Genomic DNA, 144,179 nt, shown 5'->3' on the forward strand with positions numbered 1-144,179 from the left:
CTTCGTCTGAAACTCCAGAAGACTCAGGTGGAGGCCTCAACAATCACCTGGATTAATGACTACCTGACAAACAGACCACAGTTTGTCAGACTGAAGAATTGTGTGTCTAACCAGGTGATCAGCAGCACGGGAGCACCACAGGGGACTGTACTCTCACCATTCCTTTTCACTCTGTACACTTCAGACTTCCAGTACAAGTCAGACTCCTGTCATCTACAGAAATATTCAGATGACTCTGCAGTTGTCGGGTGTATCAGAGATGGACAAGAAGCTGAGTACAGAGAGCTGGTGGACCGCTTTGTGGCATGGTGTGGGAACAATCATCTCATCTTGAATGTTAACAAAACAAAGGAGATGATTGTAGATTTCAGGAGAAACAGGGTCAGATCAAACCCTGTTTCCATCATGGGAGAAGAAGTGGAGGTGGTTGAGGAATATAAATACCTTGGTGTTCATGTGGACAACAGACTGGACTGGAGACACAACAGTGAAGCAATCTACAAGAAAGGACAGAGCAGACTGTACTTCTTGAGGAAGCTAAGGTCCTTCAAGGTTTGCAACAAGATGTTGCAGATATTCTACAAGTCTGTTGTTGAGAGCGTCATTTCCTCTTGCGTCATCTGTTGGGGCAGCAGCATCAGAACCAGGGACCTAAAAAGACTCAACAACCTGATAAGGAAGGCTGGTTCTGTTCTGGGGACGACTGTGGAACCTCTGGAGACAATAATGCAAAGAAGGATTTTGCATAAAATCAAGAGAATTATGGACAACCCTGAACATCCTCTCCATGAGACTGTTATCAGAAAACAGAGTCTCTTCAGTCAAAGGCTTCTTCAGTTTGGATGCAAAACGGACCGCTACAGGAAATCTTTCCTGCCCAAAAAAAGAAAAAAAAAAAAAAAAAAAAAGGGTGAATAAAAAAAACATTGTTTTTTTACTGTTATATTACTGTGTTGTTGTTATCTTATTATTGACCATTATGCCTGGTGTTGCAAATAAGCAACATACCAAATTGACTCCAAATTGACCAGGATGCCTGTTCTCGCAAATTTGTAACATACCAAAATTTCTATTTATTTTTTGTGCAAATGTGAAATTAATAATCTCAGCATTATTTACCATCTACTTAAAGGCTAAAACACACACAAAACATTTTTTTATATGCAGTTGTATAAATTCAGGCGTTAAGGGGTTAAGATAAGAATTTGTTTTTAATGCTGTGAATGAAGGGGCTTTATGAATAAACACCTGCAAAATGTATGTGCAAATGTATATTGAGTGCAAGTTTTCACATGTTAGCTTTTCAAGTGTAAGAAGCTGCCCTCCCTCAGTTTAAGGACATTTGGTATACTTATAGCAGAGGGAGGAAACCACAGAACAGGGTCTCTGCAGCAAATTCAGCACCCTGCTGCTGAGACATGCATGCTTCTAACTTATATGCTCTGTAAAGGGGTTTTTCCTGGTCACCTCACTTCAAATACTTAAAGCTGAATTTCCTTTAACAAATATAACTGATTGTTATGGCTTTAATTTTAGGTTGTTATGGAAATTTGGTGGACTGATTTAACACTGAATTAATTTTGGCACTGTTAAGCTGTCAGAAGTGTCATTAAGTACTTTCACTTTTTTATTTTATGATCTTCATTTACCAGCCACCCTGAGAAGTTACCCACAGTGGCAAAAAGCTGCTTCCATGACTCTGCCTTCACAGGAACACGATCTACAAATGTAACACTGAAAGAAGTGATTTTGCATACATATACTTTTATTGTTGATGCTTGAAGTAAAATTTGTAGAACACTCATGCACTCTCCTTTGTACAAGACATGTACTCATAATGACGCATAATTTCACAGCTGAGTGCACAATCTAAGTATTTGCACTATTAAAAGCAGTGGAAAAATCATGTTAGCACAACAGTGAAATATAGAGTTGAAAAGTTTCTTTCTGGTTTTTTTAGACAAAACTTTTGCCAGGAACTTAAATCAGTTTTACAGTCCACATAAATTGTGATACTGAACCACACAATCACTACCCATTTCATGTTTGAGTTTTGTTGTGTGGGTGAGTTGTTGTAACAATGGTTAACTCTGAGTTGGACTGATACCTGTGCTGAGCAGCAGCAGCAGGCTGACTTTTAAAACCCTCATGCTTCTGTTCACTTCCTCTTCTTGTGTTGTGGTTGATGTGCAAACAGCTCCTGCAGTTGGTCATGCAGATAGGTTAAGGGTTTACAAAACTTATGAGGTTTTATAATATCTTATTTTGCACCTAACAGAACAAACAGTCAAGCGTGACCTGGGCTTCTGATAAATATGCTGGTTTGGTAAGAATGGATTTGATCATCAGAAAACACAGGTAAGGCTGTTTTATCCCCAATATGCAGACGACATGAGGTGTGGTAATTCATCCAGGGAAAATCCTTTTCTAGGTGAGCTGTCAGAATTCAGAGATTCAGATTTATACAGAATTCTGTAGTTCACTGGCATGTTGTGAGAGCATGTTCATATTTTTCTTTTTGTAACATTTCAGATCAGAACGCAGGCATCCTCATCGGTGTTCTCTCATTCACCCTCTTGTTTTTCGCAGTGCTGGGGGTTGTGTTTCTGAAAAAGTAAGAGAGGCTGAGATTATTTCACACTGAATATTCTGTACAATCTGACCTTGTCACTAGATCTGTCTGAGTTAGAGTTACAATGAGCCAGTGCAACTGCCTTTGAGTTAATACTTCTGAATACCTGGTTCACTCATAAGTGCATTCAACATAGATCTTCTGCTACTCATAAAAAAAAAAAACAGGGTTTTATTTTAACAACACATGATAAGTAATAGTAAAATACTCTTCTCTGCTGATTATCCTTGTCAAGGCAGGTAAAGTAGGCCACTTATCACCATCTAAATGCCCCTATCTATTAAATTGTGCACAGTATAATTTGAGGCAAATATCTGTTAATGGAAAACAGACCCTTTCATGTTGTTGAATGTCAAAATTTAGGCAAGGCAAGTTTATTTGTAGAGCACAGTTCATACACAAGGCAATTCAAAGTGCTTTACAGCTACATAAAATCACAAGAAGGCAAATAAAATCATTAAAACATAAAAATAATTATTAATTAATTAAATTAAAAGGGAAGCATGCAGATCAAACACTTTCAGGTGTCATATGCACAGCTAAACAGAGCTGTTTTCAGCCTGGATTTAAACATGTTAGGAGCATCAAAGTGAAACGCAGCCTCACCGTGTTTAGTCCTGACTCTGGGCCCCAGCAGGAGACCCCTCCCTGAGGTTCTCAGAGCCCCAATTGGTTCATATGGCTTTAACATGTCAGAGATGTACTTTGGTGCTTGACCATGAAGAGACTTGTACACAAGCAGAGCTGTTTTAAAGTCTATTCTCTGAGCGACAGGAAGCCAGTGCAGAGACCTGAGCACTGGACTAATATGGTGGTATTTCCTGGTTCTAGTCAGGACTCGAGCAGCAGCGTTCTGGATGTACTGCAGCTGTCTTACAGCCCGTTTAGAGCCCAGTGAGCAGGCGTTATAGCAGTCTAACCTGCTGGAGACAAACGCATGGATCAGTCTCTCTAAGTCTGGTTTAGACACTATTCCTTTGATTCTGCCAATGTGTTTTAGATGGTAAAAAGCTGCTGATGTTACTGATTTATTGTGGCTGTTAAAGTTCAGGTCTGAGTCCAATATTACCCCGAGATTTCTAACTTGATTATTGAACAAATTGTTAAATGTCTCACCTCAAACATTTGATATGTACTCTATGTTTTATTGAAAATAAGATACTGATTTATTAGCTTTGCAAATAAACAAATTCTTTAATATATTAAAGATACCATTACTCATTAAGTTGTACATGAAAGCTGTTTACTGATGATTAAAAATCCTTATTAGGATAGAATTAATACACAGGATGTGTGAGCACTTACTGGCTACTCTCTAACTTAATGAGGCCATTATTGTATCGGAATCTATTGGACTGGTATCATTTACGTCTAAACCTTTTACAGGGTTATTTTCCATGAACAATACTTTATTTTGCAGATATCATTCCTTGGTCCAGACTGTTCGGGAGCTCCAGAGGACTAAGTTGTTTTCGCCTCGGTTAGAAGCCCCCATCATGACGAGGCCGGCCCCAGTGGTGGAAGCAGAAGAAGAAGTGGTGGAGCTTGTTCCTCCGACTCCTCTGCAGCACGGCACCACAATCAGGTCTGCCTCCAGGAGGCTGTGGAAAGGTCTGCAGCAGGTACCGCTCACACACTGACATCCTCAGGTTGACACATGATTCAAACATTTGACCCAGTTTTTTCTGTCAGCAGCTTGCTGAATACACACCAGAGGAAATCTCAAAGGCAAAATTGGAGTGGCTAAATATTCATGTGACACTTGTTCTGTTTGCATATTCTCAACTCCATAATACTAAAGCTGCTAGTTTTTGAGCTGAAGCTATCGTTACTTCACCTCTAAACCGAGCCTAAAACTGAACAACTTTGGTGTTTCCACAGTAATCATGAATACTTTGACAATACACATTCTCATCTTGACTATTTCAGTCTGAGGATCCTTCTGTCAACAAGTCAGACCTGAATCTGCTTCAGCTGATCAAAGCAGGGAAGGAGGGAGTCTTCTATCAGGCCAGGATGAACAGAGGCACGTGTAAAGGTCACAGCATGTTCACCTGCAAAATCAGCAAGGAAGGTACAGCGCATTCCTGTGGAGAGCTTTACAACTACAGACATTCATATTGAAGCAAAGCTGCCCTGGCTTTGGGAGTTTTAAAGAGGAGATATACAGCAAAATTGTCCTTGTCTCCCACAAAATTATAGAAAAAAAACATTCTCCTTTATTGTAAGGCAATTTGGCAAGATATCCACAAACATATATTAAAGAAAACAGCTTTAACCATTTATGTCTCAATTCCTAAGAAAGGGATTACCCAGAGAGAAAATGTTGCATTCTGTAGAGTGTCTCATTCATGTCTGTGGTGGCTGCAGTCAGCTGTTCCTCCCTGTCACTTATCAAAGCTGCAGATACTGAAACAGCCTACACCAGGGCTTTCATAGGTAGAACATGATCAGCTCCTTGTGTCATATTTAGAGCTGAGCCTGAAATACAAATTCTGGGGATATTAAACAAATTTTGATATTTAAAATAAAGGTTTGAGAATGTATTTTCAGAATCACAAAAACAATCCCTTCCAACTTTTGCAAAAAAAAAAACGTTTTAGATGGGGAGCTAGAATATTAATAGAATTTCACAAAAATGTCTAATGCAATAAAATAATTTGAAAAGGCTTTTGTTCAGTTGCAATGTTTTTTCCACAAGGAGTGCGTCTCAAGCATGTGGAAATGGAGGTTTCCATAATGAAGAAACTGTCGCACCACAAGAACATCCTTCAGTTACTGGACTGGAACACCACTGCAGGTGAAAGAAATATATCTGCAGACCACTACTTCTCTTCAAGGAAAAAATATGTTCTCATTATGCATTAGGAAAGAGGGAAACTAGCATATTTCCTCCAGCATTCTCCAGTTATTCTCGTTCAAGGGTAATAGCTTGTTTGGTCTTTAAAATATGTTGTACTTCTACATAAATATGGACTGAGGCATCATCAGATATTCACAAAAGTCCTTAAAAAAAGAGAGAACCTAATTAAACAAATAAGACAAAAGTATACGCTGTCAGGTGTGAGACCATGAATTCTCAGAGTTTTTATCCCAGTTAGTGCTGAGTACAGATAAAGTCATTGTAGTGGGTGACTTTAATATTCATGTAGATGTTGAAAATGACAGCCTGAATATGAACTTTAATTCTATATTGGACTCTATTGGATTTTCTCAGAGTGTTCACAATACCGAGCTCTGCTGAGCCAGGTATTCCTTTAACTCTCAGCAGTGATGGCCACCCTTCCTGAGTCTGGTTCTGCCAGAGGTTTCTTCCTGTTCAAAGGGAGTCGTTTCTCTCCACAGTCGCCTCAGGCACGCTCAGGACGGGAGATTGGACTGAAGACAAGTTTCAGTGCAATCTGTTGGTTTTCTTAGCTAGGAAATAGTTTTTGAAGGACCTAAAGTAAGCAGTCCATGTGAGAAAACCTACCAACATCCAAGAGCTGAAGTAAATAATGTGAAAAAGAAAATATACTGAAATTAGTGTTGGATCGTTTTCCTCAATAAATAAATGACTAAGTGTAATATTTTCATTGCTTATCGCCATTATCTTTTTTATCTAAAAAAAAAACCTGTAATGTTTTAAGTCATTTTATAAGACAGGATAGAGAATTCTTAAGGGTTCACAAACTTACACTGTATGTGCCACAGCCCTGTAGAGCCTCAGACCTTTTTTTCTGACTGAGACTAACTCTGTGCAGAGCCTTACATTCTGATCATGGAATATGTGAGCTATGGCACCCTAAGGACCTTCCTCCAGACCAATAGAGTTCACCTGAGTGGAGACCCGGAGTTGCAGAGTCTTCTTACCATTGCCTCCTTCCACATCGCTCTGGCCATGCAGCACCTGCGCTCCAAAATGGTAAACACATCTCAGGTTGTTGTGACTGAATAACATTGTTAATATGTTTTTAGATGAATGACATTGTTCATATGAGTATCGTTTTTACATTTGTGGAATTTATGCCAAAAATGACTCATTTGGTCACATTTTAAAGAAATGTGTTGTTGCACTGAAACACATTGATCCCATGCTTGGAAACATGTATATCATAAATGATCATTTATTGGTTCACATTTGATTCCATTGTTAATACAGTGTCTTCCATTCTAAACACAAGTATGACCGTTTTTTAATCCAACTGGTATGGAAACAAAAGTCTCTTACTCTTTTGGTCACATCCTGCACCATTCGGTGTTTGTTTTATGCCACTTTTCCTTTTGTTTTGGACCAACTTTGTATCACTTTTGAAATACTAAGAGCACATCTTTTGGTAACACCTTGCTTCAATTTGAACATCTCTTTGCCATTTTGTACACTCTGCATAATTTTGTACATATCAGATAATATTTTCTATTATTTTTGGATACATTTTGCACAATTTTGGACAAATTAGACAACTGCCATCAGCCCGTCTCTCAGGCAATACAGCATCTTCTGTGTCTTTGTACACACATTCTGTGATATTAGTATACCCAGATAGCAAACGGTGTCCGGACCGGATCCGTTCCGGATTTAGGGTAGGCTCAGGAACTGATCCGCAAAACGGACCCGGATCGGAGTCCACTTGCACACTGGAACAGATCCGGGTCGGATCCGCCCCGGACCCTATCCGGATCCACTCATTAAGTGCCACATACGGCCCGGATCCATTTTGGATCCGTTCATAGAACACATCATCCGGCCCGGAGCCGTTTTGGATCCGTGTATTATACTTATAATGGAGGTGGACTCATTTGGTCCAGAACCTTTATTTATTATGAATTCATTAACAAAAGTAGATACAGATAAAAACTTGCTTACCAACTAGAAAAGACTCCATAAAAACCCCACCAGTTTAGCCTTATACACCTGAAAATGATTTATTGTGAAGCTGCTAAAGACCTAAAATTGGGTTATTATTACGAGTAAATGTACAGTTTTGAGGCTGCACAGGGGTGCAGTTGGCACTGTTGCAGGTGTTAGAATCCAGCCAGAGGTCTTTCTGTATGTGCTTTGCATGTTCTCCCTGTACATGCATGGGTTCTCTCTGGGTACTTCATCTCATCTGCTTTCCATTGTGCTGTACTGCTCTCCCTGCCTCCCTCATCCTCCATACCAGGACAGTAACCTCCACCAACTTCCCTGGAGATATATGGGACATTAGAGTATGATCCTTGTGATCATATGATTGGTTGGATACAACCAATTAAGTGGAATTGAGTTCACTTAAAAGAGCTGGCACAAACACCAGATTGACCAACACATCACTACAAGTGGCTAATAAGATAATGGACACAAAAAACATGAAAAAATATTATGGAAATTCTTAAATGTATTTATTAATACTCACACACTCATTTAAATGAACAATAAAAAAAAAACAAGAACTGGCATAACATGTGCTGTGCTGTGCTTAGACATGGTCAGCAGGGTGAACCTCGTGTGTTCTGCGTCTCCTTGAGGTTCCCCTATCTGCTGCCAGGTTGAACCACCGGATGGCATGCTTGCAGACATCATGTTCAGTGGAAGCACAGCCATTATAACGAACAGCCTTGCCACTCTGTATTAAGCCCCATTGTACCGGCTTTTTGGCTACAGTTCCACCAGAATTCCACTGGGGGCGTCGGTGGAGACCAGAATGAATGGGGCCCAATGGAGCTAGATGCTACAAATGGTCAGTTTCACCTAAGTCTCCTCAAGAGCGCTCAGATTTGAATGTAGTTTCTGAGAGCTCAACATGGGTTTCAAGTCAAAAATCTACTGAACGAGTACATATATCCCTTTGATTTCTTACAGGTTGGCTTCTTGTTGTCCACCACGCGCTAGCATTGTGCTAATGACAGCTGGTCGACCAGCTATGTATGACATCATATACACTTCAAATCCTTTTTTTAAGCAAATGAGTGGCTCTAAAAATCTAAAACTCAGCCATGGGTATTTTCTAAACACCCTCTTTCGAAAACAACATTCGAATTACTAGAGAAAAAATTATATCTTGAGATAAGGGCACGAACGGGCGTATAGCTCCATAGGACTCCATTCATTCTGGTCTCCAAAATTGGGCGCCCCACGTGGAAAGAGGGTGGAACTGCAACCAAAATCGCCTCGTTGGAAACCGGAAATGCACCGTGAGTGGCGTATCTGTCCTATTATAGAATCTGTGGTGGAAGCACGAGCGACAGGATTTTTTCTGACAGAATCTGTAATCTCAAAAGGAGATTTTCAATTAAAGGTGATAGAGAAAGGTTGAATGGGGCATTAATCCTTGTTCTGTGATGTGATATGTAGCCCAAAATAAATTGGTTGGGTCTGTAATGGCTCAGAACCTCCCTAAAAGGCTCTCTGAAACAGCTGTTACTATGCTGGGTTTAGAATGCGTCTTTTTCCGTCGTTTCAGAGCTTATCTGGCAACCTCATTATGAAATGCAGGTTGCCGTTGCTTGATTGGCTGCCCTTGCTCTCACTGAAAACAGAGCTATAGAGTAATACACCGACTGAAAAGAAAGCTCATCAGAATCAGAATACGTTTTATTGCCAGTGTTCACTAACTAGGAATTTGCTGCGGCGTAATGTTCAAACATGTAACATAGGATAAAAAATAAAGAATAAAAATATATGAATACAAAATGTACAAGGTGTGTACAACAATACACAGTATCCAATATACAGAGCAACAACAGTGCAGCTTCATTAGTGCAATTTTAATGATGGTAAAGTGACTGGGGCAGGTTATGAGGTGATTATGAAGTGTTCATAAGTCCAACTGCAAGGGGGGAAAAACTGTTTTTGTGACGGGAGGTTCTGGTCCAAATGGACCGAAGCCTCCTGCCCGAGGGGAGCGGTGCAAATAGAGAAGGGTCAGCTGTGATCCGACCTGCTCGCCCCATAGTCCTGGAGACGTGCAGCTGATCACCGGAGCGAGACACAGCTCGCTGCAGTCTGTGTCTGTCCCTGTCGGAACTGACCATGAGCTGCTCGGAACGGAGCTTTGTGAAACTGTACTCCGTGAAATGCGCAGCGCAAAGGAAAAGTCGGCGGTTGGGGATACTGTTAAAAATAAATAAAAGTCATTGATCGCGAACATTGCTTTCCGGGGGAAGAATATGTAACGATCGTAGTCCGCTTTCACAGCCTTGGAAGGCACACCTGTTCCTGTTTCTCGCCGAAGGGGCGTGTCTGAAACGGGGTGGCTGTGGATTTGGGTGCGGGGGGGCGATTGCTGAAAAAGTGACGTCACTTTTTCACAAAAATGGGCTTGTAACTCTTATGGGGGATACTCAAAAAAGGGGAGAACTTGAAACAGAGGTTCTGACACTTGCTGGCACTTAGTGTGTTCTCTCCACAGCGGGGAGACTCAGGACTAACACCAAAAACGGGAAAAAGACGATTTTGATTCTCTATCCCCTTTAAGTTATCATCCTCCGCCATCATAATCACAATTTGTAATGTGACAGGATACACATAGTGATGCACTCCAAAACAGACAATCTGTCACATACTTCAGACATAGCATTTCTAAACATAGGAATGCAGTTTAAGAGTAAAAAAAATAACCTGTGTATAGTCAACTTATATGAATGAGTGATGATATAGTGACCAAAATACCAGGGTGGAGGCGGGGTGAGCGGTTGATCAGGATGGCGGACCTGCCCAGCTTGAGGGCGGATCCGCCCCGGAGTCCACTGCTATCTGGATATTCTCTGTACCATTTGGACATATCTAGCCATATTCAACTAAATCATATTGTAATATAAGACAAATTTAAGCATTAATAATTCCAAAGGTAAAATTCCCAAATGGAGCCATGCTGAGCGGTGTTGTTGTGCTCTTCTGTGCAGATCATGCACTGTGACTTGGCTCTGAGGAATGTCATGGTCAGCAAGTTTCCGTGGGAGGTGAAAGTAGCAGAGTTTGGCCTGGCCCGAGACCTGACCCGCATGGCAAGCCGCCGCAGCAGTCGTTGGAACAATCCACAGGTAAGATTATGTTACACTGGTGTTGTTGCTGTCATTTTCTACACCCCGGATAACTAAAGCTGTCAGAACATGCTACTTCAATAAGCAGCGACTTCGGTTATGGTATATTATCACTTAATATTTATTTTCATAGTCATTTTTTACTAGTCCTTAAAGGGACACTATGTAATTTCTTCCCCATCTAGTGGTGCAATTTTATTTGAAAAGTCGAATGAATTTGCTCTCTAGCGCCTCGCGTTTTCAAATGTGCGTTGCAACTTCTTGAACTACGGCAGGCGGTATGTGTCAAGATTCAAGAAGCTACAAACAAAAAGACATCAAGACATACAGTACAAAGGATTACATAACACACATACAATAACACTATAAATACAGATGGCAGATAACATGTCAGATAACATAAGTTGACATAGCCTTTGGTGTGCAAACAATGCAATTAGTCATATTCCGGGAGTTACCGGAAGTGACGTCGACGCAGCGTTAGCGTTAGCAGCAGTGTGTAGTTGCTATCTGGAAAGTGTTCTTTTAAATAAACTCCCGGTAAACTTACAAACTTTCTAATGCCTTGTTTTGTGAGTTAAGAGCCTATGTGTACTACGGCAGAAGTTTGGTAACAATCAATGCATTATTAGTGGGATAATTTACCAGATAAAATCTTTTTACCATTAGCGGCTGTAATAAGCCATTCGGCGGACGTGACGTCAAAATGACGTCATTTCCGCTTGCAGGCCTGGCGTTGGGGAAAACGCGATTCGAAGTGCTTTATGTCCCTCTCGGCACTTCGTCGTTTTTCATAGACCGGAAGGACATGGCAGCCTCCATAGAGCTTGCCCGCTCTATGTAGATACAGACAAGTTATTCTTCACTCAGGAGGATAAGTGAGATTTTTGACAGAGATCATTTTACACCAATGAGGACTAATTTATGAATGAATATGTTGATTTGAGCTAATAAATGACTTAATATATTACATAGTGTCCCTTTAAGCTAGATCTTACTCAATGCTGGACTCAATTTGTACCATTTTGATTACAGACTGGCGACATTTAAAGACATGGTTGGTAATCCTGTTCAGAAACACATTTTGTAATACTGGGTGAAATGGTCCGTGTATCCTGAGAGAAATCTATACAAGATGTGAAAAGAAATAAGTCCCAGGCACTCAAAAGTAGAAAAGGAAGAAGGTATAAATAAAAAGCCTTTAATGACTTTGGCTAATCATAATAAAATACCAACATGTTTCAACCACCACCGTGGTCTTCATCAGGGCAAAGCAGAAGTCACAGACTGAACAACGGTAAAGACAATTAAACCCCACACCTGGATCAGGTGTATAATTAGTGTGCCACCAATAACAATTGGAAGAGTAAGGCGCACCTGTCATAGAGGAGGGAGGGAGGGGGAGGGGGAGGGGGAGGGGGGGGGGGGGGCATAGATCACAATACAATAATTGTTGTATAAGTACCAGCATGACAAAAACAATAAACTCTTTAGATATACAAAATAGCAAATGGGCAGATAATAACATCAGAAAAACCTACAGACAAAATATCATAAAAAACATTTGAACTCGATATCTTCATTAAGGCCTGGATACCTAGCGCATCTAACTGGTGGATCCAAAACGTCTCACGTTGGTTGAGCCTGCGGATCCGGTCGCCGCCTCTATCTAAGGGCCTGATGTGCTCCAAAGCCTCAATTTTTAGCAAGGAGTCGTTCTTATTGTGCGCTTGTAGGAAATGTTGGGCCATCTGGTAGTCAGCATTAACAGTGCGTATCGCATATTTATGCTCAGCAAGTCGATCACGTAGGCGTCTTTTGGTGCGTCCTACATAGAACACACCTGGGCACGGACAGGACAGACGATAAATAACAAACGTGGTGTTACAATTTATAAAATCTTTTATTCTATATTCCTTATTGGTTTTAAAATCAGTAAATGCTTTTGAAGGAATAAGATGAGCACAATGAGGGCAATTATAACAACGGTAGACTCCCAACGGTCTCTTGAGCCAACTCTCCTTTTTAACAGGAGGAAGATGGGTGTGTACGAGTCTGTCGCGCAGTGTCGGAGCTCTTTTGTAAGAGACTAACGGGGGTTCAGGAAAGATCTGTTGCAGATCAGGGTCCGAGTTAATAATGGCCCAATTATTCCTGATGATCCGTGTAACCTGTTTGGCCTCTGAGCTGTATTGTGTAACAAAAAAGGGTCGAGATAGTTTATTTCTATTAAGGCTCTTTTTAATCAGAGTGTCTGAGCGCTTCAGAGCCTGCGCTCTTAACCGGGCTTGCGCCACCGTATCAGGCTTGTAGGCTCTCTTCCTAAAGCGGTCAGTCATGTCATTGGCCTGTCTTTCAAACTCCGCCTCATCATTGCAGATGCGGCGTAAACGCTGGAACTGACCGAAAGGGATGTTATCAATAAGGTGCTGTGGGTGAAAGGAATCGGCTCTAAGAATGGTGTTGCGAGATGTCTTTTTCCTAAAGATGGTGGTGTGCAGATTACCTTCTTGGTCAATAGAAATAGTGAGGTCTAAAAAATCAATTTTGTTTTGCGAGTACTCAAGGGACAGTTTAATATTAGGATTAATAGAATTAAGATATTGGTGAAATCCCTTAACTTGAGTCTCGGTGCCATTAAACACAAATAAAAGGTCATCAATAAAGCGACCATACCATGTTAAGCAATGATAGAAAGGATTGGTAGAGTTAAAGACATGAAGTTTTTCCCACAGCCCCAAATATAAACACGCGTAGTTGGGTGAAAAGCAACAACCCATGGGAACACCTATTTTTTGTTTGTATAGCTCATCAGTAAACACAAAAACATTATTGTAAATAATAAACTCAGTAAGGTCCACAATAAAGTCTGAAGGTGGTCTAATGTCCTTTCTTTCAGACAAAAAATGTTTTAATGCATGTAAACCCTCTTCATGGTCGATATTAGTATAAAGGGACTCAACATCCATAGTGATGAGATATTGAGACCTCACATTCCCAAGCCTAGATAGGATGTTCAACACATCCACAGTGTCCTCAATAAATGACGGTAAAGTCCTAACAAAAGGTTTAATCATAAAGTCAACAAACTTAGATGCCAGTTCAGTAAGGGTACCATTGCCGAAATAATAGGTCGCCCCGGAGGGTTGTCAAAAGGAGGCTTATGCACCTTGGGAAGTAAATAAAATGTAGCTAAAGAAGGGAATTCAATAGTCATATATTTACGTTCGTTTTGAGTTATCCATCCTTCTTTCTCAGCATGGGACAACATATTATGAAAGGTCACAGTCAATGTAGGCAAGGGATTAGTATGTAGTCTTTCATAATGTCTTGTTTGCAATTGGCGTGTTGCCTCAACAATATACATCTCTTTAGATAAAACCACCACCGCCCCACCCTTGTCAGCAGGGCGTATGATGATATCGTCCATGTTAGAGAGCTCTGTGAGAGTGTTGCGTTCATTCGAAGTCAAATTAAGTTTTTGGGTAGGTCTTGACTGTGTACCAAATACATGTTGTATCTCATAATCCACTTTTCTACAAAATGCAACGAGAGAGGGATTCGACACCACTGGAGTAAAGTAGGATTTGGGTTTGAACAAAGTGTCAGTCCTAGGAATGTTAGAAGGAGTAGAATAATCAGGTGTGCTGCTAATGTCACCATTTATAGTAGCAGGGAGACATGTATGTCCAGATTTGTGATAGAATACTTTAAGGTGTAAATTACGATAAAAGCGGAATAAATCCACTTTCGTGTTGAACAAGTTGGAGTTATAGGTGGGTGCAAACGACAAACCTTTGGACAATACAGTCAGTTGGTCATTGGAAAGGGGTACACCTGAGAGGTTGATCACAGAGGAAATCTCTTCCTCGGCTGCTGTCTCAGTGTTGGTGGCCGAGTGCGCTCCTCTCCCCCTACGGCCCCGGCGCGTTTTCTTTGATCCTTCCGATTGGTCTGAAGTCGCGGCCACTCCTCCTCCAAAAAATGGTCGGATTCAGAGCCACAGGAGCGGCCCTCATCGTCACTAGAAGTTAAGTTGAAGGATACCTTAGGTTGGCGGGGGCGTGGTTGACGCTCCGAATAATGATGCGTCTGTCGGTGGAATCTGGATGTACGCTGTTGGTTCCAACGATACACCTGACCCCTGTCGTAGTCCTCTCTGTCGCGCTTAAACTTCCGCATTTTTAGGTGCAAGGTGCATAAGCCTCCTTTTGACAACCCTCCGGGGCGACCTATTATTTCGGCAATGGTACCCTTACTGAACTGGCATCTAAGTTTGTTGACTTTATGATTAAACCTTTTGTTAGGACTTTACCGTCATTTATTGAGGACACTGTGGATGTGTTGAACATCCTATCTAGGCTTGGGAATGTGAGGTCTCAATATCTCATCACTATGGATGTTGAGTCCCTTTATACTAATATCGACCATGAAGAGGGTTTACATGCATTAAAACATTTTTTGTCTGAAAGAAAGGACATTAGACCACCTTCAGACTTTATTGTGGACCTTACTGAGTTTATTATTTACAATAATGTTTTTGTGTTTACTGATGAGCTATACAAACAAAAAATAGGTGTTCCCATGGGTTGTTGCTTTTCACCCAACTACGCGTGTTTATATTTGGGACTGTGGGAAAAACTTCATGTCTTTAACTCTACCAATCCTTTCTATCATTGCTTAACATGGTATGGTCGCTTTATTGATGACCTTTTATTTGTGTTTAATGGCACCGAGACTCAAGTTAAGGGATTTCACCAATATCTTAATTCTATTAATCCTAATATTAAACTGTCCCTTGAGTACTCGCAAAACAAAATTGATTTTTTAGACCTCACTATTTCTATTGACCAAGAAGGTAATCTGCACACCACCATCTTTAGGAAAAAGACATCTCGCAACACCATTCTTAGAGCCGATTCCTTTCACCCACAGCACCTTATTGATAACATCCCTTTCGGTCAGTTCCAGCGTTTACGCCGCATCTGCAATGATGAGGCGGAGTTTGAAAGACAGGCCAATGACATGACTGACCGCTTTAGGAAGAGAGCCTACAAGCCTGATACAGTGGCGCAAGCCCGGTTAAGAGCGCAGGCTCTGAAGCGCTCAGACACTCTGATTAAAAAGAGCCTTAATAGAAATAAACTATCTCGACCCTTTTTTGTTACACAATACAGCTCAGAGGCCAAACAGGTTACACGGATCATCAGGAATAATTGGGCCATTATTAACTCGGACCCTGATCTGCAACAGATCTTTCCTGAACCCCCGTTATGGCTCTAGCATAGTTGCTGCGTCTGCTCGCGCGAGCGGTGTTGATGACGTCACGAGTTCGTGCCCGCCATAGGACCCTATATAGTGGCGCAAGTCGTTGCGCGCCAGTAGTTGCAATTTTCTCCGTCACAGAGGTGGCGCTGCTACATGAAGGTTACCTCTACTCTACAACCAGGAAAGTGGAGAAGAAAACAATGCCGCTGTCAAGAGCAAGAATACTGTAATTAATGATACTGCTGCAGTTTTCAGATCATTTTAATTTTTTAATTCAGTTAAAAGAGGTGAAGGTTTGAAGCCCCCGGCATCAACAGAGTCTCTACCCTCTTCTTTGCCTTCACGTATCTGTCCCGTAGCTTCTTCCACACATTCTTACAGAACTCTCCCTCTTTCCCCAAAGTTCTGCCAATCTCTGTGCACCAGTTTGGGGAGTTTACGTGGTCCCTGTGCTGTTTCACTGCAGTTTCGTACAGCTGCCTGTACAAACGCACCTCCTCACTGAGCCTGGTCTCACATCGGTCCATCCGGTTCGTTGTGCTCGGCGCCGCCAAGTTACAAAAATCGACTGGTGCACGACAACGCGCTGCGCCGTCTTTTCAAGGGAAGCGCCAGGCCTGAAACGTCATTTTGACGTCACGGTGCGACACCGCCGTGACAGACGCGGCAACCATGCTACCGCCTTTAGTCTCCTACAAAAGAGCTCCGACACTGCGCGACAGACTCGTACACACCCATCTTCCTCCTGTTAAAAAGGAGAGTTGGCTCAAGAGACCGTTGGGAGTCTACCGTTGTTATAATTGCCCTCATTGTGCTCATCTTATTCCTTCAAAAGCATTTACTGATTTTAAAACCAATAAGGAATATAGAATAAAAGATTTTATAAATTGTAACACCACGTTTGTTATTTATCGTCTGTCCTGTCCGTGCCCAGGTGTGTTCTATGTAGGACGCACCAAAAGACGCCTACGTGATCGACTTGCTGAGCATAAATATGCGATACGCACTGTTAATGCTGACTACCAGATGGCCCAACATTTCCTACAAGCGCACAATAAGAACGACTCCTTGCTAAAAATTGAGGCTTTGGAGCACATCAGGCCCTTAGATAGAGGCGGCGACCGGATCCGCAGGCTCAACCAACGTGAGACGTTTTGGATCCACCAGTTAGATGCGCTAGGTATCCAGGCCTTAATGAAGATATCGAGTTCAAATGTTTTTTATGATATTTTGTCTGTAGGTTTTTCTGATGTTATTATCTGCCCATTTGCTATTTTGTATATCAAAAGAGTTTATTGTTTTTGTCATGCTGGTACTTATACAACAATTATTGTATTGTGATCTATGCCCCCCCCCCTCCCCCTCCCCCTCCCTCCCTCCTCTATGACAGGTGCGCCTTACTCTTCCAATTGTTATTGGTGGCACACTAATTATACACCTGATCCAGGTGTGGGGTTTAATTGTCTTTACCGTTGTTCAGTCTGTGACTTCTGCTTTGCCCTGATGAAGACCACGGTGGTGGTTGAAACATGTTGGTATTTTATTATGATTAGCCAAAGTCATTAAAGGCTTTTTATTTATACCTTCTTCCTTTTCTACTTTTGAGTGCCTGGGACTTATTTCTTTTCATATCGTGGATTTCCCTACCCCAAGAGCACCACTTTGGACTGTTCGTGATACACCTGAGCGCCGGGTTGATTTCTCTCTTTTCTATACAAGATGTATTTAGAAAAAGGGACGAAAATAATCAGACCTCTGTGGCAGCTGCAGGACTGAGAAAAAGCTGACCAATCCGAGATCAGGGACGCTGATCTCGGATTGGAGCGCCTACAAAAAAACAATCAGATGCCTCTGCTTTCTGCCTACGCCCCCCTCTGTCGGCTCCCTGCTCCGTGTGCGCACGCGGTTCTACCGACTTTGGATGAAGCACTGACGGAATGGGGAGGGGGGGGTGGAGCTTAGAGGAGGGGACACTTTCGAATCTTGCTAGCTCTCTTGCTAGCTCTCTAGGATTACCTACCATAGCTTTAATGTGATTTCGGCACACGTGTCACTGCTTGTCATGATCCATACTTAATCAAATAAATCCAAATATGACTCGAGCTTTTCCAGTTTTGTTAGTTTAACCTTCACTGTTAGATCAAAATTCTCTTATTTCTTTATTTGAACAGTATTTCTAAATTCTCTGCAATGACCTTGGATCAAAACCAATAACAAGGACCACACTTTGTCTGACTTTTGGTCTCACTTTTGGTGTCATTGTGTGCTGGTTTCGGTCTGGTTTTGTGTGCATTATTGTGTCAAGTGATACCATTAATTCTCTGTCAAATCATTTCTGCACATTATGAACTAGTGACACATGTTCAACAGTTGGTAAAAATGTGATTTCTAAACTTGTGTGATAAATGTTTTCCAGCTACTACAAATGTCATAACCTTCTCATTTAGCAGACTGTATGTTGTTGCCTGATGTTTGAAATGGAAAAATGAATCTTTTGTGCGTCTGTGTTTGTGTGTGTGTGCGCATACATATGTGTTTGAGGGGGTGGAGGGTTAGCAACATCCTTTTTAACAGGAAACAGCTTTCATAGAACCTTCATGTTTCTCAATCTAGAGAAAGACCAGCAGTAAGAGTTGTAACAGTGTCAGTAATGTCAACCATGAAATTCACCAAAATGCTACCAATGTATTACATTCACGTTACATTGAATATGGATGTATCAAATTATTTTGAAATTTTACTTTTGTTTCTATTAGTTCACTGTTTGTGTTTTGGTTTTAAATTGCAGTGGGTTTTTCATATTCTGGGTGTAAAATCACATTCTCCCTCCTGTGTGTGCCTACAGCAGCGTGTACCGCTGCGCTGGTACCCCCCCGAGTACTTCAAGAACAAATATTACAGCTTTAAGGGAGATGTGTGGGCCTTTGGCATTGTGCTGTGGGAGATGCAGATGTTTGGTAAGTCACTGGATCAGGAAGAACCCTGTAATTCAATCACAGTATCAGCTGTTATTATGGCTTTTGCTGAATATTTATGGTGATGGGCTACTGATATCGGGGCTGCACGGTGGTGTGGTGGTTAGCATCGTCACCTCACAGCAAGAAGGTTCCAGGTTCAACACCCAGTTGGGGCCTTTCTGTGTGGAGTTTGCATGTTCTCCCCGTGTATGCGTGGGTTCTCTCCGGGTACTCCGGCTTCCTCCCACTGTCCAAAAAATCATGCATGTTAGGTTGATTGGCATCTCTAAATTGTCCTTAGGAGTGAGTGTGAGCGTGCATGGTTGTTTGTCTCGTATGTCTCTATGTGGCCCTGCGATGGACTGGCGGCCTGTCCAGGGTGTACCCCGCCTCTCGCCCATTGACTGCTGGGATAGGCTCCAGCCCACCCGCGACCCGATCGACGGATTCAGCGGTATAGATAATGGATGGATGGATGGGCTACTGATACAATCTGACTAAATATATCGAGGTGGAAACAGGCCAGCAATCTAATTTAAAAGCTGTTTCCCTAAACCTGAACTGATTTCTGAAGTAATAAAAAATGATCTACATCTACATGATGACAAGTAGGACATATGCTAATTGTTTCCTATCCGAAGTAAAGCACATTAAAATGTGACTTAAGTGACTACACACACAATAAAGGGAATTTGTTCATTAAAATGTATTTTCAAAAGCAATTATAGTAACATGAAAATATCAAATTCACAGGCACCTTACCATATCCAAACCTAGAGACATCAGAGGAAGTGGTGTACCACATCTGCATGGGCCATAAGAACACAAACCCTGAAGGCTGCCGACCAGAGATGTAAGGGAAACCTCATTGAATAATTAAAGCTGCAGTCGGCAGGTTTTCAAAATTCCGAGTATAAAGTCGGAAAATTCGAACTGATACAACTTTCAGGTCCCTCCCCCAACCTCTAACAAGCTCCGAATCGCCCCCCAAACCCCTCCCCCTCTGTGGACGAGGTTGTGCACGTGAGTTCACACCAGTGTGAGCGCACACAAGCTGGGGCAGACTCACGCTCAGCAGCGTGTGCACAAGCTGTGATTGACAGGTAGGATTCCTCCACCCTAACTTGATTGGTTAAAAACAGCCGGGAGCGCTCGGTTTTTGCAAGCATGATTACAGGCTTCAGAGGGAGCTACAGGTTTCGTTATTTTTCCTAAACAGCCTATTTAATATTCTACTTCCAGAATCCCATGACAGTTCAAGCTAATATGACTAAAAAAAAGTTGCCGACCGCAGCTTTAAAAAAAACTGAATTTATGTAATTATGTGTTGCTATGTCTAACTTTAAAAAGCTTTCTGAGGCCCCAGTAAAGCAAACTAACAAATATAAAATGTATCATTTAGATCTGCATGTAAAGCAAGACATATTTAAGATTCTACACTTACTTTTGATCAGCAGTCAAACTGATGACAAACAGTGGCAGTGACCATGTCATCTCCTTTGTACAAAATCACTTCCACAGAAGCAGCCACATGTGGGTGGATATGATCAGAGGCTGTTCAAGTAAATTAACCTGCGGCCATTATTCACCTGAAAAATGTTTGTGTGCTCAATTTTTCAGCAGAACATTGGGCCTCATGCAACAACCGTTCGTACGCACAGATTTGTTCTTAAATCGTGCGTACGAGTGATTTAAGAGAATTTGCGCATTCACCAATCTTTTTGTATTTTACGTTTTCTTTCAGGTACGAACAGAATTTACGAGTGATCCAGACCTGTCGTAGGAGTTTCCTAAAACAGTCCGCTGTTATTCCAATCAAGTTTGCTTGACTAATGGATTGTATATTTAATTACTTTGAAGCAAACATAAACAAATATATACATTATACCCCAAAATGATGCTGACATTATTCTGTTTGACTTGAATTAGGCACTAATTGAAGGTTAATTTGACTCTGTATATAACAAGGTCAATGGGAAGCGTAACCAGCGGCTGACTTGCTACTTTTGGATGCCTTAGTGTATGGAGCTAAATCGGTCTCAATATTCACAAACGTGCAGGACAAGATTCACAAATGTATTTCTGATGCACACACAAATATAACTTGATTTACAAACTGCTTCTGGTCTGTGGACTTCGCTGCATTTGTGTGTGGATTTTGAGAGTCCCCTGACTTTCATCAACCCACAAATGTCTTTTTTTTTTTAACACGGAATGAGCCCATAAAGCCCGTAAAGTTGCTCTTTTTGCTCCTTGATGCTATTCTCATGACTCAACACTCAACACTTCCTGGCACAGGAGAGAGGAAGCATGGTATCATTTTGGGCGTGGAGTATGCAAATCTACTATCCTTGTGCACGTGCCCTTAAATACGCACCGGTGGCATTCATCATTTACGCAGGTCGTTTACACTCTTTTTCCCAAGTTAGGAGCGTTTGTTGAATCTGACGTGGCGTGTTCGTACGAGACCGTACGAAAAAAGTGAGAGAAATTTAGAATAAAAATACGAAAATGTTCTTGCATGAGGCCCATTGTGTACTAATTAGCAATGTGATAATGGGAAACATGAATACAGAGCCAAATGAAAGTAACAAGGGACATTCTAATTATAAGTAAGAGAATCTTCTTAAGACACTTCTTACACAGCTGTATCCAAAGCAGGATTAGGCAGATCAAAGTAACATAATCAGATAGTGATGGTCAGAATGGACTAGCAAATTCCAGCATTCTCCATGGGATGATTGAAATAAGTCCTGTTAACTGGTGAATCCAAGTTGGATCAAATATAATCGAAACGTATACATAAGGACATAATCGTGGAAAGAATGAAACCCACAGTGAAGATTGGATGGAGGTGGGAACATACAAGTCTGGGGTGGTATAAGGCTGGACACCTGCACCAAATCATCTCTATCCTATTGATTCAGTTGGTCCACTGCTCCACTGCTCAGAAATTTGATGCACCCTCTGGTTTGCATCTCTGTGGAGGAGGATTCATGCTGAAGGAGAATAATGAGCCCAAACACACCTCCAAAGTTTAAAAGAGTCATTTGAAGACCAAAGAAGTTTAATGTGTGCTGATTGTTAAGGATTTTATCTGCCAGACCTCAAGCCCACTCAACATTTATAGGGACATTTCTGTCATCACATGAAGTTCTCCGTAGTCTCAGAAAGATTTGAAGCACCTGCTAACAGTATTTCTTTTTTATTTTCATTCTTTTTTCTTTTATTATTAGCATTATTCATAATTACAAAACTGGCCTAATCTAAAGAGGTTGCCTTACCTATTTGAATCTCAGATGGGCCTTTCTATGTGGAGCTCTACTCAAGCCTGCAAGGGTTTTTTCTCTGGTTCTCGGGCTTCCTAACACAATGCAAAAACCTGCATTTTACATTAATCTATTATTTTTAATTGGGCACAGAAATTAGTGTGAGTATGTGTGGTTGTTTGTCTCTTTGTTGACCCTGTGACCTGTCGCCTGATTAGTAACCTGTCCAGGGTATACCTCGTCTCTCGCCCAGAAACAGAAGGAATAAGCTCCCAACTGAATGGACTTGATTTGAATTTTGGCTTAGAAATGAGTCTGATGTATGAAGTGAGAGTTATAGATGAGAAATGTATGCAACGAGGATGTAAATATGTTTACACCCACATCAGTTTTGCACTGATATTAGGAACAAAACAAGGCTCTAATTGGAAGTGTTTCACCCTGTGCTGCAGTTTGAAAATAAACATTGATGAATGATGAAGCCCCCCCCCCCTGAACGCTGACTCATTCTTTTCTGGCCTCAGCTGTATAGAGTCAGCTATGAAGAGTTTTTAGTACGAAGTGAATTATGATTTATGAATCACTATCATTTCTTAACCCACAGGCTTCACATCATGAGGGATTGCTGGCAGGAGCCTCACACTCTGAGGCCCTCATTCACAGACATCGTCTGCATGCTGGAGAACATCATTGAAAATGATGCAGTAAGCAACAGCATCTTTAAAACTATTTACATTTGGAATGAAAGTTTGTCTGAAAGTTTTCTCAATTCTTTAAGTGCAATTTTACCTTTATATTGCCTTAATCGAACACATAAAGCCAGAAGTTTCTGTATGCTTGTTTTCAAACAGAATAGTTTGACATCCTATTTTCAGAGAGACTACAGCTATTCTAAAGTTCTGCTTAGTCTCCTAAACAGTAAAGCATGTGTACATTGTTTTTAAGTTGAACGTGTTCATCTTAAATGCATTGTGAATTAAGGTATCATTTCTCTTGGCAGAACACTTCCATCATAAGTTGGCTTTTATAATAAACTTCTAAGCAACTTGTAAACCAGTTCTTTTTCTTATAAAATCTTACTAGATATTTTGGAACAAAAAAATAGAAATAAAGGATTTCATGAAGTGCTAATCTGTCACACCCTAGCTGCATTGCTACAGATGGACATTCAAAAGATGGTACATAATACATTGCCTTATTAACTCTTTTTTTTTTTTTTTTTTTTGAAGGATTATGTGGATGTGGACAGCCCACCGGCTTTGGTATCATGATGCTAAGAGTCTACGAGCAGCCAGTGTCACCTTAAAAGAGGAAAATCTCATCTGAATTATGTATTTTAAAGCTGTATTCTGAACTGTTTGACTCATCACACACTGGCCTGATATTTTTCCTGCAACATTTATCTGCTTGGGGTCTTCCAAATGACGCACCTCTAAGTGGAAGAATTGATGTATTTGCTTTCTATTGTCTACATTTTTTTAATCCATTCTTTTTTGTTCATTCAAATAAAACGTCTGTTTTACATGTGATGCAAGTATCTGCTTTTTTTTACTTAACCTAGCAGCACAAAAGCTCTAAACATGTTTCTTAACTGGAATTTCACGCATTATTGAGCAAATATTACCAACAGAATGGAGGGGGGAAAAGGAACGTTTTATGAATCAGTATTATACCGGCAAAATGGCTTCACATTACACAGTCACACTGAAGATAATTAAAAAGAGAAAATGAAATACAGTTTCTGTATTTCAGATTTATGAGGAACACCTGAAGCGGTTACTATGGAAGTTTTTCTGTGCCATCAGAGTTTGAATAAGAATTTCTAATATCGAATTTTTACAGCATCAAAATCAGACTTTGAATTTGAGAAACCAACGGTGGGAAAAAAAAATTCAGTGGAAAAAAAATCAACTTAAAAAAATTCGTATTCAAACTCTGATGGCACAGAAAAACTTCCATAGATTACGGCTACATTCTCCACTGGGAGTGAAGGGAACGCCCTCTGCCTGTGCAAACCAATGGGATTGAGTGTGGGAAACAGGCGTTTTTACGACATACCGCCGCTACGAACTTAGACCCTGCTTCTCTTGCTGTTTCTCGCCTGTTTCTCGCCTGTCACTTGAGCTGAACGAGATCCAGATAATGGCTATCCGTGTTTTAGAACTCATCTTTTTCTTTTACTTTGCCTCACACATTCCTATCACACTCTTTATTGACCTCCAGGCCCTGCTACCTGCACATGTGTATCCCCAGCCGGTAAGCCTTCTGATTACACATTCTACGTTCTGAGCGTTTGTTTTCCTCATAGAAGAAAGTTAACTGCAGCATTAGCGTTATTATAAGACCACTCACACGAGTTTCCCCACCAGCTGAAAGATCTTCTGAGGTGGTATGGAGAGGAGTTCAGAGACCCGATGATGCTGGACCCCCCAGAGTGGTTCAAGTCCTTCATTCTCTGCGAGGCTTTGCTGCAAACTCCTTTTTTCCCCGTTGCTGCATATGCTTTTCTGAAAGGTCAGTAACTCAGAACGTAAATGTGGTTTGGTCAGTAGCTGTAAAGGAACTGCTTGTGCCTCTCTTTGCATATCAGTCTGTAAGCCGTCTTACACAGTAATACACAGTAATACACAGTAATACACAGTAATACACAGTAATAGGCCTACACAGTAATACACAAACACCCACATGAAATACTGGCATTTTAAAATGATGTGGCCATAATCAAGATACAAATCTTTACTCTGGCTTCCAGTCAGTCGCAGAATAGATTTTAAAAGCCTGCTGATGGTTTACAAATCCCAGAACGGTTTAGGCCCAAAATACATCTGTGATCTGTTCAGAGAATATAAACCCAGCAGAGCTCTGAGATCCAAGGACTCAGGTCAGCTGGTCCAGTCCAGAGTCCAGACTAAACATGGAGAAGCAGCATTTAGCTGTTATGCTGCAAACAAGTGGAACAAACTGCCAGTGGAGATTAAACTTTCACCAAATGGAGACATTTTTAAATCCAGGTTAAAGACATTTCTTTTCTCATGTGTCTATGCATGAAATCTGCACGCTATCTTTGAACTGATCTAGACTGTTGCTTGTTTTTAAATTCATTTAAATTATTTGATTTGTTTCTCTTTATATTATTTTATGTATTTTAATGCTTCTTACACTCCCTGCTGCAATGCTTTTATTTTATGTGAAGCACTTTGAATTGTTTGTACATGAAATGTGCTATATAAATAAATTTGATTTGATTTGATTTGATTTGAATTGTACAATTGAAACATACACAGAATTAAAAGGAGCTCAGTTTCTTTAATGATGTTACCTTCTGCTGCAGTTATGTCATTATATTTTCTGCCACGCTTCCAGCCATGTAGATATTTAGATATGAACTTGGCCTTGCTTTTAATAGTCAGTATGAACCATTCCTGAAGGTGTATGGGAATTTGTATTTGATGCTAACAGCACTTTACATGAAATAATAATGAAAGAAGACTGTGTCATTTCCTGTGTATAATATTGCTTGTGTCCTACATCCTGGAACATCTTCTCCTGACTCCTCTCATCTTCCAGGTGGCTGTACGTGGATTCGGACTCCTGCCATTGTGTATTCCACACATGTTGCCACCACACTGGTCCCAATCCTGTTCCACATCCTTTTCCATGAGTTCCCAGAGAAACCCCACGGTGGTCCCCAAAGCCCACAGGAGCGCTGGCTGCTGGTCTCCATATACGCCCCGTACCTGCTGGTGCCTGTGCTGCTGCTCCTCACCATGTTGCTGTCCCCCACATACAACTCCATCTCCACATCTGGAAGCACACCAGCCAGAGCCAAGAAGAAGAAGAACTGAAACGTTGACATAAAGGGCTATTATCCAACATGTTTGAATGCAGAATTTGCATATAATTTACCATTCCTTTAAGTGAGAGCCTGCGTGAGGAAGGCCTCAGAACACTCGAGAAGAAGCTGCTACTGTTAAATGAACCAGAATGAGTGCTTTTATTATTGTTCTTTTAAATGAAATCTCTGTTTGTTGGATGTGCTTTGTGTTTTATGATTAATATATTGACATAAATATCTATATAACATAGAATATCTATATATTTCCTAAAATGAAAAAAAGACTTGAAAGAGGAAGGGAGGGTGCGGTTCCTTAGACTCAAAAAGACGTTACAATTCCAGTACATACTCAGTGTCCTCCAGCTGATAGTAAGGGAGAAAGAAAAGGAGCAACACAACTTTTCACAGCCTATAGTAGAGGGAAAAGAAAGGCGAGGAGATAAATTAGATTGTTCTGTGAGTTGTGGGAAGAAGTATTCTATTTCACTTTCACAGCAAAATAGAGGTGTCTCAGCAACAGTTGTGTGTAATGACTGTTGGGATTTGTCTAAATCTTCTAGGATTTTGGATGAAAGTTAGTCTTTTCTCCTCCTGATCTGCTCAATATTAGCTCTTTACATGAGAAAGTTGAGTTAAATGAGAAGTCTCCTAAAACTAAGTATGCTGCTTTATGCTTTATGGGGGCATACACATGTGGACAAAACTGTTGGTACCCCTCTGTTAATGAAATGCGTGATCTGATCAGAGCCAGCTGCTGTTCAGCCTCATTCACTTTGTCCTGAGGAGGGATGGAAACACCAGCGAAAATGAACCAGGAAAAGTCCCACAGTGAATAAAAAGGCTTGCAGTTCAGAACCAAGAACTCCAGATTCGTGTCGCAATGCCTATGGAGTTCTGTGACATCTGCACACCAACCTCAGTTAACGTAGAAGTGTATTCTGTCGCCCTTAGAATAAAGCTGATTCTGATTCTGATGAAAGAAAAACCCACAATGGTCACTAAAATAACTTGAAACTGGCAAAAGTAATAATAAATTAAAAAAAATTGGATGAAAATTAACCAATGAAAATCACACATTGCTTTTTAAAAAAGAAACTAAGGAAACAGGCCTGGACAAAAATGATGGTACCCCTAGAAAAGATGGAAAATAATTTGACCAAAGGGACATGATAAAGTAAGGTGTGTCCTCTGATTAGCATCACAGGTGTCTTCAAACTTGTAATCAGACAAGTCTGCCTATTCAAAGGGTGACAAGTAGTCACTGTGCTGTTTGGTGACATGGCGTCTCCAACACTGAGCATGGACCACGGGAAGCGAAGGAGAGAGTTGTCTCAGGAGAGAAGAATGTTAAAGGTAAAGGCTGTAAGGCCAGCTCCAGGCAGCTTGATGTTCCTGTGACTACAGGTACACATATTATTCAGAAGTTTAAGCTCCATGGCACCGCTGTAGCCAACCCGCCTGGACGTGGCTACAAGAGGAAAATTGATGACAAAATAAAGAGGCGGATAATACCAAAGAGTAACCAAAGAGCCCAGAACATCCTCCAAAGAAATTAAAGGTGAACTCCAAGATCAAGGTACATCGGTGTCAGATCGCAGCATCCGTCATTGTTTGAGCCAAAGTGGACTTCATGGGAGACGACCAAGGAGGACACCACTGTTAAAAGCAAATTGTAAAAATGTGAGACTGGAATTTGTCACAGAGCTTCTGGGAGAATGTCTTTTGGACAAATGAGACAGAACTGGAGCTTTTTGGTAAGGCACATCAGCTCTATGTTCACGGATGCAAAAATGAAGCATACCATGAAAAGAACACGGTCCCTGCTGTGACACATGGAGGAGGCTCGGTTATGTTCTGCTGCATCTGGCACAGGGTGTCCTGAATCTGTGCAGGGTACAATGACATCTCAAGACTATCAAGGCATTCTGGAGAGAAATGTGCTGCCTAGTGTCAGAAAGCTTGGTCTCAGTCACAGGTCATGGGTCCTCCAACAGGATAATGACCCAAAGCACCCAAGAATGGCTAAGAGTCAAACACTGGACTATTCTGAAGTTGCCTTCTATGAGCCCTGATCTGAATCCTGTTGAACATCTGTGGAAGCAACTGAAACATGCTGTCTGGAGAAGGCACCCTTCAAACCTGAGACAACTGGAGCAGTTTGCTCACGAGGAGTGGCCCAAAATACCTGTTGACAGGAGCAGAACTCTTATTGACAGTTCCAGAAATCGTTTGATTGGCTCAAAACGTTATGGGTACCATCATTTTTGGTCAGGACAGATTCATTAGTTGTTTTTTTTTAATGATTTTGTTGAACAACAATTCAAAACCAATGTCTGCTTTTCATTGGTTAATTTTCAATACATTTTTATTTATCATTACTTTTGTCATTTTCAAGTTATTTCAGTGACCATTGTGGGTTTTACTTTAACAGAGGGATACCAACAAGTTTGTCCAGGTGTGTGTGTTTTTGAGACACACTGTCCTTAAACAATCTTAGGCTCTGAGGCTCATAGCCTACCACTGCCGTCACAGAAAGGAGGTCAGTGCAGACTGATTGACTAATCACGATGATGACATCACATGCTGCTGTACTATCCTTGCCAGAGAAAAGTAATTCTATAAAGAAGTGCAGTTACAACTTGTGTTTGATATTCTGTTATGGTTTTAATCTGTTCCTTTGTGTGAATAAAACTTGCCGTTAAACACCTAATTGGCCATTGCAGCAATGGAAAAATCATCAAAATCTATAGTTGATGCATTAAAACATTTACTTTTACATATTTAGTTAAAACATAACTGCATAGTTTAAACCTTCCTAGACATTTAAAGAATATTTAACTCCCAACAGGGGCTCTTCCCAAGTGAACTAATGACATTGTAGGAGGTAAACTCATGTTGATGGGATCATTTGTGGTATAGGATGGAAAATGCATCGTTTCAATTTTCTATTGGTGTTCTTATTCCCTTTACCAGTAAATAATTTAAGTGTTAATGTAAAACTGATCACCTTTACTGGTTGATAGATGTTTTGGCTAATGATTTAATCTCAAATCCTACAGTTAACAAGAAACCACAATATCCTATAAAGTTGCAATTAAAACATCTCAGGGCTGGGTAACAGTGACATAATGTCATAAGATTAACTTCAAGAGAGACTAAAAAAAATAAACAAGTTTTTTGGTCAGTTTGAAGAATATTTGGCAACATTTTCAGACAGAAAGGTCTGAAGATTGTGCAGTTCTAGTTCCTGCCACCAGAGGGTGCAACATCTAAACAAAGGCTTCTTCAGTGCTTTGCTGCAAATAAACAAGAGGCCTTTTAATACTAGAATATGTTTTACTGTTGAAGAAAAGTCAGGTTTCCCTGTTTCGTGACTTATTATATGTTGTCGTAATGTATAAAGTATTTTCTACTCTATTCTAATGTAGACACTACTTCTGAAGGTTTGTCAAGCAGGTTTTAACCCAACGACGTGGTTTCGTGTGAAACTCACTCACGTCAAATCTTCAAAAGTGCTACTATAAAAAAAAATGTATGTCATGATATACTAAATTTCTGACATTTGTTTTATGCAACTTAGATGATCTCTCGTGTTATAAGAAGCAAGCAACGCAAAGCTCATTTGGATGACCTTTGTAATGGTCCAGTCCAGACTAAACATGGAGAAGCAGCATTTAGCTGTTATGCTGCAAACAAGTGGAACAAACTGCCAGTGGAGATTAAACTTTCACCAAATGGAGACATTTTTAAATCCAGGTTAAAAACATTTCTGTTCTCATGTGTCTATGCATGAAATCTGCACGCTATCTTTTAACTCATCTAGACTGTTGCTTGTTTTTAAAAATTAATTTAAATTATTTGATTTGTTTCTCTTTATATTATTTTATGTATTTTAATGCTTCTTCCTCTCCCTGCTGCAATGCTTTTATTTTATGTAAAGCACTTTGAATTGTTTGTACATGAAATGTGCTATATAAATAAATTTGATTTGATAGTGTACTTTGCAGGCATTATTCAAACAGCTTTGACAGTCACCAAACATATATTATGTTGCTGTTATTGCTGAATTTGAGTCATTCCTGAAAGATTGGTGGGGGATCAAGTGACGGACTAACTCTTGTAGCGGAAGGGAATATAATTGCAGGACTCGGCGGAAGGACCGCCTATAAAGCAGGAACATGGTTCTAATTTTAGGTATTGTTTTAGTCAGCATCAGTTGTTGTTCATGTCCTTTCCACAGACGTGCTTCAGATCAGTACAGTGGGGCATATCAGCTGGATAAAGAGCATTCGTTGAACTGGAGGGCAAGTGGAACTAAATGTGTCAGTTCCTCTTCAAGCTAACGTTGGACCAAACGACGAAGGAAACGAGGCTTCTTCGAAGTGTTTCCACGGAGGGAATTTGGGCTCACTTTGGAAAACGTCGGTGTTTTTCAAGAGGGAAGATATGTTTTCTGGACTGAGATCCTTTAGTCGAAGATGACAGTTGATATGGACTAAGGTCTTAAGAGGAACACCAGTCCAGTGTTGACATTTCTGACGTTGCATCTTTGTGATGTTTTAGGCTAACAGCTGAATGTGGAGATGTGTGGCTTTCTAGGTTACTGCAAACAGTATTATTTTAGATAGATTGTAGCTCAATTATTGGAACAAGATAACCTGGTGTTACATAAGTGTTAGCATGTTTGCATAGAGCTGCTATGGGCAGCAACAATGACGCTAGGTGTAGCCACAGTGTTATGTCACTGTCAAGCTAACGGAGAGGTCGGTGTCTGCAGCCGCGCGAGCCTTTGCATGGCCGTCTCATCCATCTCTGGCATCATGTAGACAGTGCGTCTGAATAGATTAGTTGACTGGGGACATAATGCGTTAGTGAACCTCCTTGGAGTGAAGTGCAAAGCTGGATTGCATCTATTCAACTGGGTCAGTCAGACACCCTGGCACTGATACACTTTAGCTCAGGATTGTTGCTAGCCATGCCCAAAGCCGTCTGATCTGTGTGATATTCCAGAAGCACCAGCCTACTTGGAAGGCATCATGTCCTGGATGCATCTCCCATTTCTACTTTAAGGCACATCGGAGCAACCTGTCATGGAATAATTCCGCGGAGAGAGAACCAGGATCAGGACTTCAGTTGTAGCAGGAGATCAGCATTCAGAGCTGCCAGCAGAGAACAGGATCAGCTGGACGAGCAGCCCACCACCATGGAAACTGTGGGAGATTTCGAGTACAGCAGGAAAGACCTGGTGGGACACGGGGCTTTCGCCGTGGTGTTCAAAGGAAGACACCGGAAGGTAAATGGATAACTTGTCCAAATTGTTGTTTCCCCTCTTCTCCTGTTTAAAGAAAGTCTCAGCTTAATCTGGAAATCTGGGTCAGTCAGTGGAGAGTAGGGCTCTGCAGAAGCATATGTGGGCTTTATGCTTTAATAACTCAACATCTGCATTCAGACTGATGTAACGCATGTTATTTACTGTCATTTCATCTGACTCATGTTAGGCCTTGGAAATGTATTTCTGTCCTGTAGTTAATTCATAAAAAGGATGAGTCAGGCTCCAGTGGATGACTTGCTGACGTACTGAGGCAGGAGGGAGGATTTTTTGTGCAGTGTTTTTCCTTCAGTCTATTTAAGAATACGAGCCTTCTTTATGTAAAAGCTGCACCAGATTAATTTACACTGAACCTATAGATTACTGAGATAATGCTCAAAAACTTGAATCTTTAAACAAATGTTTTGTGCCACAGAGGGATGCAGGGATAGTGTCTGTGTGACAGGGACAGAGGACATGACATCATGTTGCCCTCATTGCTTCTGTGTAACATAGATAATCTGGAATTCCACAATGAAAGCTGCATTGGAGCATCCCCATGCTCCCCTCTAGCTGGGGTCAAACAGCTCCTGTTTTTTCCTTTCTTTAATAAGGATTCCATAACTTGCTCAGAGCCTGGAAACTTAGATTAGTTTAGACCTGTTAAAGCCTGAAAAGTGCTCACCTGTTCATTGATCACATGTATACAGCAGGCGGCTGTAGCTCAGAAGGAAGTCCCCTACCAACTGGAAGGTCGGTGGTTTGACTTCCGGCTTTTGAGGTGTCCTTCTGCACGACACTTATCAATCCATCGGTGTATGAATGCTTAGGAATGCGCAGAAGAAAGCACTGTGTCGCCTCCATATGAACCAAGACATGCTGACAATGCTGTGTGACAGAGGGATGTGGCATGTAGTGTAAAAGCATTTTACATGGTTGGCTAGACTAGAAAAGCGTTATACAAGTCCAGTCCGTTTACCATTTATCTGTTCTGTGCAAACAGACCTGGCATCTGTTTATTTACTGTTAAAGTCTTTGCGTTCCATGTAGCAAAGACCACATACAACATTAGGATTGTTTCTGTCCAAGTGGAATAGAAAAGATGTCTTTATTGTCAAGGAGATGTTGCATTTCAGTGCATGTGTCTGCTGTTTCAGAGCTATGAATGGAGCACAACAGTTCCCATATTTATTCTAAACTAATGTCATCAAGGTCTTGTTGTCTTTCTCACATTCTTTCAAGTAGTTTGTACCTCAGCTATAATCCAAAAATTTGAATATTTTTCTGATTTAAATGGGGCTAATCTAGGAAGCATTCTGTTATTAACAGTAAGTCTTAATGTAGATCATGTGTTTTTAATCAAATAATTCTTTAGATATGTTCAGGTTAAGAATTGTACAAAATGTTGAGATACTTTAAAAAAAAAAAAACTAAATTATGACATATTGACAACATATCGTGCATGTGTATGTATGTGTCTGTATGTCATAATTTTTATTTTTTTGGAATGAAAAGGGCTTTAGAAGTAAAGATTGATTGATGCATATATCGTTAGCATAATTGGCTAGTCATGTTTTGGCCTAATGGTGATATGTGCCTAACTTCACTCTCCTCCCACTGCTGCACCACCCTGCCTTATTGCCCATCTCCTCAGCCTATCAGAACACAGAATCACTTTCTTCCTTAGTCATCTCTTTGACTTGGGCAGATAGTCATATTTTAATGTTTTTGGGAAAACAAGAAATCACTAAGGCAGTTATGCTGTTAGGCTAACGATATGTATGTGTGTATATATTTATGGATTTTCCGTTCTATATACAGTATTTTGCTACTTCTTTGCTCACACAGTGTTCTGCTCACAGTCTCAGTCCTCTAACATTACCTTCTGCTGCAGTCTTATTGATGCTAATCTCTTCGTTGCTTGCGCTCTAATCAGCTGTGATTCATAAATTAGATCATGTGTTGTTCTGGAAGATAAAAGCACGCTTCTGTTTTGGAGGATGAGCAGAGCATAACTGCTTACTTTGCACTGCTCGAGTCTGAATTGTGAGCCACGCTAGCAAGCCATTTTGTTTGAAGCCCCCCCCTAACCAGACACACACACACACCCCCACTCTCCTGTGATGCATAGTGGGCCCTTGGGGTCAGTTTTTGCCCTCCTGTTTGGTTGTAGTGTTGTCAGTCCAGTCACACCTGCCTGGGCCGGCTGTCGGTGTGCAGGGGAAGGATGCAGCTCGCTTATCTGTGTATTGCTGAATAATGCCCACTCACACGTACTCCTTTAGAGCTGGATTTTTTTGCCTGGCTCTTGGCAGACCTTAACCACAGAATAAGGAAATCTCCTATTAACCTAGATTCATTTGGAAAGAATGCCTTTTCATTCATAGAATTGCTCTCCCTTGCTGCCTGTCGTTCTGGTTATGCTATTTATGTGTGTATTTTTAAATGGCCTAGAGTTCTGGAGCCCCCCTGGGTTTAATTTGGGCATGATTATTTGTGTGTTTTATTTGTATGTATATATGTATATATATGTATATATATATATATATATAATGTGTGTGTGTGTGTCATGGCACTGGTTCTACTTGTCATCTCAGTGCCTTGTCATTCAGCTGAGAAGGCCCGCCTAGAAGAAAACTGAGTGACCTCATGCTACAGTTTCCTTAGCTTCCTTATTGTACATTTTAGCCAGCAGTTCTAAAGTGATGCTGACAGGGCACCTTAGGCTGATGGGTTTACCAGAATCTTGGGGAAATGAAAGAAATGAACAAATCAAAGAGATATGGACGAGTAGCTGTATTGAACGCTTTTCCAGGAACATCATGATTAAGTTGCTCTTGTCTGCCCTGTTCTGTGTGTTGTAAAGAAAACTGACTGGGAAGTGGCCATTAAGAGCATTAATAAGAAGAACCTGTCCAAGTCCCAGATCCTTCTTGGCAAGGAAATCAAAATCCTGAAGGTGAGCCTGACTGTTAATTATCTATCACTTATCTTCTGTGTTCTTAAAGAATGATCTGTGTTTGCACCTTTGACTGAAAAGGGCCCCGACAACTCATTACAATCCAAGGCTCCATATAAGAAATGCATAAATGTAAGCCATTTGAAAGGTTAAGCTTTCTTCTTTTATTGTAAATGATTGACTTTGTTTATCAGTATTTAGTAAAATAGTTGAAAATGTTATGTGTTATCCTCACATCTTCTTACTTCTACTGTTGGCTTCTGTCCAGCGTCCTAAGCTGTAGTTGCTGAAGCCCATACTGTAAGAATGGGTTTATCAAGCAGAGCAGAAAATGTAATGTGTTAGTTTCTCCAGGCTTGAGAAGTAAAAACCCACTTCTGTTGCATTGAGTCCAGAGGTGGGTAGAGTAGCCAAAAGATGTACCCAAGTAAAAGTACTGTTACTTCAGAATAATATGACTCAAGTAAAAGTAAAAGTAGTCATCCAAGTAATTACCTGAGTAAGAGTAAAAAAGTGCTTGGTGAAAAAACGACTCAAGTACTGAGTAACTGTTGAGTAACGTCTGATTTATTTGTTAACACAAGCATTCAATCAGACAGATAAAAATACTAAATAATCATCTTTAGGCAAATTAGAGTTCATCCAATTGATCAAATAAATTAAAATGAATTAATTAATTACAAAATAGCTTAAATTAAAATAATCCAGGTAAATTCAAGAACTTCAATAAAAAATAAACGAGACTTAGGAAATGTTTAAAACATATGTAACCCATATGTAACCTAAAAAACAAACATTCACCTATCCATGGGGGAAAAAACGAGTTTAGGAAACTTACCGCTACATGTTTCCTCAAGTTAGATGTTGAGTTTCTGCTGAAATGTGCGTTTGTTTTGGTTGACACAGAAGACACATAATGTAGCTGCTGTTTCTCACTCTTTGTAAGGTAAACATGCTTTCAGTATGAGGCCTCGTCTGCGTCTTCATTTCCCACCGTTGGTTCTGACATTTTTCATCTGTTTCTTTGTTTGTTTGCTACGACTGCTAATGCTAAAGCTAACCCGTCCCGCCGCTGAGATTGAGTATGGTCACGTGACCAGACTGCACGGCTGCGTCTGATTGGTGGAACACAGTCAGGTGGTAGAGCCTTTGGCGGAAGTCTCTCTCTCTGTCAGAATAAAACATTAAAATGAGGCGTACGCGGGGGGATAAAAATAATGAGGCGTAGAATACCAAAGAGGTAAGAAGAAAAGTAACCAGCTCATTGTAGCCTAATGTAGCGAAGTAAGAGGACAGTTTCTGCTGCACACATCTACTCAAGGAAAAGTAAAAAGTACAGAGATTTAAAACTACTCCTAGATGTATCATTTTCTCAAAAACCTACTCAAGTAAATGTAACTGGTTACTACCCACCTCTGAGTCATATTGGGTTCATGAAATGCCAGTGATGGTGATTCCATTTGCTGCTGGAGCCTACTCAATGCAGTCTGCTAATGCATCTTGTTTTTCTGTTGATTTTAAACAGGAACTGCAGCATGAAAATATAGTGGCACTTTACGACGTTCAGGTAAGTTTTTAAGCTTTTCTATAGTATACTAAAGCTGCGTAATCTCAGTCAAGAAATAATGAGAATTACTGTATGTTGTTATTGCTTAGGAATTAGGTTTGCATTCATTTTGTGTGGCTTGCACCAACATTCTTAAAATGTTAGCCAGCACAGATTTGTCAGTTCCAATATCTGTGTTGGGAAAAAAAAAAAGAGTATCTTGTCAGATTAACCTCTGACCACAAGCCTCATAACTGTCTTAATTATGTGCGATTATGCTTTAAAGATCAATATTAAGCTTGATAGATCCTTGTTGAGTAGAGATACATTTGTTGATGAACGCAGATACAGGTGCATGGCTGCCAGGAACTGGATGTAAAACTGCAGTTTTGTAGTTTTCTAAGAACAACGTAGCACGCCATTTTTAATGCCTCTGTTGTTGTAAGCCTGAGGAAGGGATCTAGTATAACTGTGGAAAAGGGAATGTTGTGCTGAATCTGAAGCCATTAAGTCAGAATACTGCTGATGCCCGTATGAGGGGCTCATGCACACATGTTCAATGAGAATGAACACAGCTCAGATATATGGATTTTGAAAATCTGCTTTTAAAATGATGTTGCTACAGGCAGAGAATAAGACCATCTTTGTCTCTGTTTTTGGTGTTTAACTGCTCTGGATTAACAGTGTCATTCACTTGCTGTCCAAAGATGAGTTGCTGGTTACTGACTGATGATGGATGGCATGAGAGGCTTGAACAGCAGCTCAAAAAAACGGGCTTTTTTGAACACAATAACTGAAATGACAGATAAACTTGGCACAGCCTTGCAGGATTCCTGGTGCCACTTGGCTGATCAGCCTATCCACTTTTCTCTCCTCCACCGATGTACTCATCCCTCCAGTCCCCTCAGTAATGCTGATTTATTCCAGGGACAAATGAAGAGCCCAGTCAGATGAAACATTTGATAACATCTTGCGTCCCTCCAAGTCTAAGTCATTTGTGCTCTTCTAGTTTTTCCATCTTGATTTATTATTTTTCTTCACCTGCTTCCTGTTACTTTGCCTTCTTTTTTTTAAAATTCACAAAGCTTGTCAGTTATTCTTCCCCTTTCTCTTCTTACCAGCTAGTTTTCTTTCATCCTTTCCCTGTGCTATTGGTCAATCTGTTGTTTTTTTTAAATCATGTAGCACTTTTTTCTCTTATGTTGCAATATATCCTCACATCTTCTTACTTCTACTGTTGGCTTCTGTCCAGCGTCCTAAGCTGTAGTTGCTGAAGCCCATACTGTAAGAATGGGTTTATCAAGCAGAGCAGGAAATGTAACATGAGCTTGCTTATTCATCGGCCTAGTCTCACCAAGTCCCCTCTTTTGATTAAAGCATGGACCTGATCTCTGCCAGTCACTTTTATTTGTAGATATAGACCTGTGTTTTGGACATGTTTTCAGTAGCTTCTGTTTAATGCAGCTGTAATGCCCCTCTGCTCCCTCACTGGCCTTGCAGTGGCAGTATCCATTAAAACCGTCCGTTGTCTGTCCATTTTGACATGCACAAAGCAGTATTGCCTTTCCTGACAGTTGATAGCTTTCAGGAACGGCAATAGAAGGCTCATAAAAGGTGGAGACAGTTAGTTTGAATATGAATAAAATGAATTGAATTGAAATGACATCACCATCCCAAGAAGACCATGGAGCTTGGTGTGGCGACAGACTCTTCTCTCTCAAGATGGAGAAGCTTGACTAAATCGATATGAGCTATAGATTGCTGCAGGAGAAGAATGTTTATCTAAAACAGGCCGATTACAGCTCTAATGCCTCGTACTTGTTGACCTTATGAGAGATCTGTTACTAATGTTTAACACAGCCATAACTGCAGCTGAAAGCATAAAGTTAAATGCCTCAAGACTACAATTCAAACTCTTTCACTGACTAGAATTCATTGTTAGATGCAATTGTTTATACTCACTATGGTTTTCTATTTGGGATTTCTAAAATATCATTCAGTTTATTTCAATTCAGTTCTTGTGAGAAGTAACCAGCATTAGTCCTCTCCCCAGTCATCTCGTGCCAACACTGCTGATTTTATGTGATTTTGTGTTCATTGGGATGAAAAATAAATCCCTGAAGCTCACACTTTCTTTTCACACTACATAAACACAGAGTAGAACTGTCTATATCCCTTTGCATGATTGCTTTGAAGTCACACTGGAGGTGTTCATTCACCCAACATCCAAACTGTGACCCCTTAACATTTCACTGTCCTACTGCTACATTACATGTGTTAGTTGTGGAATGCAGTGCTTAAAGAAGTACCTGGAAAAATGTAGTGAGCTTAGATCCAAAACTACTCTATATTAAAGTGTCACTAAACTGTAGCCAACCCAGCTTCACTGAGGTGGTAAAAACAAACTGCAGTTTGTGTCATCAATAAAACTGCTGAACAGGTAAAATAACCAACTTTGAGTTATTTTGTTTGTCTGCTCCAAAACCAGCTCGGCAACATAAGCAAATGAAACCGAATGTGCTCCAGATATAAGAATCACAGTACATTGGCAGCGTAAACTCTTAAATGAGCTCTGAAATCAATGTCCTCACTCAAACTACAGCAGTAAAAGAATGAAGACCTGTTCTATAGAATTACGACAAAGTATGTGAATCTAGGACCTTCAAATCAGACATTGACCTTAAATATAAAGTGAAGAAAATGATTCAGTTTTAACTGCTTCTAAAGTAGCAGTGACTTGTCAAAAGAAATTTCAAAGCGTTCTCTCAAGCATCTGCTCAGTTTTGAACATTGCTCGGCACTAAACGCATACAGATTACGGAGGACAGCCATGTAATATTTCCAAAGAGCGTTTGGAAAAAGCTAGCTGAGATATGAAGTCGGCTTTGTTGTTATTTAGTATATTTTCATTCATGTTCACTCCTAGTCTTTGACAGATGGAGTTCATTAGAATGCTGTCACTGCAGCTCATTGGCTTCCACATGGTTGTGCTCAGCAGTTCAATGTTTATCTGACTTCTGTGTGTCCACTAAAGAAGTTTGTGGTGGTAAAATTGAAACCTCTGACTGGTTCTGAGAATGATGGAAAATGTCTTCATATTGCCGTTGTACTTTGTGTTTTTTTTTTGTTTTTTTTTGTTAACTGTACATTACCGTTTATACATTAAGTAGCACTTTGTTTGTTGATCCAGAATCCCTTAAAAAAAAAAAAATCAACAATATTCAACAAAGACATGAAGAAATAAGTTGGTGTAAAGGCAGATAAGGAGCTGAGGAGGTTTGTTTGTGATGTGTTGTGATTAGTTAGCCAGTCTTCATAAGAGCATAGAGCCTGTAAGGAACATTATGCCCCCCCACACAGCTTAGTGTCTAGATGTTAAAATTGGACTGACAAGATGAGCGTTAAGAAGGAAAAGAAAAAAGCACACGTTATGGATGCATTCATCTGGAATTTTTCGAGCTGGGTGGGTTTTCCTAGAAAGCATGTGCCTGTGTACATTCCTTTCCAGAGCTATGCTTTCCAGATATCTGACTGGGTGGAACAGGCAGTGAGAGGAAAACATGTTGCTGCTCACTGAGCCACATGAAATCATCCTTTTCTTCACTGCCATGTGCAGATATGACAGAAGACGACTACCTAAACTTTACTCCAGCAGCACTTGACTCTCTTGTTGACAGCACTATAGTTTCAATGCGTACAGCACTGGACAATGTTGCCCCTCTGAAAAGGAAGGTAATCAGTCAGAAGAGGCTGGCTCCTTGGTATAATTCACAGCTGCGTGCTTTAAAGCAGACTGCAAGAAAGCTGGAGAGACAGTGGCGTTCCTCTAATTTAGAAGAGTCTCAGTTAGTCTGGAAAGATAGTTTAACAATGTATAAGAAAGCCCTTCGTAAAGCTAGAACTGCTTATTATTCATCATTGATAGAAGAGAATAAGAATAATCCCAGGTTTCTTTTCAGCACTGTAGCCAGTCTGACTAAGAGTCCGAGCTCTGCTGAGCCAGTTATTCCTTTAACTCTCAGCAGTGATGATTTCATGAGCTTCTTCATCAATAAAATTGTTTCTATCAGAGAGAAGATTGATGGAGTCCTTCCCACTATTATCAGTGATGTATCATCAAGTACAGCAGCTTTAGAAGTATCTTTAGAACCTGATTTGTATTTAGACGGCTTCTGCCCAGTTGATCTCTCTGATCTAACAACAGCAATAGTCTCTTCTAAACCATCAACTTGTGTTTTAGACCCAATCCCAACCAGACTGTTCAAGGAGGTTTTCCCATTAATTGACACTTCCATATTGGATTTGATCAATCTGTCTTTGTTGGCAGGATATGTACCTCAGACTTTTAAGGTTGCTGTAATTAAACCTTTACTTAAAAAACCTACTCTTGATTCAGAAGTGTTGGCTCATTATAGACCTATATCCAATCTCCCTTTTATGTCTAAAGTTCTTGAAAAAATAGTTGCAGCTCAGCTTTGTGATCATTTACACAGAAATAATCTGTTTGAAGAGTTTCAGTCAGGATTCAGAGTGCATCATAGCACAGAAACTGCACTGCTGAAAGTTGCCAATGATCTCCTCTTAGCCTCTGATAGCGGACTTGTGTCTGTGCTTGTCCTGTTGGATCTCAGTGCTGCATTTGATACGGTCGATCACAGTATCTTATTACACAGACTTGAACATGTTATTGGGATTAAAGGAACTGCATTAGGCTGGTTTAAGTCATATTTATCTGATAGATTTCAGTTTGTTCTTGTAAATGAAGAATCTTCCTCACACACCAGAGTAAGTCATGGAGTTCCCCAGGGTTCTGTGCTTGGACCGATTCTTTTCACTTTATACATGCTTCCATTAGGTAACATTATTAGACAGCATGGCATAAATTTCCATTGCTATGCTGATGATACTCAGCTGTACTTATCTATAAAACCAGATGAACCCAATAGGTTGGTCAGACTACAAGCATGTCTTAAAGACATAAAGACCTGGATGACTCAGAACTGTCTGCTGCTAAATTCAGACAAAACTGAAGTCGTTATCTTTGGACCTGAGCGTTTCAGGGAGAAATTGTCTAGCTATATAGTTACTCTAGATGGTATTTCCTTGGCTTCTAGTTCTACAGTGAGGAACCTTGGAGTTATTTTTGACCAGAACTTATCATTTGACTCGCATATAAAACAGGTTTCTAGGACTGCCTTCTTTCACCTTCGTAATATTGTTAAAATCAGGAACATCTTGTCTCAGAGTGATGCAGAAAAACTAATTCATGCATTTGTTACTTCAAGATTGGACTACTGTAATTCTTTATTATTGGGCTGTCCCACATATTCTCTGAAAAGCCTCCAGCTGATCCAAAATGCTGCAGCCAGAGTTTTGACGAGAACTAACAGGAGAGATCATATTTCTCCAGTTTTAGCTTCTCTTCATTGGCTCCCTGTTAAATTCAGAATAGAATTTAAGATTCTTCTCCTCACATATAAAGCTCTTAATGACCGAGCTCCATCATATCTTAAAGATCTCATTGTAAGATATTTTCCTAACAGAGCACTTCGTTCCCAAACTGCAGGTTTACTTGAGGTTCCCAGAGTTTCTAAAAGTAGAATGGGAGGCAGAGCCTTCAGTTATCAGGCCCCTCTATTGTGGAATAAGCTGCCAGTAAATGTCCGGGAAGCAGACACCCTTTCCACTTTTAAGACCAGGCTTAAAACTTTCCTTTTTGATAAAGCTTATAGTTAGGGATGGCTCAGGTGATCCTGAAACATCCCATAGTTAAGCTGCTATAGGCCTAGACTGCTGGGGGGCCTCATCTGACACACCTTTCCTCACTTTACTCTCTTTATGTATATGTGATATTATTATGGTCATTAACTCGTGTTTCCCTGTTCCAACAGATATCCTTTGAATGGTGTTACAGTGCCGCCGTCGCGGTGGCCCCCTGCCCACCCCCCCCCCCCCCTTTCTGTCTTCTCAAACCCCAGCTGGTCGAGGCGGATGGCCACCCTTCCTGAGTCTGGTTCTGCCAGAGGTTTCTTCCTGTTAAAAGGGAGTCGTTTCTCTCCACAGTCGCCTCAGGCACGCTCAGGCCGGGAGATTGGACCGAAAAACAAAAAGTTTTCAGTGCAATCTGTTGGTTTTCTTAGCTAGGAAATTGTTTTTGAATTGGCTCTATATGAACGAATTGGATTATTTTATGAATTATGATTATTATTAATTAATTGAATTCCAATTGGCTTGAATTGGACTTACTATCTAAGTGCCTTGAGATGACATTTGTTGTATTTGGCGCTATATAAATAAAAATGAATTGAATTGAATTGAATGAACACACATGCACTTTATCATGTGCTTAGTGCATGACATGTTGGATCACCACATAAGTAAAGACACTCACATGATCTTAAGTGCACGTGTGTAACAGGTCATGTCTGGAGGAAAAAGCTCTCGACTTGAAATGTTGAATGATTTCTGTAATTCACTGTTTTGGAGCTTCACATTAGGTCACTGAGCTCTCGCCATAAAAATTTTTTGTGGGTAGTGAATGTGGATTACAAAGATATTTTTATACCAAATTAAAAATGTTATCCCCGTCTTCTCTTTATCTGTGAGTCAGTCACACTGGCTGTCCACAGATGTTCCTGACCTTTTGTCCGGGGCACATGCAGCGGGTTTTTTTCTCGCTGCTCTCACTGACACAGTCACCATTGTGGGATGGTGATACTCAGAATACCCAGGATTACACTTGCGTGACATAGATGTACTAACTCTACAAATGCCTAATCTGCCACTTCCCTAATGCACACACACATCATCAACTCCACCCTCTGCTGTTGTGCTGTTTCCCATCCCCCATATTGTTACATAACCTTCAACTCTCAGAGCTGGAGTGTGACGCAATAACTGAGCAGCCAACACACTGTTGTTGTGGCTGACATTGACTTTTGGCTGACCAAAGTATTTTTGTGCGTGTGTGTGCCACCTGTTTTTTGTTTTTTGTTTTGGAGGTGGGGGGGTGTGTGGTCAGTTTTGATCCCATGATTACTAACTGCTTTCAACTTTCCATGCAGACAGCAGAATTTGAACCTTGCAAAACTTCTACCCGTTACATGACTGTGAGCACGTTATCATGACAGGGGGGCTATTTATATCAGTTGTTTGGGAATATTTTGTCCTGGAAGATTGGAGTCCTGCCCTCAAAAGTCAGCAAGCCATTGATGTCCAAAGATCACTAGTTTGTAATCTCTGATTTGGCCACTGTGTGAACAGTACCTTCCAGAAAACATATATTCATTTACACGATCCCAGCAGCCGTCTCTTGCATAACTGTTCGCTGCTTCTTCCTTTAAACACCCTCCAACAAAGATTTCCCTATGTACAGCTGGCACCACCTGCTTCTTGAATTGATTTTGCTCAGCATTGAAACAACTGCAGCAGCCAGAGGAGGGAACAAGTTAAAGTGACAAACCACACTGAGTGAAGTGTAGTAGCCTCAGCCCCTGCTATTTGTTCACTTCAGTTTTCTTTGACATTAATTTGCAAATGCAAAACTTGGGATTTTGCAGGTGTTCTTCAGTGATTGTGCTAAGTCATCACGAGCATGTAGATGTTGTGTTCTGAGACGGGACAGTCTTGTGGTGACTGCCATCCTTCCCATTGTGCCCACCCCCCTCCCTTCTCTTCTGATTCTCTTACGCATACAGTTTCCATGGATATTTGTGGCCCAACCCCACTACTGCTCACCCTACATGGAGGAATCTCTGAATGGCACCGAAAAACACTGAGCTTCTTCAGAACCATACTGTACAGTGTTTCCCGCAGTGCATTATAGTCAAGGCGGCCGCCTTAGCAGACTCGCACTGCCGCCTTGCCAACGTTCCAAAAATTTTTTTATTTATTTATTTATTTATTTTTTTGAAACCGAAGTAATAATGCTTTGCCAGGCTCACGGTAGGCGTCCATTGTTCTGTCAACGCAAGCCGTATCCAACGCATTCAGTTCATTTTCAATGAAATCTGGCCGATCGTTGTCGCCGTGCTCGCAAAGCATGCTGGGATTCCGGCACGGCGAGCGGGGGACCGGCGGCACGTCAAAAAGTTGGGCTCGCTCGAAGTTTATGCAAATTTGCCACGGCAGACGGAGTGCGTTATCCAATGACAGTAGACCATGTAGTTTTTTTCCCCTTTGTTTATTCACCCCTGAATGTTTCGGGTATTGCTCATGTCATTGCTATTGCGGGCAAAATGAACAGCAGCAGTGGCCAGAATGGCTGTGCTAAAACGATTGAAGGCGAATAAACACACCTAAAACATCAGGCAATTGTGTGAGCATCTCCACTTTTGCAGTAAAGTAATAAGGAATAGAGGTTCAATCCAGTGCATCAAATTCTTTCATGGGCAGAGGTGGAGTAGTGGATTAAACGTTATCAATAATTGTGATAGGCATTCATTTCAACAAAATAACCAAATCACACCCATGGCCATGTTTTCACAAGATGTGTTGTTCATGTTTCATTTTTAAATCAGAGAAAAGGTGCAGGGACAGGTGATGCAGCGAGAAAGAGTGTCGCAGCAGCAGCACAATAGCAGCTCTCCTCGCTCGCAGATCCGGATCCATGGTGCAATATGAAATAATGTTCCATTGCTGACGATTTATACACATTAATTTCCCTCCAAAACTCAAATTTTTAGAGGGAGAAACTTCGGTTGGTTAAAATCACAAGTTATTTACTTTCCCCCGGAGCCATTCTACCGTATGTTCTATCTACAACTTCGTATACACGCCCACTGTAGTAGCAACACGGCGACACTAGGCATACAATCCGGCGAGTTAAGTTGACGTGACGGCACAATGGACGCCTACCGTCAGACATTAAAGCTGCCGTCGGCAGGTTTTCAAAATTCCGAGTATAAAGTCGGAAAATTCGAACTGATACAACTTTCAGGTCCCTCCCCCAACCTCTAACAAGCTCCGAATCGCCCCCCAAACCCCTCCCCCTCTGTGGACGAGGTTGTGCACGTGAGTTCACACCAGGGTGCGCGCACACAAGCTGGGGCAGACTCACGCTCAGCAGCGTGTGCACAAGCTGTGATTGACAGGTAGGATTCCTCCACCCTAACTTGATTGGTTAAAAACAGCCGGGAGCGCTCGGTTTTTGCAAGCATGATTACAGGCTTCAGAGGGAGCTACAGATTTCGTTATTTTTCCTAAACAGCCTATTTAATATTCTACTTCCAGAATCCCATGACAGTTCAAGCTAATATGACTAAAAAAAGTTGCCGACCGCAGCTTTAAAAGATAGCATTGATAACATTGAATTGCGACACCTACTGGTTGTTAATGTAAATAGTTAATAATGTAAATAAAAAAGTGTTACAGCTCTTAAACAGCTTTGTTATTGCTCTAACAGACCCCGTCCCATTCCAAGTACAACCCCCCCCCCCCCCCGGCCGACGACTCACCACCTTGACTAAGCAATTTCCTGCGGGAAACACTGCTGTATAAACAATCCCGTTAGGGCTCGGATCAGATTTTAGTTTACTTACAAAGTAAACAATGATCACCTTTAGTTGTTGTGTCCCACTAAGTGGATATGCTTCATAGAACTCAGTTCCAGATGTTTTTTTGGTAATTTGTTACCTGAATCTTAACTGTTTTAATACTATGACTCATTTTTCTTTTTCTTTCTTTTTCCTCATCAAACAAACTACAGACCACTTGTTTTTACCTGGTTAAATTAAGAACATTTAAAGTTTGCTGCAAATTGTTATTGGATTTTTTGTTAACAGAACATGTCAGGTAGAGAACTTTTCTGGTACAACCAATAAAAGTCGCTCATTTGGGTCTGAATGTTTAATCATTAGCTCCCTTACTACTACTTTCATTGCTGTACACTTCATAAAGTAAAGAGACATAAAGTGTGTTTGTGTAAACACTGAACTTATTTCAATATTGAGGGTTAATATGATTTTTTTTCCCTCCTCATCCCCTCTAAACCCTGCTTATTTAGTCAATAACTGCAACATATCCACATTTTTCTGTCATCTGGAATTGTGTAACAACCAACAGTAACCACTACAAAGCTTGAGTAGAAAATACACAGAGTACACAATTAATTAAAGGCCATTCTCCTCCTAAATAGTATTTTTTTCCACTGGCTGTTCTATCATGGCTGTGTGATGGAGCTGCCAGCTGCTTCCGGATAAATGGCTTCTCTTACTGATTCTGCGTCTCTTCTCTTCCAGGAAACTCCCAACTCTGTTTTCCTGGTTATGGAGGTAAGTATAGAAACATGCATGTCTGGATATTTCATGTGTCACAACTTGTGTCATTTCCTTGTGATTTGCGTTGAGCAGTATTAGTTTTCACTTTCAAAGTACTTGAAGCATTCATTATGAAGGAATTGTTTTATCCCAACACTGGTGGTCCTCGTGCCCCTTTAGGCAGCTGTGAACTCCATCGCTGTCCCACTGTCCAGATATCCTCCGTTTCCCTGTTGAAATCTTTAAATCTGGCATCCTTCTTAACTTTCTGCACTCTTCACTCATCACTCTCAGATGACTATAGAATGGAAAACTAACAATTACTGCACCTCAGGTCGCTTACTGAAAATGCACAATTCTTCTTTTCTAGTTATTTTAGCCCCCAAAAGCCGAGAAAGTTTCACTGTATGCTGCTTTGAAAAAGGCCCCCAGCCCAGAACAAGCTTAGTCTGCTTTGCTCTTTGTGCTCCAAAGTATATATAAAGGCAATTTGAGTTTGCACTGAGAAGAACTGTCTTCACAACATAATGAAACCCATTAACCAAAATGTGAACCATCTAACTAGCTTTGTTTTAGGGCTCACCAAACTGCATGCAAGGCAGGCTCAAATCAGTCAGCATGGTTAAATGTACAGTTAGGTCGAGCTGCAGTTACAATTTGGCTATTTAATTGGACTGCTGTCCTTGTTCCTTTTTACACGTAGTTTTCCAGAATTGTGTGTACCATATGGCTAGTACACATTGATTTGAAGTAAATAACATCAAATCATTTTTTCATTATGTTCTTTACAGAGCAGCAGGAGTGTGGCATAACCCATTAAAACAACAATGCAGTAATCTATGTAATGATATTGTGTTATTACAATACTAATAATAATCAAACTTTTAATATCAACTCGCTTTCTGTACAAATTTAATTTTCAGATCCATGGGTTACAAAGATTACAATAATGCATCCATAGATCAGAAGTGGTTAATGCAAAATAGCCTATCTTGGACAAAAATATTAACTTTTGGCCTAAGAAAAAAAAATTTAACGTAACGGACACAAAGTTTTAACTCCAAATCCACATCTGAGCATGGATTCCATTAATTCCATCAGTCCTTTGAATTCTTTAAGTTTGTAAAAAGAAAAGTCTGACTTGGAGCCATTAAGCCATTATGGCTGCTTTTTTGCTGCTCAGTCGGGCGTAACTGAACGCAGTCACATGTCCATTACATGTCCGATGACATCATGTACTTAGCCTCTACAGAACATATCATTATGTGTAATTTCGGCACAGCTGCAGCTCACATGTCCACAACATTTTTGAGCCATATCTGTGCTACTGCATACTAGAATATAGGCAAAGTTCCAGTAATGTGGTTCTCATTTGGTAAAGCTCTCTGTTTCTGTTGTCAAAGGAACACGTCCAAACAGTCATTGAGACACTGCCCATTAAGGGTTCAAATGAATCAGTAGTCATTTTGTAAGCCACTTCCTACCTGCTTCTATGCTTAAATCTGGATTTCTTAAAAAAATTATGATGTTGTCTGACAAAAACCACGTACTGTACATGCTGCTAAAGACTATGCTAAGGTTTGATTGTGGCTATATTTGCATGCAACATCGTCCCTCAGAAAAACAGAAGCAGGTGCATGTCTTTTTCTCCAAATGTTCTCTACGTTGCGAGCTCTCTGCAGCATACAGTATGTTCCCAGTAGCTCTGCTCGTATGCTCACATGCCAGGATTTTGTTTTAGTGGTGCCCAGAATTCTCATCAGGACTTTAGCTTGTGGTTGTCGTCGTGGACACCTATTTGTCCACAAAAAGCTCTCAGAACAGGGGGAAAAACAAAGACTGCTCTGCATGACCTCGTACCCTTCCAAAGTTCACCTTCTTTGATCATCACTACTGACTCCACTATCTGTTCTTCTTCTTGCTTTTGAGAACTCAGAGCACTCAAGCAGAGGTTGTCAGCACTGATAAGGTTCCAGCTTTTCAGCACATTAATTGTTGAGCCTACCATTATTGTGGTTAATTCAATTCATTTTTATTTATATAGCGCCAAATACAACAAATGTCATCTCAAGGCACTTAGATAATAAAGTCCAATTCAAGCCAATTGGAATTCAATTAATTGTAATCATAATTATTCATAAAATAATCCAATTCGTTCATATAGAGCCAATTCAAAAACAATTTCCTAGCTAAGGAAACCAACAGATTGCACTGAAAACTTTTTCTTTTTCGGTCAAATAGAATTTGAACATTTAGCAATTCATGCAAAGAGACCCAAACCTCTGCCTCTCTGCTTGACATTAACAAACTTGTATATTAATTGTTGTTGATAGTGATTGTTTGTCTCCACACACAGTACTGCAACGGAGGTGATCTTGCAGACTATCTGCAAGGTAAGCAGCACTAATCTGTCACACACACACACACGCACACTTGCACGTGCATATTTAACACGGATTATCGTTCATCAAAACAAACTTATTAATGCTGCAGAGGAAGAAAAACCACGCGGCTGCAACTATAGTTGCAGGTGTGGGGAACGTGTGCATGTTATGGTGGATTTATCATCTAGGTGATGACTAGTGTGTAGAATCTTACAAGCCTGCATAACACGGGGGATGTTAAAGAGCATGTTTGTATGTGTTGGAGAGTGTATGGCTAAATGTTCCCTACATGGGATTGTGTGTGTGTGTGTGTGTGTGAGAGAATCACTGCAGCTTTGTACAAAGGGTTCCTTCTCTTCTTTGTTCTGGTGAGCACACTGTTTGTCGTTGTGATAGTTTATTAAAAAGTCATCCTTTCTAGTTGTAGAGTCGGCTTGAGATTTTATGACTCAAATGACATTTGAAATGATACTTAGAAGTTCTGTTTTACATCGCTCAAATACTAATTAGGAAGAATGAAGAAAAATGGAGATGACAAACTCACTCATCTTCCTGGCCTCCATTTTACTCCACTCTAATAGTCACTAATATAGTTGTCTTTATTTTATCAGTGACACAATATTTCACTTTGACGGGTCGGGTTGGAAGTTGGAGGACCAGACTGTCACGTTTAGTCTTTTCATTTCCATATCACTGCTGTTCATTAATGATATTTTTTCATATGGATAGATTTTACATGAACTATCTGTGTAAATAAGATTTAAGTTGTGTTCTTGTGAAATAGAAATTTCACACTAAATCTAAACGAACTAAACTTAAGTCAGGATTAACATACTCCCAGAGATTTTGGTCCCTGACTTTTCTTTTGAACTGCATCATGTCCTGTGACTAACATTAAAACTTTTAAAGTTTTAAAAGTTTTAGGTAGATCTCAGATGAGTATGTTTTTCTGCAAAGTTAAAACTGTCAAAATGTCATAGTTTTCATTTGGATTCAGTCTTTGGATTCTAAACAGTTTGGTAAATGGCAGTTTGCCAGTGCATCTCTTAGATAACTGCATGTGTTCCATTAAAAACGCTGCTTGTGTTTTGCTGGAGCTGCTCCCTTATCACTGTACTTTTGCTGGGTCAACCTGTCCCACATGCTCATATTTACAGTTTACCATCACGGCCAGACTGTTACATGCTAGTCAAGGAGTTTGTTGAACCCCTTATAAATTGGGTTTGTCTCACTAACACAACTAAATAGGACCTTAATTGCCTGAGTTTACATACTTGACATCAGGATTATTAATGCAGCATGCTAACTGCTAGCCCGGACCAGCTGAGGCTAATAAACACCCTTTTGGTCGGTCAGAGTGTGACAGCCTTGACTCTGTATTGTGTGTGGACCAAATGAATAAATTATTTGCACGCTTCATTAGCAAATTGAAACACTGGAATGAAACCCACGGGCAAAGCATAAAACACCTATTCAGGGACTTGAAAGGAGAAAAGGTTTAATTTTAATGAACAGATTTCTTTAAAGAAACAGGCCTTTGATCCCTGCAAATAAATGTTTAGGAGTTTTAAGCTTTTCTTTCTTCAGCATTCACAAATGCTTACACTTATTCCTGAGAAATGAATGTCTTTTGTGCCTTTTTTTTCTTTAGCTAAGGGGACATTGAGAGAGGACACGCTTAGGATTTTCCTTCAGCAGATTGCTGCTGCCATGCGCATCCTGAACAGCAAAGGAATCATCCACCGCGACCTCAAACCACAGAACATACTGCTGTCATATGTGGGTCGCAAGAAGTCCAACATCAGTGGCGTCCGCATCAAAATAGGTAGAAGACAAAAACAAGTTGGTTTTTTTGTTTTGCATTAGAATACGTTGATTATTCTAAAACGCATATAATAGTATAGATAGAGAGCTTATGTGTTTAATGACCTGTCATAACCCTTAGGCTGTAGCCAGAGGGATGAGATAAAGCAATTGGTTACAATGGAACTTCTCATTTAAGTTTTGTAGATTGCAGTTGGTCCAACTTTTTAATTCAGGTACCAAAATGATGTGATTTTTATCGTGAAATTCTTTTTTTTAAAGTATTTTTTGGGGCTTTTTATGCCTTAAATGATAGGACAGTGTGAGAGAGACAGGAAGCAGGGGGCAGAGAGATGGGGAAGACACGCAGCAAAGGGCCGCTCGGTGCGGGAGTCGAACCGGGGCCCACTGCATCGAGGACTAAAGGGCGGATTATACTTCTGCGTCTATCGTCTTGACGTGTTGCTTTGCTCTGGTCGCGAACCACTTTTCATGTTATGGTTCTGCAACCTCGGTCTGGAATTTCTCGGGACGCACAGCAGTTTCCCCTCGCGAGAATTTCGGTGGGCGGTGACGAGAACTTTCGGCGGCGCCAGCGGAAGTGTTTATCTTTCAAAAAAAAAAGAGTGTATGCAAGATATGGATCTGGAGTTGCTCTTCATCGAAGAAGAACAGCTTCTTTTATTGGAGTTGGCGAAAATGCAAAGGAGGAAGCCACACAGACAACCGGAAAGGCACACCGAGGACCAATCACAGCCGCTTTTGTCTGCGCACTTCCGTTGGTGGTCTGCGCGGGTCTGCAACCGTCTGACGCGTTGTCAGGATTTTTTTGAGAGCAGAGCAGATCTGACGGTTGCAGAGCCTCTGCAACCGTCAGCATCAAAAAGTATAAATTGGCCTTAAGCCTCTGTACATGGGGCGGCTGCTTAACCCACTACGCCACCGACCGCCCCATGAAATTCTTTTTCTTTTCGGAAGCAGAAAGACGGGTCTACCATCAGATCAACAACAGCCTTTCTCAAACTTGAAATAGATCATTTTTGCATCAAGAATGTTGGAATTAATACATTTCTAAAATGCCTACTATCTTAGCCCTGTGTGCCACTATTTTATCTATATGTTATTGTTCCAAGTGTTAATCTCCTAGACATTACTCAGGGTCCAACAATGTTTCTCTCAGGTTTATGTCCCTCGTGCTAACTTTTGTGTACTCACTGGTTTGTTTTATTCTTTTGTCCTGCAGCTGACTTTGGCTTTGCACGATACCTTCAGAGCAACATGATGGCAGCCACACTGTGTGGCTCACCAATGTACATGGTCAGTGTGTTTGAATGTCTATGTTTTGAGTGAGTCTAGCACTGCAGCTCTGACAACACTTGAGAACTAAAAAAGAAATGCATGATCCCACCCCCTCAATGCTAGCTTGATCTGAGGTTAAATCATAGACCAGATTCAATCGACTCATCTTTACACAAGATTGTAAAATGACATGACATATGTAGCCCTTCTAGGTCACCTACAAAAAGAAGATGAATGTAATAGTGTTTTGCCAGATGAGAGTAGTGTGAACAGGCTGTGCATGGTGTGGGCATTTTCTTTTACTACCCTTTTGGCTCTGTGTGGACTGCAAATCTTTGCACTGAGAGAGAGTCCTGCAAAGCTGACACAAGTTCTGTCTGTTGACATAAACCTTTTTTATTAATGGTTGATGTTGATGCTGACTTTAATCAACTAAGAGTAAATTGGTATGAGGGATATCAACAGAGCAAAATGTGGATGTGGGAAGGCTTTTTGTAGCCAGGAATGTCCACAATATTTTCTTCCATTTTCAAAGGAAGAAATACCCTGAAGATGTTTCATTAAAAAAGAATCTCTATTTCCAATAAACCATAATCAGGATTAGGGATGTTCCGATCACGTGATCGGAAATCAGGGCCGCAAACTTGTGAATTTACTAGCAAAACAACATAATCAACATCTTAACATCAAAAACCTGGCATCTGGTTTGCTTTGTTTCTCACACTGTGTGTCAGCTGCTTCATCAGCTGGCCACTTTAAGTATTTCCTGATAGTATTCAGCTGAAAAAATGGTCATGATGCATGTTATTTTAGAAATGTTCATGTTAATATATGAAATAATGTGCATTGTATTGTAGCCACACTCTATAACTTGCTACTACAAAGATTTACTGTTTTCATTTTGATTCAAGTTTGAATGTGTATCGTTGTACTGTGTTTTTATTTACAGCCACAATGGCACCACTGCATATTCGCAGGGGAAGTCATAGCACTGGCCAAAAAAAGTAGCCTGGGTGTCAGCCGAACTTAGCCCCGCCCATAAAATTTTTAGTCGGGAAGTTGGGTCTGGCTCTGCTCAGTTGGGAAATTATTATGCCCGACCAAGAATTGGTCGACCCAATCAGATTGCCAGGGCGGGCTTTATACGATGATGGACAGATGATCAACAGGGACATCATCGACTACGTCACTAAAGAGCGCTTGGTTTGACTTCGTTTGAAACAAACATGGCTGCCGCTGGAGAGCTAGGGTGTGTAGATTCTGCCATCGAGTCTGTTCTACAGGATCTCCACATTGCATTCATTTTGAAAGACGAAAAGAGGAACGCGATAAAGGCTTTTATCGATAGAAAAGATGTTTTTGCCGTCCTTCCTACAACAAGTGTGTGTTGCTTAATCTACGTCACATACTACGTTGCTCTGATTGGTTGTAGGTCTATCCAATTGAGCGAAGAGGCATTTTTTCTCCTGGTTCGGTTGAAACAAGCCCCATACTCAAAACTCTATTGAGCGGTATCAGACTCACATTCTGACTAGAATCGTGAGTATGACGTTAGTCAGGCTACAAAAAAAGGGCCCATCTCCTGAAAAGCATCAGCTCAATTTTCCATTTAATGCTACAAACAATAAAACTGTTTGTTTGGAACAGGGCTAAAACCCACAGGTACATGGGCATTGCAGAATTAAGGACATATGTGAGATCTTGGGCTGAAACTTGGAGGACCCATTCTGGGAACATGGCAGACTTCCTTTAACTTGTTAGAAAAGGATGTAATATGAGACTTTTAGAATAAGTCATTGCACTTTTTCAGCGACGTGTTATATAATTCTCCATTTTGTATCTTAACTAGTGATCTTTCCTCTCTCAGGCCCCAGAGGTCATCATGTCCCAAAACTATGACGCCAAGGCTGACCTGTGGAGCATCGGAACTGTTATATATCAGTGTCTGGTTGGCAAGCCACCATTCCAGGTTAATATTGTGCCCTACAAACAATTAACAAATGAGTTTGTGTGAGATGTGTGTCAATGCATATAATTTCATTATAACTATTTTCAGGCCAACAGTCCCCAAGATTTGAGGATGTTTTATGAGAAGAACAAAAATCTCCAACCTATGTAAGTCACCTTTATTGTAAGATGCAATTATGAGTGTCCTATCTTGACAACTCATCACAACATCATTCTCTGCTGGCGTCTATTGCAGTGGTCCCTAACCCCCGAGCCCCACAGAAAAAATAAATAACTTACATTATTTCCGTTTTATTTATTATCCGAGTCTGAACAATGTTTTATTTTGAAAAAGGACCGAATTTTCTCCGTTACATCCGTCTATGACTCACTCTTGACACAAAAAATGAGTAAAAAACAGTCTTTGGAAGGTTTCTTTGTAAAAGGGAAAAGGCCCAGTGAGGAGACAGAAGAAGAGCCTATGACCACTAAGAAAAAGAAAGCTGCATTTAACAGACAGTACCAGGAGACCTACTAAAGAAATGGATTTATCGTGACAGGTGATTACCACGCACCAAGCCCGCTCTGCATAATATGCGGCGACCAGTTCTAACCTTAAAGGCCGGTCCGTGAAAATATTGTCTGACATTAAACTGGTCCGTGGCGCAAAAACGTTTGGGGACCGCTGGTCTACTGTTCTTAGCTAGGTGTGGTGTGTGAGATGGAAATGTTGGTCTGTCAGTTGTTCATTTGGCTTGCTATGAAATGTGGTGACATTCATTCTTCCTGGTAAGGAATCCTGATGACGCTAGTGATGACTTGAATTTCTTTTTAACCTCTCATGACACTGAAATTTCTCTTTTGTAGTTGAATATCTTAAAAAGCGTTTGATGGACTGTTGAAAATTGGTATAGATATCGATGGCTTTATCTAAATAAGAGAAAAGTGAGCATGCTAAAAAGTGACTGCCCCAAGTGCGAGATATTGTTGGTTTTAGATATTCCTTACATTGCATACATACATACCTGATGTCAGCAACTACACATTTTCATTTTGAGCCTTCCTGTATGATTGCATTTCACTCAAAGCAACAATGCAATAGTGTCCCAGTATGGTACAGAGGATCTGTACTAATGTGTCATAACATAGTCTGTCTGTGTTGTCTCCAGATGTGTTTGTTTAGTACTGTGCCACACCAGGTTTTCATTACAGGACCTGCCATGCACCCTATTTTAATTTGGTTGTTTTGCACAGTCTCCTCACACCCTAAGCAAGCTACTGATGTTCCCACTATGCAGAATCCCAAGGGAGACATCCCCACAACTTAGTGACCTTTTGCTTGGGCTGCTGCAGAGAAACCAGAAAGACAGAATGGACTTTGGTGAGTCTTTACAGTATTATTTTGGTAAACTGTTAATGTTAAATGGTAATAATTCACAATGAAAAACCCAACACTCCCTCATACAGTCTCTGTAACATCACCCTCCAATCTGCAGACACATTTTTCAGCCATCCTTTCTTGGAGCCGTTGTCCACCATTAAAAAATGTAAGTATAAAAGGCTCATTCCTAAGTGACACACCCTACCGTAGTACACTTTCTCATCATCCAACTTGAAACTATGATTAAGGATGAACTTTTTTTCCTCAGCATGTCCAGTGCCGGTCCCGAGTGCCTCCAACGCTGTGACGGACAGCTCCTGTGGCAGCTCCCCATGCATCCGCTACAGCTCTCCCCCTGTGAGTTTGATGTTACTTCATACATTCTTATTCAAAAGGGATTACACTTACACTTCAAGTAAGGTCATAAAATATTTCCCTGGTGTTCTGCTCCATTGTGCCTGCTTGCTGCTTTCATTACAAACAGTTACTCTATACTGGTAGAAAAAAAACAAGAATACACACTTCAACTATATTCACATATTCCATGATTCTGCTAGTCTGGCTCTACTAACTTTGACTATGACTGCTAGTGTAAGTGCTACTACTATTGCATTGCTGCCAGTCCTACCAGTCTCTGAGCACAGTGGCTCATCTTGTATTACAGCAGCGGTGTGAATGCAGAGCATTTCTATCTCCCAGTGTACTCACAGTTACATCTTACTGTGTACTCTGTAAGAATGTCATTTAATTCATTTGATTCTGAAAGATCATTCAGTAATTCAGGTTTTTTTTTTATCGCTGTCTTTTTTTACCACTGTCTTTATCCATCTATCCATCTATTTATCTGTCTGTCTGTCTATCTGTGAACACACAGTCTCTCCCGGACATGCAGACTCTAGCTGAAGATGGTCTGTCATCTCCTCCGCCCGGTCCACCCAACTTTCTGCAGCTGTCCAAAGAGTCTGCTGGAAGCACCAGCAGTAAGAACTCCTCCTGTGACACTGATGATTTTGTCCTGGTGCCTCACATCTCTACTGACAGCTGTAAGTCTCAAAGCTGTAGCGTTACCGGGTATTTATATACCTATTAAATATAAGGATTTATGAGATGTTCTTACAGTCTCAAATAAACCTTACCTCGAATTCAGGGCACCACCTACCTAGGTTTTGACTTAATTTAAGTCACAGTCAGGTAGGAAAACTGTTCGAAATCTTACGATCCTGGTGTTAAATTAATATTCAATTAATATTCAGTCTCATATCTCGCTACTTTCGTGAAGTTCTCGTTTGGTTGGACAGACATTACGTAAAGAAAGCATACGACACAATCTGTGATTATAACATATATATAGATATATGAGCTGTTTATTACAATGATATGATCTTAGACATGAACCTTTAAACAAACAGGAGATGCATGGAATATGGGTGATTATATAAAACACTTAGTGAATATAAAATAAAATATGGGAATGGAGAGTTACTGGATTTATTCAAATAGTTTGGGTTGGCTGACTATTTGAATCTAAATACTGACATTTCGGATTCATTTATCATTCTGTGAAAGCCTCGAGACATCCATCAAACCCACTTTAAGGTGAAAACGGGTCGGTCTTACTGTGCTGAAGTTCTGTTCAGTCGGTTCGGACCATGGTAGCGGCCACGCGGGTCCGAGGGGATTTCTCTTCCGCTCTCTGGGCCTTCCTGGCTGTGGTGGCTGACTTTAGCGGACTTCTCAGTTGCTTCTTTCACCGGGAAACCGAAACGATGGTGCCGAGGACTGGGGTTAGATGGTCGAATATTCTTAGTGTCAGTGGGTCCGTTGCTTCTCTGATGAAGTGAACTTAAGTTCACAGAAGATTAATAAAAGGTTGCTTGGAGTTGGCTTTCTTGGTAGGAAAAGGTGATGATGGCGTGAAACAGCGGAGGTTAGGACGTGCGACGTAGAAGGACGTGGATGGCGAGGGACGAACAAAAACACGTAAAACGTGCATCTTCAGAGTATTTCAATCTGTTTCTTTGTTCGGGTCTTTCTTTCTCGTCTCCGGGGTCTCACTGGGTTCTGGAGGGTCTCCTCCGGTCGTCCGCTGCATCGTTATCCACACGTCCTTCCGCTCTCTCCTGAGATTATGGGAAAACTCCCAAACTCCGGCGAGCTCTTCTCTTCTGCTTAAACCATCTCTAAAAGTCTCTGAGCAGCTGTTCTCTGCTCAAATCTCCTTCTGAAACTCTGGGTTGGAACCCTTCTGGAACAAGAGGCAAGAAGCAAGAGAGCAGACACCTGAAGCGAGCCAGCAAACGAGAGAACTAGAGAGAGCACTAGAGAGCCTGAGAGCGCGTGTGTTTTCCGCGGGTTCCGGGTTTTGACTCTCGGAGGCGGGGCTTACACTACTTTTTCAGCCAACGACATGCTTGAACTGTGTGCATGTCTGTGTAAGGTGATCTGTGCTATAGGGGGATTTCTGGATGAGACAAAGAACTCTGTGTTTCTCCATTACTCCCATCTCATAGAACATTTGTCTCGGTGATTCTGAAAACACCACATCTTGTTAAGATATGCAGATTAAAGATATAACATAGACTTGTAATATAAAGACATCAAAATAACACACATGATAAAGACAATTATGACTTTCAAAATTCAGATGAATATCTATGAAATGTTAATTTTCTGTGTTAACAATGGGGACACCAAACAAATACCAAATAGATACCGAAGGGACATCGTTAAAAGTTAATAGTTGCATATATTGTCCATTTTACTGAGTCCTCTGGGATTTAAATGTTCAACTAATCAACACTGCAGACCACGAGGGGGCAATGTGGTTCCATCAGGCAGGTTGGGCGTTTTCCACCAAAATCAGTTCTTTGTCAATATTTAAGCCAGAATCGTACAAATTGTCTCTATATGCGTCTTGTGATCAAGCTGGAAACCTGAAAGAAATTGTACACGGTTATCAAACACATTTAATATAGTTTTAAGATTCGACTAAAAGTGAGTCTTCTCAGTTCGTGTGTAGCCATCTGGTCGGTTTGCTGGTGAAAAGGGGTGTTAAAGTGTCAACTTTCGAGTTATGGTCTAGATAAGATAGTAAGTGTCCCACTTTTCCAAGAGTGAGTTCTTTTTCACTCCCAAAAAGCTTTTAAGAGGGCAGGAAGTGAACGTAAATTAGGCAGTTTCTGTCTCTTTTTCCTTTGTGGAAAGAAAATGAAGATCTGGTTTATATCCACATACGTAAACATCCCCCACAGGAATGTTGGTTTTGTCAAAGTTTGAAAAACTCTTAATCCACACGGCACTGTGACTGCTACAAAGCACATAGTGTGTGTATGCAAATGAACTCGGTTTCTCCAAATTCACTGAAATGACTCACCTAAAAACTGGTAATTAACATTAGCTTCAGGGTTACTGCTTTCATGGGGAATGACAGACTTTTGACAGTTGAAATAAACTATATCGCTATTATATTTTCATATCAGCAGCTATTGAGATATACAGTGTTATATTGTAAATCAAATCTCAATTTATGTCAAATTAAATCCACCCAAAAGTGAGGCTGTAACTGTAGACAGAATTCTATAAACAGTCAGAACACACACTTCCCCTCTTGGCTAGTAGAATGACCCCTGATGCTGAACACCTGCTCAAACACACACTTCTATAATCCACAAACAAGGAACAGTTCCATTGGCAGGAGATGGTGTAGATTGATTGAGAGTGTTGGGTAGCATTGCAAGAGACGAGTTATCAGCTAATAACTACTGATCTGTAAAACAGTGAAAGATGTTATACCCTCATAATTGTGTTCTTTTTTCTCTTCCTCCATAGATGACCAACCAGTGGGTGCAGGTCGTCGGCCATCCAACGAGTTTCTTATTTGTGGAGGGTAAGCACTGTTTGAACTTATTTAAAGCAGAAAGAGAAATCGACTGTAAAGCTTCATCAACTCATCCCCAATTTACCACCTCCAATTTTTTTTTTTGTTTTTTTTTTAAAGAAGTTTAATCTATAAAAATGGAGTCATGAACTACAAACCTGATTTATCACATTACTTCAACTCATACAAAGGTGGCTGAGCATCCACTACTCGGATGTATTTTGTTAACGTTTGTACTGCTGTTTCCAAATTCTGACTGTTTTGGGCATCTGTAATCTCATGGCCATAAGTGATTTAATGTGACAGAAACAGGCCTGTAAAGATGTCTCAGAATCTCACATGTTGCCTAATTCTAAATTAAAAAGATAGATGAAAATATAGAAAGTAAAAAAAATCCTTAACCAAAACATTAGTTTATGTAATTAGATTGCTTCATTAGAAAAATGATAAAACATTTAACATTACTTGAGTAGTTTGTTGAAAATATCTCAAAGTTTCCTGACTTGCTTGTGAATTTATAGAAACTTCACCAACCAACATTTAATTTTACCCTGGTTCCTTTGTGAGTAGTTCTATGGTCCTCAGGGCTTAACTTCCACCCTCCCTACATCTAAACTTAGCATTTCTCAGCTGTTTTCTGTGAATGGTGCCTGAACTGTAATTATTTCTATACAGCCTAGCATCACTGACTCATCAGACACCGTTCATGGAGCATAAACTGAGTGTTATTAGTGTAATGGATGTGCGACATGATGCCATCAGATTGCATTTCACATTCAGCTATGAGATCATTATCTATTCTTGAGGAATATTTGTGTCCATGAAGCTTCCTTTGTTTCTTTGTGTCACTATTTCTGGCTACCACACCACCAGGAAAACAGCCTCCTTTAGGTCAGACATCACATTTGTCATGAGTGAGCACTCCTGCCCGCAGTCAAATCTGATGATCAGCGAGTTCTGAATCAGACACTGAGCCAAACAGCAAGGTGGTGCTGTGCTAAAAACAGCACCTGATCAGCAGTGCTGTGTGGATAAGAATAGCTTCACACACCGACTGCTGTAATTGGGACTTGGCTGTGTTCTTAAATCCTGCATTCTTTTAACACCGCAGTTGTTACTGCTCTTATTAAAGGTTTAAATCCAATTAGTTGAGTTTTCACTTCATAATTAATAATGACTTCCCTGCTGTTCCATGTCCTCCCCATTTGTGGTTTCTGAATAAGTAACTGTATTAAGAAAGGTTTAATTCTTTATTTTAAATATGTTTTATTCATGTTAATGTGAAATTCACTGCACTGTAAATCGTCTTTACTCTTTTGTTGACACTATTTCTCCTCCCTTTGATAGAGGAAGAACAAGGCTAGCCTTATTCTATGTGTTCCTAACAGCCTCCAGAACTTATGGAAACACTAAAATCAACAGATTTAATTCAGTTAAATTTAGTTTTTCTTTGTAGCTCCAGCTCAAAACGTGTAATTTCAAGGCACTTGTAACAGAGAATAAATCCAGTTACAATTGTAGTCCATTATATATACATAATTACGTAATTTAGTTCAATCCTAGTCATTATAACCCAATTCATTTGAATTGAATTTGGTCAAAATGTTTAGTAAAATTCATCATAGTTTTATATATATATATAGAAATAGCCAAGCTAAGGAAAGTGTTTTTTTTTACTGTCACTGTCATCATGTGTTCCAGATAAGTTCCTGCTACGTAAACTAAATGTAACCAATGATAATTTACAGGCCCCACTAAAAGTTTCGATGTAAATGTTATTACAGAACTCTAAGTTAGTGGCTGTTTTTTTTCCCCCTCTGTTGTCTTTCACTCTCTGTTCTTTGTGTAACAACCTGCATCCAGACACACCTCCCTGCTTTCTTGTTTGCGTGTATGAATAGCCTGAAGTATCCTTTCTTGCTTAGCGTACTCTTCTCCTGTTTAGTGTCTCGTCCCACTCGAGCCATCGACACTGCTAGATTTGTTCCCTCTCTCTTCTTCACTGTGCTGTTTAATGTAACAATAATGCCTCACTTCTTACATAGATTAGGTCAACTTTGACCCTTGATAAATTATATATTGGCTCTGTTCTTTACAGGACTTCCCATTTGCAATTTATGAACAGCAGTAGAGCTGGATAAAACCTCTAAATCATTGACTTGTTTATCTTCTGTGCACAGTGTTTCCTGAATTGTTTGAGAGAAAAAAAAGAGTATGAGAGGAAGGGAGTGTAGAGTTAAGGGTATGGAGCAAGATGTCAGGAGAGAGCTTATTATAAAGAAAGCAAAAGATTAGATGAGGGGAAAGAAAGATGGAGCAAGTGTGATAGTTTTGGAGGCTGGAACTGTTGGTTCCCATACCTTTCTACTAGGTTACTCAGTTTAAAACCACATCAGCAGACAGGCAGCTGACTTATTATATAAGAATTATTCTCCTCTTTCCTCTTTTTATTCTGTCGTCTTTCTTTCTTTCTTTTTAGCAAGGGAACAACGGCACACATCATCCCTCTCCATTCTAAGCCTCAGCTGGGATCAATAATGCTTTTCTTAACCTGGAGAAAATAAGAAAGCCTTTGTATGGCTTGCTTCATCAGCCATATTGTGATCAATGTTAAACGTGAGCAAAGATGGCACATGTTCATGATTATATCTCAGAAGTGCAGAAATCTCACAAAGCTACTGCTCCAGCAGTCTTTGGCCCCATCCACACGTAGTCGGGTATCTGCTAAAACGAATATATTTTTCTACGTTTGGACCTGTCATCCACATGAAAACGCATCGTAAACGAATGTTTTTAAAAACTCCGGGCAAAGTGAAGATTTTTGAAAACTCCGTTTATGCAGCTGCGTGTAGACAGAGATAACCGGAGTTTTGCGTTTTCAAACGTCACAATATGCGCCAAAACAACAACAAATCTGCTTTAAAGTCTAAAGTGCGACCTTTGTTTACTGAAGAAGCATGGATGTCTTCAGAACTGTGCTGGTTATTATTGTGCAGGCGCTGTTTACTGCCTTGATTTTACACGCCCAAGTCGTACTCCCAGAGGAATGGCATGACAATTTCGCATGTCCCGGTCCTCAGTCCTCTCGCTGTCGGAATTATTACGTCCTCATATCGAGGGGCAGTCCACTGCACACTTTATTATTTAGCTGACGAGGGCGCAAAACAGCATTTGGATTGTCAAGACAGGTGAAAACGCAGATGTTCGGTTATGTGTGGAAGGAGTTTTTTTCGAAAACGAGGTAATGTGGAGACAGATTATTTTATAAACGGAGGGGGGGAAACATTCGGTTTTAAAAATACCCGGCTACGTGTGTACATAGCCTTTGTCTGGACTAGTCTAGTGTGTCACATGTCCTCCTCTCCCTCTCAGCCCCTCCCAGCCCCTCGCAGCCTTTGGATAATACTGCTTGCTAACTGTTACGGCTCTCAAACCACCATACTCTTTTTTTTTTTTTTTTAATGTTATTATAATTGTATATGTTTGCAATGGTCCTTTATTGTTAACTTGATCATGGCTTTATGTTCAGAACATTTTGTCTCTTTGGGAATTGTAAAACAATGCAAATGAGTCCTGCCTCTTTGCACTTCCCCTGCTGTGTCGGATCAACACAGAGGCCCTGTCGAACACGTGCCTTTGGCCACCCCCCCTCTCTTGTCCTGCCCTCAGCTCAAGAAGCTTGAAGCTCATTTGCTGTCCTTCAGTGTTTACATGCATGTCCAGCCCCTTTTTTTCCCTCCTGACTCTGCTTGTATGATTAACCAGGCTAAACTTAAGTTCGGCAGTCTGCCTCCACATCGTGAAAACAAAGAAACTGATCCTGTGGAAAGAACATTTCAGCATTTTTTTAGTGTGCTACTTCCTGTAGCAGCAGTTGCGTTTTGAATCGTAAGGTTATTATGGGTGTTGAGGCCCCTGAAGAAGTTCTGAAGATATGGAAACATCAGCAGCTCAGAGCGGGATGGCTAACTGCACTCCTTTCCCCTTTTTCCTCCTCCAGGCAGCCACAGCCCACCCAGGGACAGACTCCCATGGTGTCCCCACGGGCCGAAACTACCCCCATCCCTGTTCCCACCCAGGTTCGCAACTACCAGCGCATCAAGCAGAACCTGTCCAGCAGCCCAACCACCACACTCTACAGCTCCCCCAGGTAAAAAAAAAACAATCTACTTTCTTTGAGAGTGAAGGAAGCACTTTTTGATGTCAGCTGGTGACTAATGCTCAACTCACAAATAGATTTTCAAGCTGGGTAATGATAACCCAGGCTGTAAAGTTTCCCTGACATTACATCAGCAAGATGCATGCTTGAGTTTGTGGCCTCCCAATCTGTTGGCGTGAGAGATTGTTGGCAGTTTCATTAGCAAACAAAGCAGGTGGGGGAGGGCTGATGAAAAGGGAAGGATGCCATCTTTTTTCAAAGGAAGAGTAATGCTGTTGTTACATTTCCAGTTTGTTGTCTGAAAAGGAGAAGAGCAGAGATGATGAAGGCGTTAGTGAATTATACGCTTAGCTGATGTGTTGTGAGTCTGATCTGTGGGATTGTTTGAATTCTTTGCTTTTGCTGTAAATCTGAATGTACTTTGATTCAGATGTGGGATGATTCTGTGTACATACAATCCACTTTGCTTTTCCCTGATAATGAGTTTTAGTTGTAAGGCAGCACTTAGAATTTGATCATTAGTTTTATTAGTGTTTAGTTTCCCACATACAACCACAAACAGCATGAGCCGTATTACTGTAGTGCGTTCACTTATTCGTTTCTACCACTCGTTTAAACCACTGAACCAACAAAAGCAAGAAAAAGTCAACATTGGTGTAAATGTACAAAAAATGTTCAAAACACATTCCTAAAAAAATGCCCATGATGAAGAAAAGTATTGTTCATATTTGTTAGGTCCTTCATGATTTAAAAAAATGTTTCATGTAAGAACACTAAATGAATAACTCCCCTTTTAATGAAATGGTTATCCTCTGCAGCTGATATTTTTAATTTTGATTTTCTCAAATGCAAACGAGACCTCAGATGACTTAGAATATTTTATTTCATTCTTCAGTTATTATTTTTTCTCAATTCTTTGGATTAGCCTACATGCAAACTTTATTTTTGTGATGCATATTTGTGTTCTCCAGGTCTGGAACAGTGAGGCGTTCCAACACCAGTCCTATGGGGTTTCCAAAAATGGGCTCGGGGTCTCCCAGCTCTGCAGATGTCCCTCAGACGGTGGGCCGTCGCCTCTCTATAGGCAGTTCTCGGCCCTACTCCCCCTCACCCCTTGGTAAGATTGCATTCAGACATGTCTCCAAGTACACTGCACATTTAACCCATTTAAGCCGGGAAAGCATTGCCGCATTTCTACCTTTAAAGCCGGGGGCGCTGTTGCGTTACTCTACCTTTAACGCCGGGAAAGCGTACACGTCTTTTTCAGACGGTAGCGATTTGTGAGGAGTTTCTTGGCTTTGATGATGCTGATGAACGTGCTGACCCAATTGATCGAGATTTATGGCGAGCACATATGTTTGAAGATGACGATAACGACGAGGATGATTTTGAAGGGTTTGAATGTGAGTGGAAGACTGACAATTACCACCGTAATCGACGGAGAGATTTCAACCGCACACCAGGGGTGAAAGTGGATTTACCTGCAGATGCCACACCGTTGCAGGCATTTAATCATATTTTTACTGAGGAGCTTTGGGCGCATCTCGTTTCCGAGACGAATAGATACAGTGACCAGGTACATCAGACTCCAGCTCGAGCAAAGATGGCAAGGTGGTCACACGTAACTGTGCCGGAGATTAAAACGTTTATTGGAATGTGTATGGGCTCCTTGTGCTGCCAGTACGAAGAGATTACTGGCGATAAAATAAATAAATAATTTAAATATAAAATTTAATTTAATTTTATTACTGTTTTCTAATTGAAAATAGTGCTGTTCCTGCACTTTACTTTTTACATTTTCTATTTTCGTGAAGGTGTATGTAAATAAACTCAATTTCCAAAGACAGCCACAGGTGTAAGCTCTCAAATACTTTTTGAATTTTGTTTCTATCTGCTACAGAGGCTGAGAAATCAATCATTTAGTAGGCGTTGACACAATTGCTGAATTTCCAGAAAAACTTCAGGTTTTAGGGGGTCTTTCTGAAATCGCCCATAGGTTTTACAGGCATTCTTTTCCAGGCGTTTTAGGCCTAAATGGGTTAAACTACATGGCTTGAAGTGAACAGATCCTGTTTGTGTTTTTTAGTGGGCACTATTCCTGAACAGCTGGGTCAGTGCTGCTGCCACATGCAGAACCAGGAGGCTCGTAGCCGCAGCTCCTCAGGAGGTCAGTACATCGGGGAAGCTGCACATCTATGTCAGCTCATTCACTTAGATAAGATTTCATGTCAGTGGTCTGGAATTTGGGCTGTTGAAACGGCAAATGATTAATGGTTTATGATAAAGAAATATGGAGCATACATTCCTACACAGTTCAGAATAATGTGCTTTGCAGTTACAGGCAGAATTGGCAGTAACTCCAGTCATGGAAACCATTTCTCTTTCATCTTTCTTTTTCGATTCTTTGTATTATTTTGATGAAGCCACCATGAATAAAGTATTTTTCTATTCTGAGTCAAGAACTTTAAAAATCTCTGACTATGAAGATGTCAAACAACTTCTTCACTGTTTTTTTTTTTTTCCTTCATTTTTGTTGTCGTGGCGACTTTGTTTCCTTTTAAACAGGGAAACTTTCTGAAATGATGATAAAGATTGATTACAGCTGAGAAACAAATGAGGCATATACTCATGTCTCCTATAACCTGCCTGTAAGAACTGAAAAACCTTTATGGTAGCTTCCCTACGTAGGGATGATTGATTATGGAAGTTTAAACTGTAAAGATCAAGCGATTCTAATCCAATCCTTCATGTCTCCTCAGGTTCCCCCACCCCATCCTCTCAGCTTCTTGGGGCTCGGCTCCAGAGCGCACCGACCCTGACAGATTTCTATCAGACGAGACAGAAGCTACACAAGCAGCTGTCAGACCCTGTGCAGCCTTCATCCCCCTCCTCTTGCAGTCACTCTCCTCAGTTTGGCCGCCCAGCCAATCTCGGCTCCTCCCCCACCAAGCTGCTGGGCTCCTCCCCTCGCACATCCGACTGGCTGCAAAAGTCCCCGCTGCCCACCATTATTGGTTCCCCTACCAAGGTGGGAGTAGTTCTTATGATGTTTGAACACGACTTGTGCCAATTTCAACTAAATCATTAGTTGCTAAAGTTGTTGTTAGCCTTGTTCGGTGTTGTTAGCCTTGTTCAGTTGTTGTTAGCCTTGTTGTTAGCTTTGTTCAGTTGTTGTTAGCCTTGTTCAATTGTTTCCTTCCAGCCTATTTCGGCACCTTTCAAGATTCCCAAAACACAGGCCTCCTGTAATTTGATGGCACTGGTAGACAGTCCACTTCCCACCAAGACCCTGACAGATACCCGGGACATCTGTGCCCACCACAGCAGTCCATACCTATCTGGACGGGCCGCTGCCCCAGAGGGCAGCCGAACCTTTGGCAGGTAGGATTCACAACTCATCCTCTGTATGTTTGCTTCTTTTTGCTATACTAATACTAAAGGTTTTTAAGACTCCGCTGTGTCATTATGGTCCACCCATAATATAAGAGATATTATTGATCAAAAACTAAATCCACTTGTGCAGTGATAGGTCCTCTAACTGAATCAAATAAATTGTGACTTTATGTTGTGTTTTCCAACACAAACGTTCTTTGATGTATGAATTATTTCCTTCTTGTTTTACTTGCACACACTTCAGAATGTGGTGAAATGTAAACCTTGTTAGAATGCTGTCCTTCTGAACGGGAATAACATCCTGTGTAATGCTTTGACGTCACATGGTGACACCAAAGAAAAGGCCATCAGTTTGTCTCCTGTTGACCTCTGCTGACGTCATCTATGGTTCCTCACAGGTCTGTCAGCACAGGTCGTCTATCTGAACAACCAATCAGAATAACTTTGGGTGGACAGGCCTACCAGGGAAGCACCGACAGCCTGAACACTGAGCGACCCATGGACACAGGTGTGGATACACTGCTGCACATCAGCTTAACATCTCCCACTGTACTGTTTACCTGACATCAGGGATTTGGCTTGGATAATGAGTTGCTAATGTCTTGCTTAATTGAACATATCTAATCTCCAGTACATACTTTGTATCATTTGTAATATTTTGTGGTGAGAATGTGAAAGACATAAACTCCATATCCTCCTCCTGAACCCCCTGCAGCCCCCAGCATGCTGGCTCAGGGTGGGTCTGCGAGTCCTCGTACTGTCCTGTTCACTGTGGGTTCGCCCCCCAGCAGCAGCACTCCCCCCACCTGCAGCCACCTCGGCACCCGACCACGCACCATCTCAGGTGAAGAACCCTCCACCTAAGCTAAGCTAGTATGCAAGCAAAGGTGTGTTTTGAGTAAGGTTATTTAACAGTGTCACTAATCACTTTCTTTGTTCTCCTCAAAGTGGGTTCCAACAGTTCAGCCGGCTCCTTGTGCTCAACCAGTGGTCGGGTCTATGTTGGTTCTCCCCCAGGCATGACCATAGGCACTTCTCCTCCAGGAGGTTTTGGGGCTGGGCAGGTTGGGCCTGGGACAGAGGGGGGGCCTTGCAGCCTGCGCTATGTCCCGTATGGTACCTCTCCTCCCAGCTTGGAGGGTTTCATTACCTTCGAAGCCCCAGAGCTGCCTGAGGAGACCTTGATGGAGGTGAGACGGGGGGGATATACCACCTTTTTGCACCTCTTTTTCCATGATTTCTTTTGGACATTAATCTGACATTAAACTGTTTGTGGACTTTTCCCTGCTTCATGATTTAAATGCAACTTTTTTTTTTTTTATCCCTTTGTCCAGCGCGAGCATACAGACACCCTGATGCACCTTCGGATGATGCTCTCATTCACCGACTGTGTGCTGGAGATGGCCGCAGTCCGAGCAGGGGGAGCAGAGCTGGGCGTGTCGGCTGCTTCCATATACCCTGCTCCAGACAGTGTGGTTGTGGACCAGATCAGCCAGCTCAGCAAAGAGTGGGGGTAAGGAAATCAACTCATCTCATTCATCTCACTCAGTCTGAGAAGGACATTTTTGTTATGTGGTTTTGCTGCAGTCCTGTTGTTTGACATGGTATGACTGTGCTGCCCCCTACAGGCAGGTGGAGCAGTTGGTGCTCTACATGAAGGCAGCTCAACTCCTTGCTTCCTCCCTTCATCTTGCAAAGGCTCAGATCAAATCTGCCAAACTCAATCCCTCCACTGCTGTAAAACAGGGTGAGCACATTTCCCTCTTCCTCTTTGTTTACTCAACTTTAATTTATTCAATGTGATAATCTGGGAAATGGTTGGGTGGCTCACTGCATTAGCTTAAAGGGGAACTCCGGGGCATTTGAAGCGCATTTCCATTGCTAGAGGTTGTCAAATACTGATAGTAGGACACAGAGAGGTGCAAATCTGCGCTCCCTGTGTGGAGATCGCGCTGTTCGCACAGCCTGTCATGCGAGGCTAATACGTGGTGGCTAAGGGGCAAATTCTAAACCTTCCATGTAAAACAACAACTTTAAAACATTAAAACAATATTACTGGGCATGTATTGTTGTAATGTTTTAAATACTTGAACGCAGTTTTTCTAGAGAAGATAATTGTTTTGTATATGGGATTATCGTCCATCGACTCTTTTGGGCTTTCACATGCGCGAGCCTACAACCAGCCGGTGAGTTACATGCTGTTTATAAAGTTGTTTTGTAACGTCCCCATGCCAGTAATGTGAGAACCATGCATATGGTTTTGATGGTAAGGCTTGTGACTTTATTGTCGGATGGTTTATAAAGTGGTGTGACGTTTCTGCAGTGTGCAAGTTGTTTTACGTGGAAGGGTTAGCGCTTGCCCCTTAGCCACCACGTATTAGCCTCGCATGACAGGCTGAGCGAACAGCACGATCTCCACACAGGGAGCGCAGATTTGCACCTCTCTGTGTCCTACTATCAGTATTTGACAACCTCTAGCAATGGAAATGCGCTTCAAATGCCCCGGAGTTCCCCTTTAAAGGCCTACAGAAAGCTGACACTACACCCAATACATAATGATGATACATACACAGAGGAACAATAATGATCATTGGACTCTACACCAAAACATTTCATAAACGCATGAAATTTGCGATTTTGAATTTGCCGCTTGGAAATCCTTCCTGGAATTCCAGACTGGGGGCGGGGCTTCCGTGTGACGTCACATGTGCCATGGGTTTTCCTGGCTGCCGCTATTGTAGTACGCTTGTTGAGTGGTGAAGGCAATAAAACGTTGGGTTCAGTGCAGTTTTTATTGCGAGTAGATGTACGAAGTGCTGTGGGTGCGTGTGTTGCCCTCAGCAGCAGCAGCTCACACCACCGGGGACAGAGGAAGCAGAGAGACCCGCGGTCTTGTGTCTGTGTCTCCCTGTTCGCCTGCCTCCTCTCTGGTGAAATCATCCCGCCGTGTTCAGCTCCCTGCGGTGTGGACGCTCAGGGGGAATCCACCTGGCGGAGAGCGGACACACCTCGGGATGGTTGCCCTGAAATCGCTCTGCCGGCTGATTTCCGCTCTTCCCCCTGAGTGTCCGCACCGCAGGGAGCTGAACATGGCGGGATGATTTCACCAGAGAGGAGGCAGGCGAACAGGGAGACACAGAGTTCCGACCGCAGGTCTCTCTGCTTCCTCTGTCCCCGGTGATGTGAGCTGCTGAGGGCAACACACGCACCCACAGCACTTCGTACATCTACTCGCAATAAAAAATCACCATGATCACCATCATCGTCCCCACTGCTCTCGGACTCGGACTCCGACCCACTGTCACTGGCAATGGCTGGCTCGAACCTGTATGGTTCTAGCCCCAATCCCTCCTCGGTTTCTTCTTCAGGCTCTTCATTGTCTTCTTCATTGTCATCAACAATGTTAGGCTCGAAATTTGCCGTGAAGAAGCTGTCCAGGTCTGGCAAACTGCTGGCTTCGCTACTAGAACTACTGGTATCAGACATGGTGATTGTTCCAGCAGTTGGCACGCGTGACGTCACGCACCTGTCGTCGGTTTGCCAAAATTCGAGTCAAATGTGGTGATAGTTCATTGGGCCTAATCAAGACTATCCAGGGGCCTAAACTTATTTTAAAATCATAAAAAAATTCTATGGTATATAAGGAATCGATCTGCTATTTCAGTTTTGTGCAAAAAATCACCTTTCTGTAGGCCTTTAAGAAACAAGCTTGTGTTCTATGCATATATTTATTTGCTCAATTAAACAGCAAACATGGATAAAACAAAAATCTCTCCCTTCATTCTCACAGTGGTGAAGAGCCTAAATGAGCGCTACAAAAGCTGCATCTCCCTCTGTCGGCAGCTGACGGACAGACTCAACCACTTCTTCTCTGATAAGCAGCGCTTTGTGGATGAGATCAACAGCGTCACTGCAGAGAAGCTCATCTACAATCATGCTGTGGAGATTGTGAGTCACACACACGGATTATTAAAGTTAGGTTACAAAGTTTTACTTTGTAACAGGCAGCCATGGTTGATGCTGCTCAGCGTAATGGAATGATGGTTGGTGTCTGTTTGTCTGTCAGGTTCAGTCAGCAGCTCTGGATGAGATGTTCAAGCAAACAGAGGACATAGCCTACCGCTACAGCAAGGCCTCCATGCTGCTGGACGGCCTGTCAAAGATCCTACAAGATCCCACTGATACTGAGAACGTGATTAAATGTGAGGACACACCGAGGCTCACACACATGTACACTGAGAGAACCACCAGTATGAACAAACTGGCTCTAAAATGGCATGTTCAAAGGTTTTAAGAGACCCAGTTACTCAGAATGTTATCTTTAGAAGAAACCAAATTCAAACCCTGAATGAGTAATGTTCATACAGTATTGTGCACCTTATCTGGCACCATGCTGTGGTGTTTGAGGGAGTGAAATATCTCGTAGGCTCTCACACATCTCTTATTGTCATGCCATTATGTCAAACCAGTATCTGATCCATTACTAACAATGACAAAAGCATTTGAGGCTCTGCTCTGCTGTGTGCCCCTTTCATTTTTTTTTTACTCTGGAGTGCTGTTCCTTGTGGCTTAAATGTTCATAAACAGAAAGAGTTAGAAGTACAGGGAAAAAGTCCTGGGGGGGGGGGGGGGGGCACAACTTTTACTGATGATTAAACCTCATATCATCATATTGTATAAAAAGATTAGATTTAACCATGTAGTCTCTTCCATCTGTAAAGGGAGTTGTTTGTAATGATCTTTGTTTTGTGTTTGATTCCTGCAGATAAGGCCAGTGTGGACCGCAGGATATCAGCTCTGTGTTACTGTACTGTCACTCTGTACGAGTAGCAGGCTGGGCCTACACACACACACACACACACACACACACACACACCACAGAGGGACCATGTCCTAAGACTTTTGACAACCATTCTTGAACCCCCATTCCCTCCTGTAGCAGTTGGAGCACTTTTCCTTTGTTTGGTTTCACATGTGTTTGTCATCAGTTTGTTTTACTGGCTGCATTGTGGACTGAGCTGTGATAGAAATACACATTTACAACCAAAGATGACAAAAAATTGAGAGAAAAAGGTCGGAAACCACATGTGGACGTCAAAGCATGAACTGTTCGCTGTGATGGTGGCCCAGCATGTGTGTGTGTGCACATGCATACATGTATATATGTTCAGAGGATCGGGAGACACTGATGTGGACTTCAAAAAGACTCGAGCTCTGAATGAAGAAACCTCTTTTTAAATTTTGTCAAATGTTATTTACTCTGTTTAAGTTGTTTATCTGATTATTTATTGGTTTAAATGAAATCTTCTGCCGGTCTTGAACACCTCAAGTATTGAAGTGGATGGAAAAGAAAAAAAAAGAAAAAAAACCAACAGAAGGCTTGAAGCCACACACTGTAACAGATCCAACTCAGAGACTACATGGACTTTCCCAGAAAACAAGCCTCCTGTTACAGAAAGCAGACAGCCATGAGAACAAAGGATCCTGTAGATTTGTAATTGCTTTGTTTTTAATTTTCTTCTTATTAGCTGAAGCACTTTATTGTGGAATGAGAGTTGGAAACCCATATCTGAAAATAGAAATGTGAATACAGACGGGGCAGTTTTTTTTCTTTATCACTCTCACTTTGAAAACAAACTTACTTTGTGTGCATGATCAACAAGTCCACACAAGTGCATCCATTCCCCATAAGGCAGCGTGCTGGAGATGGTCTGGCATGCAGTGAAATGGACTACAATCTGTAGAGGACAACAGGTGCACGCTAAAATATTTCATCTTAAAGTAACAAAATGGATAATAAAATTTAGATGAATATGTCGGAACTGTCTTTTTGCACCTGGTATGTAAAGCTCCTAAAAGGGCCCATAAAACTCTGACCATTGCTTATCGCATGGTTTCCTTTGGAAGCTTCCAGGAATGATTGTGACTTGTTGATCATGTTATTCACAGTTCTGATGAGTGAGGGTGACTTTGGGGGGATGGGGGCTCATTCTGTTGGACACTTGGAGGAAAAGAGCATGAGCATGTGGCAGCAGGTCCTCCTTTCAGGACTGCAGCGCTGAACGGCCAATCAGGTATCCACTGCAAATCCTGATGAAGTCAAACCCAACCATCAAATTACTTGACCAGTTACCATATTAATAAGTATCATTATACTAAAAGAACTGCAGCTTTTTATGTTCTGTTAGAAACCGTAGCTACTTTAAAAAAAAAAAAAAAAAACTAAACTTGATGTTTGCATACTTGTATACATGTGAATGCGGTCCCTTTCTGTGGAAGGGGAATGTGTGTGTGTGTGTGTGTGTGTGTGTGTGTGTGAAATCAGATTTAGGGGCGTCTGTGTTGCCGTCAGATGCCCTACCTGTCAAAGAGCACAAATCTTTATATGTAAATAGATGAATTTGTATTGATTTTATTCATGTCTGCCAAGGGTTTAGTGAGGAAAAACAATTTAGGCACAATAGTAGTGTGCCAAAAGTGATAACATGACTAATGGCAGCTCCAAAAGTTTCCAGAAAACTCTTTCTACCAGGACTGTTCTTTGTTGAGATCACATTCATTTGCGCACAATTCAGAACATGAAATGAGTGCGACGTTCATACTCCCTTTTACATATTTTGAGACTTATTATATCACTATCTCCACTGCCCTATAGCATCCCTCTGCCTACCCCTAAAGTTATCTGCTGTGATCCACAGTATCTGTACTGTATGTATGAGTTGCCATGTGTGCATTAAGGTCAGTAGTATCTAGTTGGAGATGGAAAAGGAGGTGCCTTCTTCTGAAAACGTAGGCCTGCTCCTCTGTACAGATGTGGGAACGTTCTTTATCCTCTGTATTATCACATTCACAGGCGCTTTGTGGGTTTGATCCTATGATGTATGTTCCCTCTTTTCTAAACATATCTGGTTTTGAGTTTTCACTTGTTTGTCAGGAGTGCTCTGAACCACTTAAAGCCTTTTACTGCACACAGTGAAGAGTGGTAAATCAAGCCGATAGAAACCCAACTGAATCTTTCCACTGTATAGTTTTGGACTTGTATAGAACATGTACATTTTTAGATAAATTTAGCATGGGTACCACGTCTGCATTTTCCCCTGTAGAATCACTAGAGTATTGAATGTATGTACCCTGTTGTTTTGCACCTTTCCAGCTTGATCAGAATGCATTTTAAAAGAACCCTGTTGTCAGTCACTACCCTGAAGATGCAACATTTTCCAATAACCTTATTTTTTCCTCTTCCCCTAGAGAGATATGTTATGTCATATTTGTGTCTCCCACCAACAGGTGTCTCTTGTTCTTTATGGAACCCAAATACAATCTTTGTTATTAAAAAGGGGGAAATGAATCTGTCTGGGAGTGCTTTTTTCCATGCTTATTATTGCATAGGGTCATAGATACTGAGATTTTGTCATCCATCTTGAAAAAGTTTGTGTTCAACTTTTTTTTTTTTTTTTTCTTTCTCAAGCATAACATGACGACTGAAGGTATGGTAGCATAATTCCAAATAGTTTGAGTGGCTTCCAGCTGTCCAAGGTCAGTCAGCAACGGGTGCGATAAAGTAAGAGCATTTTGCTGGACAAAGACTGAGTATTAAGTTCAATGAGTTTACAAAGTACCTGAGAAGTAGGTACACTCCAGTCAAATATCGCATAAATGTAAAATGGTTCAAATAGTTTTACTGCTCACAAATTGTGTTGCTAACATTTGAAGGTTAAAATATTTCCACTTAAGAAGAATGAAGTCACAGCTCAGACTTCCTCTTTTGTAAGCACAAAACCACATTAAATAAAATGTTTGAACTTTAAGTACTCATTTTTTTTTGGGGGGGGGGGGGGTGGCTTTTTATGCCTTTATTATTTAGGACAGTGTAGAGACAGGAAGCAGAGAGAGGGGGAATAACACGCAGCTAAGGGCCGTCCGATGCGGGATTCGAACCGGGACCAGCTGCAGCGAGGACTATAGCCTCTGTACATAGGGCGCCTGCTGTACCCCCTACGCCACAGACCACCCCGAACTTTATGTACTCATTGACTAATCTATAGAGCCTTGCTTTTAATTACTGTGATGAGCCTTCCATCCATAAAGCCTGTCCATTTTCTGAGCTGTTCATGATCAACTTTAACTTAAAGGGACACTTTGTAATTTCTTCCCCCATCTAGTGGTGCAATTTTATTTTGCAAAGTCGAAGGAATTTGCTCTCTAGCGCCTCGCATTTTCAAATGCAACTTCTTGAACTACGGCAGGCGGTATGTGTCAAGATTCAAGAAGCTACAGCTTCAGACTCAAGGTCCATACAAACAAAAAGACATCAAGACACACAGTACAAAGGATTACATAACACACATACAATAACACTATAAATACAGATGACAGATAACATGTCAGATAACATAAGTTGACATAGCCTTTGGTGTGCAAGCAACGCAATTAGTCATATTCCGGGAGTTACCGGAAGTGACGTCGACACAGCGTTAGCGTTAGCAGCAGTGTGTAGTTGCTATCTGGAAAGTGTTCTTTTAAATAAACTCCCGGTAAACTTAAAAAACTTTCTAATGCCTCGTTTTGTGAGTTAAGAGCCTATGTGTACTACGGCAGAAGTTTGGTAACAATCAATACATTATTAGTGGGATAATTTACCAGATAAAATCTATTTACCATTAGCGGCTGTAATAAGCCATTCGGCGGACGTGACGTCAAAATGACGTCATTTCCGCTTGCAGGCCTGGCGTTGGGGAAAACGCGATTCGAAGTGCTTTATGTCCCTCTCGGCACTTCGTCGTTTTTCATAGACCGGAAGGACATGGCAGCCTCCATAGAGCTTGCCCGCTCTATGTAGATACAGACAAGTTATTCTTCACTCAGGAGGATAAGTGAGATTTTTGACAGAGATCATTTTACACCAATGAGGACTAATTTATGAATGAATATGGTGATTTGAGCTAATAAATGACTTAATTTATTACATAGTGTCCCTTTAATGACCTAGACGCAGGTCTATCCTTTTGATTATTTCAGAGTCCATTTCTTCTGTCTAAGTAGGTACTCGGGTATGTCTTTCTTTGCCAAAGTTTGAACCTTGAACTTGTGAATCTGATTCACTGGTGGTCACGTTGTAGCCTTCTTCATCCTTCCAGTTCGTACAACTGGTTCAGGAACATGGTGGCACATAATGGCTTCCAGGTAGCTTCACTTTTCATTTCTCTCTCTAAATTTGAAGTTCTTTTGTTGCTGATTCATACCAATGCTTCTTTTAGTGTTTTTGTAACCCTACTGACTATTTGAAATAAAACATCTGACTGTAAGGTTGCTCCTAAGTGATTGAGCTAGCTCAAGATTGTTGTACCCATCTTGAGAGGCATTTTCCTGTTTTTCTACTTTTCAAAAGCGGCTGTGAAATAATTTTGCAGATTTTACTACACTGCAAGTGTTCATTAGTTTAGGCCATACTCTCCTTCATTTCACAAATATAGTTCCATAACTTGATATTCATTCCATGTTGCATAAAATGCCAGATATTTGATACTGTTAAACTGAAAGTTGTGCTCCCTTTCCACATATTTGTGGCGTTTCTGGTATGTTTGCTTTGGTGTCTTGTTTAAAACACATTGTTGTAGAACATTCAACAACATGTCTGGTGTAGTTTTTTCTTTGTAAGTGTTGAGATGGGCAGTAAAGGCTAGTTTAAACAGGAAGCTTTAGGCAGAGAGTTGGTGCAGACCAACCAGGTGTTTATTCACCCACAACAAACCACACACATAGACTGGCCTCTGTCTCTCAGGTAGCCTAAGGTCATGACCTTAGTGTTCCGGGCCCGTCCCACTGGGAGGAGACCCCGGGGAAGACCCAGGACTCTCGGCTGGCCTGGGAACGCCTCGGGGTCCCCCCAGAAGAGCTGGAGGAAGTGGCCAGGGACAGGGATGTCTGGGTTTCTCTGCTCAAGCTGCTGCCCCCGCGACCCGATCCCCGGAGAAGAGGCAGATGATGGATGGATGGGCTAACCCTAGTTAAGCAGCAAAAGATGCTGATGTATAAAGGAGTTTCTCAACCTGATACGTTTTGATTTGAAAACTCTAAATCCTCTGTATTCGGGCTGAAAAATTGGTACTGCATTTGAGATAAGGAAGGTCAGAAGAGATTACAGTACTATCAGCAAGTTACCAGTAAAGAATGTCCCTAAACCTGACAAAGATTAACATACTGTAATCTGACTTTATAGTTTGGCTTTAAGCTTCACAGACAGGCAGGTCGTATATAAGACGAACCAATTCATTAAAGAAGAAAGTATAATATGACCATTAGCTCCAAATGATCTAAGCCTCCAAAGAAAGTAAATGTGCTCTGCTCGGTCTTCTTACAAATAAATTCTGAATGAGGAGTCCAAGACAGAGAAGCATCAACCATAACATCTACTTAGTTTTGAGAAGATACTTGATTCATCAAACATGATGTTCAGAAGAACAGCCAAAAATGATTGCCAAGGTTTTTTTTTGTGTTGATAAGAGCATTTTTGTGACACTATTCAGTTAGCTACTCAATGATCCCCTGACAAGGACTTGGGTCATGTTTATGAATCAAGACAAAAAGGTGGAATCATCTGAATAACTTAAAAGATAGTGATCTGACATCCTCAAAGGGGACAAATAAAATGAAAGTTCTCTTCATTTATTGAATATTTTTTGGCATCAAATATATCAAAACAGATGAAATTCTTTATATGTGATCTACAACTGCCATGTCTGCTGCATTAAATAATTGAAGCGTTAAATCACAAAAGCTTGCATAAAAATTGATTATGTATTTCCTGCATCGGCATGTAAATCTCCATGGTAACGTGAAACACAGAGCTGTAACCACACTTTGTTCTGTAGCGATTCAATGAATACTGAATACTTTCTGTTTAAAATGTGATCTTAAATATTGTATTTGTCACCTCTGAGAATCTATAGAAAAAACACTTCCCTCCTCTCTCAGCTCTTTCACAGACTCTTGTCTCTTGCACCTTTTCAACACATGACATCATTTCATGCTACCACGATTACAATATTCCTATTTCATTCCATATTCATGACCCCTATAACCTATATCAGTCTGACTCTTTTTATACTTTTGACACCTGCTCCAAATGAAATAAAAAGAAATGAAACTCTGGGATTCTTCTATGCTTTGGTTGATATTGATGAAGGCGGGACTTGAGGTGACTGTGTGAGTTGCTGATTGGTTCCTTCCTTAGCTGACGTAGCAGCTGAGCAACTGACAACGACTTCAGCTCACGCGCTCAGGACAGGTCTCTGTGATGTTGGGGATGGAAAGTGGTGAGCTGGACCTTTACCTGCTTGGACCGGAGGGGGACTTTGAAAAGTAAAACTTATTCGCGGTGAGTGGTCTTTTTTTAATGAACACAAACATATTCTCTGTAGCGAGCTCATTTTCAATATTTTCCGGATTCTGTTATGCTTTGCTGTCAATAAAAAAGCTACACGACAAATGAGTTTGGGATTTTTTTCTCAGTATTCAGCGTTGCACAGTTGTAAATACCAACAAAGGGATACCAAATGGTAGAGCATCCTTTTCTGTCTTCTTTTCCAGATGTTCCAAGAACAGCTGGCTGTACAGCGGGCCAGGCAGTGCTTCCAGACAGGGAAAACCAAACCCCTGGAGTACAGGATCCGACAGCTGAAGGGACTCCAGGGATTCGTCTGGGAGAGAAGGAAGGACATAGCAGAAGCTCTGAAGAGGGATCTCAATAAGGTCTGAGAATGATCGACAAACTTATTCTGAAACCATTTCATAAAGGTTTGCTCCTAAGGAAAGCTTTGTGCAGAAAAATACGAGAAAAGGATAAATACATTTTTAAAGAAATGATCAGTCAAATGCAAATTTAGTGTGAAGTGTATGTTCTCTAAACTCCAGCCAGAAAGATCAAAATAAGTTGTTATTGGAGTGAAATAACTACCTCTTTTCATGCTGTCCTTCATCCAAAGAGCTGTTCCAGCGTTGCTTCCAGAACATTTGATGAGAGCGACATATACAGTGATATGGAAAATTGAAAATGGAGTACACTAAAAAGAATGCACAACAAGGAGGTTTCACACTCGCACAAATGTTTCAAACTTTCTACATTCCAGAGATTAATGTGACAGTTTGTGATGCAGACAGTATGTCTCTGGGAAACATTTTGTCTTCAGGATCAGATTGTTCTCTGCTGGACGGGCAGAAAAGCCACATGGTGTCATGTTAGATTCCACTGAGGAGTAGTTGTACTGCTGCAGCGTATCATGAACAAACTCAAGGTTGACAGTGTGTGTGTGTGTGTGTGTGTGTGTGTGTGTGTGTGTAAGCGTCTGCTTCTGGTATCTCTGTAAGTGATGTGTGATAAAACCTCCTCTCAGGCTCAGAAGCAGCCAGGCCCTCTCTATGTGCAGCCTCAGATCATAAGAAGTCAGAATGATCTGAAAAACAAACCTGCAGTGATTCTTCTGTTTAGTTTGAGTTTCATTCCATTGCAGGAGATTTATTTATTTTATTTATTTATCATTTTAATTTGCATCTCAGGCCTAGAACACATGCTGAAGTAATGAGGAGCTTTTACCTTTTTGGAATGCTGCCATTTTTTCCTACAACACTAAAAAGACATTCTGGCATGTGATGAAGAGTTTTAGGTGATGCACGTGCTTGTTGGGATCCATCTGGAATGCAGGCAGACTAGTCCAGCACCTGTTCCCTCTTCTTCCTCAGCCACACATTTGTCATTTGTAATGAGCTTTTCTGCATTAATGCTGCCATTACAGATGTGTCATAAGCCCGCACCATGACAGAGTCTGGCTTTTGGCCTTGTTGCTGATCACAGTCTGGGTGCTCCTTTTTGGCTTTGGCCTGGAGCGCACAGCATTCATTTCTTCCAACAAAGAGCTGGAATCCTGATTCTGGTTTTGACCACAGTATGTGTTTCCACTGTCTGATGGTTCATCACAGATGCCTCTGTTCCCTGAGAAGTCAACGCTGCATAAGGCTTCTCTTTTGTCACACTTAAGTTTTAAGTGCTACTTATGACTGTAACTTCATATTGTGGGATTCAACAAAGGTTTCCCACAGTGAAGCCGAACCCATGAGGTTATTCAGCTTTTAAAGAATGGTGCTTCTTGAAGCAGGATTCTGGATCACAGCTGTCCAGTTTAGGCCTTTTCCCTTTCCCTTTCCATATTGAAATTTCTCTGCAGTTCTTGAATCATTTTGATATTCTGCATTTTAGAGGGAGAGATATGCTAAGCCTTCCCAATCTCTCTTTGAGGAACATCTCGGATTTGTCATGAAATTTCATCATCTCTTTTGTTTCATCATTACAGTCACACATTGACATCACCAACTTGAAATAACATAATCATGTCATCTCTAGAAATGTTGTGTTGACTGAAACACAAAGTTGTTTTTCTATTAGCCAATTAAATGAAGTTGATAAGACAAGAAGTAATATTTTAGGTTCATACTGTCTGAAATGATTTATACATAGAAGTAAAAGTACAATGTACCAAATACATCCATTTTTTTTATTACACGTCCACATTTTTTAAGATTTTAGAGATTTCCAGTACACTGTAGACTCTACAGTGTAGAGGATGATTTGGGGCTGAAGCTAAATGTGTGCATATAGAGTAAAGGTGATGAATAATCAAATGTTCAGAACAAAGAAACCCCTTTGAAATGGAAGGAGGGGGCTGAATTCTTCGCTGCTTTCTCTTTCAGAGTGAATACGGGGGAGAGCTGTTTGAGACTGTGGTTTTGGAGGCAGAAATCAAGCTGGCTATAGAAAGGGTTGTAGAGTGGGCGGCCCCCCGACCCGTAGAGAAGGACCTCCTCACCATATTAGATGAGATCTATGTCAAGCCAGAGCCCCTGGGAGTGGTGCTCATCATTGGGCCTTGGAACTACCCCTGGACCCTCACTCTGCTGCCACTGGTTGGCGCTATCGCAGCAGGTAGGGACCCATAGCTTAGTAATTGCATGAATTTTAAGCGCTATGATACATAAAACTGTCCAATCGAAAGAGGGTGTATTTTCTTTTTCATCTGACAATGACCATTCAGCAGACCATTCAGAAGGGTGCTCCTGTGGTGGAATTTGTGACAGTGAATCCATTTAGAAGCAGATGACACCAAACAGTAGACATGTGGGCTCAAACTGTGTGTATGTCTATGCGTATGGTTGTTGTGTATTGAATAGACAAACCATTGAATCATTTCAAAAGATTGAGACTGCCGAGGCTGTCACAATTGATAAATATTCAAGTAGTCATAATTATTTATGTGAACAGTGTCTGCATCATTTCCATGCATTTTTCAACCACTTGACAACGTTATTTCACAGTTTATTTATCACAACGGCAAGACAGACAAAAACATGAGTGATTTTATCATTTCTTTGAACTTATTTGGTGAATTTGATCACTTTGAAGACTGGGATGCAGAAAAAGAGAGAAGAGAATATGAAAATGCGGATTTTAAGACGATACTGAAGCGTTACAGAAAGAGTGGGAAAGACACCAGCTTCCACCATCCTCGCATCCCTGAGTCGGATTTTCAAAGAATCAGATGTTCATCTGATTGGCCCCCGGCCTCGTCAGAAAGGTGGGGTTTGACATCCAGCTGTGTTCTGCTCGGCGTGGCAGGGAGGGAAGCCGTGAGCTGACCAAGACATCTTTCATAAAGATCCGAACGACCCACACAAGGAAAACCTAAGAGGGTTCATGTTTGCCAGGCCCGGGGATCCTCTGTGTCCAGTAAAAAGTTTTAAAACGTACATCTCCAAGTGTCCACCAGATGCAAAGTTATTTTATCTCCCCGATGTGTGGTACTCCAGGGAGCCGATGGGGAACATGCTGAAAGAGGTCTGTACAATAGCTACATTCTGATAATAATGTTGAACCCCTCTTCTGTCCTCATTAATATAGCCTAAGTGTGTTTGTTACTGTTTCTTTCAGGTGGGTCTGTGGCGGGTTTACACCAACCACGGCCTCCGGAGCACAGCTGCCGGTCGTCTCTCTGACGCCGGGCTGGAAACTCGCCCGATCCTGTGGGTCACTGGGCATCGCAGTGAGAGCAGCCTGCAGGCTCACTGGGCATCGCAGTGAGAGCAGCCTGCAGGCTCACTGGGCATCGCAGTGAGAGCAGCCTGCAGGCTCACTGGGCATCGCTGTGAGAGCAGCCTGCAGGCTCACTGGGCATCGCTGTGAGAGCAGCCTGCAGGCTCACTGGGCATCGCTGTGAGAGCAGCCTGCAGGCTCACTGGGCATCGCTGTGAGAGCAGCCAGCAGGCTCACTGGGCATCGCTGTGAGAGCAGCCTGCAGGCTCACTGGGCTCCGTCAGGACAGGAGAGACGAGAGTGGAGCAACATTTTGTCCCAATGTCCCAAGCAGTGGTCGTAGCGAGCCACAAACTTTAAATCTCCGTCCATCAAATGCCACCATGACGGACATCCCAATTTACAATTTTACAATTAATGTAAATGTAGCATTTCATTTTAAATAGTGCATTAATAGTTAAGTTACCTTTCTCGGTTCACGCCATTCATTTCTGATAATGGACACCTGGTCGGGCATTGTCCCTTACGTAATGCAGAAGCCATGGTCCTCATTTGTAAAAGGTTTCCACTCCACTCCAGGGCAAAAGTTAATAAATGTTTCTATCTTTCAGGTAATGCAGCTGTATTGAAACCATCTGACATCAGCACTAATTCCACTAAAGTGATGAAGGAACACCTCCCTCACTACATAGACCAGGTTAGCTTTCTGCTGGGTCCATGTTTTAGCTCTCTGGTGCATTTACCTGAATGTGCAGGGGCTGTAAATGACTAGAAACACTCTTCTTAGGATGCGTACCCAGTGGTGACAGGTGGAGTGCCAGAGACCCAAGAGTTGCTGAAGCAGAAATTTGATCACATTTTCTACACAGGGAGTACCACAGTAGGCAAAGTGGTAATGGAAGCGGCAGCTCGCCATCTCACTCCTGTGACATTAGAACTGGGAGGGAAGAGCCCCTGCTACATCCACAAAAACTGTAACATCGCTATTGCCTGTCGGTCTGTGAGGCTTTCATTGAACCACCGAACGCACAATTACATTCCTGTTTTGATATCAGATAATCATCAGTCTGTCTTTCTTCCAATGCAGCCGCATCACCTGGGGAAAGTTTATTAACTGCGGGCAGACTTGCATTGCTCCAGACTACATTCTGTGTGATTCTTCCATCCAGAACAGAGTATTGGAAGAGATAAAGAAGTGTGTCAAGGTAGTGTTAAACAATAGATACGGTGTTATACACTTCCCAGTGAAACAAAGAGAATGGTGCTGATCTTTGTACTGTTTTCACTTGGATTGCGACCTTTAAATCAGTTATGAACAATACCACCAGTTTGTTAGCAGTATGCTAGGTTAAGTGTGATTTAATGTTAGAATATCATTTTAGCTTGAACACTCAACAAAATGAAAGTGACAGGAGCACACTTTTAAAGTTCCTGCAAAAGGAAATGGAAGAAAATGGATGGATGGATGGGTGGAGCCACATTATCTTTAATGCCCACAATAAGATTATTTAGCTCTGTTTATAGATATCAGTAATGTGAAGAAGGCCTTGGTGTAACAAAAAAGTAACAAAAAACTCTTCAGTTGTCAGATTAATTCAAATTTGAAATTCTTTTTAGAATTCATGGCCATGGTTGGTATCCAGATGTCGATAACAATGCTGAAGTTATCAGAACAAAGGACAATGGCCTCATACACTCACATCTGTCCACAACCTGAGAGCTGCAGTGTGAAGTCATGTTACCAAACTTTAATCCAATCGTTTTTAAGGCAGAAATCCAAAACATAAGTTTTATTTGGCATATAAACTGTGGCCATATTCACTTGGGAATGAATCTAATTTAATTGTCATTGTTGTTGAATACAACAAGTACTAAATATGTGTAGTTAAGAGTAATGGGCCTCATATAAGAACTTTTTCGTATTTTTATTCTACATTTCTCTCACTTTTTTCGTACGAAGGCCTCGTACGAACACGCCACGTCAGGTTCAACAAACGCTCTTAACTTTGGAAAAAGTGTGTAAACGACCTGCGTAAATGATGAATCCCACCCGTGCGTATTTAAGTGCACGTGCACGAGGATAGTAGATTTGCATACTCCACACCCAAAATGATACCATATAAGGCTGTGCTGGCTTTCTCCTGTGCCAGTGAGTGTTGAGTGTTGAGTGTTGAGTCATGAGAATGGCATCAAGGTGCAAAAAGAACAACTTTAGGGGCTCTGAGACTGAAGTTCTGCTTTCAGAGATCCAGAAAGGAAAATCTGTCATTTTTAGCAGAGTCAGCAGTGGAATTACGGGACCTGCTAAAGCCAAGAAATGGGAAGTTATTACGAGTGCTGTTAATTCTGTGTCACCTGTAGTTCATAATGTCACCGAAATAAAGAAGACATGGTTTGATATGAAAATGGCTTAAAAAAAACGTCTCGCCATGGCCAGGCGCTCGATGACTGCGATGGTGTTTTGATGCATATATGTGTGCAGTCTATTGCTCTGATTATGTTTGGCAGTCCAGCCACGGCATGAAAGTCCCTCTTAATTTGTACTTGTTGGACAGCGGTGTATGGGAATGTGATGTACCATGGGTGATAAACTGATGAGAGCTTTGATGACCAAGGGGAGCGCACGACTCACAGAGGACTGGGACACCCCCGATCTGTCTCCAATCTCCCTCTGAAAGGTTCCAGTGGCCAAAAATCCAAGGGTGGTGAGGACCTGGACGTGTGGTGGAACTGGGTTGGATCGGCGTGTTTCTCTCTGGAGTTGTGGCTCTAGCAAGCTGCATATTTACAGCAGCACAGTCCTTGGGAATCTAAATAACAAGGTCAGCCATTCGTCTGTCTCTGCAAGGATATCTACACGGTCTCGGAACACACGCTCTCTTCCAAGAGCCTGACGCGCTAAGGCATCCAAAAGTAGCAAGTCAGCCGCTGGTTACGCTTCCCATTGACCTTGTTGTAAGGTTAATGAGTCAAATTAACCTTCAATTAGTGCATAATTTAAGTCAAACAGAATAATGTCAGCATCATTATGGGGTATAATGTATATTTATTTATGTTTGCTTCAAAGTAATTAAATATACAATCCATTAGTCAAGCAAACTTGATTGGAATAACAGCGGACTATTTTAGGAAACTCCTACGACAGGTCTGGATCACTCGTAAATTCTGTTCGTACCTGAAAGAAAACGTAAAATACGAAAAGATTGGTGAATGCGCAAATTCTCTTAAATTACTCGTACGCACGACTTAAGAACAAATCTGTGCGTACGAATGGTTGTTGCATGAGGCCCATTGTTCCCAAAAAAGTGCTCATTAGTGTTATTTGCAGTAGTCTGTTTTTACAAGATAAGTAAGAAACATTTCTATTCAATATATTTAATATGTAAATAGCACAGCAAATGCTATTCAAATCAAACTGAGGGGAAAACAGTCATCTGGAGGGCAAAGCTTCTCTTTTCAAAGGTCTTTTATTGTATTGTTATGAAATTCTTCTTTCATGTAACACATTGCAGGAGTTTTACACAGATAACCCAAAGACCTCTGAGGACTATGGACGGATCATCAACCAGCGTCAGTTTAAGAGACTCATGGGTCTGATGGAGGGGATCACAATTGCATTTGGTGGAGATGCTGATGAATCCCAGCACTACATAGGTATGTAGTGTGTTTCAGGCACTGGCTGTTCTGAAAGTGCCATTAAGCATCTAAAGCTGTACAAAGAGAATTGACCGTAGTACACCACAAAGTACCTTAAGCTACTGGACTACAGACCCATGATATGAAATAAACAAGAAAATAATTTATTCTGAGAGTTTGATCCCCCCCAGTGAGAGCAAGTGTTAAAAGAAAAGTTGGGTTTGGTTGTTACTCATTAGTAATTGGTACCTTACCTACAGCTGTCAGAGCACTGTGAGTACAGTCTCTGTTAGCCGAGCTGACAGCTAATGGAGGTAGGGGCAAAACACTAGTGAACTTTTGCTCACTACTCAAAACAAAAACATTTTATAGCAATTCAGCTCATGCTACAATGTGTATTTTTTCTATATAACATGTCACTTTTGCATCAGAGCAGTGTATATCCTGTCACTATTTTCTGCACCGGTCTAATCCCAAAACAACAACAAGACAATAAGAATTAATGACCAGAAGGTCACTACTGGAACAACCTGGGAAAGCACAAACATGTACCTTGTAAATGACATCCAACAAGTGTGTTACAACTTGTGGTGGACTCGTGCTGATCACCAGCAGGATACCCTTGGCAGCTGCAGTGCAGCACTGAGCAACATGGAGCTCCTCTGAACCCTGGTGCAGACCAAACGAGCCAGTTCTGCGCTGCCTTAAAACGTGGGCCTCGGTTCACTTGCAAATGGACCCAGGTGTGGTTCGCTTACAGTGGGAAATACAAACAGGCTAAAGAGAAGAATTGTTGTAGAGCTCAGTGCTTTTTGGATAGAAAAAAAAAAGCCAACAGCGCAAAGCTGAGGTAAACAGAAAAAGTTGTAAAATGTCTTGTGGGCAGAGTAGTCAGGAGGCACAGATGGTCAGAGGACTATATATCGTGGTTGCTTGTGGCTCGGGTTATTGCTTGTTGTGAACAAGTGGGCTGAAGAGGATGGATCATTTTCCGTCGTGGCCAATCAATGAGCCGAGTTTTCTTCTTCCTCGTGCTTTTTTCCTTCCTGGTCACTTCTCATTTCAGGCAGTAGCGCCCCAAACAAGGAGCTGTTGTAACTGTGTGACGTTTCCAGGCAGTTTGGTGTGAAAGTGAACCAAATCAAATAGCCAATTTCAGTCACACATGTTGGAGTTCTAAAAAGTTCTAGAGATGTTCCAGAACAGTGGCTTGTGTGAATGCAAATGTTTGCAACATGCGAACCAGACTTCTTGCAGAGATTTCCAACCCATCCCTCTGAAACATCAGCAGGTGAGACCATGTATGAACATATCAGCATTTATTTTGGAGCATTTGCGGCCGCTTTCTGCTGACCTGTGTGCTGTTTTCTGCTCGCTCCAGCTGTCGTTTATACCTGCAGATACCTGCAGTACTCAAAGCAATGCAGTAAGGAACTTCATCTGCTATTCTCAATGTGTTGTAAAGAAAAAACAGATCATTTCTGCCTGCAGACATAGAGACCCGTTCTCCTGCACCCCTTCTCTTCTCAAGCCTCCAACAGAAAGCCTCCCACTATGATGTGCTTGTGTGAACAGCAACTGCAGAAAAAGACCAGTGTCTGCACACTCTTGAACATCTCTGGTGTTCATGCTTGAAAATAGCTTAAGCAACCTGAAGACCTATAGGCTGGGTTGAGAGTTGATGGTTTACCATGTGGGAGCATTGAAAGAGTATCTGGTGTTGTCCTCAAATATGTGGACGATGTGCTGTTCTTTGTTTCAGTGTAGATACATTTAAAAATACAATAAAATGCTTCAGCCTGTGCATTCAAAATTGTATTTTGGGCAATGTGTTTCACCACGTCATCATTTCATTAGTGAAAAATTGTTGACTTGAGTTACTTTGCTAAACTTTGATAAAGACTTTTTCTCAGAATATATACATTCCTTATTGGTTAATAGTTTTCAAATGACATTCGTCGTCTTTTTGCAGCTCCCACTGTGTTGAAGAATGTGACGGGTGAATCTAAAGTGATGAAGGAGGAGATCTTTGGGCCACTTCTGCCTATCATCACAGTGAGTGGCGTGGATGAGGCCATTCGGTTTATCAACAAGGGAGAAAAGCCACTAGTTCTCTATGTCTTTTCCCATGACAGCAAGGTAAAATGCTTCACCTGCAGACATGTTTATTTCCCGTTATTCAAGCTCACACCATCTTTAAAAATCTATTTTCTTCTACTTAATTACACTCACTCTACTTGTCTGAAATACAGATAATCAAAAGAGTGATGGCTGAGACGTCCAGTGGAGCTCTACTGGCTAATGACTGTATTGCTCACTTTATTGAGAGCGCTCTGCCCTTTGGAGGGGTTGGTGAGTGTATGTCAAACCCACCAGCAGCTAGAATACTCATCATCCCTCTGATTTGCCTTTATAAACTTGTTTCTTCCTCAGGTTACAGTGGTATGGGTTGCTACCGTGGCCGCCACAGCTTTGATCAGCTCAGTCACCTTCGCAGCTGCCTGATCAAACAGCTGAATATGGAGGCAGCCAACAGCATGCGTTACCCCCCACACACCGCCAAGAAACTGGCCTTGGCTCGATTCTTTCTTCTCAGGCATGTCAGTCTATGCTGGCTGCGCCGCATGCTGGTGTTGACCATGTTGGCTGGCTTGGCAGCATATGTGGCACAGGTAAAGGAAAGTAACTGTGCAATCGCACTACAAATAAGAGAAGAAGGTGTAAATTGATTATCAGTCATGTATTTTGTGGTTCTGTTGTTTTCAAGGCAGCTTAATGGAAATTCTGAAGGTGCCATTTTTTCTTTTCAGTTGAGAAGTAGCTTTCTAGAAATCTTACATCTAAGTCAGTATATTAGTATATTATATATAAGTCAGGATATTGTTATCTTCTAAGCATTAGGCAAGGCAAGGCAAGGCAAGGCATCTTTATTTATATAGCGCATTTCATACCACAGGCAACTCAATGTGCTTTACATAAAGACAAGGCATTTAAAAGAACAGCATAAAGCAGCAATTTAAAGAGAAAAAAAATAGAATAAAAATTAAAAACACAGTTAAAAGCAATCAAAGAAGAGGGGAAAAAGAAAGATATAAACTCAACCATACGCACACCGAAAGAGAAATGTTTTTAACCTGGATTTAAAAGTGCTCACAGTTGGGGCTGATTTCAGTTCTGCTGGTAGTTTGTTCCAGTTGTGTGCAGCATAACGGCTAAAAGCTGCTGGTAGTTTGTTCCAGTTGTGTGCAGCATAACAGCTAAAAGCTGCTTCACCGTGTCTAGTTTGAACTCTGGGCTCCACTATCTGACCTGAGTCAGCAGATCTCAGAGCTCTGCTGGGTTTATACTCTGCTAGCATGTCATTCATGTGTTCTGGACCTAAACCATTCCGTGATTTGTAGACGAGCAGCAGAACTTTAAAATCTATTCTGTATCTGACCGGGAGCCAATGTAAAGACTTGAGAACTGGGGTGAAGTGATGTGATCTCTTTGTTCTGGTTAAAACTCGGGCTGCAGCGTTCTGAATGAGCTGCAGCTGTTTGAGACTCTTTTGGGGGAGTCCAGTCAGAAGACCGTTACAGTAGTCAAGTCTGTTGGAGATGAAAGCATGAATCAGCTTCTCCTGATCTGTTTGGGACATGAAACCCTTAATTCTGGATATGTTCTTAAGTTGATAAAAGGCTGATTTGGTGACTGATTTGATATGATTGTTGAAGGTCAGGTCTGAGTCTATCAGCACGCCGAGGTTCCGGACTTGGTGTTTAGTTTCTAGAGACAGTGACTCAAGATGTTTACTGACAGCAAACCTCTTCTCTTTGTTACCAAACACAATGACCTCAGTTTTTTCTTGATTTAACTGAAGGAAATTTTGGTTCATCCACTTTTTGACTTGCTCTAAGCAGTCGCACAATGACTCTATAGGACTGCAGTCATCTGGAGACAGTGCCAGATATATCTGTGTGTCATTTGCATAGCTGTGGTAGTTGACTTTAGAGTTCTTCAGAATTTGACCCAGAGGCAGCATGTATAGGCTGAACAGAAGGGGTCCAAGAACTGACCCCTGAGGAACTCCACATGTCATAGCCACTCGATCAGATTGATTACTTCCAATAGTCACAAAATAACTCTGCTCCTCCAAGTAGGACCTGAACCATTCTAGGACTGTCCCGCTGAGTCCTGCCCAGGTTTCCAACCTGTTCAGCAGTATACTGTGATCCACAGTGTCAAATGCAGCACTGAGATCCAACAATACCAGAACTGACACCTTGCCTGAGTCAGTGTTCAACCTTATGTCATTTAACACTTTAATAAGAGCTGTTGCTGTACTGTGGTGAGGTCGGAAGCCTGACTGAAATTTGTCAAGGAGTCCACTGGAGTTCAAGAAGTTACTGAGTTGATTAAAAAACACTTATTAACTAACCACCATTATTAAGTCATTGTTAATAATTGACACCAACCTTTTTCCATTGTTTCTTCCAAAGTGTAAACTATTCAGTTCTAATCTCTTAGTGGGGTCACATGACACTGAAAGGATCAGATTATTGGCTAATTTACAATAAGAACGAGTTGAGCAAGGGTAATTCTCCTTGGATATATGGCGGTGAATGAATGGGATCAGACGCACAAAGCATGTCATACGTATGTACGTACATATGTATGATAGGTGGTGCTGTACCTATTCCAACTATTGCTAATAGAGCCACTTCCTGTTGACCTCTTCACCACCAACAACAACAACAAACTCAGGCATTGGAGAAAGATGGAGAACGCAGAGCAAGATGAAGCTACGTCCCTCTACATTTGGTCTGTGATGAGCTGCTTGTTGCACAAAAGCGATGCCCAACGGAGCATTCTCTCTGACAGTTTCTTTCTGACAGCGACAACAACAGGAATATCGTCTCCTTTGACTTCCGGGTCACGACCCCGGGAACGCAGAACAGAAAGTCTGATTCACCACGTGCTTCAGCGTCTACAAGCAGGTTTAGAGTGACTTTCAACCCAGTTATCTCGGGGTCTTAATCCGATCCGATCCAATTTTATGTCAGATTAAGGTGTCTACATGCACTTAATAACTCAGTCTGATTGTGATTTAGCCAATTATCTGATCCTTTCAGTGCCATGTGACCCCACTGAGTGTGGCCACGACCGCAGAATGACTGATTGGACTATGACCCCTCTAATAGCATTTCTGATTAGCACTTAGGATGTTTGTAACAGCTGAAAAGGCATTAGGTTTGGAAAATAGTTGTGTGCCTTTTAATCTGTGAATTATTTGTGTGGAAGCTGTTTTCAACTTTGTGAATATTACAGAATACATTTTCCAAGTTAACCCCCCCCCAACACACACACACACTCACATGTTGTCACAAACCTACAGGCCTGTAACCTCATACAACAATGGCTCTGTCTCTGACAGACAATGTGTGGTGTTGTCCAGGAAATCTAACCACATAATGCCCCCTCATCTACCCTCCCTTTAATTACCCAACATGCTTTGCTCCCCACGGCTAAATGGCCTCTTTTGTTTTGGTCCACCCCACCACTTTTGTTGCCCCACACACTTGTTGTGCTCATGTGAACAGTTAAACTCTCCCCTGTGTCTGTTTGGTGTCTTGTGCTGCTTGCAGAGGTTCCAGTGGTGAGCGTCAGTAGCTGATGCTGGGGGCCTGAAGTCTGACCCCATGCTGGCGCAGGTGAACTTGGGACAGTTGCAATGAACTAACGCCCTATAGAAAAATAATAATAAGATGTACCATTTCACATTTTACTGATTTGTATTTTAAAAATGTTCTGTTACACATTAAGCTGCTGTTGAAGTTTTGATTATTTGACAGAAATCACTTTTATTTCCAAACAATATTGTAAAATGTGCATTTTTAATGTACATGTCTGTAAATGTATCATCTGAATTGGGTTTTTACTTTCTGCTGCTGAAATAAGAAGACTGGTGTCAGTTGTTTATAACATTTGATTGTAGTCCACACTATCTGCTAAACTAACAAAGTTCAATTCAATTCAATTCAATTCATTTTTATTTATATAGCGCCAAATACAACAAATGTCATCTCAAGGCACTTAGATAATAAAGTCCAATTCAAGCCAATTGGAATTCAATTAATTGTAATTATAATTATTCATAAAATAATCCAATTCAGTTAAAGGTAGGGTAGGAGATCCTGGATTTTGAGTCCAGCGAAGCTGCATTTTGAAAATACACAGGTAAAAAGTCCCAACCCTTTTCTTCACTTTCCCCCCGAAGGCACGCCTCTAGAGTACATGAACGCGCACGAGCACGAAGGTGCACGAGTGCTGTTCTGACAGCAAGCATCGATCGTTGCCGTATTTAGTATTTAGTATTTAGTTTATGCTAACTATACGTTTAATAATGCTAGGTGCTAGCCAAGCTGGCTCTAGTTTAGCTTCCTGCCAAGCTTCTGGACGCGTAATTCGTTCACGGAGCAGGGTACGCGCACAGGGGGGGAGGGAGGAGCAGGTTGCAGTTTGATAGACGGCATCAGAATCCAATCATTGTTAACGGTCCGCTCAGTATGACTGGATAGGGTTTTTCCTAGATTGTACGTTCTAGAGGCCACTAAAACTTTTCATTTTTGTGTCAAAACTTTTAATTAATTGGTTGCAATGGGGGTGTGAAGAGTATTTCAAGCAATATGTAAAAAAAATGCTCCAGAAAAAGAACCCGTACCCCGCCTTTAATTCACAGTAATTGTTTTGATGATATTTTAGTGACCTTTTATTAAAATTAATTTCTCACCTGCCTGCTTGACTTGGCTGCTATGGAAACGGATTGCCCTCCTACAGGGGCGAGGCTAGGGTATTTTTAGTGGTGCCAAGGCACAACCGTGAGATGGCTCGGCACCCCCTGGCTCAGCACATTTTCAAAATATTATATTATGCAAAAACACTTCTTTTTTTTTTTGCTCAAGGATGCATTATTTTAGTGACCATTTTATTTATTTGTTTTTGTTTTAACTCTTTACTCCCAAAATAAATGTTGAGTTATCTTCAATATTTGTCTCAGGCTCTCTGTTATCCCTGTCGAGCCACAGTCTTTTGAAATGTAGAGGTCAAAATTGAATGTTGTAGGGGAAAACACTACTCAAAGCAAAACTAATATGGCTCCAAAATTTATAAACGTACTAGTTTGCCTCAATTAGTGAGAAATAATGTGCCTCTGTGAGCACTGGGGGCTGGGCCCCCCTAAAGACCAGATCCTAAAATCGCCCCTGCCCTCTGACCTGCTGCAGCTGTAGAAATAGGAGCATGAGCATGAGGTGGAATCATTTCATTTAAAGGTGGTGAGTGGAATAGACGCTGGGCTGTATGTCACAGGGTCTTAATGTTTGAGGCCAGATAAATGGAAGCGCCTGGTCACACTGAGTGAGTTTCCCCGGTGAACTGATCCCGCAGCAGCGTGACTGATGAACAGTGCACAAAGAGAGTCAGTTGGTCAGCCTGCAGCTCAGCGCGCCGGTCATTTGAGCCGCTCTGACATCAGCTCACTGACGGAATATTTATACTTTCATATAATATATACTTAATATTTGACTGAGTAGCTGAAGGAGAATCTGACCTAAGTTTCCCGGGACTGCGGTAAGTTTAACGCCTTAAACAATGTTCGGTGTTCGTGTTTGAATTGTTAAGCTGTTGATAATAATTTATTTTTCATATAAGCGTAGACGCAATGAAGAAAATGAATCCGAGGTCCAGTCACTTTGGACTGTAGTCCGGTTTCCCGTTCAATAAGCTGACACAAATAACTCATTCATTTAAATGCAAACTGACATCAAATGAGGATTTAAATGCAGGATTCTTTGTGGAGGAAAAGAAAATTAATTTCAGATGGGGAAAATGTTTTCTATAAAATCTGTTGTGGTCTATATAAGTTTGAAGGAGGTTATACAATGACGCTTTATTTAAAAAATACAGAATTTAGTATTTTTATATCATCAAAAGCCCAATTTAAGATCCACTTAGCTTGTTCTTGTGATTTGTTAAAGAGAACAAATGGCAGTGACAGTTGTAAACTGTTATGTGCGGAAAGCGCGATGGAAAATTCAAAATGCTTTCATTCGTGACATAGGTTTTGAGTAATACATTTAAAATATTTTACTTCAGCTCCTTTTCGCCAAAGCATTTCTTATAAGTCTACAACTTTCCTTATGGTTTGGAAATAACTGGCCATTTAATGCTTATTTATTTGGATACTGTACATGGAGGAGGTGGATGGGGGGACAGGGATATTTGGTCATTGCCATAAAATACTAAGGAGGGCCTTGTGAAAATGCAGCGAGAGATCAAGTTCATTGTGTAATTTCAAGCAGATAGTTAATTATTTAATAGACCATGGATTATCACTTGTAATGGTGAAGGTGATTGCATGGAGAGGCAGGTGGTGCAGCGGGCCAGGGAGGCCTTCCTCAGTGGCAGGGCTCGGCCCCTGGAGTTCAGACTGCAGCAGCTTCATGGCCTGCAGAGGATGATCACAGAGAAAGAGACGGAGATCTCCACCGCTCTCAAACAGGACATCAACAGGGTGAGAAAACCCAAAAGAGACTGCCTCACCACTGTATGTTGTGAACCATTTTGCTTGCTTAACTGACCACTATGCGGGCCTTCCCACAGAGTCAATATGACACTCCACTTTTGGAGCTGATTGGCATTGAGAACGAAGTCAAGCTGGCCATAGAAAAGCTTAAAGAGTGGGCAGCTCCTCGATCGGTGGAGAAGAACATCCTCACGATATCAGATGAAGTTTATATCCAGCCAGAGCCCCTGGGAGTGGTGCTCATCATTGGGGCCTGGAACTACCCCTGGGCCCTCACCCTGCTGCCACTGGTTGGAGCTATCGCAGCAGGTAGGGAGTCCTTTTTTCTCCAGTCCTTCAATTTGATTGCAATCTCAGATCATTCAAATGTGTTACTTTCAATGGCACAAATAGCTTCAGAAATGTTTTCCAAAGACTCCAAAGTGAGACCATGAACAGGACCTGGTCATCACAATTATTGAGCTGCTGCATTGGCCCTTCAGTCAAGAAATGCTAAATAATGAATACCGTAGTAAATAATACACTCTCATTACACGTTTCGAAATGCTGCATTTTTCAGATATTTTATATGAAGTCTCATGTAATGCAGTTCAATGAAACTACAATCACAATAGTTTTTTAGAGCAGCACAGTCTTAGAAATGGATTGGGATTGTGGTTTTTGAACAGATGAAATTCTAAATTATGGTGCTTGATATATGCATAATTCCTCTGTTTTACATTTTTATCAGCATTGTTTGGTGTCTAACTTAATACTGAGTGCCAAATGCACTTGTGCATTTTTCTATTTTGTAGCTGTAGAACCTGGCATAAAATTGGATTTATATATCATTTTTGGTATTATTATTTTAACTTCTTTTTTAAAAATGTCCAGGTCAATATTGTTTATTGGAGCCCCTTTTCGCAGCTATTACAGCTGCAAGGCTCTGTCTCTCTAAATTTGTCACATCTAGTCAATGGGATCGTTGCCCATAGCACCATTAAGCTAAGTGGATTTTGCCAGATGAGTAGTAAGTGCTCCACAGACGGAGCTGCAAACAAACCTAGACCAATTCATATTGTCAAACAGCAGTTTTTGTACAATTGTGGTGGAAGTTTTTCTGAACTTCATATTAAGTTTTTCTTACCTGCTATTACATCTGATGAGAAATGAAATAGACCTTTCTTTCTTCTGCAAAAGAGGTCAATCTTACACCACTGAAATCATTGAAATCATTTATACCTGAGGAAGGGGCATCTGCACTGGAAATAGCACCATGTCAGAATGACACAATCAATCATGTAAGTGATTTTAAGTCAGGCCTATCATCCAAACGTACAAGAAAAGAGAAACTGCAGGCTTAATTGAATTAAACTTCCTGTGTGAAACATATGGGGACAACTTGGAGTAGCTTTTGAGCCTGGGGCTATCTTTCTTTAAACCCACATCTATAAAGTTTTTAGTTCATTCATTTTGTTTATTTTTGAGCAATGATCAGTAGTGGAGGTATAGATAAACTAAGCATTTATTTGTTACCAGATTTCATTGATCTGTGGGCTCTTTCAATTAAAGTTGTTGTTTTAAAGGAAATCATCTCATTTCAAACATCAATCTAAAAATATTACAAGGACGAAACTATGACCTTTACGTGTCTTACTCAACTGTCATCCAAGCTGTCAAAACTATTCTTTAATCTCCACCTCGTCTTCTGTTGTTACTCATCTCTCCCTTTCCTGGTTGTTGTGAGAGAAATATCCTGCTTCTCTGCTGTTCATGCTCCATTTGACTGCCTCCCACTCTGCATTCTCATCCCCCTACTTAGTTTCTTTGCATCACTCAGTGATCTCATCCCATTCATAGAAACCTGTGTTCTCTGTAAACAGGCAATGCAGCTGTGGTGAAACCATCGGAGCTCAGCGAGTATTCGTCCCTCCTGCTCCGTGCGCTGCTGCCTCGCTATCTGGACAAGGTACACCAGCTGCTATTGTTGATGGAAAGATGCTAGGCAAAATGTCTGGGATGTTAAAGCCTCATATCAACACAACACAGCACATCACAGATATTTCTGAAGTGGTCTCATTATATTGGAATGCTCACATTCTTCCCAAAGATTAACAACATCCTTTTATTCAAATATTTTTCATCTTTTTGTCAGTTACCCAGTGTTTCATATATGTTCAAAGATAAAAGAAGTAAGTTAATGAATATATGGATTTTTAAAGAATGAAATATACCGTTCATTTCCAGGATCTGTACCCAGTAGTGACGGGGGGAGCATCAGAGACACAGGAGCTACTGAGGCGCAGGTTTGACCATGTCTTCTACACAGGAAGTAGCACAGTTGGGAAACTGGTGATGGAAGCTGCAGCCCGCCACCTAACGCCGGTGACTCTGGAACTGGGAGGGAAGAGCCCCTGCTATATTGACAAGAACTGTGACATCAGGATTGCCTGCCGGTAACAGGATGTTTAAATCATCTGGAAATCAAAGAGAGTGGAGGTTTAGTAATCAAAGCTGGTAAATAGGCACTAAATTTAACTGCTGTAGCAAGTAAGTCTGCAGTTCTTTAAGAAATTGGTGAAAGAATTGATAAAATGCTTATAAATGGCATTCATTTCTGTAGGTTACTGCTTTTAAATGACAGAGCTGATGTCTAGCCATTTAAGTTAAAAAAAAGACTATATTTCTATCAAAATAAAACTGCATTTTCAGTTGGATTTAGTACATCAGCAGGCATCAATTTGCATTCTTTTCAGTATGCTAAGCAACAACATTTGTTCAGTGACTTAAAAGCTGCTTTATGAAATTGTTCAAATATTTTTTAGACTGAATACACTTTGAAGAAAGATATTAAACATGAACATAAGCCGCTTTGTGTACAGTCGTGTCACGTGGGGGAAGTTTGTCAACTGTGGCCAGACGTGCATTGCTCCAGACTACATCCTGTGTGAGCCCTGCATCCAGGGCCGGGTGGTGGAATGCATCCGTCAGACTCTACTGGTAACACTTCAGCTGTAAACTGTTCTGACCTTAAGCTTTCAAAGTTTGTGAAGTGACACAATGTGGAGCTTTTTCAATCCCTTTGATCCATCCCAGGAATTTTATGGTGCTGACCCCAAATGCTCAGCTGACTATGGTCGAATCATCAACCAGCAGCACTTCAGTAGAATCATGAGTCTGATGGAGGGTTATACTCCTGTGGTGGGAGGACAAAGTGACTCCTCACAGTGCTACATTGGTAGGAGGAAGCATTTTCAATGCCAAATGTAGACAAATGTATCTGTTTATTATCTCAGTCTGATAAACACTGATGTTCCTTTGAAAGCCCCAACAGTGCTGAAGGACGTACCCCCCCATTCCAGGCTGATGCAGGAAGAGATCTTTGGCCCTCTGCTGCCCATAGTGACTGTTAGTGATATGGATGATGCCATTCACTTCATCAATGAGAGGGAGAAATCCCTGGCTCTCTACATCTTCTGCTCTGACAAGAAGGTGAGGCACAGAAATCATGAAGCGGGTATTTGTTTGCAGCTCATCCTGATGTCACTCTCTCTTCCTTCCCTCTGTGTCTCTAAGGCAATTAAAAGGATGATTGAGGAAACCACAAGTGGAGGAGTGACAGTCAACGATGTTATGATGCACTACACACTCAGCTCTCTCCCGTTTGGTGGCGTTGGTGAGAATAATGACACAAAGTGTGTTATTACGTGCATGTTCAAATAATGCATGTCTCCAAACAATGCGTTTCTAAAAAAGCTTCTTAATTTGTCATAGGAAAGACACATTTCTTTCTTTGCTATGTTGCTGCAATACTCCAAACTTCTCCTAAAATATTTTACCAGGATTAATTCATATGTAGTAAATAATCTATCTATCGATCTATCTAATAACATTAACACATGGTATGGATTTTAAGCACAACTTGTAATGTAACCTAAACTTTGTAGAGAACACAAAGGTACAGTCATGTGAAAAAGATAGGTAGTACGTATCAGGACTTATATGGTCCGTGCCAGATCTTGGAATAAGGTAAATACAACATCATGTCTAAAGTGCTGGAAAAAGCTGTTGCCGCTCAGCTGCTGCTCCATCTACAACAAAACTCTCTGTACGAGAAATTTCAGTCCGGGTTTCGTTCTGCTCACAGCACTGAGACCGCTCTGCTGAGAGTTACCAATGACATACTCATGACAGCGGATACTGGGTCTACCTCTCTCCTTGTTCTCCTTGACCTAACCGCTGCGTTTGACTCGGTGGATCATCACATCCTACTACACCGTCTTCATGTGGAGGTTGGTCTTTGTGACACTGTTCTGGACTGGTTTAGATCTTTTCTCTCCAATCGGCTGGAATGTGTTAGCCTTGGCAAGGCCAAGTCCCAGGCTGTCTCTGTTTCCTGCGGCGTCCCACAAGGGTCAGTTTTAGGGCCCCTGCTGTTTTCCCTGTATATGCTGCCTTTGGGTCAAATCATCAATAGACATAATATCTCCTTCCACTGCTCTGCCGACGATATTCAACTATACATTAAAACTGGAGCATCATCATCATCGCCTCCTCTCAATGCCTTCATTACGTGCCTGGAGGAGATAAGGACGTGGTTAAATCAGAACTTTCTTCGGTTAAACTGCTCCAAAACTGAGGCCATGTTGTTCGGAACACCTCACCAGGTTCAATCTTCAACTTTGACGACTGTTTTCTTTGCTGGACAAAACATCCCCCTTTCCAATACAGTTACAAATCTTGGAGTTAGATTGGATTCCCATCTTACACTCGAAAACCACATTAAGCATCTGTTTAAAATCAGTTTTTTTCATCTTCGCAACATCTCCAAAATTCGTCCGTTTCTTTCCTTTTCTGATGCTGAGACCCTCGTCCATGCCTTTGTCTCCTCCAGGCTTGACTATTGCAACTCTCTGTTTGTTGGAATACATAAAAAATATCTTCAGAAGCTCCAATATATCCAAAACAGCGCAGCCAGGATCCTTCTGAGGGCCCGTAAATCGGCCCATATTACACCTATTCTGCATGATCTCCACTGGCTTCCTATCACCTTCAGAATTCAATACAAAATCGCTCTCATCACCCATCAGTGTTTATACGGAACCTCACCGGATTATCTGAAGGACCTTCTCACCCCACACTCACCCTCCAGATCCCTACGATCACATGAATGCAACCTACTCCACCTTCCTCGCTCCAGATTAAGGACCATGGGAGACCGGGCTTTTGCTGTGGCTGCCCCCCGTCTTTGGAACTCCCTCCCGGATTGCCTGAGAGCTCCACAATCACTGACTGATTTTAAAAGAGGCTTGAAGACTTTTTTATTTAAGCAAGCCTACTCTGCCTCCACATGATTTTATGATTTTATGATGTTGATTTTATTTTTTGATTTTAGTTCAACTGTGTAAGCACTTTGAGATTTTGCTATGAAAAGTGCGGTACAAATTAAATTGATTATTATTATTATTATTATTACAGTCATGTGAAAAAGATAGGTAGTACGTATCAGGACTTATATGGTCCGTGCCAGATCTTGGAATAAGGTAAATACAACATATTAATCTGACTGAATTGTGTTACAAAGGAACAAGATAAATAGAATAAAATAGAAAAATACTTCATTCATCCCCCAGTGGGGGGAATTTCAAAATTAGTCACGCAGCTCAGAATTAAAAAAAATATATATATAATTACAATGATTGTATATTACAACAACAACAATAATAATAATACATCAAATAATGAATAAATGTGAGAAGAAGTCAGCAGTCCCTGTTAAAAAGCCTTCTGGCTGTGGGGACAAAGGCCCTCCTGAAGCTCTCAGTCCTGCAGCCTCTCACTGCAGCTGCTCCTCTGTCCTGCAGCATGCTGTGGAGAGGATGTTTATTGTTCTCCAAAACAGAATCTAACTTCCTCCTCATCCATTGCTCCACCACAGCACTGAGAGGGTCCAGCCTTCTGCCTACAACAGAACCAGCCTTTTTCACCAGTTTGTCCAGGCGTCTACAGTTTGTGTCTGTAGTGCAACTCCCCCAGCAGACAGCAGCATAGAACAGTGCACTCTCAGTGATAGTGTGATAAAACATGCACATCATATCACTGCAGACACTGAAGGACCTGAGCCGTCTCAGGAAGAAGAGACGGCTCTGGCCCCTCCTGTACACTGCGTCTTTGTTGGCAGACCACTCCAGTTTATTATCCAGCACCACCCCCAGGTATCTGCAGGTCTGAACAGTCTCTATCTCCCCTCCATCAATGCAGACTGACTGGTATGGAGTTTTAGATCTCCTGAAGTCCACCACCAGCTCTTTGGTTTTGGTGGTGTTCAGGAGCAAACAGTTCTTTTTGGTCCAGTCAGTAAAGGCCTCCACAAGGTCCCTGTACTCCTTCTCCTGTCCACCATGCACACATGCCACAACAGCCGTACCATCAGAATACTTCTGAATGTGGCAGGACTCTGAGTTGTACCTGAAGGCCGATGTGTACAGGGTGAAAAGAAAAGGAGCCAAAACAGTACCCTGCGGAGCACCAGTACTGCATTCCAGTGTTCCAGAAACACATTTCCCCATCCTGACATACTGTGGTCTGGCAGACAAATAGTCTGTAATCCATGATGTCAGGGAGGGGGCCACACCCATACCGAGCAGCTTGTCTCTCAGTATGGGAGGCCGTATGATGTTGAAGGCACTGGAGAAGTTAAAGAACATGACTCTCATGAACCAGGCACATCAAGATAAGCATATGCCCAATGCAGCATGTACAAAATCGCGTCTCCCACTCCTGTGTGTTTCTGGTAGGCAAACTGGAGGGGGTCAAGAGCCTCAGCAACCTGCAATCTCATGTGACGAACAAGAAGTCTCTCCAAGGTCTTCATGATATGAGATGTCAGAGCCACCGGTCTGTAGTCATTCAGCTCCACCGGTTGCCCTAATTTGGGCACCGGTATGAGACAAGAAGTTTTCCACAGCACTGGGACTTTTTCCATCTGAATGCTCATATTGAAGAGCCTCTGAAGAGGGACTGCTAGTTGACCAGCACAGTCCCTCAGAAGCCTTGGACAGACTCCATCTGGGCCTGAAGCCCTCCATGACTAAAGTCTCCTGAGCTCAGCTCCAACCTCCTCTATAGTTGGACACAGAGGTTGTAGTGGACTGAGGAGGGCTAGTGGTGGGAGTTTCTGCACAGGTGGAGGTGCAGCTGGGGTCAGGAGGCCTGGTGGTGGAAGCTGCCGCAGAGGTGGAGGTGTAGCTTGGCTCAGGAGATCTGGCAGTGGAAGCTGCTGTAGAGGTGGAGGTGCAGCTGGGCTCAGGATGCCTGGTGGTGGAAGCTGCCGCAGAGGTGGAGGTGTAGCTTGGCTCAGGAGATCTGGCAGTGGAAGCTGCCGTAGAGGTGGTGTAGCTTGGCTCAGGAGATCTGGCAGTGGAAGCTGCTGTAGAGGTGGAGGTGCAGCTGGGCTCAGGATGCCTGGTGGTGGAAGCTGCCGCAGAGGTGGAGGTGTAGCTTGGCTCAGGAGATCTGGCAGTGGAAGCTGCCGTAGAGGTGGTGTAGCTTGGCTCAGGAGATCTGGCAGTGGAAGCTGCTGTAGAGGTGGAGGTGCAGCTGGGCTCAGGATGCCTGGTGGTGGAAGCTGCCGCACAGGTGGAGGTGTAGCTTGGCTCAGGAGATCTGGTGGATGGAAGCTGCCTTAGAGGTGGAGGTACAGCTGGACAGAAGAAGCCTGTTGGTGACAGTTGCTGCAGAGGTGGAGGTGCAGTCAGGCGGAGGAGGAGGCTTGGCGATGCAGGTTGCCATTGAGGTGGAAGTACAGCAGGGCAGTGGAAGCAGTATAGAGGAAGAAGCTGTAGTGGTGGGGGTGGAGGGAGCAGCAGCAGAGGTGGAAGGATAGCACCTTACAGTCCTGACTGGAATCACAGTGTCCCTACAGAAGTTAATGTAGTCTGTGATGGTGCTGACCCTCCTGTCCATGTCAATGTCCATTTCTTCTTCCTCCAGCAGTACAGCCCAGTCTGTGACATCAAAGCAGTCTCTCAATGCATCACTCGCCTCTGGTGACCACTTCCTGAAAGATCTGGTAGTAACAGGAAGTCTTTGTACACAAGGCCTGTATGTGGGTTGTAGATAGACCATGCTGTGATCAGATCTACCCAGTGGTGAAAGAGACACTGCCCTGTAAAGGCTCTAGCATGGTTGCCGCGTCTGCTAGCGCGAGCAGTATTGATGACGTCACGATTTCGTGCCCGCAATATATAGTGGCGCAAATCGATGCGCCAGTAGTTGCAATTTTCTCCGTCACAGAGGTGGCGCTGCTACGTTAAGGTTACCGCTACTCTACAACCACGAAAGTGGAGAAGAAAACAATGAAGAGCAGGAACACTGTCATTAATTATACTGCTGCAGTATTCGGATAATTTGAATTTTTTAATTCAGTTAAAAGAGGTGAAGGTCTGAAGCCCCCGGCATCACCACTTTTTGAGTCTCTGCCCTCTTCTTTGCCTTCACGTATCTGTCCCGTAGCTTCTTCCACACATTCTTACAGAACTCTCCCTCTTTCCCCAAAGTTCTGCCCATCTCTGTGCACCAGTTTTGGGAGTTTACGTGCTCCCTGTGCTGTTTCACTGCAGTTTCGTACAGCTGTCTGTACAAACGCACCTCCTCACTGAGCCTGGTCTCACATTGGTCCATCCGGTTCGTTGTGCTCGGCGCCGCCAAGTTACAAAAATCGACTGGTGCACGACAATGCGCTGCGCCGTCTTTTCAAGGCAAGCGCCAGGCCTGATACGTCATTTTGACGTCACGGTCCGCCACCGCCGTGACAGACGCGTCAACTGTAAATCCGGCTTAACACATGGTTCACTTTGGGGCTACGATATATCATTTCATCATCCACATCGCAATGTGTGCATGTCCAGTAGTCAGTTTGTGGGACATACGAAGTTGAAATGAATTCAAACACGTCATTCCAAAACCTTTTTGCTGTTATTTCTGTCTGGTATAAAATCAATTAATCACGGTCTGCCACCGCCGTGACAGACGCGTCAACTGTAAATCCAGCTTAAGCCTCCTTCACGTTAGCATAGAACAGAACTAATGTCCTTTCTCCACGTGTTGGACAGTCCACATAAGCCTCGTTTCCACTATGCAGTCCGGTACGGGTCGGTTTGGAACGGTACGGGTCGGGTCGGGTCGCTTTGGGGTCAGCTTGCGTTCCCACTGTACAAAGGGGACCCTCAGGGGTGGGCGGAGTGCGTGCCGAAGCGTAAATAGCAAATAACAGCAAATAACAAATAACATCCATAATTTGGAACCACCTCCAAGCTTCTTCAGCTTAATACCACACCGGCTCGCGGTCTGGTTGAAACAACTCTCTGCCATTTTTGCGGCAATCAGCTGGAAAACTTTTTGGTTTGGGACAGCGCCATCGAGCTCCCGCTGCACAGCCTCCTCACCAACACCGGAGAGCAGAGCCTGGAACCGGTCCTTTGTGCTCGGTACCCCAAGCAGAAGGGTTACGAAAATGGTAACGGTACGGTACGGATCGGTACGTTTTCGTGGTAATGGAAACACTGAAATAAGCAAACCGTTCTCACCCGACCCGTACCGGACTGCATAGTGGAAACACGCCATTACTGTACAAAGCCAGTCAGGCAGGAGGATAGAGAGACGTGGTTGAAATCTCCTGTGATTGCAATGAATGCCTCAGGATGCTGGGTCTGTATCCTAGCAACGGCGTCATGGATGACGTCACACGCCGTTACAGGTGCCGCCCTCGGTGGAATGTAAACAACGATGACGACTGTGTATGGGAACTCTCTGGGCGCATAGAATGCACGGAAACCAACTGACAGCAGTTCGATGTCTGGACAACAAACCCTCTCCTTAACGGTCACATTGCGGGGGTTTACCCATCTCTGATTAAAGAACAGTATAACACCCCCGCCTTTCCGCTTACCGCCGCTCGTACTCAGGTCTCGATCCGCTCGTACGGCTGTGAATGTCCACACGAGTCTGGTGTGTTGTCGCTCTTCTTATACAGCCGTTGGTTCCGCACAAGCGCCTCTAACTCATCACACTTGTTTGGTAGTGAGTTAGCGTTTCCCATAATCACCGAGGGCAGAAAAGGTTTGTACCTCCACCTCCTGTTGTGCCTCTTTGCCTTTAGTTTCGTTCCAGCTCTGCATCCACGGTACAGCTTTGTTGTATCGGTCAGAATTGGATGTTTGATTCTGCGTCCAATCCTTGACAGTGCCAACAGTTCTTCTCTTGTTTACACTGCTCTATTGCTGCTGATAAGGCTGAATAACATAGATCCATATACTGCTTTGGATGACTGAGCCTGCAGTGCAGTGCGGTACTTGTGTTCACATTACCACACTTTGTAAACACACTCGAAGTCCAAGGAAACTTTCAAAAACATTTGGCTTTGTTTTTATTTGATTGAGTCTTAGGCAGTGGGGTTTAACAGTTGCTACACTGAATATACTGTAAGTATGGAAGATAATATACGTTCAGTATGTCAGTATTTTACAGTATTCTGTAAGACTAACCTGTAAATTCATATGCAAAAGAGCTTCAGTGCATGCAGGATCTTCAAGAAATGCCATGTTTAAAAAGCAATGACCCTCCCCCCATTTACCCAAAGCTAAATTTGGCATTGCTTGTCGGTTCAGCTTTGGTTTACCACTGTATTTCATGATGTGAGAAGGCCACGGTTCTGTTTTTTTCTTTTTTTTGGATGGCTCGCCACAACCACTGAGTTCTCATCCACCTTACAGAATAGGAAGAGTCTTCCATGCAGATCTTGAACCCAGGAAATCATACAGCAAAAAGACCCGCCCTACAAGGGCCAAAAAGAGGGTTACTATAACATTCTTGTAACAAAATATACCTCTGCATATAAGCAAATATATACATATTTATTCATTCATAACCACTTTTACTGTCCATCAATGAACTGGCATTTTTCAATATTAACATGAAACAAAATGGCTGAGCCATCACTGCTCATTCTTCCCTTTTTACCGCCACTCACTCAAGAGAAAACACGAGGCGAGGGCAATGCAATTAATACCATAACATTTGAACAGATATTAATTAATTTAATGTTTTTAAACAAAACATACATGAAATCAATGCCCCTTTATCTCATATTACCACTAGCATATGCACATTCTTTTAGTCTGTCTATGAGACTAACATTAACAAAGTTTACTCACCAGAGGCTCAATCGTTACACACACAATCAGTCCAGGTTACACTTTTAAAGAAACAGGGACACAGGAGTTCAGCAGTGTGTATTTTCACAAAACAAATTTAACAAAGCTAACGTGGCTAATGGCCAAAGCTAACGCCACAGTGGCTACACCCCTCACGCGCTCTCTCGTCCTCTTTGCAGCATACGCTGTCCTCTAATCAACCCACAGCGACAAAAAAGAGGGGCTCGCTCTCCACACCGGGGAAAACAATGACAAAACAGTCTAAATAGCTCGCTCTTCTGCTCAAAAAAGAAGTGCATGTCCAGCGAAAAGGTAGCATGCAGCTGCCTTCCCATCGGCCCGGTAGAGAGAGAGAAACAAAAAAAACTAAAAACGACACATACATCTTGACGGCGCCTGATTCGCTGTGTTACATCACGTGAACTCCTCGTGTCACCTGGATCTTGTACACTTTGAGAAAGGCACATTCACCACACTTGAGATGAAACAAGAAAACACTTTTTTTTTCCTAGATCTAAATAAACACATGTGCATTATTTATTTTACTATTTAAGATTTTAATCTTAAATCATATTTATTTATTTCACCAATAACTGCTGACGGTAACCTGGGTTACATTACACATATACTGTAGAATGTTAGGATGCTGTATAAGGATGGCATCTTCATGTCATTTAATCAGGTTAGGATTTTTAGATACTTACAAGTCAGACATTTCATACAGAATCATTTGAATCAATTTTCTTCACTACCACAGCCATCATCACTTGATGCAATCCTAAAAACCCAGCCTAATGTTAGGGGAACTGTATCAAAGCTGTACACAAATATATTTGACGTGGAAGGTTCTTAATTGACAATAATAAAGGAAAACTGGGAGGTTTAACCCAGCGGTTAACCCTATTTGTGACAGATGTAAGCACACACTTCCTACTCTCTTCCACACATTTTGGTCATGTTCAAGTCTAACTGCACTCTGTCTGTGTATTCAGCAACTTCAGGTCTAACTGTTGATCCCTGTACTTTTATTGGACTCTTTGGTGTACCATCAGATGAGCTCCTTCTACAAAAGCCACAATTAAGTAGTGCAGCCTACTCCTCCCTTTTAGCATCTTTGTATGTGTTTGTGAGCTTCATTAACTAAAAAAAGTCAGTTACCTCTGATCCGAAATCTTACCATCTTTTCTTGAGAAGACATGAGCTCTTGTATGCCCCCCTTCCAGGTCAGAGCGGTATGGGCAGCTACCATGGCAAACACACCTTCGACCAGCTGAGCCACCAGAAAGCGTGCCTCGTCCGCTCCCTGAACATGGAGAGTGTTAATCTGGCACGCTATCCTCCTCAAGACCGCCGCCGGGCACGCCGGGTCCGGATGGCCCTCAGGTCACCTCTGATTGACACGTCTAAAAGGACGCTGGTCTGGGCTGTTTTTGCCACCATCATTGGCCTGGGCCTCTTCGTCACCCTGCTGGTCATCCTGCTCATTGCAGCAGGCCTTAACTGTACCTGCTGGTACTGGAGAGGCTTTTATAACTAGACTTCTCCCCTTCTTAAAAAAAGTACCTACTGCAATGATTTCCACACTTTAAATCTCGTTTTATACTCAAAAGTATCGCTAAAAAAGAAAGGGGATAATCCTTTGGTCAATCTAACTTTTACTTGCTGTGTCTGTTTTGTATCAGATGTCTTCATTCACGCTGTACAAAGAGTGCCTTTCTTCTGTGTTCTTTATTTCAAGTTAATATATATTTACTTTCTTAAGGAACATGTATTGATCTGTTTTGTTCCTGAATAAAAGATTTGTAAAAAAAAAAAAAAAAAACTTTGTTCATGTATTAAAAAGGATTAGTATTGATTGTTTGATTTTTTTTTCATTTTTATTGCCTTTACCTTTCAAAAAAAAAAAAAAGTTAAATGATAATCTCTTAATTCAATGATTTTAATACTTATCACTGCATGAAAAGTGGGATTTTCGTCAGTATGCGGCACTGTAGATTGTCGTGAAAGTTCAGGTTTACGGCTGTTCACGGCAATTTGCAGGCAATGCAGAAAACTGCCGTGAATTGCCGAAAATTGACGTGGGCCTGGCTTGGCAGTCATCCCCCTATGACCCCCTGCTCCGAATTCTAGGGGAGGCTATACAAATGCAAATCAGGGTTGCAGGGGGAGTTATATCCCAGGTGAGATTTTTCTAAAAGGTAAAATCTCTGGTACAAATAGATCAGGCTAAGTATAGCCTAATTATAGAATCTTACATTTTAGCTTGAATTGATTTATTTAATGAAAGTATGATCGATTAACTACTGTGTATGTCATTAGCAATGGCAAATGTTATGTAAAAAAGATATACAAAATCAGAATTAGCTTTTTTGGCCAGGTTGGTGTAAACAAACAAGTAATTTGACTCTGGTTAATCTTTGCTCTCAAAGTACAACACTCAACAATAACATAAAAAAGAATAAAAAATACAGAACAGTAACAATAGAATTAAGGCTACACATAAGAATAAGACACTATGGGTGGGAATGTCTGCTTTCTTTGTTTATGTGCTAGTCGTGCAAGTAGGCATGACCATGACCTCTCTCGTGATTGGACGAGGAGTAGAAGGCTTGTCGGGCTCCTCCAATCACATGCGAGGTTATTGTTATACGGAAGGACTCGCGAGACAAGCTCGCCCTGGCTCGCATCTATATAAAAGGTGTGCCTGTAAAACTCTTGTTTGTACAAAGATGGAAGTCCCAAGACGGAAGGAAAGACCTCGGCGCTTCTGTGAACATTGCAACAATGAACTCTCTCATTCACAGTATTATGACTACAGAAGGCGCTATTTCAAAAATGGAGTTTGGGAGAGAAAATCCAAAAGGGCCAGGTATGATAACGTACAGAGTCTGCTGATATCCAGTCATGACCCAACCGGCGGGAGTTGTGTACAACCTGGAGTTGGAGAGATTGATGAACGTGAAATGCAGTCCGAGGACCCAGAAATAGAAGTGGTGGAAGAACATGAAGAAATGCACCCAGTGACCGACCGTTCAGACACAGGTGTAAAAATTGGCTTTGTTCTTAGACATTATGAATGAAATAAGTCTCAGTACTTATCCATTATGACCTAAAGTGATCCAGGAGTAGAAAGACAAAACAATTGGGAAAGCCTGGGAAAGCAAGGGCAGATTCACACACACACATTGTTTTGGGCTGATCCAGGGAATATGATAGCCTGGGTGCCAGCCGAACTTAGCCCCGCCCATAAAAGTTTTGGGAAGTTGGGTCTGGCTCTGCTCAGTTGGGAAATCATTATGCCCGACCAAGAATCGGTCGACCCAATCAGATTGCCAGGGCGGGCTTTATACGATGATGGACAGATGATCAACAGGGACATTATCGACTACGTCACTAAAGAGCGCTTGGTTTGACTTCGTTTGAAACAAACATGGCTGCCGCTGGAGAGCTAGGGTGTGTAGATTCTGCCATCGAGTCTGTTCTACAGGATCTCCACATTGCATTCATTTTGAAAGACGAACAGAGGAACGCAATAAAGGCTTTTATCGATAGAAAAGATGTTTTTGCCGTCCTTCCTACAACAAGTGTATGTTGCTTAATCTACGTCACATACTACGTTGCTCTGATTGGTTGTAGGCCTATCCAATTGAGCGAAGAGGCATTTTTTCTCCTGGTTCGGTTGAAACAAGCCCCATACTCAAAACTCTATTGAGCGGTATCAGACTCACATTCTGACTAGAATCGTGAGTATGACGTAGTCAGGCTAGGAATATGACGAAGCATGTTGAACTTACTCATGTCCAATCATACTCAGTCGAGTGTGAGTCCAACCTATGAGGCTATAAATACAAATGATACCCGGAAATCGAGGCGCAGTCTGACAGACTTCCTGCGGGGATTCTTTCCCACTGAGCCCAGCGCTGATATGCTTTGACGTGTGACTACCAATAAAGACTTCATTTTCACTTGAATTTCTCCGGTCCGTTCTTGAGCTTCCAACTAAAAGAACCAAATCTAACAATGGTGCCGTGACACGAGGTTGGCGGGCTCGGAGGACGGCTCGAGGTGATTGGAGGGACGACTTTTTTCAGACAATTTGAGGCGCCAGAACTAAGGTGAGCAGAACACCACTTAATGACTAAATGTGAAATTTCTGCATATTGGGTAACCTAAATGAAGTTGTCTGAATTGAGTTGTCCTCTGGTCATGGTAAATCCAAGTGTTAATGTACTGTCTGATGTTTGCATTGAATGGTAACACGTCCAGTATAAACAGCTTCACACAGGGAAAGTGAATAAGTGTCCTGACAAGTGAATTCGAACAAACAAAAGACAAGATAAATTCATTTTATAAATGATTATACCATTCGGGGAACTTGTCTTCAAAATTAAGAGGTTTCCGTGCACGAATAGCTACGTGTGACGAAGTAGTTTATAATTCCCGAAAAGGAACCGGGTCGACTACAAAAATAAAATTAGTGGAATTCCGGGACGGAAGGGCTTCTCCCCTGACGGTAGTTGGGACGAAGGATTGAGGCCTTCCGGGCTGCGAAGCAGTCTAAATCCCGAAACTGAGTTAGGTTGACTGAACAAATTTAAATTGTAGGACACAGGGACAGAATTTGGTTTATTTTCATGCAACTGTGGGGTGGGGTTCCTGCTTGATTGATATTTTACTGCACATATCATGCAGATCTCAAGTGGTTCTGTTTCAAAATATTGGGGTTGGTATAGATAAAAAGGGGGGAGAAAACAGTATTTTTATGGTGTGAATATGTCACAAAAATTGAATGAAAGATGAAAGAAAATGGTCCCGAGGTGAGAAGAAAAACGAGGGACAGATAAATTGGACTGGAGAAATGCAGAAAAAGAGTGTGTGAGTTTGCTCCACTGAGGCTGATTGTGTGTGTTCAAAATGTTTTCAAAACAAACGAGAGACTAAGAATCAAGCACATGCATAATACAGAAGGAAAAAGTTGAAATATGATATATTTGATCCCAAAGTTTGTTGACAAAAGTTAACAATTTTTTTTCAGCATCAACGCACTAATAAGAGACCTATAAGAAAAAATCAACAGATTTGGAGGCTTGGCCTGAGGCCTGAGGTTTCTAACTAAAGATCAGCTGTGCAGCAGCATTACAGGAATAATGAATAATGAAAAGCCTCAAACGCTTGTTGAGCCATAATATTCCCAATTTAATTTTATAGTTGTTCTCTTTGTCATAAATGCGCACACCCTAAGATTGTCTTTTCTCAACCATGCTTCCTTTTTTCTCTCATTCAGCCCTGAGAGTGAGAACAATCCAAACAGACTCTGAGTGATCATTGGCCTGAGTTTATAATGATATAATGATTATAATGGGGGTTTAGTTTTGTACTAGAGCAATTAGTATTAATTCATCCATCTATTTTAACATGCATATGATTGGGAAACACACTCAAGTATGTAGATAAACTGAAAACAGCTTTACAATGCAAAAATCGCAGTGATGAGATCCAAAATAAATCCAAGAAGAACAGTGTTTGAGACATTCATACAAATTGTTGCTGAAATAAAATTTAATAGCTCCGTTAAAGAGCTAAAGTCAAATACACAAGCAGAGTGTTTAGGAGATTTGCTCCTTTAATTCAAAAACAAATCAACATATTGAAACTATGTTTTCCACCTGAAGCAGGACTGAGATCAGACAGTCAGACCATATGACATAAGGTTAAACGATCAGGATTTAATATCACGGCCAGACAGTCAGATGTCAAACAATTTGATATCATCTTAAAGTTATTAAAGCCTAGCCTTTATTGTTATTAGGAGATATTAACTTGACTTTAAAATTTTAGCTGCTCTAAATTTGCCTCTTTTCACCAATTCAATAGTCAATAGTTATCACCAATATTTAGACTCAAACTAAACCATTTGACTATTTAACTAAATCATTTAAAGGAAGGGTAGGAGATCCTGGATTTTGAGTCCAGCGAAGCTGCATTTTGAAAATACACAGGTAAAAAGTCCCAACCTTTTTCTTCACTTTCCCCCCGAAGGCACGCCTCTAGAGTACATGAACGCGCACGAGCACGAAGGTGCACGAGCGCTGTTCTGACAGCAAGCATCGATCGTTGCCGTATTTAGTATTTAGTATTTAGTTTATGCTAACTATACGTTTAATAATGCTAGGTGCTAGCCAAGCTGGCTCTAGTTTAGCTTCCTGCCAAGCTTCTGGATGTTCACGGAGCAGGGTACGCACACAGGGGGGGGGGGGGGAGCAGATTGCAGTTTGATAGATGCATCAGAATCCAATCATTGTGAACGGTCCGTTTACAATGATTGGATTCTGTTTGTCCTAGATTGTACGTTCTAGAGGCCACTAAAACTTTTCATATTTGTGTCAAAAATTTTAATTAATTGGTTGCAATGGGGATGTGAAGAGTATTTCAGGCAATATGTAAAAAAATGTTCCAGAAAAAGATCCCCTACCCTGCCTTTAACTACTTAACTGCAGCAGATCGAAGAAACATTTAATATGCTTTCTTAACAAAGAAGCAAAGAGGTTTAAATAAATTAGGCCATTAGGAGAATAACAGCTGCAGCAAAGACTGAGCCATAACAAGACAAGTCAAGGTTTGTTTTTATGGCGCATTTAAAAACAGTGAGCACAGGGCAGCTTAGTGAGCCAAAATAAAGATCTGTGCAGGCACACAGACTTAATTTTGGCTAAAGCAATTCCCTATCAAAGCTGTCACCAAGGCAGCTTTTTACCATCTCAGAAATATCAACAGAATTAAAGGTTTCCTCTCCCAAAAAGACCAGGAGAAACTCATCCATGCATTCATCTCCAGTAGACTCGATTACTGTAACGCTCTTTTAACTGGACTTCCCAAAAAGAGCATTACACATCTGCAGCTCATCCAGAACGCTGCTGCTAGAGTTTTAACCTGGACAAAGAGATCTGAACACATCACACCAGTTTTAAAATCTTTACTCTGGCTTCCAGTCAGTCACAGAATAGATTTTAAAAGCCTGCTGATGGTTTACAAATCCCAGAATGGTTTAGGCCCAAAGTACATCTGTGATCTGTTCAGAGAATATAAAGCCAGCAGAGCTCTTAGATCCAAGGACTCAGGTCAGCTGGTCCAGTCCAGAGTCCAGACTAAACATGGAGAAGCAGCATTTAGCTGTTATGCTGCAAACAAGTGGAACAAACTGCCAGTGGAGATTAAACTTTCACCAAATGTAGACATTTTTAAATCCAGGTTAAAAACATTTCTGTTCTCATGTGTCTATGCATGAAATATCTTTTAACTTATCTAGACTGTTGCCTGATTTTAAATTCACTTAAATGATTTTATTTGTTTCTCTTTATATTATTTTATGTATTTTTAATGCTTCTTGCACTCCCTGCTGCAATGCTTTTATTTTATGTAAAGCACTTTGAACTGTTTGTACATGAAATGTGCTATACAAATAAATTTGATTTGATTTGATTTGATATTATGCATTATATTATGCATTAGTTAACCTAATATTTTATATGATATATAATATATGACCTATATATGAATGTTTTCAGGTTGTCCCACATGAGGCCTGGACGGGGAGAAAATACCCTGTCCATAGCCTTTTTTGGGACAGTATGAGGACTTGTGTGAATGTGGGAAACAAGGTTCGGTTGCCAAGCGATGGCCATGGTGAGTGGGGGCTGAGGAGATCCCAAAGGGGGCACTAACGGCTTGGGGGACAAGGGCTACCTGAGGGGGGAGGAGGAGGAGGACGCCAATAGGTGGCGTGATGGAAATTCGAACTGTGCTCAGTCATTGCCTGTGGTTGAAAGAAAAAGGATATGAATGGGATGAATGAAATGTTCTGTAATTAGGTGTTTTGGTTCATCGGAAGACGTTCCATTAGAGATGACCAGAAAGTTTTTAATCTAGTGCACTAAATCGATCAATCAATCAGACGTTATTTATATAGCACTTCTCATCCAAGAAAATATGGAACAACGACCTTTCAGATAAAACAAAGCAGTGAAACCCAAGGCCACATACAGACACATGCACACTCACATATAAAGCCACGCACACACACACACACGCCACACATACTGAAAGGAAAATCAGGAGCAGGGACCACAACGTGATCCTCAAAGAAAAATAAAGGATGAATTAGGATAAATAAAGAAATAAAATGAACCTATGTTTTTAATATCTGTATGGAAACATGTTATGGTATCATGTGATGTTAGAAACAGCTAGTTAAAATGTGGTTGCTTCTCACAGTTATGGCTATTGTAATAATAATTACTAACTAAATTCGAAAATGGCATTATAATGCATAACTGTATGTTCTGCATGGGTTGTTTTCCAGATGAAACAGCAGATGACCAAAGCATTCATCTTTTCCTGGACTCCAGTGATTCAGAGTCAGATGATGAAGACATCTCCTGTTTTGTGGTAAGCATGACATTACCTTTGAATATAGCCTACAAGTATAAAGTTCCATACATGTTCATCCAGAACTCAAACGGGAAACCCAAACAGGTTTCATCTCCAGTTCCTGTGTGCTACAATGGCTGGACGGCGTCTCGCATTTAGCTCTCCTGCCTCAACTCCTCTGGTTGAACGCGACCAACTTCCAGCCGGTCCGCAGACCGACCACAACAAACTGTTGGTTGCCATCAGCGGACTGTCTCGTCAGTTGAGTCGGGTTGCTACTGACATGAACGAGCAGTTCAGTGCCGTTAACTCCAGGTTGCTGTCCATTGAGGATCGGTTGGTTGCTCTGGAGTCTAAAAACTGTGCGGGAGAGGCTAACTCCAAGAAAAGAAGACGGGTGCACATTCCTAAGATTGCGGTAAGAGTATGTTTGACTGCTAGCTGCTAAGCTAAACGTACTATAAAACCACGCCTTTGTTGGTAGCCCAAGCTAAAATTAGCCTAGTAGCCTTGCAAAAGAACAACAGAAGCAGTGTAAGTTTCTTTATTAAAGTGTATTTTTTTGTCTTGTAATTTACAGGAAGCCGTACGCCGACTTCCCAACTCGGAGACCAATCCTAGGCGCTACGATCCGGAGCAAGGGTAAGATTTAAATAATATGCTTTCATTCTTCTGTATAAGGAAATGGACACGTTAATAGATATAATTTGTTTTCACAGGCTAAACTCTCCTCACAACGAGGCCGTCACCTCTTATTTGCTAGGAGCTATGTCCGCAAGTCCAGATTTACACGATGCTGATAATGACGAAATTGTGTAAGTAACTTTTTTTTTTTTTTTTTTTACTGGTTCTCCTTCCTTGCTTGATGTTACTGTGACTTACGTTTGATTTTTATTAATTCCACTCTCATTTAATTGTTTTCCAGCGGCCTGTAAGACGTACTATGAAAGCATACGCCGGAGTTTCCAATAGAACCAGCCAGGACTTGAGAGAGGGCTAGCGCATTTTGTGGCCGCGGTTGCGGCCACGACCGGCCATGACTTTCGTGGCCGCGGCCACGACCGGCCATGATCAGGGGATTACCTTTCACAGGTAGGATTCAATATTATTATTGGTTGTATTTTGTCAATAGAATATTATTGTACTGTATTTGCACTGCAAAAAGTGAAATCTAAGTAAAAAGAAATATCTTAGATCAAAGGGATATATGCTTATTTTTTGTCCGATAAGATAGTTCTTCTTAGTAAGCGGTTTTTATGTTAGACTGTTTCACTTGTTTGAAGTGTTTCTGTCCTTAATTATCTAAATAAGATATTACAGCTTGTTAGAGATTTTAGGACCTGTTTTGAGTAAGTACATGCTTGAAGCTAGAATATCAACAGTTTCAAAGCTGGTTTCAAGAAATATAAGGTCTAGTGCATACACACTATGTCAAGATAATGGCTCTAGCATTTACTTAATTCAAGAATATTTTACAATATATTGAGAAAATAGGCCACGTGTATTTAATTAGAATCAAGAAAAATGTACTTGTTATTAGTTAAAATACACTAATGCTAAGGTATTTGTGGGTTAATTGAGATTAGATATTTTTACTTGTTTTGAAAAATACACATAATTTTTGTGCTTTTTTTCCTTGTTTTTGAAAGCTGGCTTTTTGCAGTGTGTGTCTGCCGAAATCGTAGCCAGCAAACGTTAAATTCAATTCAATTCAATTCAATTCATTTTTATTTATATAGCGCCAAATACAACAAATGTCATCTCAAGGCACTTAGATAGTAAGTCCAATTCAAGCCAATTGGAATTCAATTAATTAATAATAATCATAATTCATAAAATAATCCAATTCGTTCATATAGAGCCAATTCAAAAACAATTTCCTAGCTAAGAAAACCAACAGATTGCACTGAAAACTTTTTGTTTTTCGGTCCAATCTCCCGGCCTGAGCGGCGTGCCTGAGGCGACTGTGGAGAGAAACGACTCCCTTTTAACAGGAAGAAACCTCTGGCAGAACCAGACTCAGGAAGGGTGGCCATCCGCCTCGACCAGCTGGGGTTTGAGAAGACAGAAAAAGGGGGGGGGAGGGGGGCAGGGGGCCACCGCGACGGCGGCACTGTAACACCATTCAAAGGATATCTGTTGGAACAGGGAAACACGAGTTAATGACCACAATAATATCACATATACATAAAGAGAGTAAAGTGAGGAAAGGTGTGTCAGATGAGGCCCCCCAGCAGTCTAGGCCTATAGCAGCTTAACTATGGGATGTTTCAGGATCACCTGAGCCATCCCTAACTATAAGCTTTATCAAAAAGGAAAGTTTTAAGCCTGGTCTTAAAAGTGGAAAGGGTGTCTGCTTCCCGGACATTTACTGGCAGCTTATTCCACAATAGAGGGGCCTGATAACTGAAGGCTCTGCCTCCCATTCTACTTTTAGAAACTCTGGGAACCTCAAGTAAACCTGCAGTTTGGGAACGAAGTGCTCTGTTATGAAAATATCTTACAATGAGATCTTTAAGATATGATGGAGCTCGGTCATTAAGAGCTTTATATGTGAGGAGAAGAATCTTAAATTCTATTCTGAATTTAACAGGGAGCCAATGAAGAGAAGCTAAAACTGGAGAAATATGATCTCTGCTGTTAGTTCTCGTCAAAACTCTGGCTGCAGCATTTTGGATCAACTGAAGGCTTTTCAGAGAATATGTAGGACAGCCCAATAATAAAGAATTACAGTAGTCCAATCTTGAAGTAACAAATGCATGAATTAGTTTTTCTGCATCACTCTGAGACAAGATGTTCCTGATTTTAACAATATTACGAAGGTGAAAGAAGGCAGTCCTAGAAACCTGTTTTATATGCGAGTCAAATGATAAGTTCTGGTCAAAAATAACTCCAAGGTTCCTCACTGTAGAACTAGAAGCCGAGGAAATACCATCTAGAGTAACTATATAGCTAGACAATTTCTCCCTGAAACGCTCAGGTCCAAAGATAACGACTTCAGTTTTGTCTGAATTTAGCAGCAGACAGTTCTGAGTCATCCAGGTCTTTATGTCTTTAAGACATGCTTGTAGTCTGACCAACCTATTGGTTTCATCTGGTTTTATAGATAAGTACAGCTGAGTATCATCAGCATAGCAATGGAAATTTATGCCATGCTGTCTAATAATGTTACCTAATGGAAGCATGTATAAAGTAAAAAGAATCGGTCCAAGCACAGAACCCTGGGGAACTCCATGACTTACTCTGGTGTGTGAGGAAGATTCTTCGTTTACAAGAACAAACTGAAATCTATCAGATAAATATGATTTAAACCAGCCTAATGCAGTTCCTTTAATCCCAATAACATGTTCAAGTCTGTGTAATAAGATACTGTGATCGACCGTATCAAATGCAGCACTGAGATCCAACAGGACAAGCACAGACACAAGTCCGCTATCAGAGGCTAAGAGGAGATCATTGGTAACTTTCAGCAGTGCTGTTTCTGTGCTATGATGCACTCTGAATCCTGACTGAAACTCTTCAAACAGATTATTTCTGTGTAAATGATCACAAAGCTGAGCTGCAACTATTTTTTCAAGAACTTTAGACATAAAAGGGAGATTGGATATAGGTCTATAATGAGCCAACACTTCTGAATCAAGAGTAGGTTTTTTAAGTAAAGGTTTAATTACAGCAACCTTAAAAGTCTGAGGTACATATCCTGTCAACAAAGACAGATTGATCAAATCCAATATGGAAGTGTCAATTAAGGGGAAAACCTCCTTGAACAGTCTGGTTGGGATTGGGTCTAAAACACAAGTTGATGGTTTAGAAGAGACTATTGCTGTTGTTAGTTCAGAGAGATCAACTGGGCAGAAGCCGTCTAAATACAAATCAGGTTCTAAAGATACTTCTAAAGCTGCTGTACTTGATGATACATTAAAGCAATACTATGTAACATTTCTACCTTAAAATAACAGCTTGAAAAAAATTGTGCGGCTAGAATGAGTTTTAATATTACGATTGGCCTGTCTCCTATGCCCTTCGGGGGTCTGAGTTGGAAAAACTGCGCTATGTAACGGGAGCTGAGCGGAAGTACTTCGACTTGCTTTCTGGGACACCTACCGCAAAAACAAATAGACCCCTCTCACGCTCCCAGGTACATTTGATTACTCTTACCTTCTCGGTCGACATAGCTTGCACCTTCTGACTCCTCGCCGGTTCGTCAACAAACGTGAAAAGTGAAAGTGAAAGGGTGTTGTATTTACGACAGTGTGACCGTACATTACCTCCAAGCCTGTAGGGGGAGCTCCAGAGTGGGCTTTTTGAGAAGTTACATTGTATCGCTTTAAACTAGGATATGTTTATAGCCAGTGTATAGAAGTGCACCCCCTGCTGGTCGTACTTTAAAGAGAGTCTGTGATGGAATGATATGATAAAACTACATCATAATTTGTTTACCTGATTGAATTAACGGATGCAAATCTCAACAACAGGGCAGGGTGAAATATTTATCCCTGCGTGTGTGTGTGTATTTTTATATATTTTAATATTATGCTTCTTCATTTTAGCCAGAAAAATGCAGGACTACATGTTCTTCCAGAAAAGCTGAAGAGAGCCTGTCTGTGGCCACTCAGGATGACCCAGAAGCTTCAACCTCAAACTCACTAACTCAGCCTAATGATGTGAGTATTTCTTTTTTAAACATCATAAAAATTACCGTTCTAAATATGTTAAATAGCTACTTCTCAATATTTATACTGGTGGATGTTGTGGACAATGCTCTGGACTACATTGCAGGGTTTGTAGTCCGCCAGATTCTGCAAAAGCTGTCCTGTGGTGTGTGCCATACAAGCTTGGTCAGAGATGCTGGACCTTCATCATTTCATGATAGCTACCACTTTCTAGCCCTGAAAAACAACGGTGTACTAGTGATTCCATCATGTGGCACAGTGAAGGTGCTGAGAGCTGCAGAGTGGGTGATTCGCCAAGCTTCAGCAAAGCTGTAAAGACGGCGACAGTCACGTACATCATCCGGGAGGAGATTGGAACGGAGGATGTTTTTCAGCTTGGGGAACACATTGAGGAGACAAAGTTTGGCATCAACAACCATTATTCCAACTTGTTGTCATTGTTTGTGTCTGTGTTTCTGAAAATAAGGCTCCACCACATTGGCAAACTGACCTCTCTTGACCTGCATAAAAGGGAGCATGAGACAGAAGCTCTGCAAAACACTCCTCTTTCAGGGCTTTTAGCTCATTTTGTTTTGCTTTAGGTTGATACCATTCAAAATATTAAAACTTGTGTATATACAACTACCTTCTTGTACAGTGTTTTTTATATTCTTTATATTTTATTATAGTATTTCTATTTTTCTAGACTGTTAACTCAGAAAGATCACTGAACAAGTAGTGCATGTGTCTTGACTGTGGTTCATGCACAATTGGCAATTTAAAAAACATTGCACCTTGAACCTTGATGCTATGGTCATAACAAAGTTATGCTGTGAGGCCAAAAAAGCAAAAATCAAAGATATTTTCTTACATTGTTTTGGCCTTGTGAAATATTTTATTACAGATTTGATAAAGATGTTACATAAAAATCTTAACAGCTGTATAGTGTCTTTATTCCTCTTCAATGATACAAAGCTTGTAGTACATGATTGGAAAATTCGTTAGGTCAACAGCTTCAATGATCTTCAAGCAGTGTGTATACATACGTACTCATTCATTCGTAGGGCACCATAGGCAATCGTCAAATAAATACACATACAACACAAACATCCTCTACCTTACACGAGAAATATATATATACACATACATATGTATATAACAAAGCTGGATTCTCATTATTCCACCCGTTCCAAAGTACAAAATTACGACAAGGCTCGAGCTGCCAAAACAGCGGCAGCTGACAATGAGCATCAGTGTCTTATTAATATAGCCTACTGACCAGTCTATCACACACTGTCATTCTGCTGTTAATGTACGGTACCTGTAGGTGGTGTTCTGGCCCTAGAGCTCCTGGTGTTCTACTTATCTGGGTCTGAAAAATAATTAATTAATTAATTGAAATACATAAAGGTTTTGACACCTTTAGTGTAGGTAAAACAGTAGCAGTTGCCATGGCAACTCAATGGCAGCTGTGTGAACACCTGGAGATGTAACCGGCAAGTGCCAAAATACCTTCCGTTATACCTAGACAGCGGCAGCTTTAGTGTGTGCTGCCGATGTCGAGGCCGCCCCAGTCATGGCTGCTCCCTGAGTCATTAATGGCTGCTCCCTCAGTAATGGCTGCTGCCTTGGTAAGTGATGGCCGCAGCCTGGGTAGTGACTGCTGCCTCGGTAAGTCATGGCCGCGGCCAGCAGCTGCCGCAGCCAGAAAATGAGCTAGCCCAGTGCTAGTGTTTCTCAATCCCGGTCCTCAAATACCACTGCCCTGCATGTTTTCGATGTTTCCCTCCTCCAGGACACCTGATTCAAATGAATGGCTCCTGATCAGGCCACTGCACTGAGTTGATCATTTGAATCAGGTGTGCTGGAGGAGGGACACATCGAAAACATGCAGGGCAGTGGTACTTGAGGACCGGGATTGAGAAACACTAGCACTTGCTGTCATCCTGAGTGGTCACAGACAGGCTCTCTTCATCTTTTCTGGAAGAACATGTTGTCCTGCCCTTTTCTGGCTAAAATGAAGAAGCATAATATTAAAATATATAAAAATACACACACACACACACACACACACACACACACACAGGGATAAGTTTTTCACCCTGCCCTGTTATTGATAATATTTCAATTTATGAATGCTAATAGCCTTATGATGATACACCTACTCTTTGTAGGTGAACCTGTAAGCCGAAGATGGAGGGAATAACACCAACTCTCAGTCGGACAATCTGTGGGGTGGGTATGAGACATGAGGTAAATACTTTTGTTAGGATGAAAGAATTACATAGGCATAATAAACGTCATTAATAAACCTGTGTAAAATCTGATGGTCAATGTTATAACAGTAATATTTGCATTATTTCAAAAGTAGCATTCTTGTGTTAGTTGTAATCTAAGCCTGTGTTATGGAATATATGATTTATGAAGTCTGCGTTGGCCTAATAGCCGTGTGAACAGAGGTGTTATGCCGAGAAGTGCATTCCCATTCACGGGAGCGCGCGTAAACCGTTTCAGGTGTTGATTATTACATTTATCCAAAAAAATAATATTGAGCTGACAATGGTGTTTCATTCGTGCATCTTTTTTTCACATCTCTTCATGTAAATTAATAATACGTGTACAATTATGATAATCCGACAATTGTACAGTTTAGAGTATTCCTATTCCTAACTATTTTTATATTATTGGACATATATTCAAAAGCAAGGGCCGTGACTAATACTTTTGTAGTCAACACGAAAGACGGTTGGATACATTTTCTATTAACAATCTCAATTCATTATAGCCCAGATGAAATTATATAAAAATGAACCTGAAACTATGAAATTTGGTTATTTTAATTTTATATACAAATTTGGACTTGTTGAGATTCGCATCCATTAATTCAATCAGGTAAACAAATTATGATGTAGTTATATCATATCATTACATCACAGACTCGTTTTAAAGTACGACCAGCAGGGGGTGCACTTCTTGGCATAACACCGGCTATAAACATATCCTAGTTTAACGTTTGCTGGCTACGATTTCGGCAGACACAAATATAGTACAATAATATTCTATTGACAAAATACAACCAACAATAATGTTGAATCCTACCTGTGAAAGGTAATCCCCTGACTCCTGTTCGCAACGTCTGTCTCAGCGTCATTAATGGCTGCTCCCTCAGTAATGGCCGCGGCCTCGGAAAGTCATGGCCGGTCGTGGCCGCGGCCTCGGAAAGTCATGGCCGGTCATGGCCGCAGCCGCGGCCACAAAATGCGCTAGCCCTTGCTGGAGGACTTTCAGAGCAGGCGGAAGCTGCGAAGATTTCAGCTCGGAGTAGGTCGAGAAGAAAGAGGGTAAGACTTTTTTGTTGACTATTTTTCAGATGCATTGATAGATGTGTTGTGTCCATACGCAGTGCATAGCACAGTGCATAGCACAGTGCTGATTGCCTTTATTGATTTGTTTTTTACAGCTGTTGGAAGCGAGACAGAGTGTGCTAGCAGCGGAGGTGGAACTCTGGAAGTCCGCTACAGTAGAGCTGATGTCGGACGAGGAAGACGGCACTGTTGGCGGGGTGTCTGGATGGATAGTTCGTTCTCCCTCCTTCCGTAGCCAGGACCTCTCCGAACTCTGTACTACGTTGCAGTCGCGATTGGTGGGGACTCCGAAGTACAGAGCGACCCACCATAGGCGTCTGCAACACGGCCAGCCCTCGCACAGAATGCCGCCTACTGCTCCGAGGCTGCAGAGCGGCAGTTCCCGCAGTTGTAGCCAGGATTTTGGGCTCTTTGTCAGCTACCCATACATGTTGTGTGGGCAGATCTCCTTTGTACTTGTGTGTGTGTGTGTGTGTGTGTGTGTGTGTGTGTGTTTTAAAAAATAATAAAGCTCTTTCTTTGCATAAACGTGTTTCTGGTAAATGTTCCTTGCCTCAATAAATTCAATCATGTCCTTGATGGTAATACTAGTGTAGTAGCCTACATAAGAGAACAACGATATACAGCATAATAGCATAGCATATAAATGAAATAATAAATATATAGGCCTATATTTATTATTGGGGTTTACATCTATTATGAGCCTGCCTACTGGTAGATCTGCCAACCAATCACGAGTGATTTTACTTGTTTGAAAAGTAGTGGTTTCATCCAATCCTGAGTAAGGACATTCAAGCCAGGCCAGGCGCGCGGTTTCTGCATTCATATGCTAATTAGAGCCTCGAGCTCCCACGTCATAGTACGTTTCCGACAATTTGTGGCACCAACAAACGCCACGTTCGCAGGTTGTAAATTGTTGTTAACTGACGAAAATTAGGGAGATTTTCAGGCGTTTACGGGGACGAAAATCCCACTTTTCATGCAGTATTCCTTCCCTGTCACAGTCAGTCAGTCAGTCAGTCATAAGTGGCAATATGAATATCAGATTGGAGGCTTCTCCCAAACCCAAAATGAACAGACTAGTTTAACAATATCGTGTTTCGGGACAAGTTCATTTTTTGAGCTCCACTGGCTGCCCTTAGCTGCCTGCATCAAATTTAAGTCCCTGATGTCAGCCTACAGAGTGCTTAAAGGTTTTCAAAATTCCGAGTCTAAAGTCGGAAAATTCGAACTGATACAACTTCGAACTGATCTTTCAGGTCCCTCCCCCTCTGTGGACGAGGTTGTGCACGTGAGTTCACACCAGTGTGCGCGCACACAAGCTGGGGGCAGACTCATGCTCAGCATGGAAGACGTGGTTGGTGACTTTTCTGCTCAGATAATAGATAAATAATAAACCTAACGTGATTGGTTAAAAACAGCCGGGAGCGCTTGATTTTTGCAAGCATGATTACAGGCTTCAGAGGGAGCTACAGAATTCGGGATTTTTCCTAAACAACCTATTTAATATTCTACTTCCAGAATCCCATGACAGTTCAAGCTAATATGACTAAAAAAAAGTTGCCGGCGGCAGCTTTAATGGAACGGCTCCCATCTACTTGAATGCTCTTGCAAAGGCTTATGCTAAATGCAGAAACAGAAACATCCGTCCATCCATCCATTATCTTCCGCTGGTCCGGGGATCGGGTCGCGGGGGCAGCAGCTTGAGCAAAGAGACCCAGACGTCCCTGTCCCCGGCCACTTCCTCCAGCTCTTCTGGGGGGACCCCGAGGCGTTCCCAGGCCAGCCGAGAGACATAGTCTCTCCAACGTGTCCTGGGTCTTCCCCGGGGCCTCTTCCACGACACTGAAGTTGGCATCCGATTCGCCAGCCTCCGATTCGCGAATTAAAGGGTTGGGCATAAAGGGCCATTTCACTGCTTATTTTGCATTTTGATCGACCAAAACAAGGTCCTGTATGGAAACTACAATAGTTACACTGCTCAAATCTGGATGGAATTATTCTAAAGAGGTTGTAGATTCATTAAAATCTTGTTTTGGATTTGTGAAACCTTTTTCTGATTTGTGAAAAGGCAGAACAGGGCCATTTTACTGCATTTTTGGTATTCTGATCACCATAAACTGGGTCCTGTATGGAAACTACATTACTTAGACTGCTCAAATCTGGATATAATTATTCTAAAGAGGCTATAGATTCATTAAAACCTTGTTTGGGATTTGTGAAACCTTTTTTTGATTTGTGAAAATGCAGAACAGGGCCATTTTACTGCTTTTTTGGAATTCTGATCACCCTAAACTAGGTCCTGTATGGAAACTACATTACTTAGACTGCTCAAATCTGGATATAATTATTATAAAGAGGCTATAGATTAATTAAAACCTTGTCTGGGATTTGTGAAACCTTTTTCTGATTTGTGAAAATGCAGAACAGGGCCATTTCACTGCATTTTTGGTATTCTGATCACAATAAACTGGGTCCTGTATGGAAACTACAAAAGTTACACTGCTCAAATCTGGATGGAATTATCCTAAAGAGGCTGTAGATTCATTAAAACCTTTTTCTGATTTGTGAAAATGCAGAAAAGGGCCGTTTCACTGCATTTTTGGTATTCTGATCACCCTGAACTGGGTGATATATATATCTTATGAAATGCTTTGAAATGCCATGTTCTCACTGTGTTCATTATGATATTTGTCACAGCCCCGTTCTGAGACTGTGGCAAAGATGGGAGACCAGACTGTACAGTGAAATTATTCCAAGCATTTATTCACAACCCAGGACTGTTAACAGAGGAAAATATATATAAAAGTGTGTAGTCAGTGATGTAAGCATGTGTGTGAGTGTGTCAAACAAAAAAAGCAAACAGAACAAAAGGAGTGGATGCGGCGCCAGGAGCAAGACAGAGCTCTGCAGTATGGATAGCCTTATCTAGACACCACACCAGTCCAGGTGCCTCATGAACAGGATAACCCTCCCACGAGTTGGTACCTGCAAAGGAAAGCTTGAGAAGCAGAAAACAAAGAGGCACCTTGACAGAACCTTACAAAAACAGCGATGAGACCATAAAAAATTAAAAGAACGAAAATTGCTGACTTTTTTACAGACTCTGTGCCTTTTCAACAACTTCTCCATTTAAAAGGTTTTGAGAACTCTAGGTACAGTGGTTTTTGATCTGGACCTGGTCTAATGTGGTCTACATGCTGAAAAAACGGTATAATATGCCTTTATTGCATTTTCACAAATAGAAAAAAGGTTTCACAAATCAGGGACTTTGTTATAATGAATCTTCAGGGTCTGTACTTCAATCCAGTCCAGATTTGAGCAGTCTAAGTAATGTAGTTTCCATACAGGACCCAGTTTAGGGTGATCAAAATTCCAAAAAAGCAGTAAAATGGCCCTATTCTGCATTTTCACAAATCAGAAAAAGGTTTCACAAATCCAAAACAAGATTTAAATTAATCTACAACCTCTTTAGAATAATTCCATCCAGATTTGAGCAGTCTAAGTAATGTGAATGAGCAGTGTAACTATTGTAGTTTCCATACAGGACCTTGTTTTGGTCGACTGGAGAGCTGGAATAGGCTCCGCCCCGTGTCCCTAAAGCGTGTCTAAAACATGTAAGCACAGAAGAATGAACACAATTATACCATATGTGACTACTAGATGGCAGCAGAGAGCTATGGAAGTGGAATGACTTGGTGTTCTTTGTGGTCACTTCTGCTGAGTTCACAATGAACTTCCAAAGCTTCCCAAGTTCCATTTGCAGTTTCAGTCTGATCTTCTGTTTTTCTTTATATTCCAGATACTGTGAGTGTTGAAATGTTTGTACTTATCCAAGTTGCTTTTAGCTTTTCTCATATGCTTTCAGTACAAATAGCTTAATGAGCTTAGTGGAGGATACAAAATGGGATTTGTGCACTGATTTTGCTTACTGTGCTGAGATCTGCAATATACAGTATCTACTTCTTCTAATGAAATATTATTCTGTACGATGCCATTTTGTTATATATAATTGATCCCATATGAAAGAACTTGCATTCTAATAGTCTGTTTACATACTAAAGCCTCACAAAACCACTCAACTCTGCTGAGTTTCCAGGCTGATTTTCTTATCTGCTCTGTTAAATTCTTTAATGCTTGTATAATGGACACACACACACACACGCACACACACACACACACACACACGCACGCACACACACACGCACACACACACACGCACGCACGCACATGCACGCACACACACGCACGCACACACACACACACACACACACACACACACACACACGCACGCACATACACGCACGCACACACACACGCACGCACACATAACTCTTGCATAACTATATTAGAGTCATACTGTTGACTTATTGAAGAACTCAGAGACACAAGTTCAAGGTTTTCCCAGAAAGCCATAGTACTGTTAGTTTGTGCAATTACAGTTGTTTCTATTATACGTAGTTTCAGAGGACAAATCAATAAATCTTTTCACAGCTCCATACTGAAGCATGAGGCAGCCATGGCTCAGGGGATGCCCACCAATCACAAGTGATTTGATACCTGGCTCATCTAGTCCATATATTGAAAAGATAAAAAAACTGAAGCCCTAACTGCTTTGTATGCAGCATCTGTGTGTATGAGAGAGAAAAAGCTCCGTACGACTGCATGAGTTGATAATTGTTCCATGTGATGAAAAGAGCTTTGGATGGTTGATCAGACTTTGAAAGCACCGCATATTCACTATCCTGAAATAGCTACTTTGACATGTTAAAAAGTTTTGCTAATTCAGAAAAGCTGATGCCCTACAGCTCAAGTCTAAAAAGACAATATAATCAAGTTCCAAAGCAGTTGTATCATGTCAGTTAATTCTGTGTTTCTTCAGTGGTTTTCCAGTAATTCCTGTTCAGACCTCCTCTAACTAACTAGCTTTCACTTTATATTTGTCGGTTAGGGCCATCTGTAGCAGAAATCAGATTTACTGCAGTTCCTATAGTTTGCTGAACACTGGATAAAGGTCACATATGGCTAAATGTCCGAATGCCATATATCCACCTTGCTCCCTACCATTCTTCTCCAGAGAAGTATCACTATAGCCTGATGCAGCTACCACCGAGCTTCATTATTCTTTGCTATGATGGTTATCGTTCCAGTAACTGCAGGTGGCAAAGGAAAACAGATAAAAAACTGAAATCCATTAAGATCAATCCTCTGAGAACCATGAATGTCTACATAAAATATCCTGCAAAGCCACCAGACAGCTGTTAAAATACTTCAGTCTGCACAAAAAGGGGCACCGTGATCCCTAAAGCAATTAAAAAATACACAAACAATAAAAAGAAAAGAATTTCTCAAGACTAGATCAAGAAAGGTTACATTAAACTTTAAAAAATAAATGAATAAATAAATAAACTTGTTTCTGATGTAGGCTATTTCTATTCAACTGTCCCTTTTATGCCTAATTTCACTCCCTATCTGACCGCCTGCAGTGATGTGTCCCCTTCACAGATGATTGGCAGATCATGCATGGTAAGAAGTCCTTTTAAAAGCTGATCTGAAAAGTGAACTTTTGCAGAGATTGCCCTCATCTTTCCTTTGTGTATGAAATCCTTTTAGCCCTGCAGCCCGGGCCTCAGACACATGTCACACAGGTTTCCTTCACACATATCTACAAACAACCTTGATGCGTTCTGCATGTGCTCATGCACTCCAACCTAACATTTCCTGAATAATACATCATTTGGATGAGAACACCTTGAAGATGAAAATCTGAAATCTTTGGCATCAATTCAAGAACAGCTGTGATGGTGAACGTGTGTGTGTGTGTGTGTGTGTGTGTGTGTGTGTGTGTTCATTATGGGAGTATGTGTATATTTGTACAAATATCAACCTTCAGCCAATGTGGCAGTCCTTCTGGGGTGTTTTAGGAAAGCGTTTGGCTGCCACTGGTGGTTGATTCTTATAGATATTCAGTATCTGACCAGTTCTATACTGAGAAAATTTCATCTTGTTGGCTGATATTAGCATTATCGCTGGCTGGAATGTCTACTTTCTCAATTCTGTTCCTTGAAATGAATTCTGCAATTCCAGATTGATGCTTGAGAGTGGAGTTTGTGTCACTGGTGGAATGTAACTAAGTATACTTGAGCACAATTTGATGTTACATGTGTTTTATCTTAAGGTTTTAATTTCCATGTTATGCTTCAACATTTTTTTGCCTTTTTTTCCACTAGAATTTTACAACCTTAGCTATTTTTTCTTAGATAAAGGTTTTACTTACACAACTTATGAAGACAGATTTTTATATATATAAAAGGACACCTTATAACAGATTACATTTAGAATCTGTTTGATCAAAAGCTGCAAGTCTGTCACTGTCAGCTGACAGACGTTTGATTGACCACTACTTTGACAATTGTTTAAGTTTAATTTAGAAATGCCAAACATTTAATGGTTCCTAACAAAAACTACAATTCTAAGACTTCTAGTTCATGGAGCAAAACAGAAATGTAATTGTTATGTACTTCTCTTTCTTTTTTCTAAACCTTTTCATAGAAAAACATTTACATTTATCAAGAAAGACAGATTCATCAAACAGTGAAGGCTTCAACTTAAGGAACCGCAACACTTGAATAGAGCCTCCCAATGAAAAGTGATCATCTTTTGATATTAGTTTAGATCATTCATAGGACCTAAACTGAGTCCTTTTTGAAATGGCAGTATATTGTCCAAATTATACTTCTATAATTTTACTTTTGATTGCATATTTATTTGCAATTTGTAGAGTTTAGAATTACTACTTTAGTAAATGGATATCAGTACTTTCTCCACTACTGACAACTGATTTCCTGGACTGAGTAATTAGTGGAGGGTATGCAGCTGCGACAGCCACCGGTGTGGAGATGGGTTTAGTTAATGAGACAGAGGGAGGATTCACTCTGCTCCAGTGCTTAAAAAGGGTGTGTAAAGACAAGCCTGTATGCAACAATGGAGGCCAGGGTGCTTGTTGTGGTGGTCGTCGTCTTCGTCTGTGGCAGGCTGACAGATGCTCGCATCGGCAGTATGAGAGGACCACCCTACTGGGCAGCTAAGCTGCAGAAACCTGAAGAAGTGGAAGCCAAGCCAGTGGACCCTAAGAGGGAGCGCTCCAGTTTGTTAGCTCGGCCAGCTGGCAGCTTCCATTCAAAGTGGATTGAGCCTGCTGATGACCAGTTCAGTTGGAAGTTTCCAGAACATCCAGTGGAACCAGTGAAGAAGTCTCCTTTCCAGTTCAAAGTGCAGGAGCCAGTGGTGCCCAACCGTGTGGCTGTGAGGTGTGGAGAGAGTAAGATCCAGGTGGAAGTGAGTCAGGACCTGCTGGGCTTCGGCTCGCTCATCAGCCCAGATGAGATCACACTTGGGGGCTGTCCAGCTAAGGAGGTCGACGACTTGGCTCATGTGCTGGTTTTTGAATCTGAGCTTCATGATTGTGGCAGCACACTAGAGGTATGAAGTTCTCATTCCAATGGTGCAGAAATATTTAATTGTACAATAATGGCATAATTTGTATGTCTCTCTCTCTCCTTTCAGATACAAAAGGGAGAGTTTGTCTACTACTTCATGCTGCTCTACAAACCCAAGCTGTTGGGCAAAAGTCCCATTCTCAGGAGCCAGAGTGTAGATGTCAAAGTTGAGTGTCACTACATGAACTTGAAGCAGCAGTAACTGCTTTAACCCCCCCGCCCTTTAACTTTGGCATGTTAACCATTTCTGCTTTGTTTGTTGGCAAGTGAGAATAAAATATTTACAGCTGCTAACTTTGTCTCTTTAGAAGCACTGTTCTCTGGCTTTGAGTTGTAGTGCCAGTCCTTTTAAAGTTCACTTTAAATTGTGTTGTCTCTTGTGCACTTGACTCGCATCTGGGGGAGGCAGCAGTGGAACAAAAGCTTTTGCATTATATGGCTCAGATGTGTGATCAATACATGGCTGTATACCACTGCAAAAATCTTATACACCCTGGCAACTTTTTAGTTTTGGGCAGATTGTCTACATTTGTTGGGCAGTGACGTGTCTGGATTTGGGGGGGAGGTTGTCTGGACCTCAACGTTATTGAAGCAGTGTGGGATCATCTTGACAGAACGGAACGAAAGGCAGCCCACATCCAAAGAAGAGCTTTGGGATGTCCTTCAAGAAGCCTGGAGAACTATTCCTGAAGACTCCTTAAAGAACAGAAAGCTCGTCTGAGAGGGTTCAGGCTGTGTTGGCCCATATTAAAATAAATTGCTCCACCCTTTTCCCCCATTTTCATGGCAATGCAGTCCTAGCCACACAAACGGAAGAGTTTATTTTTAAAATGACACTTTAGTCTAAATTTGTTGGAGGCTGTGAAACATGGAAATGAGATAAATGTGCTTTGGATAACACCTCACCACTCTGCCCATATACTCACAAAGCCAGTTGGTGAGGCATTACGAATATGCTCCTTCATGATTAAGTGAAACATTATACTGCATTACCAATGGGTCCTTCTAAATGCTCACTTTTTTTTTTTAACACTGCTACAAGCTGTGGTGCATTCCAGAAGAGGCATGTGTGTACATCTCTATCAACTAAAGACAATGAGTACTTAAGCCTATAAAATAAACCTTTCAGTCCCACAGTGGGGGGAAATACAGTACAGCAGGCAAAGTTCTGGTGCAAACTGTTGGTTTCCCTAGCTGGGAAATTCTTTTTGAATTGACTTTGCGCTTCAGGGACAATCTGTCATATAGTTACTCTAGATCAGGGATACCCAAATCCGGTCCTTGAGTGCCGACGTCCTGCTGGTTTTAGATGTTTCCCTGCTCCATCACACCTGATTCAGATCGATGCTTCATCAGCTGGTTTAACAACCTTTTGAAGAGCTCCATTTCATCTGAATCAGCTGTGTTGAAGCAGGGAAACATCTGAAACCTGCAGGATGTCGGCCCTCGAGGACCGGATTTGGGTATCCTTGCTCTAGATGGTATTTCCTTGGCTTCTAGTTCTACAGTGAGGAACCTTGGAGTTATTTTTGACCAGAACTTATCATTTGACTCGCATATAAAACAGGTTTCTAGGACTGCCTTCTTTCACCTTCGTAATATTGTTAAAATCAGGAACATCCTGTCTCAGAGTGATGCAGAAAAACTGCTCCATGCATTTGTTACTTCAGGATTGGACTGCTGTAATTCTTTAATTATTGGGCTGTCCCACATATTCTCTGAAAAGCCTTCAGCTGATCCAAAATGCTGCAGCCAGAGTTCTGATGAGAACTAACAGGAGAGATCATATTTCACCAGTTTTAGCTTAAAGGAACAAATCACCAGAACTGGTGATCTGATGGGTAAAATAGTAGATACTTAAGATAATGGTGCAATCAATTTGTTTTCACAAGCATATAGCCCAAAGCTTTGGTGGTTATTTGTGAAACATTTACAAAAGGATCGTTGTTTCTCAGTGTTTTTCTCAGAAATTGTGAACATCCTCCACAAAGCCATTTATTGCAGATGGTTTCAACATCTGTTGTGACATCGAGGTTTGAAAGGTTAGTGGTGCACACTGAAGAAAAGTAGCAATATCTATGTAAAACGTTGGGACATTAATATTTTAAACAGATGATGAAATGTGCCTCTGGTTATCAGGTATCTCTTGCAAGTTACAGAGAAGATCAAACAGAAAAGATTAGAAGGCCATCCCTAAGGATGTCTGAAATAGAGCTATGATGTCCCTGCTTGCATTACATATACTGTATATTTTTATTTCCACACAGGTTACCAACCAGTTATATGGTGCCTTAAGGACACTGATATGCCAGTGGTTCAGCCAATGGAAACTCATCATATATTCTGCTTTTGCTGATGAATAACCCAACAACATTCTGTGGTATTTAGAAATGCAGAAACAGTAAAGTCTAGATAAGGAAGTTTTAGGGACTGAAGTGGAGTTACCTTGCAGGACTTAAGATCTGCATTTGACACCAGTCTGGGGTGTGTGTGTGTATGTGTTAGTCTCTCTCTGTGAAAAATGTAAAATTTCAGCCATTAAACTTTGACTTTGAAATACTTTGTTAAAAACTGTTGTCAAGTACAATATAATGATGTTTGTTTTAGTATATCTCTACTCTCCTGTATTATTCCTCTACTTTTACCTCTGTATTTTTCTGACAGCTGTAGTTACTTTTCAATTTAGAATCTGACATAAGAAAACAAGTTTATGAAACATTGTACAATGTATTGTTACAGATTAAATTTCATATTGAAATGATTCGAAAACATGTGATTTAATGCATACTCAGTAAGAGTTATTTCTGACATTCAAGTCTTATATCCAGTTTTCAAATAACATCTAAGATTCCACCAGCTAAACAATGAGCAGCTAAATGTATGAATTTGCTGCTTTTCAAAAATCTCATTTATACAGTGATTTGGATGAAGCAAACAATGACCAGCTAATCAACGTATTGGGGTCTTTGGTATTGTTATTTTCACATAAAGTGATTGCAATTGCAACTTAAACATGGGAAAATGTAATAAACAACATGAGTGAGGGGGAGGGTGAATGGGTTCGTAGACTTCTGGTGGTGTCATCATGTCATACACAGAGCACATAAGAACAAATGACCCCAAGTTAGAGATTAAACTGTGTACATGCATGAAGTGTAAAACTTGTAAAACAGCATTATCCACCTATGTTGTAACTGTTGTTTTAAGATGTGTGGATGAATGGACTATGATTTACAACATAAAAGCTGTCACACAAGCAGTAAATAAGGTCTTATTTCCCAGATTTAAATCTTTTTAACATAAGTATTTTAAAACAAGATCAATAATTCTGGTCTTAATGCTTGGCTTTGCAGGGCAGCATACAAAATTATGGACATTCGGACAGGCAGGACAAGCGAGTTAAAATGATAACTCCATACAGGAAGGAAACCCAGAACCCTGTTGTCACACAGCCTGCAGTTATCTTCATGGATTAGTGCCCAGATACTGCTATCTCTGACCAACACTGTAGCTTTGATGTAAAGGTACAACCAGCTGTTTCATGAAAGAAGCCACTCAGCTGTAATTAGCTGTTGATTTATTGCAAACTAATGGTGCCATCTGAAAACCAGGTAATCAGATTACATCTGGCGTTATTTGTGTAATGCAGTCATGCTTCTTACAGTTTTTTCTGTTCGCTAAAGCACATTTTTTGTAACTTTGGCTGTTTAAGCTGAACTCTTCACACATATACACAAACATTTCACCAATGTAGCAAAACTGTAAGCACAAAAACTGATTTGCACTGAGTTTGAAATGTTAGAAAGCACAGTTTGCTAAATGTACCAAAGCAATCCATTGCACAACACTCTTTTTGCATAACTGTAAACACAACTCACTGCTTTACACACAATTTCCAAATGATGAACACACTCCTAGAAAAACTATACACATTAATGGATATTTTGTACACTATACTACTACTTATTAGACAACATGTGACAGGTGGACACAATTTTAGATCATCACTTCACCTTGCAACCAGCCTAGAAATAAGTCACAGGAAAGCTTTCTGTGTGGAGAACAATGGAAGGAGAAAGACTTGTCGGAAGAGTGAGGATCAGAGGAGGACGAGGCAGAGGACGTGAAGAAATAAGAGGGAGAGGACAACATGGACCGAGACAAGAAAATGAAGTCTTAGGAAGAGGACGAGGGGGGCAAGGAGCAAGAGGACGAGGAAGGGGAGGAAGGAGACAAAGACACATAATTACAGATGACATAAGGGCCACATTGGTTGACCATGTCATCAACCATGGCATGAGCTACAGGGAAGCTGGAGAAAGGGTTCAACCCAATCTGAGCCGCTACACTGTAGCAAGCATAATCAGAACATTTCGCACTGAGAACCGATATGTAGAGTCATTTCATACTCTATACATTTCATACTTCATTTCACATTGCAGTATAGGCCTACTTGCAATCTGTACATAGAAATACAGTGTACATGTTAGACAATATGTATACTTCTGTAATATGTAAAATACAGTAATGTACAAATGATGCCATTGCTACTTTACAGAATTGCTAGAATTCCGAGAGCTGGGGGCAGAAAAAGACTGTTCACACCTGAGCAGGAGATCCACATTGTGAATATGGTGATGGCGAACAATACCATAAGGCTGCGTGAAATTCAGCAGCGTGTAATTGAAGATGACACAACTTTTGCAAATGTAAATACTGTGAGCATCTCAGCAATATCACGCTTACTTGTCAGAAACAAAATTTGCATGAAGCAGGTCTACAGAGTGCCCTTTGAAAGGAATCAGAACGAGTAAAGCAACTGCGTTGTGAATATGTGCAGGTAAGCAACAGTATTGGTGTTGAATTCAGAAGTGTATACATGGTCCTTTTACATACTGAAGTGTATGTATTTTGTTTGTTTTTTCTTTTTCAGAGAGTAATGGCGCTAGAGGCAGATGCCATGGGCCATGAGCTCATATTTGTGGATGAGGCAAGGTTCAACCTCACTGAAACAAGAAGACGGGGCAGGAATGTCATCGGACAGCGTGCCATTACAAATGTGCCAGGGCAGAGGGGGGGCAACATAACAATGTGTGCTGCGATCAGCCAGAACGGTGTCCTTCACCATCATGCCACACTGGGCCCGTACAAGACAGACCTCATCATTGCATTCCTCAACCAGCTAAATGCCATCCTCACAAATGCACATCGAGCACACCAAACAAGATATGTCGTAATATGGGACAATGTTAGCTTTCACAGATCTGCTGCAGTCCGTAACTGGTGTCAGGATCATCCACATTTCACTATCCTCAACCTCCCACCTTACTCTCCTTTCCTCAATGCCATCGAGGAGTTCTTCTCTGCCTGGCGATGGAGGGTCTATGAGCGTAATCCCCAGCAGCGTATGGCCCTGCTACAGGCAATGGAGGAGGCATGTGGGGATATTGACCAGGCAGCATGTCAGGGCTGGATACGCCATGCAAGGCGATACTTTCCCCGCTGTCTTGCACTTGAAGACCTAGCATGTGACGTTGATGAAATCTCGTGGCCAGATCCAGCAAGGCGTATGGATGTTCAGTAACTTCCTTTAGTTTTCAGTACACTTGTATTGAGTTTTCTTGTGTTTTTATTTACATGTAAAAAAATATTTTTAGTTTGTTTTGGTGAATGTAAATAAACAGTCATGATTGAATTGATTCCCTGTGTGTTTATATCAAACGTATTCATGATAAAAGTACGATGTAAAATTGATTTACATTATGCAAAGAAAAGCACAAGCCAAATGTGTGTATCATTTATAGCATTTGTGTGTAGTTGCAGTGTGGCCGTGTTAATCAAAATGATAGGTTGTGTGAATGATTTGCCACAGAAATGCAATTTTTACAAAGGTGTATAATGTTTTTCAACTTTAGTTTGATTTTGCAATGTATCTACAATGCTTTGCTAGATTGGTGTGAAGTTCTTGTAGTTGTGTGTAGAGTTTTGCAAAAGCAGCCAAAGTTGCGAAAATGGAACTTTAGCAATCAGAAAAAACTGTAATTCACACCATCTTGACTCATAATGCTGTGTTGGATTTGGTTGGATGTAGCTGGGATCAGTCAGTTTTTACTGAATGACTTCCTCTCCCAAAGACAAAAGTAACATTTTAAACTATGACATCACCGCTGGAAAAGTTAATAGATGAATGAATAAAAGAATGACAATATGCTTCATATTGTTTTTTTGCTATGAGTGTCAAAAACTAGGACGTTAGAAAATCCCTGTGAACTTTTGTGACTCAGTGTACCTTTAAGATCTTAACAGTTTGATTTCAGATACAGTTCTGTCCAAATAGATTTGTTGCTGTGGTGAAAAGGCCATCACACATGATCCATTTAACTCTGTTGGATAATCCTTTGTGTATTTACTGTTGTTAGCCCTTGTTATCAGATCATTTGTTGTACCTTTTTCAACTGATGTCGTGTGTTTATTGGACACAAACTGTAGCTTGCAATGTTGGTCAGTTAAGAGGTTCTTACAAGATATGTAGACAGACGGTGACTATGTTAGTCATATTTCTCAGTAGTGTATTGATCTGCAAATATTGGGTTTGTGGGATAAACAGAGGAACATCAATATTTTCCAATGGCAAGTAGTTGCTCTGCTATCAAACAGTATCAATTTAAATATGCCATTTTAAATGAGTTAACTATGTTTAGTTGTACACATTTCTCTATCCATTCACTTTACACCAGACATCCTTACATTGCTGAGAATTTGTTTTAAATTATTGTGCTTTAACACCACTTTCTATAGTTTTATACTTATTCTATCATATTTTAGCTTCATTAGGTGTCTTGAAATCATTTCAGTAAGAAATGGAATTTGTGGCTTTAAAGGAGATCTTTATCATTATGGAAATTCAATCATATACAGTGTCATTATAACAGGCTAAAGGATTAAGGCCTTCTTGTGGATAACTCCATATGCTGTATTATAGTGCACAATATTGATAATGTGTCAGAGTCGTGAAGTTATTCAAAGTCCATTATTCTATTTATAGACACTTCAAAGATACAATCCGATTCAAGCCCATTAGAATCCACTTAATTGTAAAACAATTATAATCCAAGAAAATCCAATTCATTAAATTCCAAATGAAAGCCATTTTTTTTAAAAAAGTAGCCTAATTAAGGAAACCAACAGATTGCACTGAAACTTCTCTTCAATCCAATCTCCCATCCTGTGCATACACAAGGCGACTGTGGAAAGAACAAACTCACTTTTACCAGGAAGAAACCTCTGGCACAACCAGACTCCTCCATCTGTCTCGACCATTTTGTGACCACTTTTAGAGCTGTATGTCTTGGATTATTGTGTTGTTTACATGTAAAGGTTTTTGGAGATGTTTGTGCGATGTTTTCCTTAAACCACATTTGGCAGCAATAACTTGATGTAATTCTTCTGTGTGACCTTAGGAGTCTCTCAAATTATTGTGGAGAAATTTTGTCCAACTCTTCTTTACAATAGTGCTTTAGTTTAATGAAGTTTGTGGGCATTCAGTTATTCAAAACTCTCCTAAGGTCTTGCCACAGCATTCATTTCATTCATATCAGGTCTGGACTTTCGACACAAAAGCAGACCCTGGACAAGGCTAGTCTCCAGAGATGCCAGCCTGATTCCCAGGCCCTCTACCTTGGAAAATATGCTAAAGCCCACAATGCCCCTAGCATGCTCTTCATTGTATGAGAAAATTACTACATACACAGACTTTATACATAGCCATTATAATATATATATATAGGGACCCTGGAGTGTCTTGTACCAGGACCATGGCAAAGGATCCTTTGGGCCCTGTGGGTTGTGGGGAGTGTCTTTGTGTATTGGGCTTGCTTACCACAGATGCTATCAGATCCCATCAGATTGGTATCTGGAAAGTTTACAGGTCAAAGGACTACCTCAGGATCTTTGACATACTTTTTAACCCTTATATGGCAGTTCTCAAACAATTTGGAGTCCATCATTCTACTGTGAGAAAGTTCATTCCCAAGTAGAAAACATTCAAGACAGTTGTTATTTTTCCAGTAATCTCACGCTTAGGTCAGACTGTGCTTGAAATGCTGTGGTTGGATTTTTAAAAAGCTGCCCATAAAAGTTTGCTAGGAAGCCTGAATGGACTGAAGAAACACTGTGAGGAAGAATGGAGTAAATTTCTGCACAGCGATGGGAGAAACTAATAATATGAAATTTATTTTTTAAGCCATTGCTGTTAAAGTTGGTTCTACAAACAATTGAGTCATGGATTGGGTTTTAAAAGGCCATAAAATTCACAGTAAATTCCTGGTAAATTTCCATTAACTTTCCATTGTGTCAGGCCCAGAAAACGGAGGACACAGAAGCAGGAGATGATGTTTCAGAAAACAAGCTTTAATGAGGATCAGTAGATCTTAAATCTCTTCAAGAGATAAATAAACACAGGCTATGGAATTTATCTAAATATATATACTTCTCCCAAAGTGAGAAAATGAAAATTATCAAAATAATAATCATTCAACTAAAAGGAGGAGAAAACGTAAAGGACTATCAAAAGATTAATCTTCACCAAAAATCACTCCTGCTACGGAGGAAAACCAAAAAACCTCTCCTGAAAAATTGGGCACTATGCTATAGAATATTACACAAACAAAAGATCACTCCACTTGGAGGAAAAAACAAGGAAGCTATGACACATTAACACTTTAGTTTTGGTATTTTGGAAATATTCTAAGTCGGATAATGCCTCCACTCATCTGATCGCGAACGTGGCACTTTTCTGTTGACAAAAAGATGACAAAACAGAATGTGTAAAAAATACTAATACAATGCAATGCACAGGTATATAGATAGTTAGCTGAAGAAATGGAATGGTCTTAAAAATATTTTACAACTGATGAAAAAAAAATTGTATGTGTAGCGTTACCGGGTATTTATATACCTATTAAATATAAGGATTTATGAGATGTTCTTACAGTCTCAAATAAACCTTACCTCGAATTCAGGGCACCACCAACCTAGGTTTTGACTTAATTTAAGTCACAGTCAGGTAGGAAAACTGTTCGAAATCTTACGATCCTGGTGTTAAATTAATATTCAATTAATATTCAGTCTCATATCTCGCTACTTTCGTGAAGTTCTCGTTTGGTTGGACAGACATTACGTAAAGAAAGCATACGACACAATCTGTGATTATAACATATATATAGATATATGAGCTGTTTATTACAATGATATGATCTTAGACATGAACCTTTAAACAAACAGGAGATGCATTGAATATGGGTGATTATATAAAACACTTAGTGAATGGAAAATAAAATATGGGGAATGGGGAGATACTGGATGTATTCAAATAGTTTGGGTTGGCTGACTATTTGAATCTAAATACTGACATTTCGGATTAATTTATCATTCTGTGAAAGCCTCGAGACATCCATCAAACCCACTTTAAGGTGAAAACGGGTCGGTCTTACTGTGCTTAGCCGGTTCGGACCACGGCAGCGGCCACGCGGGGTCCGAGGGGATTTCTCTTCCGCTCTCTGGGCCTTCCTGGTTGTGGTGGCTGACTTTAGCGGACTTCTCAGTTGCTTCTTTCACCGGGAAACCGAAACGATGGTGCCGAGGACTGTGGTTAGCTGATCGAATCTTTTGAGTGTCAGTGGGTCCGTTGCTTCTCTGATGAAGTGAACTTAAGTTCACAGAAGATTAATAAAAGGTTGCTTGGAGTTGGCTTTCTTGGTAGGAAAAGGTGATGATGGCGTGAAACAGCGGAGGTTAGGACGTGCGACGTAGAAGGACGTGGATGGCGAGGGACGAACAAAAACACGTAAAACGTGCATCTTCAGAGTATTTCAATCTGTTTCTTTGTTCGGGTCTTCTTCGTCTTTCTTTGGGTCCTGCTCCGTCCTTCTCCTTCCTCCCCTCCGTCGTCTTCTCCACGGCTCATACTCTCATCTTTCCGTGCTCTTCAAATCTCTCTGAGCAACTCATCTGATCAATTCTCCATTGTTCTTCTCTGACCTGTTCTCCCTCTGAAAACAAGAGCGTGCTTCTGGAAAACAACAAGAGGCAAGAAGCAAGAGAGCAGACGCCTCAAGCGAGCCAGCAAACGAGAGAACTAGCGAGACAGAGAGCACAAGAGACTGTGTTTTCCGCGGTTCCGGGTTTTGACTCTCGGAGGCGGGGCTTACACTACTTTTTCAGCCAATGACATGCTTGAACTGTGTGCATGTCTGTGTAAGGTGATCTGTGCTATAGGGGGATTTCTGGATGAGACAAAGAACTCTTTGTTTCTCCATTACTCCCATCTCATAGAACATTTGTCTCGGTAATTCTGAAAACACCACATCTTGTTAAGATATGCAGATTAAAGATATAACATAGACTTGTAATACAAAGACATCAAAATAACACACATGATAAAGACAATTATGACTTTCAAAATTCAGATGAATATCTATGAAATCGTGACATATGAATGGTGAGTCACACAATGTTCATTTTCTGTGTTAACAATGGGGACACCAAACAAATACCAAATAGATACCGAAGGGACATCGTTAAAAGTTAATAGTTGCATATATTGTCCATTTTACTGAGTCCTCTGGGATTTAAATGTTCAACTAATCAACACTGCAGACCACTAGGGGGCAATGTGGTTCCATCAGGCAGGTTGGGCGTTTTCCACCAAAATCAGTTCTTTGTCAATATTTAAGCCAGAATCGTACAAATTGTCTCTATATGCGTCTTGTGATCAAGCTGGAAACCTGAAAGAAATTGTACACGGTTATCAAACACATTTAATATAGTTTTAAGATTCGACTAAAAGTGAGTCTTCTCAGTTCGTGTGTAGCCATCTGGTCGGTCTGATCTGTTAAAGTGTCAACTTTCGAGTTATGGTCTAGATAAGATAGTAAGTGTCCCACTTTTCCAAGAGTGAGTTCGACTCCCCAAAAGCTCTTAAGGGTGTTGTAAATTAGGCAGTTTGTCTCTTTTTCCTTTGTGGAAAGAAAATGAAGATCTGGTTTATATCCACATACGTAAACATCCCCCACAGGAATGTTGGTTTTGTCAAAGTTTGAAAAACTCTTAATCCACACGGCACTGTGACTGCTACATATGGTTACAGAAAACTATTAGCAGGAGGCAAAAGAAAAAGCATCACATTTGAGGTAGCTATGATATAAGATAGCATCTTTACTGAAATGGTTAGCTTTGCTAGTTTAGGACAGTGTGTGTCTTAACTTTTGGAGGGACTGTGAACTACTTGATTCATCCATAATATTGTGAGTATATTTTTCTTGCGTACCAGGCTGCTTTTTGCTTTACTTTGACTGCTAAGTAGGCTTGCGGTTGGTTAGTTTCACTGCGTGAAAATAGCCCCTACTTGAAACAAGTTTCAGCCAAGAAAGGCCAATGCCTGTTAATGTGTGGGAGGGAGCTTGAGGGCGGCTGAGCCCAAATGGAGGAAAAGTAAACTCCCTGAGGACCTTCTTGCCTTCCAGTCTTTGTTTTCCACTTTCTCCTCCTCTCTCTCTGCTGCTAAAACTGCCTTCTTCTGCAACAAAATTCAAACTTCTGCTTCTAACCCCAAAAAACTCTTTTAAACTTTCTCATCCCTCCTCCAACCCCCACCCCCTCTTCCCTGCTCCTCCCTGACGATTTCGCCGACTTCTTTGACAAGAAGTTCTGAAGTTCTATTGCCTACCGACGTGGAACACACTTATTGTAAGTCGCTTTGGATAAAAGCGTCTGCAAAATGACCGTAATGTAATGTAATTTAGTTTACATTTAGCATATCTGGATTACCAATTAGCTAGCTACTGTATGAATACATTTTTATTCAATAGTTGCAAATTAAACTTTAACGCCACAGATCAAATATATCTACCTCATAATATCATCAAAACTTACTTGACTTCATGTAGTCTTTGGGCTCAAATGTGTGGCTTCAATAGTTTGTGCTGTGGGCTCAAAAGAGTATTTGTAGAAATCATCTGTGCATGTGATGGAGGAATGCATGATGCATGTAGGGGTTATTGCCTCAACAGCCCTAAAGCAAGTTCTGTGCTATGTGCCTGTGATTGAGTAATAGCATAATTAGTAAACTGTATCTGCATAGAATCATCTATGGCAGAGGTCTTCAACAGGGGGTCCGCGACCCCCAAGGGGTCCGTGGAGGTACTGCAGGGGGGTCGCGAAATCTTTGGTTGATTAGACGATTTAATTTAAAAAAATAAAAAATAAAAAAATTTCAAACAGTTTTTTCTCACAAATTGTGTGCAAACGTGTGCCATCCACAGATGGTTTGAGGATTCATTGTCCCATCTACATGCATGTTTAAAGTTAAAATCTGTGGATTATTTGAATAGCTCAGTGTTGTATGCAAGATGTTTGTTTATAAATGGCAGTGGCACGGCCACCCTGTACCTTGCACATGTTTAAAATAAAAACATGAATATATTAACCTGTGTATTATTTGAATAGCTTAGTATTGAATGTACAATAACAGAGTAGCTATGTTTATACACGGCACTAGGCCCCGTTAAATATAAAACACAATTGTATGCCATATTAATAGTAGGGGGGTCCCTGCTCCAACTCTCCATCAGTTTGGGGGTCCCTGGCCTGAAAAACGTTGAAGACCCCTGATCTATGGTCATGGTCCTCTCTTGTTCAGACAAAAGGTCAGGTCTTAAATACCCTGAGGATCCTCATCATAAAATGGCTTCTTTGGACTCTTCCACCTAGACAGGTAAGTCAGTTCTCGGCAGGTTTACACAGTACAATGAACGTACTAATTTTCAGTACACCTCTCCGATATACCTTATGTCTTTCGACCATAAAACAAACAGAATAAAAAAACAATTTCTATAACTGAACGAAACCAAATATCTTCCCTCACACTTGGTCTCTTCCAGTGATGTCATAAATAAAGTGAAAAGCAATAGATACAGGAAGTAATTCTGTGCTTCCTCCTTTTGACCCTGGAACACATGGTGAGTACACAAAAAGTACATAAATAAACAGTTTTAAACAATAAACAGAGTTAACTCAATGAATGCTGGTGCACAAACACAACAGAAAGCACGACACAAACAAACCCGGGATAGTTTGTTTCTACTGACCACTGACTGATATGTAGCTGAAATAATTCAATCAAAACAAACAAACGTGGTTAACAGATTGTTGTAAGTATGTTGCATTTGGTAACAAATGGTGTCCCTCACCCACTCACAGGGAGCATTCTTATACTGTGTCATTTGTCATATATTGTTGTTCATCTGAGGTGATATTCACCTCATTTAAAGACTTAGTAGTGACCAATTTTTTTATGTAGCTTTTACAAAAGTTCAATAAAGAAAATCTGTTTCCTCTCACACGTCCTTATCCAAAGTGGCCTTTGCCACTCCCACTTTCCCACACTGTTGAATTAATCTTATTTTCAATTTGATGTCACTGCTGTAGCCCAACAATCCTCTTGCATGCTGTTTTCTTGAGCCAAACATTCAGTTCTTGGTTCTTTAAATCTCTCTCCTGCTCTGTCATTCTCCCTGCAGATCAACTGCCAGGCAACCTTCCTCTTTCCCATCTCCACCTCCATTTGATGCCCAGGGAGCGTCACTGCAAGTCCATGCCTCCATATCTCAGATTGTGCAGCACCAACGTTAAGACACGGGGGTCCATTTCCATCCCTACCTTTATCATTGTCCCACACAGCATAATGTCCCATTGGGGTCTAATATTTTCTAATTCTCTACATCAATACATTATGTTGCTCCCTTCCAAATGATTGGTCTTTATTGAAATAATGTCTTCATATTTAATACCTTAAAGCTAAAAGAGTGTGTACTTCCTTTCTCATGACTGCACATGGCAACACAGGATATTTCTTTTGACCTCGAGCTGTGATGACATCATCTGCTTTCACTGCACACCCACAGGTAGTGACTCATACAGCATCATTACACACTTTATTCGTTTCTATGACTGTCCTGCTCCAAACATTCGAGAGTCTGCGAATGGTTGATTTTTAAGTCGATCTGTCCGGCTCTGAATCATGGAGTCGTGATTTATCGCCAGTGCTCCGTCTCTCGCGCCACTTGTTTCCTGTCAGTGGAACGGTTATGACTAAAAAAAAAAGCCTCAGCACCTCTCCCTCTTTCTTTCTCAATAGCAGTTCAGTCAAAGTTCAGCGGGGCACTGTTCCGATTTACACAGCTCATATTGTTCCATTGCCTAAGGGAACCCAAACTGTTACACTAAAGGGTAAACTGTTCTCATGGTGTTCAATAAGACGTTCTTGGGCACAAACACTGATGTGTAATCATATGCTGTCTTGTTAGTTGAGGTACAGCATGTTCTTTGTAGCAAAAATACAGTATATGTCACTCTTGTTAGTGAGTGCTCTCCTGTGTTTGCTCTCGTTTGCACACCGTAGTTACATAACATTTAAACATGCTGGCTCTTGTGCACCATTCCTGTAGCCTATGGTTGCTGCAAAGCTGGGCAATGGAAAGGATTACATTTTGGCAGGAGCTGGTTCATCATCATTGAACATTTGACTCCCTCCTCACAAGCTGCTGAAAATGAAATGTGCCAGTGTGCTCAGGTCCTGTATGGAATTATAAGTGGGCTGATTATTCTAGTTATTGAACCCATCCCCACTTAGCTCAGCACTATTTTCTTTGTTTCCATATAGGTTGTAGTAAAAGCACAAAAAATATATCTTTTTAAATTTTTTTACTGTAGCCTGGATTTATATATTTTTTCTGTTCTTCTGTGCGTACAAAATAATATATACTTTATTGATCCCAGGCTGGTAAATTTCTATATTAGATCAGGAAGTATAAAGAACAGTGCAATAGAAAAAAATAAGAGAAGAAGATAGAGGCATTTTAAAAAAAGGAAATACATATACATAATGTATAAGTTTATTTATAAAATTGGAGTTGAATGAAGCAGCCTCATTACCATGTTCTGTTAATCAATTTAACGTTTTAATGGAATTGTAGTTTCTAAGATTTTTGTTTAGAAACATGTTGCTATAGAGTGAAAAATGCAAATAAAATCCACACAGTCAGCAATTGCCAATCTTTGTAACCTTCGCTTCATATATATTAAAATTACGTTTAGAAACATTTTGATGGCTGGTTAAATCACACTCCTAACCTGCCTTTGTAATCCTAAAGTAAAATGTTTTCCCAGTTTTACAAGAAAAAAATCATTTTAACTGTCTCACCACTGTCCCACAAGAACTACACAGTGGATTCTACACTAAGAGTTCATTCACACTTTAAGTTTTCATCACAAAAGTCTGAATGAAATGAAAAAAAGTTTGTAAAAACTTGTACTTGTACTTTAACTGCAATCAAATTACTGTTGAACAGTCCCAGAATTACCCACTATTTACCATGGACTACGCAATAAATTGCTACATATTACAAGGTAATTTCTGTTGTTAATAACCTT

The 144,179-nt window shown here is 41.1% G+C and overlaps 5 protein-coding genes and 1 long non-coding RNA gene across 9 annotated transcripts; 5 read left to right on the forward strand and 1 right to left on the reverse strand.

Moving 5' to 3' along the window:
- Positions 1 to 2,152: 2,152 nt before the first annotated feature.
- On the forward strand, positions 2,153 to 23,656 carry LOC142388668 (fibroblast growth factor receptor homolog 1). 3 transcript variants are annotated; one of them, XM_075474193.1, is made up of 11 exons: positions 2,156 to 2,431; positions 2,533 to 2,614; positions 4,053 to 4,254; positions 4,562 to 4,706; positions 5,334 to 5,432; positions 6,376 to 6,536; positions 10,496 to 10,633; positions 18,747 to 18,858; positions 19,612 to 19,711; positions 22,732 to 22,831; positions 23,357 to 23,656. In XM_075474193.1, the coding sequence occupies exons 1-11, from the start codon at positions 2,392 to 2,394 to the stop codon at positions 23,396 to 23,398; spliced, it is 1,221 nt and encodes a 406-aa protein (XP_075330308.1). In that variant the 5' UTR covers positions 2,156 to 2,391; the 3' UTR covers positions 23,399 to 23,656. The 3 variants fall into 3 exon arrangements, with proteins under 3 accessions (XP_075330310.1, XP_075330308.1, XP_075330309.1); XM_075474194.1 differs by having other exon boundaries at positions 2,158 to 2,358; XM_075474195.1 differs by lacking the exons at positions 19,612 to 19,711; positions 23,357 to 23,656 and having other exon boundaries at positions 2,153 to 2,431; positions 22,732 to 22,826.
- A 542-nt stretch (positions 23,657 to 24,198) lies between these two features.
- Positions 24,199 to 26,159, forward strand: tmem97 (transmembrane protein 97). Its single transcript, XM_075474512.1, has 3 exons — positions 24,199 to 24,383; positions 24,497 to 24,641; positions 25,695 to 26,159. Exons 1-3 carry the CDS (start codon positions 24,270 to 24,272, stop codon positions 25,970 to 25,972), a joined length of 537 nt encoding a protein of 178 aa, XP_075330627.1. The 5' UTR covers positions 24,199 to 24,269; the 3' UTR covers positions 25,973 to 26,159.
- Positions 26,160 to 31,062: 4,903 nt separating this feature from the next.
- ulk2 (unc-51 like autophagy activating kinase 2) lies at positions 31,063 to 73,622 on the forward strand. Its single transcript, XM_075474196.1, has 27 exons — positions 31,063 to 31,255; positions 34,137 to 34,229; positions 35,755 to 35,796; positions 46,014 to 46,046; positions 48,388 to 48,424; positions 50,067 to 50,240; positions 51,462 to 51,535; positions 53,385 to 53,486; positions 53,574 to 53,632; positions 54,763 to 54,845; positions 54,961 to 55,011; positions 55,114 to 55,202; positions 55,720 to 55,888; positions 58,674 to 58,731; positions 62,723 to 62,872; positions 63,853 to 63,998; positions 64,968 to 65,048; positions 65,641 to 65,909; positions 66,084 to 66,262; positions 66,673 to 66,782; positions 66,990 to 67,118; positions 67,223 to 67,464; positions 67,609 to 67,787; positions 67,903 to 68,021; positions 70,065 to 70,222; positions 70,341 to 70,476; positions 71,040 to 73,622. Exons 1-27 carry the CDS (start codon positions 31,166 to 31,168, stop codon positions 71,102 to 71,104), a joined length of 3,117 nt encoding a protein of 1,038 aa, XP_075330311.1. The 5' UTR covers positions 31,063 to 31,165; the 3' UTR covers positions 71,105 to 73,622.
- Positions 73,623 to 77,863: 4,241 nt separating this feature from the next.
- Positions 77,864 to 90,645, forward strand: LOC142388720 (aldehyde dehydrogenase family 3 member A2-like). The gene is made up of 10 exons (XM_075474267.1): positions 77,864 to 78,025; positions 80,018 to 80,249; positions 81,965 to 82,050; positions 82,141 to 82,349; positions 82,441 to 82,558; positions 84,866 to 85,007; positions 86,962 to 87,128; positions 87,242 to 87,341; positions 87,423 to 87,671; positions 90,617 to 90,645. The coding sequence occupies exons 1-10, from the start codon at positions 77,864 to 77,866 to the stop codon at positions 90,643 to 90,645; spliced, it is 1,494 nt and encodes a 497-aa protein (XP_075330382.1).
- A 1,847-nt stretch (positions 90,646 to 92,492) lies between these two features.
- Positions 92,493 to 106,463, forward strand: LOC142388670 (aldehyde dehydrogenase, dimeric NADP-preferring-like). Of its 2 annotated transcripts, XM_075474197.1 has the most exons (10): positions 92,493 to 92,600; positions 93,380 to 93,543; positions 93,633 to 93,864; positions 95,418 to 95,503; positions 95,782 to 95,990; positions 96,417 to 96,534; positions 96,631 to 96,772; positions 96,860 to 97,026; positions 97,111 to 97,210; positions 105,971 to 106,463. In XM_075474197.1, exons 2-10 carry the CDS (start codon positions 93,388 to 93,390, stop codon positions 106,282 to 106,284), a joined length of 1,524 nt encoding a protein of 507 aa, XP_075330312.1. In that variant the 5' UTR covers positions 92,493 to 92,600; positions 93,380 to 93,387; the 3' UTR covers positions 106,285 to 106,463. The 2 variants fall into 2 exon arrangements, with proteins under 2 accessions (XP_075330312.1, XP_075330313.1); XM_075474198.1 differs by lacking the exon at positions 92,493 to 92,600 and having other exon boundaries at positions 93,308 to 93,543.
- Positions 106,464 to 119,754: 13,291 nt separating this feature from the next.
- Positions 119,755 to 121,001, reverse strand: LOC142388956 (uncharacterized). Its single transcript, XR_012770358.1, has 3 exons — positions 120,926 to 121,001; positions 119,992 to 120,054; positions 119,755 to 119,838 (listed from the first exon to the last, which is right to left on the reverse strand). It is a non-coding gene; the product is annotated as an uncharacterized LOC142388956 (long non-coding RNA).
- Between the last annotated feature and the right edge of the window lie 23,178 nt (positions 121,002 to 144,179).

The sequence above is a fragment of the Odontesthes bonariensis genome, chromosome 9, assembly GCF_027942865.1.
Source record: "Odontesthes bonariensis isolate fOdoBon6 chromosome 9, fOdoBon6.hap1, whole genome shotgun sequence".
Lineage (NCBI taxonomy): Eukaryota > Metazoa > Chordata > Actinopteri > Atheriniformes > Atherinopsidae > Odontesthes > Odontesthes bonariensis.

What these genes read in the sequence shown, in the direction of transcription:
- LOC142388668 (XM_075474193.1), top strand. Translation starts at nt 2,392, where the DNA reads ATGAGGTGTGGTAATTCATCCAGGGAAAATCCTTTTCTAG. An exon ending in TGTGGAAAGGTCTGCAGCAG is followed by an intron (nt 4,255 to 4,561) that starts GTACCGCTCACA and finishes TGACTATTTCAG; the next exon opens with TCTGAGGATCCTTCTGTCAA. An exon ending in ACATCATTGAAAATGATGCA is followed by an intron (nt 22,832 to 23,356) that starts GTAAGCAACAGC and finishes TTTTTTTTGAAG; the next exon opens with GATTATGTGGATGTGGACAG.
- tmem97 (XM_075474512.1), top strand. Translation starts at nt 24,270, where the DNA reads ATGGCTATCCGTGTTTTAGAACTCATCTTTTTCTTTTACTTTGCCTCA. An exon ending in CACATGTGTATCCCCAGCCG is followed by an intron (nt 24,384 to 24,496) that starts GTAAGCCTTCTG and finishes TTTCCCCACCAG; the next exon opens with CTGAAAGATCTTCTGAGGTG. An exon ending in TGCATATGCTTTTCTGAAAG is followed by an intron (nt 24,642 to 25,694) that starts GTCAGTAACTCA and finishes CTCATCTTCCAG; the next exon opens with GTGGCTGTACGTGGATTCGG.
- ulk2 (XM_075474196.1), top strand. Translation starts at nt 31,166, where the DNA reads ATGGAAACTGTGGGAGATTTCGAGTACAGCAGGAAAGACCTGGTGGGA. An exon ending in TGGCGTCCGCATCAAAATAG is followed by an intron (nt 50,241 to 51,461) that starts GTAGAAGACAAA and finishes TTTGTCCTGCAG; the next exon opens with CTGACTTTGGCTTTGCACGA. An exon ending in TTGGCAAGCCACCATTCCAG is followed by an intron (nt 53,487 to 53,573) that starts GTTAATATTGTG and finishes AACTATTTTCAG; the next exon opens with GCCAACAGTCCCCAAGATTT.
- LOC142388720 (XM_075474267.1), top strand. Translation starts at nt 77,864, where the DNA reads ATGTTCCAAGAACAGCTGGCTGTACAGCGGGCCAGGCAGTGCTTCCAG. An exon ending in TGAATCCCAGCACTACATAG is followed by an intron (nt 85,008 to 86,961) that starts GTATGTAGTGTG and finishes GTCTTTTTGCAG; the next exon opens with CTCCCACTGTGTTGAAGAAT. An exon ending in TGTGGCACAGGTAAAGGAAA is followed by an intron (nt 87,672 to 90,616) that starts GTAACTGTGCAA and finishes TGCTGCTTGCAG; the next exon opens with AGGTTCCAGTGGTGAGCGTC.
- LOC142388670 (XM_075474197.1), top strand. Translation starts at nt 93,388, where the DNA reads ATGGAGAGGCAGGTGGTGCAGCGGGCCAGGGAGGCCTTCCTCAGTGGC. An exon ending in TGCCTCGCTATCTGGACAAG is followed by an intron (nt 95,504 to 95,781) that starts GTACACCAGCTG and finishes GTTCATTTCCAG; the next exon opens with GATCTGTACCCAGTAGTGAC. An exon ending in TCTCCCGTTTGGTGGCGTTG is followed by an intron (nt 97,211 to 105,970) that starts GTGAGAATAATG and finishes CCCCCCTTCCAG; the next exon opens with GTCAGAGCGGTATGGGCAGC.